The 121,896-nt window shown below is 38.4% G+C and overlaps 1 protein-coding gene across 4 annotated transcripts; it reads right to left on the bottom strand.

Annotated features, from left to right (window-relative positions):
- Window positions 1-5,803: 5,803 nt before the first annotated feature.
- On the bottom strand, window positions 5,804-78,092 carry SYBU (syntabulin). 4 transcript variants are annotated; one of them, XM_012786300.3, is made up of 8 exons: window positions 77,967-78,092; window positions 74,252-74,332; window positions 72,370-72,574; window positions 50,495-50,692; window positions 17,482-17,584; window positions 11,386-11,589; window positions 9,472-9,621; window positions 5,804-7,633 (listed from the first exon to the last, which is right to left on the bottom strand). In XM_012786300.3, the coding sequence occupies exons 2-8, from the start codon at window positions 74,273-74,275 to the stop codon at window positions 6,526-6,528; spliced, it is 1,992 nt and encodes a 663-aa protein (XP_012641754.2). In that variant the 5' UTR covers window positions 74,276-74,332; window positions 77,967-78,092; the 3' UTR covers window positions 5,804-6,525. The 4 variants fall into 4 exon arrangements, with proteins under 4 accessions (XP_012641754.2, XP_012641756.2, XP_020144583.2 ...); XM_012786302.3 differs by having other exon boundaries at window positions 72,370-72,568; window positions 77,967-78,091; XM_020288994.2 differs by lacking the exon at window positions 77,967-78,092 and adding an exon at window positions 74,942-75,177.
- Between the last annotated feature and the right edge of the window lie 43,804 nt (window positions 78,093-121,896).

Raw genomic sequence — 121,896 nt, 5'->3', positions numbered from 1 at the left:
AGGCCCCGCGGCAGAGAGCCGCCCGGCCCCCACGTGCTGGAATGCGGCCGGGCCCACGACGCTTATATTACAGCCATGCTGCTTGAGTGTTGAATCCCACTGTTTTTGATTAGATGTTAAAGTTTGTTGTTGATTGGACGTTAAAGCTTGTAGTTGATTGGACGTTTTTTGAGCCCTACTAAGTGTATAAAAGCAGGGGGAGAAGAAGGGGCAGAAGGGGCAGAAGATCGGAAGACGTGAAGAGAGCTATAACACTAGGTGTGCTGAGCCTGCTGTGGAAGAATAAAGACTGTTCCCCGACTCTTCGTGTGCCGCTGGGTTCTTTCCCCGGTCAAGAGCTGTAACACTAGCTGTACACTTGCCGCAACACTATTTTACAGAGAAAAGTAACACCATCATTAGATATATTGGCCTCTGAAATAAACTCGGCATTTTATTGCAGTGCTAAGTAAGACATGCATAAGGATACAGATATATTTAACTTGACATACTTAAGTTTAAAGCACAGGAAAATACAAGTGCTTTTATTACTTTGTGAGGCTCTGCAGTGCATCTGAACCTCATAAGTGCGTAATCTGTCTTGATTAGAAAGAGCCCTTATGGGGTTAGGTAGTACATGGGTGATCATTTTTAACTTTTCTATGTACTGCTTTCGGTGCGAGATGTGAAAATTATTAAGACTTCTCATTTTTCATTTTCTCTATACAGCCAACAAGCTAGAAATAATGTGCTGGTTCAGGGGAATTAAAGGTCAGTTGAAAATGCCAGCACCTATTGTTTACTGTAGAAAGTGAGAGTGGTTAACGGTTTCAAACACTGTGAGCATTTTGATATTGCAAGGAAGAGGAGGGAAGTTTCTTACTGCACCATTGAATTAGAAAAGCTATGATGCCTACCTTAAATATTCACAGAAGGAGTCCAGACTGTTGGTTTTACATTGTTGTTTTATATCACCATAGTTCCAGATGCTTACATGGCTTCTTTACTCTGAGTGAGAGATAATGAGTCCTCTTCACAGTTAAACCAACAGAGCAAACAAAATTTTGTGAGAAAGGTTAGAAAAACAATTCCATTAAGTATTCATTTGTTTAGGGCAATAGAGAACCTAATCTTCAGCATTAACCAGAGTACTATTCCAATTAATTGATAGTTTTCATACGTGAGATCTTACATGAACTGGCAATTTTCAAAGAATCTCATAGTGAAATTATTTACAAGCTGTTCTCAGAGTTGATACCAGGACCACCATGGGGAGGTGGTTGGGGCAATGGCAGGGCTCGGTGTCAGTGTCTCTGTTTCAAAAAATTCACTTGTATGTGTTATATATAATTTATATATATATATATATATATATAAATGTTTAAAATACTTTTTAAAGAGGTACACCTTTTAACAAATGGAATGCTACTAAAATATTCTAATCTTTTAATAAAACTATTCTGAGTAGTACTTAAACCTTTTTTGAATTTAAAAATGTAAATTTTTAAAATTATTTGGAATTATTGTTATAACCATTAGTTACAAAGATCATTATGAGAAAATCAGTGGTCACAGCAGTGCATGTCTTCTAGTGGTTTAAGAAATCTGATATAAACCTGTTTTTATTCTATTTGGACTTTTGTTTTTATTCAGGACAATTGGGAATTTGTGATATTCTTTCAAGATTTGAGTGCAATAAACAGTTTTAATTTCCTAGATAACTGCTTCATTTTGCACAATTTACCTGGTCAGATTGGGAATAATAAAACTTTATAAAAGTGCTCACCGACCCCAAATGAAAGTGGGAAACTACCCCGAACCTTTTAACATGAAAAACCCTCAAGAGAAAAACATGTCAGACTCAACGACTACTTAGGGCCAATAATAAATGCAAATCACAGACTTCCTTTTTCTTCTGCCACAAATGTCAGAAACGCTAGGCATCTGAGTGCATTGCATTTTTTCCCCCTTTTCTGAACAGCTCAACTTGGAAAGGTCAACATATCCCTTTGGGAAAAATCTTTTCTTATAAATTGGAATGTTTGCACACATAACTGTAGGAAATGTTTAACATTTGCTTTGATGGAACAGCAATTTGTTCAATAGAGTGGAATTGTTCTTTTTTTTTTTTTTCCTTTCCTGCCTGTTTGTATATCACAGGCCCCCGAATTACTGAAAGCAACTTTGAGGCAATTCTTTCTATGGGATCAGATCATCCTGTCCACAAAACCAGCCAACGCCTTGGGCTTCCGAAAGGCAAGCATGTTCCATCTTTTATTTACTCCAAGGGACTCATTTGTAAGAGACTTTGTTTTGAATAAAAGCAGTAATTTTCCACAGACTGTATGCTGAAACCCTGAAGAAGGAGGAGGAGGGGGAGGGGGAAAAGGAGGAGAAGAAAAAATAACTGCTCCAGGATCTCCTGGTTTTTTTGTTGTTGCTGTTAACTTTTGTACAAATTTGTTCCAGTGGTAGATAGGATATGCAGTGTCCAGTGTCCTAAACGAATTACTTTGTTTTAATCTTTTGGTGTATGTAAAGGATACACGACATTAAGACAATGAAGCAGTTTGCAATTGGTGATCAGCTGCCTCCAATTTGATAATCAACATAAATATGTGTGGTTCATAGAAAATTCATTCTAACCAGAGCACATCATTTCTGTTCATTTTGAATTGATGAAGAACAGTGCTCAGTTGTATGGTTATATTTGTTTCTGTAGCAACAAGCAGATACCCAAAACAGGCTTATAATTTTCTTAAAGTAAAAATGCTTTTAGCAATGGCTAAAAATAAACACAAGGAGGGACTTTAAGGAAGATACCAGTATCCAGGTATTGGTCTGGGCTGCACTACAGGAAGAGACTTGAGTCATCATGGCCTATTATTTTGGGACATATCCCATTACTCACCTCCAGAAATAGTTTCCTCCCCATTTTAGCCAAATCCCTCTACTGCTGACTAGAGCTGCAAGAAGTGTGCTAAGTACAAATGTGTGTGCCCAAGGCATGTGTGTAGTCCAGTAGAAATGTCCTATTAGAGACAAACCACTTCTCTCTATACTTGTATCCTTGTAGCCTGGATCCTCTCCCTTCTCAGCTTCTGAAGGGCTGCCCTTCTTCAATTAACCCTTTCTTTCCTATGTCATCAATGTTTTTCTTTTCATTGGGTCAATCACAAAAGCAAATGGGTTCTATCTCCTCTCAATATTTGAAAAATAAAACAAACCCTTGACCTCCTATCTCTGTGTAACTACCAACCACTTCCCTACTTTCCTTTATAGTAAAACTTAAAACAAATTAAACAAATTAGCTGCACATGTTTACTTCTACTTTCTCTCTTCCATTCACTTTTCAACCTGATTCAGTCTGGCTTCCATCTTCATTTCTCCAGAGAAAATGATCTTGACAATGTCATTAAGACCTTATTGTCAAAGCCAATGGATATGTAACCATTTTTGTGTTAATTTTTTTGTAGAATTTCAATACAGTTCACTGTTCTACTCTTCTTGAATAACGCTCCTCTCTTGTTTTTCATAATGCTCCATTCACCTAGTTTTCCTCCTACATTTTAGGCTGCCTCTTCTCCAGCTGTTTTGCTGGTTCTTCATCCTCCACCTCTCCAAATGGGGCAGTACCACAGGACTTAGTTCCTGGCTTTTCTTTACACTCTTCCTTGATGATCTCCCCTGTTCCCATGGTTTTAAATACTATGCGAATGCCGGGGAACCCCAACTTTATAACTCCAGCCCTGACAGCTCCCTTGATTTCACATTCATATATGTAGTTACTCTTGACATCTCCACATGGATATTGTAATAGACATCTCTATTTTATTTTCCCAAACTTGTTTCTCTGGAACTCTTTCCCTTCTCAGCAAAATGGCAGCACCACTGATTCAGTTGCTCAAGTCAAACACCTGAGTTGCCCTTAATTTTTCTCTTTTCCTTACGTCCTGCCCCACATTTAACCCATAATAAATCACGTTGGTTCTATCTTCAAGCTATATCTTTAATTATTTAACTTAACCTCTGTATCCAGTTCCACCTCCAACTGGTCATAATCTCTCTTTTGGACGATTACGAGAGAGCCCTAAATGGTGTCCCCATCTTCATTCCTTCCCACCTATATAGTGCACTCTGCATCTAGCAGCCATAGAGTCAGAAAAAGACAGAAAAACAGATTATATGTGTTTAAAGTCATAAAGTTCATCAATATTTTCTCATTACATTGGGGATCATTTCAAACCCCTACCATGGTTTTCACCTGCAGTCTCCAGCCCCAAGGCTGTGGACCAGTACTGGTCCACTGCACAGCAGGAGATGAGCGGAGAGTGAGTGAGCGAAGCTTCATCTGTATTTACAGCCGATCCCTATCACTCACATCACTGCCTGAGCTCCGCCTCCTGTCAGATCAGTGGCAGCATTAGATTCTGCATTATGGTGAGTTGCATGATTATTTCATTATATATTACAATGTAATGATAGAAATAAAGTACACAATATAATGCACTTGAATCATCCTGACACCATCCCTCCCCACACCTCCATCAGTCTGTGGAAAAATTGTCTTCTATGAAACTGGTCCCTGGTGTCAAAAAGGTTGGGGACTGTTGGTTTACACAGCCCTATACGAACCAGCTTCTTGTCTACTTCTGCTGTCTTCCCCCTGCCCCTCACTCTGCTCTAGCCACACTGACGTCATTCATGCTCCTATCACATGCTGAGCTCTCTTCTGCCTCAGGGCCTTGGCGGTTGTTCTTTTTGTAACATTTTACCCTGTATCTTCCCACGATTGACTCTTTTTCATCCATTGGCACCAATGTTATTTCTTCAGAGATGTGTTTCCTTACCTTTACCCCATCACTCTTAGTCAAAACACCTTGTTTATTTTCCTGAAAGCACTTACCACTATCTGAAACTATCTTGTTTATGCGTTGGCATGTTCTGCATCTTTCTCAGACAAAGAAAGTAAGCTCCTTGGGGGCAGAAACCTTGTATATTTTCTTCACTGATCTATCCAGTAAAGTGCCTCGCTAGTACCTGAGTACCTAATAAGCTATTTATTCAATTGCTGTTTTTAAACTTCCGAGTATGTGTCAGTTTAAGTTCCTGATACATATCTGTGAGCAAAATAGAAAACTGATCCCTGCCCTCATAGAGCTATTTCAGCAGGGAAGATGGGTAATAACCAAGACCTCGAAAGTAAAAAAGTGCTATGGAAGAAGAGTTTCTGAATGAGAACTTAGGATGCTCTCCAAGTCTCTTCCCTTTATGTGATAGAGGAGAAAAGGCATTTGCTTTGCAGACACTTGAAATCCTAGCTTGGGGAGATGAACTTGGAGATCCTGAGCAATTTTCCTCTTTGAGGTTTAGCTCCCTTATCTGTAAAACAGAATACCCACCTCATAAGGTTGGTGTAAGGAATAAATGAATATAGATCAAATATCATCCCTTCCCAGCACCCACCCTTACCCTATCATTCCAAGGGAAGGAGAGCATATGGCACTACCAATTTCTCCCTCCCCTGTACAACTACCATGCTTAAAAATTAGCCCAACTTCCCTTAAAAAAAAAAAAAACTCTATACATGCTTACTGAATATGTGGACAAACAAGTATATCAGTAATTTAAAAGGAAACAAATAAAAGCCATTTTATTTAGAAATGATGCTTTTTGTATCACGGTGAGAAATCCTCATCTTTCCTTAACAATTATTTTTCCCTCTTTCTCATTTCTTAATTCCATTTTATAGATCCTTATTAATAAATATAGAAGATCTGCTGTTTGTTTAATCTTTCTTACATGAAGAAGTAAACTCACAGACATTATCTTAAAGGAGGATAAAACATTTATTTAGATGGAAATACTAATCTTTATATTCATCATGCTGAAGTGTGTGATTACAAACAATTTCCAATAAAACACTATATATAATAAGCAAAAAATAAGTTAGTACAATGTAAACTTACATACAGTTCCCTTAATTAACAGGTTTAAAAACAAACAAGCCATTTAAGACTTTGGAGCTACATTTAGTAAAAAATTGCAAACACTCAAACCTTATCAACCCCAAGTAAGACACTAAAGAGCTATTCAAGACTTCTTCAAACCAATTACACAAATACATTTTTATTTTTGGTTACAGTCCCCTGCTATGCACAAGACCATTGGAATGCTGGAACAATTACACATTTTAAAACGGCACAAAGCAAAGCAAGGAGATAACATGCCAGCCTTAGAGAAGCTGTCTTCAAAGTGCAAACTTTGCATTTTCTCTTCCTGAACCACTAGGATAAGAACGGGTACCTCGGACGACACGGCAGGGTCATGAGCATGCTTTCTATACCATACTGGTGGGACATTTACTGGAACCGGGTCTCCATGCCTTTGAAGATACCTCCAGTTTTAAACAGTGAACAGGCTTCAATGAAATATAGTGCAAATCAAATACCGAGGAGCAAAACGACAGAAGAGAGACCGCCACAGACCGACCTCCTACCTGGCACAACCCACACGGGACAAATTGGCACACGGTCACAACAACTTCTAAGTTTTGATGTGGAAGGCGGTGCGGCGGAGGGAGTGCAGGGCAACCACACAGCAGCCCCGGAGCAAGGCTCCGATATTATAGACAGGATCTGTTCCCCCCCTCTGAGTACTGAATGCCCACAGAACTGTGGGGACCACGGGGGCAGCCACAGCCAGGAGATCCACCAGGAAACTGCGGCTCCAGTACTGCTTCACGACGCCCCCATGAGAGAGCGGGACGACCCCATCCAACCTTTCTTCTGCGTGGGCTGCAAAATCCAGCTCTCGCATGAGGCTGTTTGCAGGGGCTCCCGCCTCCACCTCCACCGTGGCGTATGCGGTCTCCACGGGAGACAAAAGGATGGCTGAGTTTGGATTTCTCGGCGTCAAATCAACCACCAAGGCAGAGAGGGACTCTGGGAAGCTCTCAGTGGAGTCAGGCCCAGACTCATCGGGGGATGCGGAGCTCGAGGGATAGAGGTCCCGGAGCTGCAGCATGTTCTGAATGAGCTCGGAGACGGCTGGGCTGTAGGGCACCACGTCGGTCTGCACGGCTCGCTCCACCGCCAGGCCGCCGGCCTCCAGAGCCGCCGCGGGGAGCGGCTCAGGGACTTCAGCCCTGGGGGCGGAATGAACAAGCTCCAGGCCACCAGATTCCGTGGCGGTGGCCGTCACCATCTCATCAAACAGATCTGCACAGTCGGCCGTGCTATCTGCCGCCAGCAGCTCTCTCTCGGCCCCTTCCTCGGTGACCTGCTCTTCCAGAGACAAGCCATCTGCTATCTTGCCAAGCGGGGGGTTCAGGGCTAAGCTTTTCTCAGGGGAATCGCATGGAAAGTCCAGGCACAGTTCATCCCTCAGAGAGCCATTGTGCGCCATCTCCATGCTCTGAAGTAGAGACTCCAACTTCTTGTTTTGGATGTTTATGTCCACAAAGTATTTCTGAATGCCTTTATCTTTATCAGCCAAGCTGCTCCTCATGGTTTCAATGACCTGTTTGAGCTGTTTAATCTCTTTCCTGGCTTCCTTGAGTGCCAACTGGGCCTCCACCCGGTGGCATTCTTCCTCAATCCAGTCTTCTCGCATACGGGCCAGCTGGGACTTAAGCTCCACGATTTCAGTTTCCCTGTGCCAAGACAAGCATGGTTAAAAACAAATGTCAACTTTGAACCAGGCAGCAAGCAATCCTGACACACAGCCAAGAAAGAGGCTATACTTTTCCTCTTGAAGGATAGATGCTAAATCAGTTTTGAAAATTTTTTCTTTGGCAGGTATTAGCCATGAGCTTTCCCCCTAAAATTGTAAAATGTCTAAAGTAGTAATAGTAATCAGATTCTGAATCGTAATAGCTACCATCATTTCCTTTTCTGAATACTCAGTATGAGTCAGGCATTGCACTAAGTACATTATAAGTTTATCTTCTACTCAATACATAATATTTGAAATTTTATTATTAAAACACTTTAGAGTCTCTTTTGTCTTTTAGAGATATTTTATTTTTATTTTAGATATATTTTAGAGTTGCTTTTATCTCCATAGCCTACCTGTTCATAATGTTTACAAACAGTTTGTGGGGAAAAAAAGGCCAGTTTACTTTTAATTATCTATTAAACACAGAATGTGGACTGAAAAGTTTTACCTTTGCAAAACTGTTCTGATTTTATTCCAATGAGAATTAAACATTATTGTTATATTATGTAATGCATATATATGTATATATAATTGCATTATATTATATAATGCTACTTATTGCAAGGACTTTGTGAAAAGTTGCTTATTCTATTTCCTTTCAGGTAGGATGATTGTCGAATTCATCCTACACTAAGGAGAATCTATCCTGTTTTTTAGATCCTTCACAAGAAAGTATTTCAAGATCTTTGTTAAGAAATTTGTTCTTACATACAGTTTCCTCACAGTCAATATAAATGTATGTCCTTATATTACCAGTGGATATGAAGACCAGGCTGTCAGGATCCTCATATATATAAATATAAAGAGATGTTAGTATTGCTTCTTTAAGTTTGGGCTTGGATATTTTCTCAAGTTTTGTTGCTTTACCATTCACCATTCCTCCCTGCCTTGAATGCTCAAATCGTCCCATGGATTCTTCAAAGCATAAACTAAACATTCCAGACAACAGAGTCTGACTCATCTTAGAGGTGACTTTGGGTCTCATGTCTACTTCAGGTAGACGAGAAACCAAATCAACTTAGAAGATGGAAAATGTCCCTCCTTACAGCCTGCACCCCAGTTTGCCCACGGTTTTATCAACCAAAGTCACTGGGTCTTCTCCATATCAGCAGAGGAGGAGGTTTGGGCTCATTAGGCAGCCATGTACTGAATCAGACCTCAGGCTCCCATTGAACCCAAATGCCACCCCTCCCTGAGCACACAGCTACCCTGATTAGAGCTCTCCTAGGCTGTCCCTAAATGTTCCAGGGGAAAACCATCAAGAAGAAAAACTGGCTTGCCCCCAAGGTGCCAAAGGTCCTTCTCTCTGAGATAAGATCTCTTACACATGGGCTTTTTTTGTTTGTTTGTTTTTTTCAACCTTAACACTTGGCCAAGAATAATGAACCCCTCCCTTCAGCACAGAAATAGCCTGCAGGAATCACAATGCAAGCAGATATCCACTCTTGCACAGATAAACAGGGCTTAATTGGCCTATTGTGTGTGACCCCTTCTGCTGGAAATATAGGACTGTTCCTGTAAGTGTTTCTGCCATTTAAAAATAGTCATGCACACACCCAATTCTTCACATCAAAGCTGTGTATACCCAGAAAGCCGCTTAATCACATAGAATTATGAAATGGCTCTCTTTTCAAAGACTGATTTTAAAAACTTGACAACAGTTGAAATAAAATCATTTTTTCCTTTACTAGTTTTCTATAGTTTGGGTTCACATTTCATTTTACGGAAAAAGAAACTGTCCTAAACCACACTGAGCAAGGAATGCAGGTTTACCTCTCATGAAGTCGGCGCTCAGACTCCTTCAGCTTGGTCTTGAGGTGTCTCACTGTGACCTCTTTCTGCTGCAGTGGAGTCAAGTACTGCTCCGGATTTGGGGGTCTGACACCATGATTTTCACCACAAGACATGTACCTTCCTGAACGCCTGAAACAATCCAAGTAATGAAATGTTACTTTTGACCCTGTTTCCTTTTCCATATACACAATGTTATGGATTCAATGTTTGTGTCCTCTCAAAATTACGTGAAGATCCTAATTCCCAAGAAGGTGGGGCCTTTGGGAGGTGATTAGGTTGTGAGAGTGGAGCCCTCAAAAATGGATTTGTTTCCTTATAAATAAGAGGAATCCTAGAAAGCTTTCCAGCTCTCTCCTTCCAGCTCACAAGGAGACATTAAGAAGCTCGCAGTCTGCATCCCAGAAGAAAGCCTTTCCCAGAACCAGACCATGCGGGCACTCTGATCTTAGACTTAAGTCTATGGTGCTCTAAAGATTTGGACCAAAGTATATAGTACTTTGTTGTAGCCACCTAAAGTAAGACACACAGCTAACAGCTTGAGAAGGAATGGCAGCTGTGTGCTGGGGTCTTAAACCCCAACAATTGGTGAACTCCCTTCTGAAGGTAAACTGTAATATACCTGCTAATCTTAGGAGTACTCATTATTTGGAAGACTGAGGGGTGTATATGTGTTTGTGGAGGAGGTTGGGAAGGTAGAGAAGGAAAATTTTCTATGACTTAGGAATGTTCTCATACAAAATAATGCACATTTGTCTATAGGCCAGAGCTGTCAGTTCAGAGTAACATGTAGGACAAAGAGTGGGAAAGGTGGGAGGGAAGGAAGGGAGCGAGACGACTTAACTTCCCACACAATATGCTACTACTGTCTAAAGATCCTGATTGTTATTAGATGAAATCAAATTGTTCTGATACCCATCCCTGATGTGAGTGTGCTGATTTGGTGGAAATGGAAAGTTTCCATTGTTCCCTTCTTCTGCAGGGAACAAGTTCCTTCCTCTACTCCACTCTCACCAATGTATTTTGCAAGAGAGGCGCTCAGTGTTCTACAAAGCAGCCCTCACTGTAATCTTGGCCCCACTCAGGCCTGGCCAGGAGCTGGGCATCCCTGCTATAAGAGAGCTGCAGGGACACCCAGAAGGAAGAAGCCCCAAAGAGGAGGACTGCCAGCTCCTTCCTGATTCTAGACATAATCCCAGGAATTGTCGCAGCTGGCTCCCAAATTGTCCAGTGTCTAGTTCCCACCCTCTAAGGACTCCTGTTGTGGCCCTTCTGGATGTGCAATTCCTTCTTTCTGATCTGCACCCACCCCATACTATTAACTCCTTGCTTGCCCTTCCAATCTCACTTCCTTTCACTTCCTTAGGGAGGCCTCACCCATCCCTCCAGACTAGCTGGGCCCCTCCCCACCCTTCACAAACTCTTAAAGCAACAAGTGCTTGCAGGTAATTTTGTTTTTGTCATTAGATGGCTAATGTCTTCCTTCTCCTCTGAGCAGTAAGCATGGTGGCCTTCTCTGTTGTTCACTGCTCTCCTCCCAGTGCTAAACATCGTACCTGGGACTCAATAAACCTTTGGCGTTGGCATGGTTGATTGAACACAGATAGGATATTCCTTGTTCTGAGGGGAATTAGTAGGTTCCTCCTACTGCCATCTGTGCTGTTTTCTCTCCCTGCCCAGGAACTGCCTGGACTCTTGTACCTTGTTAGAAATTATGGCTTGCACCCTTCCTGTACCAGCCCTTGAAGGATTAGCTGAGTGTGGGAAAGGAAAGACAAGTGTCTTGTTGCAGAATAAGGCAAGGGATCAAGAATTGTATACATTTTTTTTTCCTTTTATAAGAAAAGCTTACCAAGCTTTCTAAGACACATGGAATAGGAGGTGAACAGGACTCACCTCATGATTGGGCTGCAGTCACTTCCTTTGTAGGAGCCTGAATTGCTACTACTTGGGGAAGAAGGTGCATAACTGGGATGGTTGTTTACGGTGCTCAGCTGATTCCTGCACAGCATGGAGAGAAGGTCCTTTCCCCGTGGGGAGGGTGGGCTGCTGCCAGACTTGTAGGATGAAGCTCCATTACTCCGCCCATGAGGACCTCGACTGGGAGCAAAGCATGCAAAATGTTAAAATGCTTGGGGCTTAGAGATGCCCAAGTGCCAATGTCTTACTTCTCAAAGCTAGTTACTACTAAGGAAATTCAACTGATGGAGCAGAAAGGGGCAATATATTAGTGCAAACTGTCTATTATTATTATTACAATTATTAGTGCACTGTCCTCACAAGCAGCTTTTTTCCCACCTGCCCAGTATTTTCTCTCCCTGTATCATGAGCAGAAGAAACCTCTTCCTCTGTTGTTCTTTCAAATAGTTTCTGACCACAGAGCTTGTTTTGGATTAAACCCAGTTGCGTGCTAAGAACATACACAATGTGAAATGTTGACTTGGCTTAGGTTTATTTTGGAGGCTGTTTTGAAGATGGGGTTTTTGTTCCAGTACACCTGTTTCAGCTTAGAAACATTTGAGTTTGGTTCACATTGGGTTAAGAAAATTAAGGAGGTTCATTTGGAGGATGGGTTGTGGGAGGAGGAGAGGAGGAGGAGGAGGAGGAGAAAACAGAACAGACAAACAGAGCCCGCCCGTGTAAATGGATCAAGTCTACAGTTTTGACCACTTAACTTTTCTTTCCTTTTGATCCTCAATGACTTAACACAGCTTTTATCATTTAACTACTATTAAATAGTTGTAACAGCCCCTTCTTGGTTCTCCTGCCCTTGCCTTGCCCTCAGCAGCAGGAGGCTGACCTGTGGCTGCCATTACCTTTCTAAAATTAGAGTATCACTGCCCTCCTCAAAGCCCTTCAGTGGTTCCCACTGCCTCCCAAATGAAGTCCAGACTCCTTGCACGGCTCACAAGGTTCAATCCTACCATCCCATCCAACCCCATCCTCCACTCCTCCTCCCCCTGTAGTCCAGCATTCCAAATGACTTACAGTTTCTTGAGGGATCCATGCTTTCTACCAGGTTTTTGAACTTATAATATCCTTTGGCTAGAATGTTCTCCTGCTCCCTTTGCTAGCTGCTGGATAATTCCAGGATACCTCCTACTTCAAGACTGATGGGCACCCACTCTAAAAAGCCTTCTCTGAACTTTTCCCTAGGCCAGTGCAGGTGCCACTCTTTGGTGCTCCCTAAAACTCTGTGCAAACTTTCAGCATGGAACTTATCTCATGGCATTTCAACTGTATACTTGCTTGTCTTTCCTGCTAGACGGGGGCATCCTTGAGGGCAGGAATACAGCCTGTTCTTTACATTCCCACTACTTTATGGCACATGGTAGTTGCTCCCTAAATGACTGATGAATAAACAAATGAAGTTTGAGTTCCTGGCACTGCCATTTACTAGGAACTTAGGCAAGGAAGTCACTTAACACATAGGGAAGGAGATACACACACACACACACACACACACACACACACACACACACACACACACACTTTTCCTTCCTTTCTCACAGAGGTGATCTGAAAAATCAAATCGAAGAATGCATGTGAGTGCATTCCATAAGCTGTTAAGTGCAACAGCGTAGGTTACTATTACAGGATAAACTTATTCTAACTTCACTCTTAATCTAGTTCCAGAGATCTGACACCCATAGTATAAGTAAGCATCTTGAGAATGTTGAAATTACTAAAATAGGATAACAGTTCTGTGTCAGGATTATTACTTGGTGGAATTGCAAAAAATAAAAGAGAACAAGATACTTTTCATATAGCAGTACTTCTTTTTAACAATCTCCTCTTTGCAATTTTAATTACAGCTGTATCCACCTGACACATCTCAATGAGATGTGTGTAAATGGGAGTGCGAGAGTACATGTGGGTATCCTTGGCTTCAAAACTATAATTACTTATTTAGGCCGGGCGCGGTGGCTCACGCCTGTAATCCTAGCTCTTGGGAGGCCGAGGCGGGCGGATTGCTCAAGGTCAGGAGTTCAAAACCAGCCTGAGCAAGAGTGAGACCCCGTCTCTACTATAAAAAATAGAAAAGAAATTAATTGGCCAACTGATATGTATATAAAAAAATTAGCCGGGCATGGTGGCGCATGCCTGTAGTCCCAGCTACTCGGGAGGCTGAGGCAGAAGGATCACTCGAGCCCAGGAGTTTGAGGTTGCTGTGAGCTAGGCTGACGCCACGGCACTCACTCTAGCCTGGACAACAAAGCGAGATTCTGTCTCAAAAAAAAAAAAAAAAAACTATAATTACTTATTTAAAATAAAATATAATTTCAACTGGCTGTCAACCTGGCAAATCACACATAAGTAAAACATCACCAAATTCTAGAGTTAAAAGTTCTTTGCATTTGAAATCATTCAAATGAACTTTTTTTCCTTTTCCTGAGAAGGGGACACTTTATATGGAACAGATGGGCTGATGGCTTTGTGACAAATCAACTTCCGCAGCGCAGGGTAGGAAGAACTTCACGAGGAGCTAAAAGGAACATGTACCCTGGCTTGGAGTTTGTTTTCCATGCTTCACTTCTAAGTCTGGCACCAACCAGACCAACATTCTTAATGTGACTCTGAGAAATACGGAGGATTAACTATTACAAGTTAGGAGAGAACGTAAAGAGCTGTCCCTAGTGTTTGCTTGGGGAGTTCTAGTCCAAATTAACCTTCACTGAGGACCTTCTGTGCCCCTAGCGCTGGCTGTTCTAAGCTGTTTCATGAATATTATTTAGAAAATAAATTATTAGACTCTTTGTAATAGCTTACTGTTAAAAAACAAACACACTTAAAATATCAGTTCTGTTCCTTTCATTTAGTTTAGTTCAAACGCTAATGTATGTAAGATACAAATTGTTCATGGATGATGATAAAAAACATTTTCAAAGAGGAAGCTGGGATTCCATGTTTGTCAATGCCACACTCCTCAGCCCACTCTAAATCCCTTGGTCTGGTGGAAAAGAAGAACGCAGTCCACAAAAAGGAGAGGAAATTCTGCCGATCCTGCACCCTTTTGCAGATCCAAATATAGTAACTGGAAAGTAAGAGGAAAGAAGTGAAGAAGGAAACCCCATGGGTGACCCACGTGAGTATCTATTCCCTAGCCAGGGCACTTTACTATTCCTGTCACCACCACCATCATCACCATGAAAACAGTCTCACCAACTCTACCCACCCCAAAATCATATACTGAAGCCCTAACTCCCAGGACCTCAGAATGTGACTGCATTTGGAAATAGGGCTTTTAAAGGAGAAAATTAAGTGAAAATGAAGCAGTTAGGGTAGACCCTAGTCCAGTTTAATTGGTGTCTTTATAACAAGAGAGGATTTGGACACAGACTGTGAACAGAGGAAAAACAATATGAAGATAGCCATCTACCAGCTGAGGAGAGAGCCCTCAGAAGACATCAACCTTGCAGATACCTTGACCTTGGACTTCCCAGCCTCCTTATTATGAGTAAATAAATTTCTGTTGTTTAGGCCCTCCAGTCTGTGGTACTCGGTTATGAAGCCCTAGCAGACGAATATAACCACCACTAAAACAATCAATGCCATTACAGTCAGCAGCACCACTACTTTGTCTATGAGCATTACTTTTACCACCACTGACAAAAATAAGCATTTATGGACCTTTTACTAAATTCTGGGCACTATATTGAGCACTCACACATATAAGCTCATTTAAGTCAGTGAGGCAGATGCTATTATTATCCCATTTTCCAGAAGAGGAAACTGAGGCTTGGGGTCATAAATATAACAAACTGACCTCAAGCCCAGTTTGACTCTAAATCCCAAGCTTTTTTTTTTTTTTTCATCCTCCCTATCCCTTCTATCTGCTTCTGAACAGATTACGGTTTTAGTTTATTAAAGAGAATTCCTTAGAAATATCAGCAGAGGTGGCCTTCTATTAGATGAGATAATTTGTAAGTCTTTAGAGTTTTGTTTATAAAATCACCTGTCAAAACAGTCTCACCAACTCTACCTGTTCCTCATATCTCCCACCCAGGAGCTAATTCTCCTGGCAAAAAGTCATTTACCACAGGAGGGACCAGCCAATTAAAGGATCTCAAGTTACTACATAGTTTGGCATAAATTAAAACAAAAGTGAGGATAATAGATAGCACATAACCAATTTCAATTTTTCCATCTATTGATTTTTGTTAAACCTTTGAAATCTATTATTGCTTGGCTACGATACATTCTAGAATAAGCATATAACCTATTTGCACATAATTATTTTTAGCTATTTTACATCAATTTTGATGACTTAAAGATACCATAAAGTCCAGACTATAATTTTTCCCTAAGTCCCTCTGTATTACTGACATGACCTTGAAATTTAACCACAAACACAAATTCCTTTGAAATACTTAATAAAATTGGCTTCTTCTAGAGGTCTTCCTCTCTCCTTTTTTTTTTTTTGCTTCTCTATGTTCTTTGATACCTTGTACCATGGGCATGTGCTAATTTCTTGAATGAGATAAATGGTTTATTCTCAGAGCAAACCACATCTGATTTATACCGAAAATATATTAATATATCCATGCCCTGTAATCTCAGAGGCACTTTATTGGCAAAATAGGTGGGGTCTGAGGATAGAACAATTGTGTTTTTTTTTTTACTGTGGACTTTGCTCTTTCATTACAGGTTTGTCTGGCTTCAGCTTTATTTTTAACAAAAAAAGGACCCCGGGGGTCTCAGGTCTCTTTATAAACATTGGCTAAATTTTCTGCTTACCCAAGAGAAATAGGAAATATTTGCTTGCCAAGTCCTGGAGATGCAAGCCTGTAGAATCTAAATGGTTTTTCTCCAGAAAGGGACCTTAAAAAATCATTTAGTAACCCCCTTTTTACAATTTGGACACTGTGCCCCAGGACAATCACGTGACTTGATAAAGACGGGAAACGAGACATCCCTAGGTGTTGTGGCTCATTCCACTGCTCCTTGAGTCCTGCTCAGAGGCACCTCATCACTGCAGCCTCTTGGGACTAGCCAATCTAAGATATACCACACACCCCATTACTCTCTATATCCTTTCCCTGTGTGTTTGTTAAAATAATTGTATTATTTATCTATGTATTGTCTTTCTTGCCCTACTAGAATGAATATAATTTTCATGGAGTTTTGTTTCCTAATAGCAGCTGCTCAATAAATACTTGCTGAATGAATAAATAAGGCCAGTGGTGGCAGGCAGAGAATCCTGGGGCTTATAACCCTTCCCATTAAATGTGAACGGTGGCTCCCATTTTCCCATAGTCCTCCTCTCCCTCAACTCAAATAGCATCAATGGTGAACATTTGTTGATGCTTACTATGTGCCAAGCACTGACCCAGACTTTATGAGGTGGACCCCTGTATTGTACAGAGGAGAAAACTGAGGCATAGAGAAGTTAAAAAACTTGCTCAGAGCCATATAGTCTACAGATGGTGGTGCTGGCATTGGAGCCAAGGCAGCTGGGCGTCAGAGCCCACGTATGTAGCAAGCAGCGTGCTCTGAGGCCTCTCCCGGTGTTGGCCACCCACGCCCATGAACTTTACACTTTCTTCTCTCCTTCCCCAGGTATGTGTTGGTCAGGGGGTAACTGCTTCCTTCACAAAGATAAATAATGGAAGCCCAGCCAGAGGAAAGAAAGGGAAAGTCAGAGGCTTCACAGCCAAGAGACAATAGATTCATGAAGGGGAGGCAGGTGGGAAGGGCTTAGTACCCCAGAGAGGACACAGGTGAGTGAGGGAGAGAGAGAAGGGAGAGGAGGAGGAGCAGACACAGCCAAAGGCTGGACGAGAGACAGCCACGGGAGGACAAACACAGGCGAGCCCATGACCACAGTAGGTAAGGAAGGGGAAAGTACCAACTTTAAATCAACAAAAAAGCCTCACTGATTAATAATAAAATATGAATGCACAGTAATCCGGGTGGTTCTATGGATGCACAAGGTACAGGTAAGTCACCTGTGTAAAGAGTCTTAATGACAGAGTAGGAGACAGTGCCTACTTGCGTGGAAAAGAAGACCGCTTGTTTCCCGCAGTAGACATATGGACCTCAGGAGCGGAAATGCTGCCCGTGCTGCTCGAGGAGCTAAAATCAGCTTCACTACCTGAAAAACAACAGGGGAGAGAGAAGCGTGAAGGAAAGGAAACCTGAGAACATGCTGGCCGGTGCTCTGCCTTGCAGGTCCCTGGCTCTGTGTGTTTGCACACGCTAGCTCAGCAAGTGCCAAGATTCCAGAGCTTCCAGGCTCTCCGCGTTTCCCTCAAGGCAGACAGGAGAAGGCACGGCACAAGGATATCATTTCATAAGTACAGCTTAGAAGCACAGAAAGGCTGGTTTCATAAAGAGGCCGGTCTCCCAGCAGACGACCAACAGTGACCCAGGTGGGGGAAGAAACGCACGGCTCTCCTGTGTGGCCAGCCCAAACTTCAAGCAAATGGAATAGCACACTCAGCAGTCCAAATGTAGTTTCTCCAAGAGAGTTTATTTTGGGCTTTTGTAGTCAGGTAGTCAGACTTGACTTTGGCACGTTACGTCCAGAGACAGTCAGTGAGTTAGAGGCAGTCTATCTGATTACTGACTTCTTCTGACTACCATCTTCAGTTTTTCTATGAAGAACAAAGCCTTAACCAAAAAGCAGGAATTTAACATTTCCAAACTTAATGACAGTGATGGAATCTGTAAATTATACTGAAATTTGGAATTTTAGCTTTGGGGTGGGGCTGGGCCTGAGGTTGTTCGTTAGTTCACAAAGATCACATTACGAGTACGGACTAGAGTTGAGTGTTTAATTATAATAGAAACATGCTGTGTGGTAGAATAATTCATATTAATTCATTCTAACAAAAATACATAATTCTAAAATAGTAACAGTGGAAATATTCCCATAGATTGCCTGGGGAAGTAAGGGGAGGTGGAAGAGGCAAGATAGAACAATAGCAAGGAGAAAAAGTGGAATTTTTTTTAAAAGATGAGATTTCAATGAACTTTTAGAAAATAAATCAAGGTATACAACTTCATTTGACCCTGTTACTCAAACTCCTACAAAACACAATTTGTGACTCTTCTGGTCTATAAACCAGAGCCAGCTCACATTTCTGAGCTGAGGAAAATATGAATAATCTAAATCCTTGAGTTTCTAACAAGCAATGCACAATAAGTATCATGATAACTATTTATTGAATGCCTACTAGGTCTCAGGCCCTGAATGAGATGCTTTCTATTCTCTATGTCATTTAATCTTGACAACTTTGTAAAACAGACATTAATCTCACTATTCTGCTATTGAGGAAACTGAAACTGTTTTGCCCAAAGCTTATAGGTGATGAATCCTGTCCAGGACCAAATCCTCATGCTACTTCTTCCATGCTATGTTTTGTCCTCAGGAAGGCAGTGGAAAGAAGCTGGGGAACAGAACAACAGGAGAGATTCCTGAATAAACTAACTATACATTACCATCTCTCTGACAAACCAGGATGAACCACAGGTACAAGGTGCAGCCAGACTTTGGCCCACTGGTGAATAGATTCCTCTTTCTCATGGGTTTTATTAGTTTTGCCACAGGGGAAGGTAGGCAATGGCAAGGCAGAATGAGAAAAATCCCTTCTCTGGATTCCAGGACCTCTTAGGAAGTCCAGCCTCTTCTCAGAAAGAGATCAAGAATGACCTGTTAGCCAGATGACAGCAGTGGCTCCCAGTTCCCAGTAGAATTCTGGGTAGGTTAGGGTAGCAATTTATCAGAACTGAGACCAGCTATTCCTTTTGCATTTTAGAGACTTTGTTTAATGATGTAATGAGCTCCTAAAAGCTCCCTAAACCTAATTAGTTGCCTCTGAGTAATGCACCGGCTAAACAGTAGTATTTTACAATCTGAAGGATTCATGACTGTAGTGCAATCCAGCAACGTGCTGTTCCTGACAGCCCAATTCAACCAGCCTTGTCTGCTAGTAAATTATCTGGTTGATTATTAAATGTAAAGGTGGGCAATTTTCATAAATAGATTCTGTGGTTACAGCCACTAGGTTTAAGATATTATTTTCTAATGTGAAATTATTACTCTGAAACACTCAGTTTTTATTCCTTAAGACACACACACAAACCAATCAATTATAATTTAACTGTCTGCATAAAACCAGAAATTCTAGAAAAGGAACAGATACTGAAAATCCATTATTACCTCATGATGCTTTTGATCTGGGGTAATAATGTTCTCCAAACTAAAAGGGCAACTTTGTTCTATATTTTATTGCTACTGGAACTCAATAAATTGACTCAACATATTTGCAGGGCCTAAGGTCACTTTGTTCCAGTACTTTTCTATCTTATCTTCTGCACATCCAGGGGACCCCGCAGCTATACTCAGGACTATTTGAATAATATGGTAGTGAAAAATGCATGTGCTACTTCACAACTATTTCAGTTTATGATTTTAAAAGCTACAAACTATTTTCAATTTAGTTAATGCAGTATAAAATAAAGTCTTTTAAAAGGATACACAGGAAAGCTAATTTTAATACATTATCTGACATGTTCTTCTCATTTAGTAAGCAAATAACTATGAAAAGACTGGAGACTTGAACCCCCACCGCCATTTATCAATTTGTTGGCAACAAAGATAGAAAGAAGGAGAGGCACTCTATTCATTTCCTTTCAACAGTGTATGCAACTAAGGTATTGTAGGTGCTGTAGTTCAATGTTCTATTGGGTTACTAAAATGACACCAGAGAGTACTTAACCTAAAAAATAGAACCTGAGTCAGATGGGCTGAATTCAAAACCTACCTCTACTGATTACTATTAAATAAATGGAGAACTTTAGGCAAGTTGCTTCATCTCTCAGTGCCTCAGTTTCCCAGTCAAATGAAGATGATAATCATAGCAAATGCCTCATAAGATAAGCAATGAGTACGTGTGTGTGTATATATACACATACATACATATGTGTGTGTCCACATATATATGGAGAAAGACAGAAAGAAAGATGAAAGAAAGGAAGGAAGGAAGAAAGGGAGGGAGGGAGGGAAGAAAAGAAAGAAAGGAAAGGAAGGAGGGAAGGAAGGAGAAAGAAAGAAAAAGAAAGAAAGAGAGAGGGGGAGGGAGGGAGGGAAGGAAGGAGGGAGGAAAGAAAGAAAGAGAGAGAGAAAGAAAGAAAGAATGAGCGAGCAAACAAACACTTAGAAAATTACTTGACTCATCATAAGCTCTCAATAAATGTTAGCTGTTATTATTATCCTACAGGGGTTAAAAAGACAGTTTTCATTACACTCTACATTTCCTTCATGGACAATTTAGAGAACAGCAGTGATAAAGAAGGAAAAATATAGTCTACAATTCTGTCACCAAAAAGGAAATACAGTTAATCTTTTGATATATAACTATTCAGCATTCATACTTAATACATTATTACAAAACCTACTTAGTTTTTATCTTAATAAAGGAGTATCTTAAACATACCACATTTTATTAAATCAATGAATATGTAGGCTATTTCCAACTTTTCTATTATTAGAAACAAAGCATGCTAAGCATCTTTTACATAGTAACTCATATATTAAATATTTCTCATGATAATATAAATCCTATAAGGTAGAGACAATTATCATTCTCTTTTATGAATGATGCAGACAGAAGGTGAATGACATGTACAACTAATAGGAAGCAAGACTGGAACCTAGGCCATTTGACCTTGGGGTCCATGCTCTTAAACTTGAGCTTAAAGTTCAATGGATATCCTTGGGCATATCCTCATCTGCTGATCTCCTAAAAGTAGGATAAATTCCTAAAAGCAAAATTTTTAAGTCAAAAAATATGTTCCATTTAAAGACATATTCCATAGAGACTTGGGGATGGCACTAACCTATGGTAGTTTTTGTGGTCAAGAAAGTGCTTGCCCTTATCTGCCTGTGTGTAGATACCCAATTAGTAAATCTCTGATGTCACTGGGAATATTCTGGCAAAGAATGGGAAACTATTTGGCCATTGAAAAGCTATGCTTGAAAAGCTGAAGGGAATTAAAAATACACATATCCAAGTCATCCTCATCAACACTGTCTTTGTTCCTCATCAATATTGTTGTCTTTGATCGGCTGCCCTGGTTGGAGGAGTGGGATTCTAAGACTGAATATAGAGGATGAATTTGATGATTTTTAAGATACCCTGTGATGCCAAACCTTTTGTGACTATGCATCCTGCAGAAGGTATTTTTCTAACTATCAAGAAGCTATGCCCAGTGGCCTCTAGAAGTTCTGGTGTATTTTTGTTTGATAGTATTGCTGAACTCTTTTTGAGAGGTGTTACTTTTATTTATAACATTAGGGTAATAAGCAGTCTGTGCATGCATGCTAAGGCTGGGGAGTTAAAGAAGGATGGAAATAAAAAGAATTTGTGCCAAAACTGATAACTACGCTTATTTTTAAAACAGTACCTGCAATCTGGTCTCTTAGGACGTTGTTAGTTTTGCCTGCTTTCGGGATACTGTGGAGTCCTCATACATCAGAACATCACAGACCTCTGAGAACAGAACAATCCTGCCATCCACTAAGCTGTATTAAGCCATTCTAAACCACTGATTTAAGTAATTCCAAACCCTCCTTTATCCTTTATCACTGTAAAGCTATCAAATTAATTCAGGTTAGCCACCTATATCCCTACCTCAAATAGAGGCAGCAAATTAAAAAAAGGAAAAATAAAAATGGTTCCCCACCCATTCATCTCCCATTCGCCCCCCACAGATATACAGATCTTTTATTTAAAGGTCTCTAGGGAGGAGAAAGGAGCCATTTTCACATGGCTGAAGCCAAGCTCTGTTATTAAGGAGCAGCTGGAGCAGTGGACACATGCAATTATGGAAGACACTATTAAAAGAAGCTACTCTGAAGTAGATTCAGTAGAATTGACTCTTAGCTGCAAAGGTTTGGGGGGATCTAGCCAAGGAATCCAAGAAATGCTTCATAGCCAAAATAGGGTTTTGGTTTTTTTTTTTTTTACTTTTTACAAATTACTTCCCTGAAGTCCCAATAGGTGCTTCTCTCAGAAAGGGAATATTTGATCAAAAGATCAATAAATTGATAGAAGGCACATATACAGGTTTTATTGCATTTCAGGACAGAAGTCTTCTTGAAAAATTCTAAATATAATTTCCATTTATACTATAATTTCAGAAAAGAGTTATGTTCATTCTGATTGCTATTCAATTGAAGGAGCTGCCATACACTTAAAAGCATATCTACAAACATCTAAAAGCAAATGAGAAGTTTGAATTGAACTGTATTCAGAAAAAGAAAATAAAAATATATTTTGAAGTAAATAATTTATATTGGTTAATATAACTACATAAAAATAAAACTATGGAAAAATAGCAAAGTCGAGTATGCACTGAAAATATTTAGGACATCTGATAAAAGGCTAATCTCTTTAATTTACTAAAAACTCCTACAAATTAGAAAAAAATGCTAATACAAAAATGAGCTGAGGACATAAACAAGCAAATGACAAATAAATAAAGAAAACAAATGGCTAACAATACATTAAAAGACACAAAATCTCATTTATTGAAACTGTAAATGAAAGCAAGGAGATTTTTTTTCATCTATCAGATTGGCAAAAAAAGAAAAAGTTTAATAATATGGGTTCTGTTATGGATTTGTGAAAACCAATACTTGAATAGAGTGTGAACTGATGCTATACACGCATAAAAAGGAAAACTATACTGCTAGGAATTTATCCTGTACCTGCATCCAAAGAGACAACCTAATTGTCAGGTGATACAGCAGCTTAAGGAGAGAATACTCTGCAATCATGAAAAGGAATGACATGAATCTGGGTATGTTGAAGTGAAAAGATCTCAAAGACTTATTAGAAGAGAAAAGCAAGATGCAGAACAGTGGACTTGGCAAATCTGCTTTTATGCAAATATATCTTTAAATAATATGTAACCTGCTATATGCACAGAACCTTTTTCTTGAGGGATAAAAAATATTTGTTAGTAGTGATTTCTCTTTGCAATGCGAAAGTGGGAATGTAAAGAGACTCATTTTTATTTTATTATCTCTCTGACCCATTTAGCTTTTCTAACTATGGGCATATTACTATTATTAAAAATATATATATAGGGGTACAGTGACTTATGGCCAATTCATTTTTTTCTTTTAAAAAATTTGAGTATTTTTAAAGGATGATCTTTTTATAATAAAAGTAACCATGCCACGTAATGTAGTATCAAGAGGGCTGTGGAATCAAGACACCTGGGTTTGAATATTGCCCAGGCTAGAATGCAGCGGTGACATCATAGCTCACTGCAGCCCCCAAGGCCTGGGCTCAAGCGATCCTCCTACTTCATCATCCCAAGTAGCTGGGGCCACAGGTACACACCACCACACCCAGCTAATTTTTAATTGTCTGTAGAGTTGGGGTCTGGCTACGTTGCTCAGGCTGGTCTTAAACTCCTGGGCTCAAGCAATCCTCCCACCTCGACCTTCCAAAATGGTACAGGAGTGAGCTACTTAGCCCAGCTTGCATTTTTAATAATTATTGTAGCTGATTGTGCAGCAGGTGGTCCAGGAACCATGTTGTGAGGAAGAGAGCTCCAAAGATAAAGAGCACCTCGAACTTCTCTCCAAGTCCTATCAAATTCCAAGGGCTTATTTCAGTGTGGACAGTGACTGAACAGAAGCTAAGGAAGACATAGGCCACCAAAAAGAGGAGGAATTAATTCATAGGCAGAGCACACAGGAGAGAAAAATTAACTTACAGAGTGGTCTGTACTCTAACAGCTCTCCAGAACACTATCCAGGCATAAATACATTTTCAGAGAATTGGAGGAGAAGACGGGGATGCACATAAGGCACAGATTGCTTGAAACTGGGCCGGTTCCAGCCAAACTCGTGTAAACAAATGTCAGTTTGCAAAGCTAGTAGGAGACTTAGTAGTTGATCTATGGTTAGAAGTCCTCATAAACCTGTTTTAAAAGAGGAGGGGCCATCCAGAGTGCAGATGGGGATGCCAAATACCATTCAGCAGAGAAGAATCTCTCACAATCCAGCATATACTGGATTTGGGTTATTCCTTCATCCCTAACCAGCCATCTTTGGTGTGGTCCATTTGTCCATGACAAACGGGCTGAGCAGTGTCAAAGGAACCACACACAGACATCCATCATCTGCCACACTGAACCGGCCTCGGGGAAAGCCCTTTGGCAGGTGGTGGGTTCCAGGAGGAGCCGTCTCCTCCACTGCCTTTCACCAAACAGATCTGGGAAGGGCTGCATCCACGGTGGTCATGAACTTCATCCTAACTATCTTGGAGGCCCCATAATAACAGCAGATCCTCCCTGAAATATTTTCTAGACTTATACACATTCCTTACCTTTAATTTCTTATCAAATTTACTGAACTGGATTTCTTCCCCTTTAAAAAAGCTCGCTGGAGCGCCTGCTGCTTCTATTGAAGGAGAAGTGCGTATCTAGTGTTAACCAAAATGGGATGCCTGCTCTCCTGTCTGGCAGGAAAACCTAAATCAGGGAAAAGCAGCACTGCTGGTGGCGATGGGGATGGAGCAGGGGTGTCACTGTGGGGGAAGTTCACAAGGGAGGAAGGAGGTGTTGATGGAGTGGGAGAGAAGCCTGGAGACTGAGACTCCAGGAATGCTGGAGAGTCAGGGCAGGGCGAGGATTTATGACTGTGACTTTAGGGCCAGAGTATAAGGGAGAAGGAAAGGTAGAGACTTTTTTGAGTTACCTCATTCTCCAATCTTCTTCACCTCAGTGAGGTGGTGCTGTCTTCTTGCAATTCTAGACCACGAATGGAACAAAACACCCACTTGCTGGGAAAGAGATGACATAATTTACACCTCACTGCCAAGTCATCCAACAAGGCTTTAAAATAATGTTTGTTTTTTTTTTTAAGACCTCACTTTTGCATTAATATTTAAATTTGGCTCTTCTTAACACATTTTCTGCCATGCTAGAAAAACAAAAATTTTCCCTCCCCTTGGGACCACAGTGTTTTATTATGAAAATAGAATAAAATCTTCAGAAACAAAACAATCCTTTCTAATTTAATGAAAAATTTGTTATTGACTTCTATTCATTTAATCCACATTTTTAGAATTAAATTGTCAATACTAATTGTAACAATAAGAACATCAACAAGTAAGATTTTCACAAACCAACTGCAGGGTTTCGCCCAGGGAGCCACCCATCATGTGACATGTATGCTACAGCATGGCAGCGTGAGTTGCCTGCACACCACGTGGCTTCCATGGTAAAGAGATGTGTGAGTTACATATGCTTCACAAGTCCTGGACTCAAACCTAGCATGAATTAAATACAACTCACAGCAGTTAATGTGTTAATTGATTTTGATACCTAACAGCCTTGACTGCCTCTCCCCATCTTCATCCAAACCATGAGACAACCTCCAAGTCTGCTGTGACTCACAGGTTCCTGCCCAGCCTTGGAAGTAGCACTGGGAGTGTCACAGCCCACAAGCCACATGAAGTCGTGTGTCCTCTCACAGCTGGCTCACTCCCTTGAGCTTCTCAGCAGTTCCTCCACCTACACTCCATTTAAACAGAGCAGAGTTCCGTCACTGGACTTGGCTGTGCTCCACATCCAATGTCCTGATGTCCTTTCACCTGGTCCACCAAGGAAGGACCTTTTTCCTCTTTCTCACTTGCAATTTCGAACTCCATGAAGTTGTTTCTCTTTGCTTTTTATGAGGTGATATGGTTTAGTAGCCTCAGTTACTAGCTGTGTGGCCTTGGGAAAAGAACTTAACTTCTCTGTGCCTCACTTTCTCCTATGAAAGGGGAATAATAATATCTATTTCATACAGTTGTGGTAAGGATTATGTAATATATGTAAAACATATAAATATAATGCTAGCACTCTCCATACTTTCAGATGTCATTATTTTTATTTTTCTTCTTCTTATGATCACCCTTTTAGAATCACACCTGGGTCCCAATACATATGAAGCCAAAATCAGGGAGAAGAACTTGGAGCAGGGACTAGGGATGAGATGAAGCTGTCGTGTGGGGTACGAGAGAGGATTCAAAACATACAGAAGATGGTTCTGACAGAGGGTGGGAAAGATTCTTCCTCCTCCCTTCTGATTATAAATCAGTGAGGAAATCCTCAGACCTTGGCTGTATTGACTGAACTCTCCAATTTCACAAGAAGGCCGACAGCACACTGAAAACCAGGGAGCCAATTATCAGACCCTTCTTGTAGGGTCTGTGGATCACAAATAACACACAGTGGGAGCGCCAGTACTTCCACATGAGGTCGTATTTGTATGATCCACAGCTCTAAGCACACCTAGCAAATGTCAGGTTGAGACCCTGATCCTGCCTTCAGAAAGAGGCAAATGTCTTAGAAGGGACATCAGTCAGGTGTCAAAAGAGGTCAACAAAGGGGATGATTATTTCCTGCTGGAAGGATCAAGACCTCCTGGAGGATGCATAGGGAAACTGGCTAGCTTTTGAAACCATCCACAACTATTTAGGACTGTAGCATGCTGAGCTGTGGAGACAGGCATCGGGGGCGAAGGGAACAGCATGTAGAGACAGTACCACTGGAAGAATTAGAAGCAATGGCAGGGAATGGTGCAATAAAGGCACCTTGGAGGTGGGTGAGTTTAAAAACCCTTTTATAACTGATAAAGTTAAGAGTTGCTCATACTGAACACATAGGTCTTTTTTATTTCCTCAAATTCCTACCTTGCTATGTAAATGTATTACCTTTCTCAGAAAGGTAGATATCAAAGAAAAAGGAAGCACATGTTTTTCCTACCCCAGTGATACTACAGCCACAGTTCTGTCTGAAGTGATTCCACTGAAAACCCCTAACGGTCTACTGATACCCTCTGTTGGTGGTGTCCATTGATAAGCTGGACCATCTGACATGAGAAATGGGAAAAAGTGGCAGGCAGAGAGTGCTGTATGAAAACTAAGCATGGGAACTATTTTTCTGTAGGAGAATGACATTTCATTATGTTTTTTTTTTTTCCTTGGTGAGCCAGAAAGCTATTTTCTCAATTTCCTTTTTTTTTTAAATTGAGTCTCAGATGCATAGAACTGGATTAATAAAATCCTTGGTTCTTGATGTACTCTCATCATTGGTCCATGCGAGACTCTATATATTTATTTATTGACTGCTCTATTTAGTATGACATATCTTTTGTTTATTTATGTTTAATATTATAAGTAATGAAGAAACCACTTCCCATGACAAAAATGAGAATACTGACACTAACTTATATCTACCTCTGTGGCCCTTCCCCTCCAATTCTCTGTTCACCATTTCCTTGCTTTTACGACATCTGTGTGGTAAAAAATGCAGAATTTTTGGTTTTCTGTATTAGTTACCTTTTTAAAATAAATAGGTTATCATGATGTACATAAGCTTTGGGGACAATTTTCACTCCACATTATATTGCTCCATATGGTGTAGTGCATTCATTTGGTGGCTATGTAATATTCTAGTGTGTAATTTATACCATAATTTATCTTAATTCTAATAATGAGAAAATGAGTTGAATTTATTCCAGTTACTCATTTATCTAGATTTTACATTCTGATGAACAGTTATTTGCGTTTCAAGAGGCACAAGTATCCCTAAGGAAAAAAAAATCAAGAGAAAAAAAGTATAGTCATATATTTCACATACAAAAACAAATGCCCCGTGGGTCATCTGTCCTTACAGATTTGTTTGTATACTCCTTTCCTTCTCATTATGAGGAATCAAGAGTTGAAAGTAAAACTAGAGTCTCTGCTTTACTTTATCTCAATTTTAGGGTCCGACATTCCTAAGGCGACCCTTTCTTTGTCTTATGGTACTTCTGCCCCTGAGTAGCACTAGAAGATCAGGTAGGTCACTCCATGATGCTGTCCCTTAACCCTGGAAAGCAGACCCAGGGTCACTGGATTTACTACACACCCTCACTGAAGGAGAAAACACTTGGCCCAGGGTAGGAAGGGAGACAGGTGGAGGCTCCCTTTAGAGTGTGTGCTGGCGTTTAATGCAGCCCACAACTTGTCCCTAGTTCCAAGGCCAAATGCCATGTTTGAGTCACAAGTGAGAGAAATATCTTCTAAACCAAGCTCCACTGTTTTGGAGAAGGGGAAGCCACTGTGTAAAAGTCTCTATATTAGAAAGCAACTGCCCTGCATCAGAAATGTTAAAGCCAAAGTAAAGATTTCTGTCTTTTGAGTTTCATCTAAGCATCTACATGTTATAGCTTATAATTTGTCACTTTGAAATGTCCTTGTGAAGCCAAATAATTTGGTCTGTGGAGCAGGTCAGGCAGTTCTGGGATAGATTTTAAACCATCCTCAGTGAATAAGAAACATGTTCCTATCTGATGCTGATGCTGCTGGTTTGGGAACACACTTTGAGAACCACTCTCTTAGAGGAATGAGAGATGAATGGTGAGTTCAGGAGCACAGATGACATTTTCTAAGGTTAACTAACTTACAGGTAGCGGCAAGACCCAGTAATGTGGGTTTTAATCAGCCTTCCAGGTATATGCATGCTAAAGCTTGAGAACCACTGCCCTGAGATACCCCTGTGCCTGAGATCCCACATAGCAGCTACCTGAATGGCTGCACCTGAGAAAGTAAGAGAAGCCTGCTTGACTGCAATTTAAAATATAGATACACATGGTAGTACATATTTTGGGAACAATTTTTCCATATTTCACATCAAAAATAAGTGACCTGCTTAACTGTCATAATACTGAGTGGTGCTACCATGCTTCATGTAATCGACAATACATATTTAACAACTGTAGTTAATACTGGTTTCTAGCATCAGCTGGTCTAGGGTTCAAATATCTGTTCTTTCATTCAATGACAGTGTGACCTCAGGCCATAATTTAACCTATGCCTCAGTTTTCTTACTCTAAAAATGGATAAAAACAGTGCCTATTGCATAGAATTGTTGTGAGAATTAAATGTCATAATGCAGACTACTATAAATGTATAATAAATACTCATTATTTGCCTATTTATCCATGTGTTTTGCATGTATGTTGTTAAATGCTAAGTTTCTCTAAGAATTTTTGCATATGGGCACTGGAGACTTTTTTTTAAGTAGTGTGACTTAAGAAGGAAAAGTGTTTATTAAATGACTAAACTTTAACACAAGTGATGTTTATTATAGAGGCTTTTTTCGGTAATGGCTAGAAATGGCTTGCTATGTTCACGTGCTGTTAAGAGTGCTTTACATGGGTTCTCATTAATCCTCATACATGGAGCCTATGAAAGGTACAATTATTGTTTCATTTCACAGATGATGAAAGGACACAACAGGTAACTTGCTCAAGGTCACATAGTAAATGGTAAAGTTGTGATCTGAAACACCCCAATAATAAATGAATCAAAATATGCCTTAAATACCAAGAAAGCACACCTGCATGGAACTTGAAGAGTTGGGGAAATTTTTTTATTTTCCCCTAGAAGTGTTTGTTTGCTTGCCCTTGTGAAGGGCATGCTGAAACCTTGGAGAATACATTTATAAACAATCTGCAGCAGGGGGTCTTAGCAGCATCATCACCACTCTGCTCTGTGTCCCCTCCCTGAGAGCAATTAGTGAGCACAGACCACACCAGCAAGGAGACTGCTTCCACACAGTAACTGGGGGGGGGGGGGGCTGAGCCATTCACCTACTTTCAACAAAGATAACAGGATTGAATCTTCATTCTTGAGCAAGAAGTTAATATATTATAAATATATTTAAAAGAAGTATTGCCATTTTAAACATCAAATTGATAGGGTTTTTTTTCACAGTGTCGTCTGAGGACCACCTGGAGATCCTGCATTACTGGACTATTTGTTAATAATACAGTTACCTGACTCAGACTCCAGATCTACTGAAATTTCTTCAAGTCAGTCCTATAATCCACATTTTTACAAATTGCCCAGGTGATCTTTTATGCAAAGTTGTGAAACCACTAAAATAAAATAAATGGTTCCTGTTTTCAAATCTGTTTAGTAACTCTGATCTATTCTTTTCCATCCTGAATGCTCCACCTGAGGCAGTCATCGTTCTCACCAGGAATTACTGAGCCAGCCTCACACTGTGCTCAGCTGCTCGCCGTGGCCCCGAGCACTGTGCCTTCCACACTGCTCTGGAGCATAAATCTCATTAGATGATTCCTTTGTTGAAACCCTTCAATGACATCCTGTGCCCATAAGATAAAGTCCAAACTCCTTAGCATGATTTACAAGCCCTTCATAATCTCTCCATCCTGCCCCCTGCCATGCCCCCCGCCAGTGGAACCACTCACTATTTCCTGAAGGTGGCACATAGACACTAGACTCACAGTTTTCACTCATGCTGTTCCTTCTACCGGGATTATTTCCTGTCTTCTGGCCTGGAACTACCTGTTCTTCAGTTGTCAGTTTGGCCTTGACCTTTAACCTTGACTTTCTACAGGAAGAGGTTAGGTGGCCCTCTTTTATACTCTCAGCCCACCCAGAATTTAACAAGCATTTATCACATTGTAATGAAACTGCCTGTTTGTTTTAACACATTTTCCAATATGCTTATCAGTTCCTTAAGGTTCATCATTGTATTCCAGTGTCTAGTGCAGGATTTAGGTGCTATTGCCCTAAAAGATCTCACAGCATTAAAGGTTCCTCCACCCTTGGCATTCAGCAATGGCTCCTGGAAGGGTCTGGACCAAGCTACTTTCCTCTTTCTCCTACTTTGCCCTTTAGGTTGTATTGACAGATTAGTGTTATTTACAATTAGGGCCAAAATACTCCCTCCATTCTTACTTTCATCCCATATGCCCAAATTTCTTAAAACTCACAATTTCAGCCCCAGATACTAGCACCCCAAAACCATGCAGACAGGGAAGACCTCTGTCCTGTTCATCACTATATCCCCACAGCCAAGCACAGTGGCTGGCATATAGTAGACTCAGAAGAATATTTAATGAATGAGGGAAGAAAGGTACTGAAAGAACTTACAGATATGATTGTAGAAATAATATTGCTAATTTTTCAGAAATCACAAAGGAAGAGAGGTAGCAGGTTGAAAATGGGCAAAGAGTATGTACATCATTAATGCAGAGTAAAGATAATTCTGAAAAGTACAAACTGCTAAGTTTGGGTTGATCTCCAGTAAAATTATGGAAAAGATTCCTTAAAATAAGGCAAGAAAGAGCCAGAAAGAGTTCACCGAGAACCAGATATGAAAAACAATTCTCAGTTCCTTTTTCTGATAGTTACGATTGTCACATAATTCACTTATGTGGAGTTCAGTGGACGTTTAGTGTAAACATTTAGGATACTCTTACGAATAAGGTTGACATGTGTGCACTGGGTGATAGCACAGTTCAGTGCCCCAGGGATGTTGACAAATGGACTGCCTGTCAACCTCCAGGGAAATCTCTAGTAATGTGTCACCTGGCTCTGTCCTCGCCCTTATCCTATTTAACATGCTTTATTAATGACACGAATGAAAACCTGGACTGCAGGGTGTTGATGGCAGACTCCTGATTACACAAACCGTGAAGGGATAACTAACACAAACGAATGACAGAGTCAGATAATAATGCTACTAGCCACTGTGTACTCAGAGCCTACTCTGTCAAGAACTATCCATCTGCTATTTCCTTTAATCCTTCCTCCCAAAGACAGACGGGGTAATGACAAGGAAACTGAAGGTCTGAGTGGTGAGGAGGCTTGCCCCGAGTCACAGAGCTAGGAGACAGCGGAGCCGGCTAGTCTGATTCCATCCACCCTGCTTGATATCTTGTGATCAGAATTCACAAAGATCTAAGAACCAGAAACCAAGATGATGGCATTCAATTTAGACCATTTCAGATACGTGTTGAGTTTTTCACCTCCTAAGGCACTGGATGGAGTGGGGGGAGACAGAAATGGTTTCAATGTTTAAGACCCTTCCAGGAGTTGAACTAGACAGACAAACAAGGAGGACACAAGGCAGACAGAACACAATGAAGGGCACCCAGGGAACACAGAGGAGGACAGAATCCTCTTAGCTGGGAGGGGGAAGAGGGCAGGGGAATATGTCACAGAAGAGATGCCACTTGAGATGGGCCTAGAACACCAGGGAGGCTATGAACACATGCTGAGGGTTTGGAAGGGAGCTGACCTTAGGCGAAAGACACAGATGAACTAATACACGGAAGAAGAAAAACACAAGGCATGTTTAGTATACACTGAATCCCTTGTTTGGCTAGAGTATAGTGATCAGATGAAAAAGTGTTGCCAAAGAAGGTGAGTTGTAGCTAAAGAGTTGAAAAATATGAAAGCTATTCTATGGGCAGGAGGGAACCATGATATTTGGAAGGCAAGAGGGAGCCGTGACGAGATTTGAATGGAGTGGGGTAACATGAACAGAATGATGTTTTATGAAGACACTGTGACAGCAATGACAGCATTTTCTGGAGGAGAGACTGGAGGGCAATTCAAGTGACTATCACAATTTAAAGATGGGTTACATGGTAAGGAGGAAAGAGCCCTGAAGGAGGAGTCTCTTTCCGTATAGCTATTAGGTTCAAAAATTAACTGCATAGGTTCAAAATCATTTAAAGCTCCAGGGCAACAAAAAGATTTAAAACAAGTCAAGTATAAAGTAAGTTAAATATTAAGAAACACCTTTATCTTATGCTTCACACTTAACTGCAGTGCTACCCATGTAAAAGAACAATCAAATGGAGATATGAATGTTTTCTGCACAACCAAAGAGCAGAAAAACAAACAAAATAAGAATTATCTCAACCAAATGAAAAAAAAAAAGTCTTTCATATTACCTGAGGAATTTGTAGAATATTGAATAACCTGATTAGAATGGATTGAGATCTGAGCTTTAAGATCCATGCTAGATTTACCCCTGTGTAATCTTTAATTCAATTTTTTTTTAACAAGCGCAAATGTTAATAAAATAAAACAAACAAGTTGTATAAATTCTGGCAATGTCTGGTATCTGTACAGAGCGTGAGAACAAAAGCAAATGGCCTAGTGGAGTTTGTTTTAATTCTGCCACGTGTTCAAGGAACCAAAGCGAGAAAGGGAAAGACAGGATAATGAAGTCACTTGGAAATGTTTACAGGAGAAGTCCTGGCAGCACCACAGAGAAGTTTCTGGATCAGGGGATGGGCTCAGAGGAAAGGAGGTGGAATGGCTCCTGCATTCCTGTCCTCAGAGCCCAGCACCTGCCCTGGGAGGAGGTATGCACCTGGGATGCCTCACTCCCACTTCCAGCTTCCTTGTAGAGCTGGGGTGCAAGTGAGGGGCAGTAGGGTGTTCACCTCCAGCAGCAAGCCCCAGCATTTTACTCACACCATTGTCAACTGAAAATTGTTCCAACTCTCAAGCTTCTGAACAAAATGTTTTTGAACACCACCCCCTCTCCATCCTTCCAAAAAAGTTTTCTACTAGTCCTGGCGTACTTTATAGCACTTGAAAAGAATGCAACGTACTCACGATTAGACTGTGCTCTGCACACAAATTATGCTTTGCATTTCTGTGGACTCATTTAATGGAACCGTCCCCAGGATCTCACCCTCAGTGACATCTGGCACAAAGTATGTGTTCCCAGGCCAACCCTTCACTTGCCCAGCTACTTTGTCCCACCCCCTACACAAGTTAACTTTTAAATTCAAGTGTACTCAATGTTCTCTACTTTCTACACCCTTTTCCCCCACACTCCCACAATGTTCTGTGAAAAAACAAAATAGAATGGAAAAGCTAAACAGAGCATTACAAAAAAATCAAGCCCACTCTCCTGAGGACCACTGGAGAGTTTTTGCATGGAAGTAAAGAGAAGAGAAGAAGCTGGCTTTAGAAAGGGCAGTTTAAAAATGCCCCCAAATAATTAAATCCTATGTAGCTAGTTTCTGTATCCTGCATTTATTTACAAGCACCCTAATAAGACAAAACTAATAAGGCTCAAAAGGAACAAACTCGATAAAGCTGAGTTTCAGTACCACCTTGGCATACAGAATCACAAAAATGTCTTCCAGGCTCTGTCATGTCCGTTCGGTCACAAACATCTACTGAGGACCTACTGAGTTCTAGGAACTGTGCTAATGATGGAGAACACAAGGACAAAAAAGATATGGCTGCAGGACTTTAAAAATTTATCCTTGTGTTTCAGTATATTTTAAGGGATGCCTATCTAAGATGGTAAAATTACTTTTAAAGTGCAAGGAAATGATAAAACACACATTTCAGTACAGTGTATCCAAGAGAAGGCAGAGAACGAGATCTGGGAGGAGCACGCAGACAGCTTCAGTGGTAATTCTGAAAGTGAAAAGTGCGATCACAAGTGTTGGCTTTCTTATGCTACCTAGCTCACATATCTGTCATATACATTCTTCTTATGTATCAAATTATATGTAATATTTAAAAAGAAATAAGGGAAGCAGCGAAAAAGCATTTAGAACAAAAGATAATGAAATGATTATGAGAAAGAGAGAGAAAGAGAAGGAAGGAAGAAAGGAAAAGAAAAAAAATATGGTCCTAGTTCTAGAAAGGTTCCTATCCTAGCAAAGGAAAGAACCATCTAAAAAATAATTATTAAATATAGCATGGTGACCATAACCATAAAACATTTTTTAAGAAACCATCTCTAAGGGCATACATATACTTCAGTTAGTTACAGTTGCATGTAACATTCAAATCCCCAACTGTCCTTGCACTCAAAAATCCAGTTTTACCCTTTGTAAGAGTAAATATTGCATCACATCCCTGGAATCCTTTGCAGACCCTAACAGTCTAAGCTACATGATCCTCAGGGCTATCATGGGACTGTAATTTCTCCGGAAACATACCACAATACATAGGGACCCCCTAGCTTACAGTTGTATCCCACTGCCTGTCACTGCCTAGCATATCAAAAAACATTTGTTGAAAAAAACAAATGAGTAAGATTACTGGGTTCAGTTCTGTTAAATAGTGGCTGAGACTGATGAGAAAAGGAAAGGTAGAAATGCTAAATTGGAGAATCCTATCCAAAATTCAAGAATGACCCAGTTTTGCATGGGCAAAACCTCTTTACTGTCCCTGGTTCTCTGGGCTTGGTAGTATAGGAGGCACAATCTGCAGGTCCTAAACTATCACTCCATATACACTAGGGCTTCTTAGCTTGGATCTTTCACTTCTTCCACTAACTGTGAGGGAAAAAAGCATTAGATTTCAGGCAGTAAGCCAGTATCAGGTTCAGGCATAGCCTCCACCTCTCAAGAACAGTCAAGCCGGCAGTAGTCTCAGAGAAATCAGATCTTCTTGGCAGAGGTTTGCAGAGCCTGCCTATCTCAGCCTCAGAGGTGAGTACAAGAAGCCAAAGACTCAGGAAGATCCAGTTTCCCTGAATAATGTTGCTACTACACAAGACAAGGGAGTATCCCCTCCTCTGAAACGGGCCCACAAACTCCCCTGATGAAAAAGGCTGTAATAAATAGAACTGTCGACTGAGATCTCAAAAAGCTCCCTAGATATGACCCACAAATCATGACAGCAGCACCAAGTACCTAACAAACACTTGACAAATTGGGCACCATCATGGCACGCACATGCATGACTGATAACAATGGAAAAGAAAGTAGGGCATTATTTTGGTCACAGCCTAGAAGAATATAAGTAAAAGGTCACTATGCTGGTGGGCATGTTGCTCAGGATTTAATTTTTGCCCTGAAACTTTACAATAGAAGGCTTATTTTAGCTAGGTCATTTGAGTGAAACTACATCTGAAATTCTGTTTAGCAAAATATATTCAGCATGTTTGGACATACATAGATTCCAAGCTCCCAATCTCTCGAAGTTTTTAAACTACATCCTACAAATGTCCCCAGTTTCCCATAAAGTGAGTTGGTTTAGTCCTTGTTGCATATGCCACCTTCTTTCCAGGGAAAACAGATGGAAAGAAGAGAATATGCCAAAAAGAAGTAGAAATTAAAGTGACATTAAAATAAAAATAAAGCTGCAAAACATAATCTGGGTCAACTCTTCATGCATTTTAAAATAAGCACTAGTAGGCCCTGCACATATGGCATTGGTTTTATATAATTATTTTTGGCTCAGATGTCATACAGGATTAGTGCAAAAGGAAAATTCCCAGCATGGGGCCTATTTTTATACAGATTAATCAATCATTTCCCATCTCCTCCTCTCCAATCATTCCCCAAACTTTCAACTTAATGAGAATTGTTCTTTTTTTCAATATGTTATTTACTGTACTCTGAATGGAAATCCTTTTGGGAAAGGAAGTGACCTTAATATTTGAACCGAGATTTTAATTGTCACATTTTAAATTCAAGTTCTAAGTATTAACTAGACTTATGCTAGTATTTATTATCATACATATCCATTGTGTTAGTAGCAACAAAATTAATTGGCAAACATTTTATTACGTATCTGTATAGCCATTTAGCAAAACATAAAACCACACATTTGAAAAGAAGAAAAACCTACTGCATATTTCATTCCTTGTTAGCTATATTCTTATGTACATTAAATCCCATAATTCCAACCAAAATTTCAAGCACATGGTAGGTTCTTAGTAAGTATTTGACAAGAAATTTGATAGGCTGAATGGAATCAAACCAAAGAATTGCTCAAGCTGTTAGCTAATGTCTCTCCTGACTACTGGGCATTATAAAAAATGATGATGATAATACTTACAGTAATCATAATAGCAGCAAGTATTTCTTGTATGCCATGTGCTATTGATTTTGTCATTGCATTTTCAAAACAGCCTTATGTGATAGGTACTCTTTTTATATCTGCCATACAGATGAAAGAACAGTTTTACAGAGGAGATTCAGATATTTTGAGGTTGACAAATCCCACACTATGATGATTTTCAGAGATGGGCAGGGAAATTCATCACAGACACATTGAGGAAGAGATATGGAGCCTTGTACTATTAAGTACAATTAAAAAATTTAAGGGGAAAGTGTCATCCACATGGTTTTCAGGTCTCTAAAATTATGATCTCTACAGAATTTATCATGCACCTATTTTTATCTGCTGCTCCATCTACTGATAGAACTTGTATTTATAAAATATTAAGGCAATGACCTAAAGCTTGAACCTAGTGACAAAGTTAAGGACAGAGTAGTCCTCAGTATGTTCCCATTCACAAAGGGTGGTACCTTTTCACCATTTGGGGCAATTAAAATTTAGCCATGACTAACCGTTGGAAAAGATGACATCAAAACAGTTTTCCCTTTGCCTGAACAGTTGTCTCAGAAAATAAATTTACAATCTAGTATAACACTCTGTGCTTACTCTTTCATATGATTAAAAATGAATCTCTCTTATACCAACAGAGTGTCTGTTCTGATTTCTGGTTACAGTTGCTGGATGCCAGCTTTTTAAGTCTAAAAATCTTACTTTTATATAATTTTAAAGTTATTGAATTAGAGTTGGAGTTATCACATGCATAGTCTTTCTTTTGTTTCTACTAATTAATTTTAACACCATAGGCATTAATCATTTGCCTAGCAGAGGAAAACACTTTCAGATGACTCATATGTTTTACAACATTGCAAACTCAACCCTTACACTCTTGGAATGTACAGTAAAGAGGAAGTATTAGGTCAAATCAGTTCATAAAAAAATATTCCAGTGGGTGGCTCATGCCTGTAATCCTAGCACTTTGAGAGCTGAAGCATGAGGATCATTTAAGGCCAGGAGTTCGAGACCAGCCTATGAAATAGCTAGACCCTGTCTCCATAAAACAATTAAAAAAACTAGCCAAGTGGGATGGTACATGCCTGTAGTTCTGGCTACTTGGAAGGCTGAAGCAAGAGGATTGCTTGAGCCTAGGTGTTTGAGGTTGCAGTGAGCTATGATGATGCCACTGCACTCTAGCCCAGGCAATAGAGCAATACCTTCTCTCTAAAAAAAAAAAAAAAGAAAGAAAAAGAAAGAAAGAAAAAAAACACAAAATCAAAATTACGTATTTCAATCCCATAGACATGAAGAGATGCAGAATTTCTACTGGATGCCATCTGAGAAAATTAAATTAAAATTGGTCAGAGATATGTGCTTTGAATAATTTTCATGGTGAGCAGGCATGGGTATTCTCTTTCCTAATCACATGCGCCGTCTCTCTCTTGATAATAAATACACTGCATCTCAGCCTACACAGAGGCCCATTGCAAACTATATGCAGTGCCAATTAGCATTAATTGTGACTGTGCTAGCCTATTTCCACAGCACAACACTGGTAAGGCCAGGCTTTGCATCAACAAATGCAACGTGCAATACTCAGAGTTAGCAGAGCATTCTAAAATGTAACTGTTCATTTGCAATCTTACTCATTTTGGCATTGGAATTGCACAAACAGACTCACAGATGACAAGGAGTATAGAAAACAATACATGTGTGTATTTTTTTGAAGTTTGGTTTTAGACCTTGCAGCTAGAATATCTGAGAAGTGGAGATGAAAACTTGTTTTTTAGCTACATTTTTGGCCTTTCACAACTTACAACACACATGTGCACACACACACACACACACACACACACACACAGCATAGACTATGTGATCCAATATAATCATTTACTTACTGTGACTAAAACTACTTACTTAGAAGGTAAGCTTCATAGACTTTCATGGCAAACACTGCCTCTGCAAACAGCTTCCCACCACAGGCTGGGGTATGTCTTTTGCAGAAATACAGTGTGTGCAGCTCATCTCTCAGTAGAGTACAGTCTCAGGGTGGGGTATCCATGGAGACCGAGCCTCCTGCATGTGCAGGGCAAGGAAGTTACTCTGCTGGGCACCATAGCAACAGGAGGCAGAGGGAAGGCCAGCCTATCAGGGAAGAGCTCAGGGCCTTCTCCCTGGTGACTGCAGCATTTCAAATGAAACCATCGCCCTCATGAATGGACACAAAGCATTTGAAGAAATACCAAATTGTCAAATAGAAGTAAATGCCTACACAACAGTCGAGGCTAATCCTTTGACAATATTGGGGCAAAACATACAGAATCTCTCCACATTGATTATATGATCCCAATGGGCAAGCAAGAATTTACATTAAAGCCCCACATGGCCCTAAATTTAATGGCAAATATGTGACATTTTGAGGAAAATGCTTGGTGTACTCCATGGATTCCAGCTATTTAAATATGCAAGACACTTCACTGCACTGCCTGGGAGAGAAGAACAGGGAAGATTGGTTGTTTTGAGGGGAGAAAATGGACTGTAGGGCTCTCTGGGAAAGCTGTAGGCATATTCCTTCCAAACAGGAGCCTGCTCAGAGAAAATACGTTTATTAAGCTTCCACCAAAGCTTAATATCAGAATAATTATTATTTCTCTTATATCAGAATAATTATTACTAAGGAGGCATCCATAATAAAATAGGAGTAACATGGATGAGATGGTGAATAGACATTAAAATGCCTTAAAGTTATGCTATTTCTAAACTTTCTTCATTTCCCATTTTATAACAATAATGAAAGTGATCATTTATTAAGCACATACTATATGCTAGGCAAATATTGTCAGTATGAACATAGATTCTGCCAAATGCTGACACTGATTTTTGCAAAGATAAAGGATGTGCATAATTACCTCTCAGTGTCGACTCTGCCATATAACTAACATCTTTTGATTCTCACAGCATTATGAAAAAGCTAAGTATTAATTATTTCCCCATATCACAGTTAAAGAAAAAGAGAGAACATTTCCTTACATCACCAAATAAACTCCTCCTCCACTAACTCCCCTTCCCCCCACTGCTCTGCAGGTGACCTGGTCCATTCTATCTCAATGTCTAAATACAAGATGGGGGACCTCTCCTCCTGCAATTACCTCTCAGAAAAGAAGAAATCTCCTTATACTAGAGTCTTTTCAGAGCCTGTTATTATAGGGCTTTCTTATAATTACCTTCTATCAACCCAAAGTGCCATTTGAGAAAGACACATCCATCTGAATTGGCCTCAGTAAGTGCTCATTTTGGCTGTCTTCAGAGGTCAACTGATGGGATTGTTTAAAATGAAGGAGACAAATTCAAAAATAGATTTTATAATTATTCCTATGCTATGACTCCTCCAGCCTTGTATTGATCACTTTCTTTCAATTGTAAAACGGTCAGTGGCTAAGTTGTAGCAACATCAAAAACCTATATTCCTTGCTATCTGAACTCAGGAACTGAATAGCTTTGGATAGTGAAGGACATTCATATACAACCACAGGATGACAGAAAAACCAGCTCTCCCCATGCTATACAGCAGATGTTGTGATAGCCTGCTAGTTTTTCATTAATGTCCACTTCCATTCTCCCCCTTTTCCATAATAACAAGTGTCTACTTGACTAAGATACCCTAAGATATAACTGAAAATGACATATGCCACTTCTTCATCCTGACCTTAAAATGACTGACTGGGCTGGGCACGGTGGCTCACGCCTATAATCCTAGCACTCTGGGAGGCCGAGGCTGGTGGATTGCTCAAGGTCAGGAGTTCAAAATCAGCCTGAGCTGACTCGAAGTCAGCCTGAGCAAGATCAAGACCTCGTCTCTACTAAAAATAGAAATAAATTAATTGGCCAACTAAAAATATATATGGAAAAAATTAGTTGGGCATGGTGGCACATGTCTGTAGTTCCAGCTACTCGGGAGGCTGAGACAGAAGGATTGCTTGAGCCCATGAATTTGAGGTTGCTGTGAGCTAGGCTGACACCACGACACTCTAGCCCGGGCAAAAGAGTGAGAATGTTTCAAAAAAAAAAAAAAAGACTGACTGAGTGCTCTCTCCCCAGCCCTTTCCTCCTTCCTTCTGCCTGGCAGATGACAGCCAACTTGGTTCCACAAGGGGAAGCTGAGTGTTTCAGTGGAATAGCTGCCTGTCAGCTTAGATCACCAAAATACCCAGGTGCTACTCTGCAACAGACAAATAAACATGTGTCTGATTCTAACCTCTGTATTTGGGTATCTCTTTGTTACATTAACTTAACCCATATCCTCACAGTACTTGTAGGCTTGAAAAAATGTCCAATAAGAGCACCAGACATGAATTCAAAACTGCTTTATCTCCCACAAAGGGCGTGGAAGTGAAGATGATCTGCTCTGGAAAAATCAGATGAGTTAAAAAGTAGCTCCAGAGATGAGAAAGACCAAACAACATTTTAAAATGAAATGTGAATAAAAAAGTAATGTTTCAAAATTAATAATAGAATATGCATATGCTTAACTAAAATAATAAATTAAAAATCCACTGAACATTGACTATCCTTATCTCTAAAGATTTAATGGAGTTAACAAAATTTTTTTTAATGTCATTAGGAAAATAAGAGGCCCTCATATTCTGTCATATATACTGTATCCCTATATTTTTCTGTTTCCACTGCCTCTATCCTAGGCTAATCCATCTAAATTTAGTGTCCAGTTTCACTTCTTAATAATCCAAGCTCCACCAAGCAGCCAGAGAGATCCCAAACACAGAAATCTAATCACTTCTCTTCTTAAAGTCCTCCAATGGTTTCACATGACTTTAACAATACAGACTTCATCTGCTAGCACTCTTTCCCCTCCCTTACCCTTTGCTCTGCCCACTGCTTGCGCTCCCCCTCAACCCTCCCCAAGCTGTGAAGAAATATGCTACATTCTCGGCTCAAATGTCATCTCCCCAGACACTCCTCTGCCCATCCTTGTCCCTAGAGAGGGACATTACCTTGTTTTACTTGTCACTATCTGAATTTATGTTGCTTGTTTACTTATGCATCAGCCATCTCCCCACCTAATGGTAGGCATCCTGTTTGTTTTTTCACTCCTCTATCCTTAAATGCCTAGAACAACTGTGTCAGCATAGAGGAAACGCTTAATATTTGCTGAACGAATGAATGAAAGCTAGTAAATGTACGACCAGAATTCAAATCTACATTTAGCAGAAACCTCTTCTTGATTACAAAGTGAAGTAAAGGTTCCTTTTTATTTTAGATTCTTACACAGTGATCACCTTCTTGCAATGCTACAAACATTCTAGTGTATGCATCTTGGAATGTAAGCCCATCATAGCAGTGTTATTACCCCACTTACTCATGGCCAGCCTTCGTGTAGCTTACTGATGCTCCTTAGCTGCTATCAGACACAGGCTTAGGTGGTAGAAAATTTAACTTACTGAATTACCCAAGTGAACATACTAAGTTGTATAACACATAACTTTTTGTAAATAGCCCCGCAGTCCACCAGAACAGCACACAACAAACTGTACCAGCAACGACGACAGTGAGGTCCGGATATTTATCCCCCTGGCTCCTTCCCTGCCAGTGGCTGCTGCATTCCTCTGCCAAAGTCCACAGTTCTTTCACAGGTAGCCTTAGAGCCCTTTCCCTCTGGGTTCTGCGTAACTCCATCCTCTTCTTGCTCGTTCGGAATTCGGGAGTGGCTCCGAGCTGTCTCCAGCACCCAGTATTTCACCAGACCTTGTTGGATCCCCTCAACCATGTACATACCTTGGCAGATAGTCTCTTCAATAATCTCTCCTCAATTAGAAAAAAATAAAAAGCCCAAGCTAACGTATATATCTGCATGACTTAACAGCTCTTGGTTAGAAGTCCTGTGCATAAAAAAAGTTCCCGGGTTTATTTCTGTTATGCTGACAATTGATAAATATGTTCAATGGTGGATGTCTGGTCTGCTGGAGCTTCCGCTACTTCTGAGAGATCTATAATGCTTCCTTCTCAACACATTAGAGTACTTAGTAAGCATTTGGCAGGCCCCCAAATCAGTGGCTAAGAACACTGTGTATGCAATAAATCCTAATAGACACAGGATTTGGATGGCAGTTACCTTTGGGGAGAAGAGGATTAGAGTTCACTAATTCTTAGTGAAAAACCATTAAAGGACCATTTGGCACCATTTCATTGATTGGGGGCATCATCAGAAACGCTGATGGGAGAAAGACGTGACAAAAAGTACATAACCCTGCCATCAAGATAAACACTAACTCCACTCGTCACATTTAAGCTTTATTTGACTGGTTTTGTCTCTGTTGGGGAGAAGTTATAAACTATGAACTAGTCTACCACAACATATTATCTGCTGTACTCTGGGTGAACATTCTTTCCCTCAGGGTGAAAGAAAGCTTCAGAGATCAATTTCAGAACAAATGCAAAAGCTCTTGTTTAAGTTGACAAAGTCTAAGTTTAAGAAAGTATTCCTGATATGCAGGACAGCACATAAAACATTCTGACATATAAAGAATTCATGATTAAGTGGAAAACATTGAATATTTTAACATTCCTTTGATGTTCACATCCTTCTGATTTATTTTACTGATCTGCATCCAAATAGCCTTGTGTGTTCAACTTTTTGTACTTCACTGAAGTTACACTGAGGCTCACTGATTCCATTATTAGCAACTGCCAGCATCAACTACATATGGGCTGTATCAGCTAATTTATTAGAATTAATGAGAATGTCTAGGGCTCTACAAGCATTAAAGAAAAATAATTCATGTTTTATATCAATGCATCTTTCTTCATTGTCACACTACCTACTGCAATTAAAATTATTCCCTTTGGCCGGGTGTGGTGGCTCAGGCCTGTAATCCTAGCACTCTGGGAGGCCAAGGCGGGTGGATTGTTTGAGGTCAGGAGTTTGAGATCAGCCTGAGCAAGAGCAAGACCTTGTCTCTCCTAAAAAATAGAAAAAAATTAATCGGCCAACTAAAAATATATAGAAAAAATTAGCCGGGCATGGTGGGACATGACTGTAGTCCCAGCTACTCAGGAGGCTGAGGCAGAAGGATCGCTTGAGCCCAGGAGTTTGAGGTTTGCTGTGAGCTAGGCTGATGCCACGGCACTTTAGCCCGGGCAACAGAGTGAGACTCTGTCTCAAAAAAAGTAAAAAAAAAAAAAATTACTCCTTTGAAGGTGGACCTTACAACTATCACAGTGGTTAAGAGTTAGGAGCAGGGCTACCCTGTTTAAAATCCACTTCTAAGCTGTGTGAGCTTGGAAGAGTTGCTTCACTTCTCTATGCCTCAGTGTTCCTACCTGTGAAATAGAAGATAATGCTATTATCCCTTTCTTATACTGATGTTAGGATTAAATGAGTTAGGTACTTAGAATTTTGCTTGAGACAGTCAGTGCTCAGTAACTATTAACTGAAAAAAAAAATCAAATTTCAGAGTGTTATTCAAGCCCACAGTTACATCTTCCAAATATTTTCATAAGGCTTTCAGTATCTGAAGGAGATTTCAGCCTATATTTGAGGCTGAGCTTTGCTGCTGGAAGCCCTTTGCCTATAACTGGTAAGCTATTAGAAAAATAATGCCTTGCCAAAGAACATAGAAAGTTTCCATATAACCGAAATCTTCCCTTTTAGCCCTAAAATTATAATTTCTTACATTCTATGGAAATCTTTCTAAAATGTTTAAGACATTTATCTGCCTTTCTACACATCGTTTTCTGCTAACTCCACCATTACAATGACTCAGGTTGTTTTCCCATCAATTACTGCACTAAGTGCTACAAAGTATTTAGAGATGGTAATGGCCTAATACAGTTAAAAGGCCACCAGGCTTTTTAGGGGGCTCTGCCTGCTCTTGTGTATCTTCCCATCTCTCTGCTCGCTGTCAGCTGTGAATTCATACTCCGGTCAGTGTGTCCCTCTTATAGCAAGCACTGCTCTCGTTTTATGTGAACTGGGATAACACGACCTCCTAGAATTTTGTTGGATGTAAACATAAGTCATATGTGAGAGTTTTAGGAGTTTTCCTGTAAAGTGTATGGAATTTGTGACATCTACTTTAAGAGCTACAAATGACAATCAATAACATTTAGCGAGGAATTACTTTCAGCCAATTCCCACACTGAGTGCTTCATATTCAATAATTCAATCTACAGCTGACCTTTGAACAACATGGGCTGGAACTACGCAGGTGCCCTTTACAGATTTTTTTAACCAAATGAGAATATGGAGGGCAAACGTTTCATATAGGCGGGTTTGCAGGACTGACTGAAGGAGTTGAGGACTCCTTGTGGAGGTTTTGGTATACACGGAGGTCCTGGAGTCAATACAGTCTAGGGATGACTGTACTTAATCTTTTCAACAATACATTTCACAGAAGCATTTTACAGAAGTTTCAAGAAAAAAACCAAGTACCTAAAGATCACACAGTTCTAAAATGGCGATATAAAGACTTCAACTTAGTATGCTGGACTCCAGAATCCAGTGGTTAGAAAGCCTCCCTCTCTCCACACACACACTTTCCCTAAGACAAGACAAATGGGTAACCCGGTAGAAGCTCTTAAATCTCCTCTAGGTAGCTCAAGTTATTACAAGAATGGCCTACTCCAGGTCAGTTTAGCTGTTATTTCACTTGACAGAACTGACTTTGAAGTGAATGTGATGCTTACGATAAGAACACGGACCTCTGTCGGAATCACCGTGTGTGAAAGAGCCTCTATTAAGGGAACCAGTGCTGATTAATCACTAACCTAGCTGGTGCTTTCTGAGTCTCCTAGCAAAAGCCTCTGAATGTGAGAAATAATGTTGTTGTTGTTGTTGTTTTAAAGTAACCAATCCTCTGCTATTGTAGTGGGGTTATTATAGTTCAGCTTGGCCAGGTCTCCAATTTCAATGTGGGGGTGGTGTTTGATGTCAAGGGAATACTAACTTAGTTTGAATGCTAATGAAATACGGTGACATCATTCAAATGCAGATTTTAGCATTTCAGTTGCTATTTCAGCATTTCAGTAGGATTTCTTTTAAATTATACTGACTCTAACCATTAGCTCTTTGCCCAGGTCCTTACCGCCTCCAGCGGTTTTCTCCTTTCACATTTTCTAATTATTTGTATAAACTGTGTAATTGTTTCCCCACCTCTCCAACTAGCCTTGTGGCAAAAGGATTTAGTACTTCTATTTGTAAAGCAATGATGCTGGGTCTTTTTCTTCCTGGGGTTAAGATACTCCCCAAGTAGGAAACTGAGTATTCAAGGAGGCCCAGGAATGTCGTTTAATGTACTCCTGCAGTAACCCAATTACGCCTTTCATTTCTCAGCAAAAAACAATCTCATCAGGAAACTGACTGCAACTAAATATAAGGGAGCACCTCAGAGAAGGAACATTACCACCCCAGATTCCTCAAAAAGTTCCCAGTCGAAATGCCTTCATTACTTTCCTCCAATCTGTACTACAGTCCAGAATTATTGTACAGTGTTCTGCCTTTAATGATAAGCTCCCTAAAAGCAGGGAAACCACCACAGTCGTTTCTGCCCCACTCTCCTCCCACACTCTCCTCCCACACTAAACGTAATCCCTTGCACAAAGGATACGCTCTATTTCTCATTTAAGTATTCACTGGACACCTTTAATACTTTATGACACACAATATTAGGCTCCAGAGATTCAGCCTTGCATGGCTTGCTGAGTTGCAGATAAAAGGGAAACACAAAAACACAGAACCACCATCCACCTGGATTGTAGGAATGTTTTCTTTTGCACTTTGCTGGCCATTTTTAATTAAATATGCAGAAGAATTAAGTGATAGAAGCCAAAATGACAGAAGGTGCACTACCCCCAAGAAGTTTCCAGAAGGAGTTCCTGCTTGGATGCAGAAAGGGCTTTCCTGCTGCGCGTGCCACAGGGCCCTGCTGGCAAGATGCAGGTTTGCTCGGCTCACCTTTCCAAGCCCTTCCCGGCATTCTGTGACATATTTCTCTTCTCCTTCTGCATCCTGTACTCAGAGAACATTGCTAGCTCTTTATTTTAAGGACCAAAGAGACATTTCAACAACTCCTTTCTGAGGTGAACGGCAGTGTTCCAGAATCTAGAACAACGGACCTAAAATTAAATGGGCTTAGGTTACTTAAAGAGCCCCTAATTACTTGCTATTTTAATAAGCTGGTATTGGTTTTAATGAGTCAATTTATTTTAAAAAAGTAGAGCGCGCACATCGAGAACTGAAGATCAGTTTTGGCTGAGGGGAGATGGTCGCTTGGAGCTACGGAGGAGGAAGAACATTATAACCTGAAAGAAGCATCTTCTTGTGTTTTAACAGATTATGTCTCCACATTTTATAAATTTTGGAGTCATCCAGGGGCCTCGCTTCCAGGATTTCCTCTCTTCATATTTACGAGACTGACAGGTTTATTCTGCTAAAAGTTCAGAGAACTATAGGTCACAGAGCAGATTTTTCTCAAATACAAAGAGCTTACTGTACAGAATTGGGTCTCATTCAAAAGCAGCACCAACTTTTTCAGTGATGATCTTGGAAATTTCAGGCAACTTAAAAAATAAACTTTAAGTATCCCTTTACCTTAGTTAAATACAAATAATAATAATAATAAAAAGATCACTGGGTGAAGACTATTTAGGTGATTTAAGCCTAAGAGCAAATAAATCAGAAGCAGCTAACAAAAGTGGTTGTTGTAGGGTCTGCCTTGGGGCAAGGGTTATTAAACTAGGATTCCTAAATCCTAATAAAGGAGACCCATGAAACTTCTGAATAGTATGTGATATTTTATGCGCATGGGCATTCTTGTGGAGTATGGGTCCATAGCCTTAACGATGCTCAAAAGATCCATGAATCTGGTTTTGTTTTCCTTCCTTCCTTCCGTCCTTCTTCCTTTTCTCCCCTGCAATTTCTTCATGCAGGCCTAACGCCATAATGATTCTCAGCAAGAAGAGTAGCTGATTTTTAGCAAATGAGTACCTTCTATAGGATTAGGGACTGGGTCAGTGTGAATTCTGTACGTATATATAGAGTTTTAAGTATCATTTTAACATATGATTACTCTTACTATGATTATTAGGATAAGCAAGGGCAATGTTAGTGTTAACTCACTTAAACTTGGTTTGTTCTGGCTGTACCACACTTGTCTCTTGTCTTACTGTTTCCTTGTATTGCCAACCCCATAAAGTGGTTCTAGAATGAGGTGGTGGGGGTGAGGGGAGATAAAAATAAAATAATTTCAGGTTGCATCCTTTCATGATGAAACTGACTTTTTCTTTGCAACCGATGAAGCTAATCCTATAGCCTACCTTTTTATTGAGGCCAACAAATGTTGACTGCACCCCTGATACACACCAGAGCCTGGGTGCTGGGAATATAAAAGGAGGATGACAGGGCTCCTGCTCTTCAAATCACGCCTCACATGTTAGAGAAACAGAGTCTACCGGTTATTTACACCCAGGTCAAAAGAAAATTGAGAACATTTCTCCAAAGAAGATGCACAAATGCTCAATAAGTACATGAAAAGATGCTCACCTTCATTAACAATTAGGGAAATATGAACCCAAATGTACGAGATACCACTTCACATCATTAGAATGGCTATAATCAAACACAGATAATAGCAGGCGTTAACAAGGATGTGGGGAAATTGGAACCCGTATACATTGCTGGTAGGAATGTAAAATGGAGCAGTCATTTTGAAAAGCAGTCTGGCAGTTCCTCAAAAAGTTCAACATAGAAGTTATCATATGACCCAGCAATTTCATTCCTAGGTATATACTCAACGAAAAATGTTCACACAAAACTTGTATGTCAACACTCATAATGCCATTATCCATAATAGCCAGAAAGTGGAAATGACCCAAATGTTCATTAACTGATGACTGAATAAATAAATCATTGTATATTACCATACTAAAATAAGATGTTAATAGTAGGGGAAGCTGGAGGGAATGGCAGTGAGGAGGTTTATGGGAACTCTCTACACTATTGGCTTAATTTTTCTATAAACCTAAAATTGCTTAAAACAAAATAGTCTATTTTAAAATATGATATAGCCATACAATGCAATACTACTCAGCCATAAAAAGGAATGAACTGCCGATATATGCTATATTGGTGAACCCTGAAAACAATATTCTAACTTAAATAAGCCATACACAAAAGGCCACACATTATATAATTCCATTTGTTTGAGATGTCCAGATTAGGAAAATCTATACAGACAAAGGGAAAATTAATGTCTGCCAGGGACTGGGGGAAAGAAAGAAATGAGAGTGACTGCTAATGAGTATGAGGTATCCTTTTGGAGATGATAAAATTTTAAAATAGTGATGATTGCACAAGTTTGAATAGACTAAAAACTACTGAATTGTACACTTTAACGGGGTTAATTTTATGGTGTATAAATTATATCTGAATTTTTAGAAAAAGATAATAGACCTAAGGAAGGGAAGAAGGCAGTCCTGGTCCTTGTGTATACAAGGTAATGGTTTTATTTCTTGGTTTTATTTCTTGTACAATCCCCATCCTTCTCTTTTTAGGGTGTCTTTACTTCCCCATTGTGTATCATTCCTTTTCTTTTACATATTATTCCCAAGTGGGAGACTGCTAACAAATTCATCCTGACTAATGTTCATCAGATGCCATTGATAGAGGATTTCTTTTTCATATAGTTTAAGATTTGCTCTGCGACAAAATAACATTCTCTTTGGTTTATCAAAGCAAGACCTTAAGAATAATCCATTATATGTTGTGCATACAGATGATTCAGGAAGAACAAAAGCAGACAGAGATGCCAGCATTCGATGGAAGAGGACACAAGACTATGCCTTGGCCCCATCAAAATAAAACTATCTGTAGTTCCTTGTACAATAATATTACCGCCAAACAAAAACTAGAAGACAAATGTAAGGAATGAGGACTCATGCAAGCCATCAATCTGCCTTTCCAGGCCCATAAATATGTATAGTATGCCTATGGATGTTAAAAGAATGCAATGTAGAGGATGTCTCCCCATGCCAATGCTCATGGCCTTTTACTTTAAGGTTATCACTTTAGTTTTTCTATAAACTATATTTGTGTATATATTTTATATATAGATATTTCTGAGACACAAAGTATTAACATAATGCAGATTGTAAGAATTGACTTTTTCTGATGCTTATGGCATTTCGTTCATTGTAATAATTATCTCCATTTTGCCTCATAGTTTCTAGTATTTTGTAATTATAGGACATCAGTATTAGTGATCCCTTACTCAATATACAGGTGTTTTGTTTCAAATGTGAAATCGCTCCAGTCATCTTGCTCTGATAAAAACATGAGGAGTAAGTATACTGACCTGGCTTCACAAGGCCTGATTTTGATTCCTTCTTATGTCGAGCTGACTGAATGCTTCCCTCGCCAACCATTCCAATTGTGCACTTCTTTCTGGTAAAATCTTCATCACTTCCAGGGCAAAAGCCAATGGGGCTGTTTCCAGCATCTGAAGGCGTCTTCACAGGAGATACTGACTGGCTACTAGGACAGCCTGTGTCATCTAGAAAAATAGGAATTGATAAGTGTTTAATGAGGAAGAGGAAATCAATGATGGCAAAGAAAAGCCATGCAGTGCACCACATGCACACATGCATGAACACACGTGTGCCCACATGTGTACTCTGCTTCTGAAGCCCCAGATTAACAGCTGGGGATGACTCTCCTTCAATGACTCTCCTATTTTTCCATATTTTGGCCATTCATGTTCCCAAAGAAAATGTAGACTATTTTAAGACAGTATTTTAAGGCAAAACTGAATAAGTTTTTTGATCACAACTATTTTGGTAATACTTATCTTGTGAACACATAAAGAGAAATTGGCAACAGAAATGAACAGAAACTTCTCCAAAGAAGACAGAATAAGGGCCTGCAAACATATAAAAATATGCTCAACATCTCTAATCATTAGAGAAATGCAAATCAAAACCACAATGAGATATCACCTAACCCCAGTGAGAATGGCCTGTATCAAGAAATCCCATAACAACAAATGCTGGTGAGGATGTGGAGAGACAGGAACACTCTTACACTACTGGTGGGACTGCAAATTAGTGTAACCTTTGTGGAAAAGAATTTGGAGTACCTCAAAGAGCTAAAAATAGAAATACCATTTGATCCAGCAATAGCACTACTGTCATCTACCCAAAAGAACATAAGACATTCTATTGTAAAGACATTTGCACCAGAATGTTTATGGCAGCACAATTCACTATTGCAAGGACATGGAAACAACCCAAGTGCCTGTCAATTCATGAGTGGATAATTAAAATTTGGTATATGTTCACAATGGAATATTACTCAATCCTAAGAAACGACAGCGAGCTAGCACCGCTTATACTATCCTGGATTAAGCTTAAGCCCATTATCCAAAGTGAGGTGACGCAAGATCAGGAAAATGGGCTCCACATGTACTCGCCATCAAATTGGCATTGATTGATTAAAATTATGGTATTCAAATGGTGGTGGTGTTCACCAGGGATTCGGTGGAAGGGAGGGTAGACCCACATCTTAGGGATGTGGTGAGCATTGTGAAGGAGAAAGGCATACCTCTAACCATTCCTAGCAAGAGGCAAAGATATAAAATGTAACCCAAAAGTCAAACAACAACAACAACAAAACATTTATTGGGTGTTGAGCAGGTGGGAGGGGAGAGAAGGGGATGGGTGTGTACTTACACAATGAGTGCGACACGTCCACCTGGGGGATGGACACGCTTGAAGCTTTGACTTGAGGGGGGAGGGAGGCAAGGGCAATATATGTAACCTTAACAACATTTGTACGCCCATAATATGATGGGGAAAAAAAGATATGTCTGTTTTAACACTTTATATGATATAATTTTGGGTCATATCTGTTCATAAACTTTCAGATGGAATTAGTAAAAAGAAGTTCACCCAAACAACTCAGGATCATTCGTGTGAACTCTTTAGAGTTGGTTATGTTAGAAAAATAAAGTTACTTGAATATTATTGACCACACCCAGTTTTGGATCAATTGGCCCATCAATTGGTTAATAGACTTTCATAGATAACCCATCTGGCTTTGGGAATTCAGAGAAGCAAAAAGAAGTGATTCTGTTTTATCACATGTAGCAACCAGAAATACATCAATCATATATATTGTGGTCTAGAGTAAACTAGTAATATTAAAATGATATTCAGATTAGAAGCATTCCCTAAACTTTCCAGGTACAGATTATTACCAGGGTCATTATTGTAAGATAATATGCATGATATGAAGTGACCTGTAGATGCTTACCAAGCAAACAGGGAAGTTATACTGCTGACTCCTATAAATGCTTTCCACATTTATTAAAGTATTTATAATGGTTGGTTGATTCATTTATACTTTCATGAGGAGAACTGCATTGTAATTTAAAGCCAAATCAATATTACTTAAAAGTATGCCTACTCAAACTGATCAGTTAGTGGTAAATTTTCATTACCAAATAATTCTTTATTATATGAAAATATTTTGATGCCAGAGTTACTTTAACTAATTAGACAAAAGAATGAATAAAGACATCTAGCCTTTAAGACTATTTCATTTTTAAGAATATTAAGGGAACTAAAATAATCTGCCATCTATCAAAGCTTATTTTAAAACTCCACAACTTGAATAAAGATAGAAACAGAATAAGGCCTGAATAAAATATACTGAAAAGAACTGCTTCATTTTTGGCCTTTATATCATTTTTTATTATGAAATATCCCAGTACCTGGAACAAAGTGTACTTGGCACTAATAAAAGGACTTATTTCTCTTGATAATCCTTTTTTGACTTTTGGATGTATGAAGTGTACATAGTACCTCCAAGGTCTGTTTTTGGAAGTAAATGTTTTTTAGTATACTGTTCATGCCTGTCATCTTTAGGCTCTTTCAAACATGCTCTTAAGTATATTCTTTCTGAACTCCGGAAGAAACCCTGGCCCTGAATTACCCAAGTGATGAGAACCCATCTTTGCTGCTACTGTCAGCTATGTCATTGCTCACTGTCCTTGCCTTTTCTTTACATTTTCGTGCTGCATGCTTCAATCCAAAGAAATCTGAGCTCCTTTTTAAAGGTGCAAAGCTGCTAATTACTCAGACAAATTGCAGCAATTTTACAAGGCTCAACAATTTTGTACATTGCCTCAGGAGAGCCCTTCTTTCTTGATTTCTATCTCAAAGCAGATAAAATGGATGAGGTCTAATCATTCAAAATTACCTGTTGCCTTTAAAATTATTTCCTTTTGAGTCACGTCCATAGGTTACTTCTTTTGAAAGTGAGATGTCTCAAATAAGTAAAAATCCATGCTGCAGAATGTCCACCTTAAAAAAGTCATTTTTCTTGAAAGCGCTCAGACTTAATTTTATCAAAGGATAAAATTAAACAATTTCCAGTATTGGAAAATGTTGTCAAAATGACACTTTTGGTTCTATTGCCATTTTTCTGGAGTTAAATAAGAATGAGTATGTACACATCACGTTTTCAGTACTAGCAATTTTAAGGATTAAGTGCTGGGATCTGGTTAAAAATTGGGAACTGAAATTAATTGGAGTGATGGCAGTGTGGAAAAGGCAGTAGCAGTCTTCTACCTGGAGTGTGGTGCCTCACCTGTCATCTATATTTACAGCTGGGATCTCAGGAAGCAGGAATTGAGAAGGTTACTACCTAAATAAATCTTGAGCTTTGGGGATGTCTTACAGTATTTAAATCACTACATAAACATTTCTTAACTGTCTACTATTGTGCTTCACACTGAGGGGGGGACAATAGGAATGTAAGACATGGTCTTTCATTGGTTAGATAAATATGTATCAAGTCCTGGCACTGCAACAGCCCCAGGCTCTGTACCCAGCTTCCATCCTGATGGGGCTTATAAATAAGCTAAAAAGAGTTGGATATATATCATTTAGAATGCATAGTTCTCATAAACTGGCAAGTCTATTAAAGTAAATCTATACCCAAGAAAATCGGTGCATTATCAGAGAAGCCTGGGATGTTTGCCTGTTTTGTCTAATGGGACCAACATTAACAAAGGAATCTAGTTTCAGAAAGGGTAGGGCAATTAATTTCCCCACTACAAAGGGCACACTTTAGGTTATTCGAAGTAAGACCCCAGCAAAGGCACAGAGCTTCAAGTGCCAGAGAGTAATCTGGTCGTCCACGGCACCTGAGGTATTTTCCTTTGTGCAGGACTGAAGAAGTGGTTATCTTTTTAGTAAATCCTATCTAGGGCTTCTTCTCTTCTCTATCTCCCCCTAAAGAGGGGGAGGGGCCTCTTCATGGCCACAGTTGGAAGCTGACCACTAGTTCAAATGAAGATAATACTCCTTTTCAAAATTCTATGTAAAATATTCTTAGTTCACATTTACTCTGAGATTCTTTTTATTTCTTCTCTTCTCCCCTTCCCCTACTCTGAGATTCTAAGAATAGTAAAGGCAAGCTGATGTTTTTTGACTTCATATTTAATCTTATTATGTGCTAAACTACATGTGGAACAAGCGCTTATAGAAGAAATTTATTTATTAAATCTGCTTCAGTTAAACTATTTGAGGTTGCTTTCTGCTTCTTGCTGCTACTCTGACTGCTAAATTTTCTCTGTAGAATTTATAGATTTATAAATACAATATTTACAGTTCTAGGCTTTATTGAGTTATTTTAATTTAAATAAATTATCAATGACAAAGATTTCTAATATGTCACCATGAAGAAACTGTTTCTGGGCAGGAAATGGCAGAATTCTGGAATGATTTGCCCAAAAAGTGTAGGATATTTCAAATTTTCCAGAATACCTGACAAAAAAAGAACATTTCAGTTTTGGTTTTGCCATAGGGAAGCTTTGCTCCAAGGTTTTAGGAAGAAGATGTGCAAGATTGTTAGTCTACTGGAGAGAAAGGAATCTGAAACACACACACATAAACACACACACCTCTTACAAAGTATAACTTCATTTTTTAAAAAACAGGAACACATTACATGTTTTAAACAGTGTGATCCATTTGAGAATATGGGATAATTTCCTTCTGGGGTTCACTATTTTAAAGTCCATTTAAGACAGGACCAAGATGACTCTTGGTAGAAGATGATGTAAAAGTTATCTTCATCGAGGCCACATCTAACTGATCATCTTCAACAGTGAAGGAGATTAATTTACATTTCCTCCTCAATTTATATTAAGAAATAGGTTCTTTTGTTGTTGTTCTAGTTCATTTGCTTATAATCTGTCAACACACAGAATTAAGGATAATAGAAAGAATACTCACAGATTGTGGAAACTGCAGAAGCTGTGGTCTATCTAAAGTATCATAAAAAACTATTCCATATACCTATGGAATAGTTTCCAAATTGTTGTTAAGGAAAAAAGAAAAAGATGCTAAGGACTACAAAGACTGATAGGGTCAGGTACAGTGACTCATGCCTATAATACCAGCACTCTGAGAGGCTAAAGCAGAAGGATCCCTTGAGGCATGAAGTTCAAGAGCAGCCTGGGCAACATAGAGAAACCTCATCTCTAAAAAAAAACAAATTAAAAAAAATATATATATATTTTAGCTGGAAGTGGTGGTGAGTGCCTATAGCCTATAATACTAGCTACTGGGGAAATAGGGAGGCTGAGGCAGGAGGACTGCTTGAACCCAGGAGTTTGAGTCTGCTGTGAGCTATGATCTCATCACCGCCCTATAATCTCTATGACAGAGTGAGGTCCTTTCTCAAAAAAAAAAGAAAGAGAAAAAAGACAGATGGGCAAAATATTAACAGATAGCTACTATAATTTGTAGGCTGAATGTTCTTAAAAATTTTATTTTATTTTTTCTTTCTCTTTACAAGCTCTTTGAGACATGAAATATACTTTATAATTATGTAATTACTCTATTTATAATTCTGGAAAATATGTGTCTAAGTAGGTTTTAAAATAATTTAAATATTTTAAGTGTACTAAAGGAACTTGCTAAATTAAAGAAAATCTGTCGAGGTTGTCAAAAATTTAATTTAATTTTTAAATTATGAAACTAATAATTCTCATTGTGAGAAATCTGAAGTACAGAAGAGTTATAAAGAAGAAAATAAATACTAATATTTGTCCTACAATTGTGTTACCAGAAAAAATATTTAATACTTTAGCATATTTCATTAGTTTTTTTATGAATATAGTTTACTTGCCAGATTATTTTGTTTTATCAAAATTTCAAAACATAGACAGTTACATTACTCTGTCATTGAAAATTTCTCCCCAGAACTTGTTAATTAGAAAGACTAATTCAACACAAAGGGGCCCCAATGATCGACACTGAAATAATTTGAGCATCAAAAAGAATAATAAATGCAAATGACTTAAACCACTGGATGTATAAAAAAATCCATGAGTTCACAGTCATACAAAAAAAAAAATAAAAATAAAAAAAGAGAGAGAAAGGGCCCTTGTACCCCCCCAAATTCCCAGCTCACTGGAAATCACTGAAAGTGATCCAGAGACCAATTCTTTATATTGAAAATTGGCAATTAAAAGGAAAGAAAGAATTAGTAAATATCCTTATAGTAAAAAGTATTCCTATACAAATAGCATTTGTATAGCATGAGGTAACTGAAATACCTCATTGATATTGGCAAGTTCATTGTTACAGAATCATTCTGGTTAATGAAAGCAGATGGAATAACAGAAACAGAAAATTACTATTTTGCAACCTCTAATGAAATGATTGATTTAGGCAACAAACATAATGGATGAAACCATTACACAAAAGGCTAGAAGAGAGTTTACAGTGGAGGAACCAGGCCTTACCCAAATATGCCCACTAAGTATTCTTAGTCACCAACAGTGGGACAACAGACCTTATGTACCTTCTGATGTGATGTGAGATGAAGCACACAGCACTACTTATTAAGTATTCTAGCCAGAAAAAAATTTGCCCCATATCTAATCAAGGCTTTAAAGCTAATGTCTACCTTATAAAATATATAGAGAATAGAGTAATGAGTTAAATTAGGGATTGGTGAACTGTAGCCTGCAGGCCAAATTTGAACCGCTGCCTGTTTTTCTAAATGAAATGTTATTAGAACACAGCCATGCCCAACCCTTTACAAATTGTCTATGGTGGCTTTCGAACTACAATATCAGAGTTGAATAACTGCAATAGAAGCCATCTGGCCAGCAAAGTCGAAAATATTTACTATCTATCTGGCCCTTTACAGAAAAAGTTTGTTTACCTCTGGGTTAAATAATACCACGAGGAAGCAGACAGACATTTTTGAGACAATTGGGGATATTTCAATGTTCTCTATCATACCACACAATTATGTTAGTAGTGTTAATAATTAAAATGGCACTGTAATTATATAAGAAAATGTGAATTTTTTTTTTTTAGTAATGTATGCGGAAGTATATAGGTAGACATGAAATGACATGATGTCGGGAGATTTAAAGTGCTTCAGCAAAAAAAAAAAAACAACAACAAAAAGAAGAAGAAAATAAATAGACATAGCAAATACAGCAATGTCTTGCTATCATTTAATCTGCATAAGGTGCATAATGAGCACATGGGAGTTCACTGTGCCATTCTCTTTGTTGTTGAGTATGTTTTAAAAAATTTCAAAATATTTAATTTCTTGAAAACATTATTTTAAATGAGTACCTATTTAAAATAGATAATATGAACATACTATTTTTTTTTTTTTGAGACAGAATCTCACTCTATCACCTAGAGCTAGAGTGCAGTGGCATCATTATAGCTCAATGCAACCTCAAACTCCTAGGTTCAAGCAATCCTCCTGCCTGAGTCTCCTAAGTAGCTGAGACTACAGGTGCATGCCACCATGCCTGACTCATTTTTCCATTTTTTGTAGAAACAGGGTCCCTTTATTACTCAGGCTGGTCTCAAACTCCTGGACTCAAGCAATCCAACCTTGGCCTCCCAAAATACTAGGATTATAAGCATGAGCTACCATGCCCAGCCAGAACATGGCATTTGTAAAGATCAATGCCTTCTTGTAAGGGATTTTAGATTGTTTCAATTTTTCTATTATTAAAATTGCTTTATTAACACATTTTATAGATATATCTTTGGTCAAATCTTCAACTGATAATAGAATGTATGTTAATGGGATTTCTAAACCTTGCAAGAAGGCTGAGACAACTTATATTTGTATTATTGTTTGAGAGTGTCCTACTTATTAAATTTCTACCAGTTTTTAGTATTATATCATCTGCATTTTTCAAGTTAATAATTAAAAATGAATCTTGTATGTCTTAATTCACATGTATTTAATTATTAGTGAAGTTTAATGTCTTCATATATTCACTGGCCTTTTTTACTTTTTCTATGAATTGTTCATGTCCTTTGATAATTTCTCTGTTTAGGTGTTTAGCCTTACTGATTTGTAAAAAAATCCTTATATGTGAAAGGCATTAACACTTTGTCATATTTCAGTCAGTTTGTTGTTTGATTTTGACTTTATAATATTTCTGACATTCAAACTTTGTTCTGTTAAATCTCTCCATATGTTCCTTTGTGATTTCTTCCAATGCTTTCATGCTTAGAATGTCCTTTTTATAGAAAGATCAACTAAATATTTACATATACTTTCTCCCAGATATTTATAGTTTCACCTTTCATTTAAATTAAATCCATCTGGAATTCATTTGAAAATGTTGTGTTAAGGTTAGATGCTAACTTTGTTATTATTATTAGAATTTTAAGGAAATCTATACTTTCCACATTACTATGCAATTCTTTTATGATGAAAATTTGACAGCAATGAATACTTTATGTGTAATTTATATATTTTAAATTACTAGGATTGCCAAAAGCATGCATGTGTGTATTATAAATGTGTGTGTATTTTCTCATATTTAACAAAAATGCCTAATAACTAGTGCCATCAAACACATTTGTAAGTCCCTACTTAAAATCTTCTTGTACCAACTACATGTAAGAAGAAGAAGAAGACACCAAGTTCTAAATATTACAATTAAAATATTTCTTCAAAGTCCAAAAAGCACCTCTAAAACTTCTGGGTTCCCTTTTGAATTTAGATCTCAGAGAGTACACTGGTTTTCAAAAACAATTCCAGAAGACATACTTAAAAATAATATCAGGCGGAAGAAGTGCGGTTTTGTGCCGTAATGTCTTGAAACATTCAGTTATGGTTTGATGTTTAATGTTCAGCTGCATAATTTGGGGGGAAAATCATTGCTATTAAGGAAACCTTTTAAATTATATAGAGATCTAGGTGATTCTCATGAACAGCAAAAGCATTTCCTGACTACTTATTCATGCACTCAACAAATATTTACTGTGTATCTATTTATGTACCAGACTATTATAGCTTTTATTATCTTTATTACTCCAGGTACTGGCATTTCTGAAGATAGTTAAATGGTGACAGATAAAATGTCACAGCTTAAACTAATGATTAATCTGAGCCATGTGAACTCTTACCACACATCATTCAGTACATTCATATGGATGGAAAGGATATAGGTAACTAACATTTATTAAGTAACTGTCATGTGGCAAGCACACTAATTTTTATCACATAATTTTAATAATATGTTATAGTTGAGAAAACTGAGGCTCAGAGACATTAAGAATTTCATGATTACACAGCTAAGTAATTGACTCAGGATTCAAACTCACTTTTGTCTGACAACGTGCCTGTTTTACTCACCACCATAAGCTAGCTGTTTTCTAAAATTTTCTACTTACGTTTGTTCCAAGAGGAAACATCAGCAATTCTGGGAATGCCCAAATTAAAAACAGACAAAGGAAGCTGTTTGAAAAGAAGCCATCCCATAATAAGCAGACCACAAACATTTGAGGCAAGAAACTCTTTCTAGTTGTTTCCAGTATTCCTGCCTCAACATATGTAGCCATAAAAAAGCATGCCATTCAGATATTAATTTTGAATTCTAGATTTTCAATAACAAAATCTGAACTTCTATTCCTTCAGCTAATTTCAGCATCTTTCTGTAGTGAGAACTCGAGAATCTACAAGGCTGCCTCAGTACCAGTGGCCAGTGTTGAAGTGTAAGAATCTCATCCATTTATCCATCCATCCATTTATTTCTTCCACAATAATTACTGATTTCCTACTGTGTCAGGTATTCTAAATATTAAGAATATAATGATGAGCAAGACTCTAAGATCCTTGTCTACAAGTTCACATTCTAGTGATGAAAAGAAACAAACAAGATAAAAGATGGAGTACTACTCAGCTCTAAGAAACAACGGTGATATAGCACATTTTATATTTTCCTGGTTAGAGCTGGAACCCATACTACTAAGTGAAGTATCCCAAGAATGGAAAAACAAGCACCACATGTACTCACCAGCAAACTGGTATTAACTGAGCAGCACCTAAGTGTACACATAGGTACTACAGTAATAGGGTATAGGGCAGGTGGGAGGGGGGAGGGGGTGGGTATATACATACATAATGAGTGAGATGTGCACCATCTGGGGGATGGTCATGCTGGAGACTCAGACTTGTGGGGGGAAGGGGTAAAAGGGCATTTATTGAAACCTTAAAATCTATATACCCCCATAATATGCTGAAATAAAAAAAAAGAAGGCAATTACAGTAAAAAAAAAAAAAGACATCTTGGATTGTGATGTACTGTTAATGAAATAAACTGGGTGATATTATGCAGACTAGGTGGGAGGTAGGAAGGTACTTTCTTAGCTATGTTGTCATTGAAAGCTCCTGAACTGAGACCAAAAAATGAGAATACACTTATCATAGAAATGGCAAGGTAAAGAATTCCAGGCAGACAGAACAAGTGCAAAAAGCTCTGAGCCTGGAATATGGTGCATTGAGGAAACTGAAAGGAGGCCAGGAAAGCTGATGGGGAGAGAATGGTTGGTGATTAGGTTGAAGTAGTCCCAAGTAGTGTGGATTCTTGCCAGGAGTCATAACCATTAAGTTATCTTATGTGCTATGGAAGCCATAGTATGCATGAAGCATGACATGACAAAAATTTGGTTTGTGCTTATAAAGGAGAACAGATTGAATTAGTGATAATATAGCTAACTTTTATCAAGTGCCTACTAATTTACCAAGCACTGTTCTAGGCACTTAGCACAAGTCTTAATTAATCTAATATCCCTTTGAGACAGGCTCTATTGACATTCTAATTTGCAGGGGGCATACAAAACTAGCAGTAGTGTTTAAACCACCTGCCCAAGTTTGTAAAGGGTAGAGCTGTAGTATGAATTCAGATAACCTAACTCCAGAGCCTCCTTTTAACTACCATGTTGCATGGCCCCTTCAGGAATGAGGCAAATAAACCTATTTGGAGACCACCAACATAGTAGAAATGAGAGGTAATAGTGGTTTGACTCAGGTGGTAGCAGTGAAAATTGAGAAAGGTAGATGGATTTGAGATATATTTTGAAAAATCATTGAAATAATTTATGTGCAATAACGAAAAATAGGAAGGGATCCAGGAAGTCTTCTAGGTTTTTTTCTTAAACAAGTGAGTATACTGTAGGCATTTCTGAGTTAGAGAAAAATGGGTTTATGAGCATGTAGGAAGTGAAATCAAGAATTCTGATTTGATATGTTAAACTTGAGGCATAAATTCAACATGACATTGGAGATATGAAGTAGACACTCGGATAAGCAAGCCCAAAGCCCAGGGGAGAGGAGTGGAGCAACACCAGGTAGGGGATTTAAAGATACCTGGAGGCCTGGATGCAAGCCCTTGGGGAGGGTGGGAAGAGAAAGGGACCAACTAAGGTGACTGAGCTGTGACTTGGGAGGCATGAGGAATGCTCCAGGCATAGGATCACAGAAGCCAAGAAGGAAAATCTGTCCGAGGAGAAGGGCTTGTTCAACTGTGTTGACTCCTGCCGAGAAGTGAAGGAAAATGAGGGCAGACAAGGGGAAACAGTTAGACTTGCCAATATGGTCCCTCATGTGCTTGCAACAGCAAATTATGGAGACAGGATCTGGCAGCTTTTCTGTGAAGAGGAGCAGAGAAATGGTATGGCAGTTGCAAAGAGATAAATGGTCGGGAACAGCTTCTTTTTCTCGTAAAGATGTGGAGCGTATGTGTGCGCTGATGGAAATGAGTTTGTCAGAGGAACTCAAAGGAGCACCTCTCACTGAGACAAGTAACCTACATCTATAAAAAGGAAGTGGAGAGCGGAGTAGTTATTTAGTGAGTCCTTTCCTTGTTTCTTGGAGACAAAGTAATCATTTCACATATAAACATTCCCGGGATTTCTGAGCTATTTTGGAGCCTCAAGTGCGCCCATAAAAGTCACTCTAGTGAAGCCGTTGGCAGTGAAGGAAGACGTGAAGCCAGGTGAGGTAAGCGCTGTTTCTTCCGAGGACCTGGTGCTCTCTCCAAAACAAGGGCCTAGCACTTGGTCTCCTACCAAGTGTTGAGTTGGCTGATTTGTGTTAGCAGCCCCCAGAGGAGGAATTTGGAGGAGAAAATACCTTGCTCCAAATATTTACTGCAGTGTGAGTAATGAATCTACCTAGACATTTTGGAGAGGGAGGAGTTGATGCTGCAATTGGGAAACAGGGGCTACACCTGTCACCGCCTGCAGACAGGTGAGCCCTGGCACGTGGGTGGTGAATTTGTCAAGAAAGCTTTTATTTTTCCTGTCCTTTCTTTTGTGGGGTTATGATCTTTCTAAAATAAGCATCTTACAAATCTTTCTGACCTTCCCTCTCCTTAGCATTGTGGGTTTATTTGCAGTTTCTAGGTCATGCCTTTTTGAAGGCTCAGTTATTTTATTTTTTTAAGTTTTCCTGGTAGGAGAAGATGGAGGAGGGAGGGGAAGAACTAGGAGGATAGGAAGGGAAGAAGAGACAGACAGAAGGCAAGAAGCCATTTCTTAATCTGTTGAAAACCTTATAATAAGGAAACTCCAAACCACTCTAATGATACCTGAATTATAGTTAGCTTTCTTATAGCAATGTGTGTATTTCTCCCCTCTCTTCTGTATTTTACCACCTACAGAATATAGTGATGGTCAAGAAAGAGTAAGAAATAAAAGTGGAAGAAATTTAAGGAAAAAGCAATTCTCATTATACACTTTATGCAATTGTAACATCTGAGGTTTTTCTATTTTGAAAAAAAGAACTGTTTTAAATAATGTATTGTATCATGGTTTTTACCACTCTTTGAACAAAGGAACATGGAAAGAAAATAGAGCAAAAGAAAAATATGCTTATAAATAGGCTAATTCCTATGACAGTCATAAAACAAAATTCTGAATTTTGAAAGTCAGCCTCGCAGACAAAATGTCTATCCACAGAGTGGCTGAGTAAATGATGGTCCTCTGTAGAATGGAATAGCATGCTGTCATCACAATGACGAAGGGGGATTTGTGCTGAGAAGCAATGACAGGTGCAGGTCCTGCCTGGATTATATATCCCTTGAGGACAGGAGCCATGCCAGTATTGTTCGCTGTTCTCACTCAGCTACCAGAATAGTGCCTTGCACATAATAGGTGTTCAGGAAATACTTAATGAACAGAGAGGATCACAGATCAATATAATATGATCTCACTGTGGCAACAAGCAAAACAAATCCTATACGTATGATTATATCCACTCTGACAGATGTGTTCACACATTTTATAATGAACAAGTTTTTGCAACATTTGAATTAAAAAATAAAAATGTAATAATTAGCATTAAAGAAAATATAATTCCCTTAAACATCCCAGAATAAACAGAAGGGTGGTTTAGGATCCACTGGGTCTCAAGAATTTTGAGGGTCAGACCAGTCTCCAGTAGAGATCCTATTGACATGGGCCCATGGGCCCTCATAAACAAAGAGAGAAGAAAGCCAGAACCAGCTAATGAAGTGGAAGAGCCCAGAGAAAATCCACAGTGAGCAGGGAAATGTTGACGGATGTGGGTTTCTAGTAGGATGGAGGTAAATGCTGTTAATGATCTCAATGATGGCACAGGTGTGCATTTGGAAACTTGGTTCAGGTTCCCTGAAAAGAGACTAGTCAACATGAAGTAACAGGCCTCCTTCTGGAGCCAGAGGCGCCCAATAGCAGGCAGGGAGGCTTTGGCGCATGAAGACTGTATCCAACAGTGGAAGAAGTACAGGGTTAGGAGTCACTCTTTGCTCTAAAAGAGAAGTGGTTGGATTGTGTCTTCAGGGCAGGAGACAGGTAAGTCAAGCAGCAGGGGAAGTCTGGTGCAGTCACCAGGCCCAGGAGTCAGAAAAGTCACCTTCCAAGGCAAGCATGCCCAGCAAACTTGTATACCTGAAGGGTACCAAGGAGATGGGGACTTTCTCAGAATAAGAACCACCTGGAGGGTGGGGTGGCAGCCAGTGTCAAGTCAAAGTCTTGGCAAACATGACTATGTGGCCTGTGATAATACCTTCTTGATGTAATATGTTTTTTTTCTGATGTCTCACATGACTGAGAAATGACAATTAAGGAAGACTGTCCTCCTCACTGTTCACTAAATATGGCCTGTGCTTTTAGAACTGTATGGTTTTACATTGATATGTCTGCCATGTCTTTCTCTGTTTCTCAAACTCCTATACAGCCTTCAAAACCTTGCTTATGTGCCAACTACTGAATGGAGCATTTTCTGTTTTTCTTAGCAAGAGATCTCTCTTCTAGGTACTCACAACACTGGGGTCACAGTTCTATGATGGAGCTTATTCTTTTTGACATTAAAAGATGCTGAACTCCTCAGGACAGGAATGTTTTCTTCATTTAACAAAACTGTTGAGTATTAAGTATGTTTCTATTAATAGTTGTTTTACCAAGATAGTTCCCTGCTCTCAACATATTTTGTTCAGTGAATGAATTCTTCACTTGTTCTAATGATTTTGTCTTCTACCAAATTCCAACAAATGCTCACTAAGCAACTGCTATGACTCAGGTGTAGTGTAGGAGACTCTATTGTTCCTGCCTTCACAGGGCTTTTAGTCTACTGAGGAGTCAGGTGCCTAAATAAGAAAATTTAAAACCAGGTCATGTGGTATGACAGAGGAAGCATGAAGAAGGGGCCCATAATCTGGACTTTGAAATGTATATTTCAATTTCCCACTCTATAAATATACTTATTTATATTCATATACAGACTTACTTTGTTTCTTTTATGTGTCTCTTTTGTTCTACCCCACCTTGTCACAAATGGTTAGCACTTCTCCACTATTTTTAACTTCTTTCTCAATCTTCTTATTTTGTTTTTTCTTTATTGTTGACTTCCCCTTAGTCGAAAACCTTTATCAAATACCTATTGTTTGATAAACACTGTAAATGCAACATGTGTTTTCATTTTATTTTCCTTTGCCCATTGCAGTTTAGCTTTTTTAAAAAAATTGTCTATACCTTTTCTATTTGTTACCTTTCACATCCCAGCCTGATGCCATTTGGAGCCCATCTACCAATTGTTTTTGCCCAAGATCACTGATAACCTAATGAGTAGCCTGATCCTTGAACCCTATTTAGTACACATTTTACTTAATCTTGCTGTGACATCTGAACCTCTTGGCTACTTTCTTCTTGAAATTCTCTCTTCCTTTGGGATTGGAGATATTATCACACCTGGCGCTCCCCCTTCCTCTCTGAATACTCATTCTCAGGTGTCTTGGCTTCCTTTCTCTGCCTGCTCCTGTTATACCCCAGAGCTCTCTCCTTGGTCCTCTTTCTCCTCCATGTACACTCCTCCCATGATATTATCAACTCCCTTGACTTCAGCTACCACCATCTTGGAATTGTCTTGGGGGCTCCAGACTTTTATCTCAATGCAACAAAACCTAAACTGAACTAATTAACTTGAGTTACTCTCCCCAATCTTGCTATTCCACTTGTGTACATCCAGTGGAAATCTAGACATGATCCCTTCCTTCACCTACTATGTCCAATTGGTGACTGGAATCATGTGTTCCAGTCCCAAACCTCACACGTGTAATTTCATCCAACTTCACGTAGACTGTCGCCATGGCCTTCAAACCAGGCAGACTCCTCACTGTCATTCCTTCTGTCCCCTACCCACTGTCCAACACATAAACGGAAAGATCTTTCTAACGTGTAAATCTGGCCATAACTCTTCCTTGCTTAAAACCCTTCATTGGCTCTGAAAGATCTTTAGAAACTGGAAAATGGCCATGAGCCATATTCAGCTATGTGGGCATGTTATTTGGTCCAGAGTTAGGAAAAAAGTTGAATTTTTAAAATTCTGAGTACCTTTAAGGAGTGGCACAAACCGCCCAGTTCTAGAGTTCCCGCTATTGTCTTCCCTCCAGGTGGCTTCAACCTTTACATTACTGGCCTAGTCCCTGCATGAACCCTTTATCTCATGGATCAAGTTCTGAGCACAGCATAGAAAGCCTTTCATGATCTGGCCCCACCTGCCTTTCTATCTCATTTCATGCTTTTAACTCAGGTCCACTGTTCCCAAGGCTCATGTTTATCCACTACATCACACTAATTAACATTACTGCTTTGCATCCTTGGGCTTATGAAATGTGATAGACCAATGCAGATAAAAAAAAAATGGAGCAACAAACTCAAATTACAAGGCAGGGCTGTGTATGGAGTGGGTGTGAGTAAAGGAGACAGGGACACAAAACAAGTGAGTGAAGATAGTAGTGTGGGAATCACATCCAGATGGGATTACTTGTTATCCCATTTACTTCGTTGTCAGGGTTGAGGCAATAAAACAATTGATTTTTCCAATCCCTGTGTTTTATTCACCTTTGTAGCCTGAGTACAATTCCTGATCCTTAACAGGCATTTACTAGATGCTTATTGGATGAATATATTTTGGTGAAACCTTCCAAAAAGCTCGATGTCCTGCTACTCCTGGACCTCAGTTTCTTTTTCTGCCTCTTTTAGTGTATCCACTCAGTGTTCACGGTACATTCTTAGTGTAGTCAGTATACCCACTTTCAATATACCCCAAATCATCCAATACCAAAGAAAGAAAAATGTGAAATAATAAAAAGTATGGATAGAGTTAGTAAATTCAGAGAGAGGACTATACAGGAAAATAAAGAAAGGAAATGCTTTCTCCTTCCCCTTACTTTTCTACCATTTGAATACAAGTTAAACCCATTATGTAGAGATAAATAACATTACTGCTAAGACTAATGGCATTGCACTTGTAAATATAGAGTCAGAAGCTATAATTTCCAGGTGATCCCATATCCACCTTGCCCTGCAGCTATTGGTTTAAACAGCCTGGCTGGCCACCACTTCTACCATCCTTGATCCTTGCTCATCTTGTGATGCCACTTTGGGCATCATTTGGGGATGCCCCTTACACTGCACATAGAAAAATAACTCCCCCCTCCCCACACACACACAGACCACAAGGCAGTGAGGTTTAGCCTTTGGTATGCAAATGAATCACCTGGAAAGTCTGCAGAATGCAGATTCTTTAGCTCTCCCATCCCAAGATGATAGGTTTGGGGTGTGGCTAACTTATCCACAGTTTAAACAAGTTTTACTGAGGATTCTAAAGTAGGCAAACACCATACTCCGAAATTGGGAAACACTGTCATAAAGATGAGTGTTTTAGAACATAAAAGATTTTTAGTTTAAGTACCTTACTTTGCATTCATCGAATCTTATTGCATTCAATAAGATTCAATTCCATCATGATTACCTTTCACAGTCCTCACTGCTAAGAATTTTTTAAATCAAATGGCAAAATTTTTACTCTTGTTCTAACTGCAGTTATCACATTTTCAAATAAACACTGCCTATATACTCTTTGTTATAACCTATTTCATTAGTTACATATTTCTGCAGCTGAGGCAGCTAAGCATTTGAAATATTTATTTACAACAGTGCCTAGGTCCCATACTCATTAAAGTGATACTAAATTCTTAGGGTCTTTGTTTTTTAATTCACAGCAGGCTGCCAGTCATTCAATTATAGTATAATTTGGTACTGCAGCTCGCTTCACTTTAAGCAGTTCATCTCAATTCTAATCATTATGTTCAAAGGTTTGCTGTATCCAGATGCCAAGTTTCCTCAACTGGACAAAAGCATAGCAGAAATATTTCTGTTTGGCAAGGCTGGCAAATATTTGGAGGCATTGTCATGCCTCGGCAGGGCACTCTAGTCAGGTTATAATTTGCCTTAATTGTTCTTCCCACAAACAGCAACAATGATTACCTCTAGATCATTGGCATTCAAAAGAAAGATTTCTTCCCAGACACTGTAAATACCAAGATATTTTCAGCAAAATCCTTACTTGGGATTACGCTGCAAAGAATCTCAGATTCTGACCATTTTTTTAAATTGATCTGGTCTTGTTTTTTTTAGTGTGTTAATTCACAAAGTTACCCACGTATTTGCCCATGTATTTCTAATGTGTGCACATTAGAAACATGGAAATAACTCAGAGAAATTACTGATCTATAAAACAACCAGTGTTCTATATGCATAATTTGTTCCACCTGCCATGTTTACAAGGCACCCCAAGGAGAACTAGCTTAAAACCCAGCAATCCATCTGCCTCCCAGTTCTAAGGGGGTAATTATTGCCTCAACTAAGCAAAGAGGAATGCACAGCATGCTACTAACCATGTCAGGTGACTGACGCTTGTGCCTGACATATTTACCCAGGCCATCAGCTTGTCTAACAGTGGTTAGAGTCATGATACTATGATGAACATGATTCACTACTAACAGCAAATAGGGGGGAAAATGGACAGAGGCCTAGATTCGATGGGCCATACCTACAATACAAACCAAAAAATGTGGTTATCACTTCTCATGGGCATGTTAAAAATAAGAAATATGGGGGGAAAATAGGGTGACTTTATCCTCAAAACACCGGTTTAAACAAACAAAACACTAACATAAGAAAAAAAAGAGGAGACATGAAAGAATATGTCTGGTTTCTAACTTACTATTAACTGTATTTCCCTATGTACTCTTTAAATAAAGCATTACTTTTTACTAAGAATGTACAATGTTCTACTTGCTGTACACACAAAATAGAACTTATCCTCCAATATAAACCCATCTCCAACTAAGGTGACAGCAACCAAGACTTATTAGAAACTAGTAATAGACTGTTTTAACGCTAGAATAATGTTCAAGTGCAAAAACATTCATGTGCTGAAATGCACAAAACACAGAGAGATATTCACAGAAATTCTAATAAAAAGCTATTAAAAGAAAGACTCTTTGGGGACACACCCCAAATGAATTGCAAAAGGTCACACACAACTCCTTCCCTCTGAAATGAGGTAGACACAACATACAAATTAGCATATAGAATATCAAGTCATTAAATGTTCCTTGCCAAGGTTCCCACAGGAGGACAGAAGGGAGGCAGAACAGGGAGGGAAAAGGGAAAGTGGGTAAAATGGACAGGTCACTTTGGAAATACTTCCAGTCTGCACAGATCAGTAAATTATAAGAAAAACATGGGGGTGGGAGCAGAGGAAACATCAGTGTCGAGTTGTTATTTATTTTGCCCAAGTATAACACTGTCTACTATCATGGATTTCTGTTTTAATACAAATTATAGAAAAGCCAGACTCTCAAAATAAAAGATCATCCTTTATATCAAGTAAATTTATGTAAGTTCACATTATCCTTCTTTTAAAAAAATAGATATTTTCGAACATATGATGCTCTTCACATTTAATGTCATTGATACAGATTTGGTGAAAGAGTTTCCAGTTTGCAGTTCTGAAAATGTAGTTTTCCAATTAAATTTCATTAAGCTTGAGGTAACATTTTCCTCTATAATTTCATTACCAGATTGTAAGAATTCCCCTAACTAGGCATGTCCCCTTCCACATTAGTGAATGTGATGACTTCTAATGAAGATAAGTTAATGCAGAATGATTACTGTAAAGTTATAAAGCTGTGGTGACAACAGACGCCTCTAAATTATTTTAATTTCTTCTCAGCAAAGGATGGCCATTTTCAATGTTTGTAGGTACCTTGTTCTCTGACTTAACTGCCAAGATTAAGCAACAAACACATATTCCAGCCTTAGTGTTACAGTGGCTGGATTAAAACCAGCTTTTCCCACCTCCCCCACACCCATCCCTCCGCTGGTGGGACATGTTTGACATTCTCTACCTCACTCACTGCCTGCAGCAGTAATGCTCCCTATAGTACTAAACCCATTTATTTTCCACGAACCAACTGACCTCCTAAAGCATCATTAACATGCCCCCAAAGGCCTTGCTGCTGTCAATTTTAGTCAAAACAGCACTCCAAAGCCTTTGTGGGGTTTATCAGAGTTCTGTAGGAAAGGAATGCAAGGAAGGGAAAGGCATCAGACCCAAACCTTGGGGAATGGCCAAGACAAGAAGATGAAAGGGAGATGAGGGGGAGGCCCTGGAACAGAGGAAATCCTATCTGGAGACAGGGCTAAAAAGATTGAAAGGCTGTTTAGAGACACCCATAATTATCTGCTTCTGCCACTCAATTTTCAGCTAGTTAGTGGCAAAAGGATCAATATCTACTTTCGATTTTCATGTACAGCATTATGGTCTTAGTGGGAGACGGGTCTCTTGGGAAGGAGGGATGATTCATGACCAAAATTAATAATTGTATTGGTTTACCTTCAGATTTTCTAAAACATATTTGAGGTTTTTCTTTTAATCAACTTCTTTTTTTCTGATAACATTACTCACACCAAAGTCAGTGATGGAAAAAATGATTACGTAGAGAAAATATCAGGAATATGTGAGGAATTGAGTCATGTAAACAAAGCAGTGTCAGTTGGAAATGATGTCCCCAAAGGTCATCCACACTCCCCAGAGTGAACCCTGAACTCCAAAACGGAGTTAAAGTGAACACCTTTACATTCTGTAACATGACTCTAGGTTCTAGAAATCTTAACTGCTCTGGCTTCTCAGTTATCCTTTTGTTTTCTTCTTGGGAAAGTATTAAAGCAAATCATCAGTGGGTTTCCATTTTAAACTAGACTCACAACATTCAAATGGCAAGAAATAACTTTTAAAACATAATATTTTGATAGAATTTTTTTTTTTACAGAACCAAGCGGCAAATTTGAGGTTTTCTAGAGATGAAATAAAGAAGTATGCAGCATGGTATTTCTAACATGCAAATTATGTATAGGGTACAATTATTTTATGAAAATATGTAATAAATCCAAAGGTGCATTTATAAAATCCTTGAAAAATGTAGCTGCTGACACTAAATGAAATGGAATGTTGCATCCTGCTAAATTAGATCATAGCATCTTAACTCATGTGTCCCTTCTCATACATGTGCTCATCTTCAAATTACATGTTCCCTAAATGAACTCTAACAAAAATATCCACTATTAAACATTCATCACTAATCATAAGACTCATTTAAACTTTACCCAAATTCCTAATACTTCTCAAAGAATACAAGTCCTTCTAAGTCATGTGCCTCAGTAGAATTAACAGGCTCTGTCAAGTAATAATGGTGGCACCTTTAAGGAGTGGTGAAGGAATGTGTGCCAAACAAGTTCACAACTTTAAGGAAACTTCCTTAATCATGTGCCAACACTGACATCCATAGTTAATCATATTAAGAACCATTATTTATTAAGCACCTCTCTATAAGACAGGCACTAAGATAGGCTTAGAGTACATTTAGGGACATGGGCTCATTCAACTCCACAGCAACTCTACAAGTAGGTATTATCCCATTTTATGGAAGTAACAACTGAAGCTTGAGGTGGTTAAGCAACTTGCCCAAGGTCACACAGTATGTGAGTGGTGAAAGGGCCAGGGATTCTAGCCCTTCCTGTGATCAGGCCTGGCAGGTCACAAAGCCTGTGTTCTTCCCTACTAAACTACAAGGCCAGGACAGCCTTGGGACAGAACTCTCCTTGACTTTGGCCTCATTTGTTAGGAGTTGCTTCATCTTTGGGGAATCTCACAATCAGAAGTACACAGGCTTATAGAGGTTGCTAGTATAAAATTCAATCTAATATTTTTTTCTAGATTTGACAAACACATATTTAAACAGTCATAAAAATAAAAAGTTAGACTTTACATTCTAAATTGTAAAACAGAATAACATATGAAAGCAGGTATGAAATTCCATTGGGTTGAGCCATATGAAACTGCTGTATTTGTAGACCAAAAAGGTACAACTTTATACAAGTCGTTTTAATAGCAGAAGTCTGGTTCCAGGCTAGAGGGGCCCCAGTCCAGTTCCCTTCCCAATGCACCCGCAGTGCACACACTCATGTCTCTGGTGGCTTCCCGGGGCTACCGTACCTGAGCAGAAGCTGTTGCTGCTAATGGTCCTCGCTGAGCGCCCAGAGCTGCTGGGGTTGAACTCTCTGCTCTCTTCCTCAGAGAAGGGAGACTCAGAGGCTGGGGACACTTTGTGCTGTTGCTGGGGCAGATGGGGCCGAAGAATCAACCGGGGAATTCGGCTTCGGGAAATCTCCTTCTCATGATGCTGCACTCTCTGCTGCTTCTCAAAATTGGACATCAAACAGAAAACAAAAAGAAACTTGTTTTCCCCTCTCAACTCCTGTCTGCTACTTCAAGGATAAGTTTATAAGAAATCACATGTGTGAATATTCAGTCTTCACAGAATAGTCCTTCTAATCTCAGTTGCTGAAATGAGTTTCAAAACTCTTCCAGTGAGCTCACCATTCTAATCTACTGACTAGCACACATGCATGTGCACGCACATGCTCTTCCACCCACTAGCTGGAAGGCCACCCCACTCCCCCATGCGATTCCCAACTCACCTTCCCACTCTGGCTTTTCCTACCACATTCAAGCTTTCAGCTCTCAAAGGTTCTTTATTACTCACAACACCCTCCAGCTTATCACTTGATTTCCTTTAGTCTTTCCATTTCGCTTTTCCTGAATTAGCTGTGACAACTTGACTTCAGTTTTCTTGTCTCCTCACAAAGTAGACCCCTATACTTGTAACAATTCTTTCCTGATAGGTCCCACATACTTATCTTTAGAATCCCTCCTCTTCCGAACAGGATCTTAATTATTCATTAATATCCTGGTACACAAGGCTTGTTGCCAACAGAAAAGCAAACACAAATCCAATACCAGGGAAGATGGCTCCACCTTTTATATCGGGTTTAGCTTTTGTTTTCCTTACAGAACACCCATGAGAAGAGATTTTTCTGTTCCTCCTTAAAAACTCAGCATCAGATACCTTTTTAAAAATGCATACAAAGTAATATTTTGACAATGTTTTTCAAAGCATACAGTGCTTTCTCAACCATTATCTCATTTGGTCTTTAAACATGAGCTTATTAACAACAGAGAGGACATTAATTCATGTTCCTATTTACAGATGAGGAAACTAAGGCTAAAAGAGGCAAAGATGCTTAGGCAAGACTGCATGTCATCTAGAAATAGAACGAGCTGGAAATCGAGTGCTTTTCAGCATCATCACTATCCTGCCTTAAAATGGATTCCTAGGAGGAGCTTTTTGCAAAAATCCCAGTGCTGTCTCTAACCTCTGCAATTGAAAAAGGGCTTGGGCTTAGGTGACAGACACCATTTCACAACATGACCTCCTGCTCATTTCCACTGACTTACCAGGAAGGGTCACGGCCAAAGTAAACACCTCTGGGCAGCTCACACACAGCAGGAATTGAAGAGAAAACCCCAGCCCTAGGGAACTTCTGAGTTCCCTCAGGCATCCGCCCTACCCAGGGTCCGCAAACCGCACCCAGCCTCTGCATCTGTCCTGCACATCTGTCCCCCGGCAGGTAGCACACGTCAGCCACTCCGCTGGACACACTGCAGACCCTGAGCCAATGCGGGGTCACCGACACGCTGGAGTCCTTATTTCTCAGTCACAAATACATCAATTTCCTTTTATTCACATCACGCAGGGAATCCACTGCAGTCTACACCCCAAACCCCCAGTTTTAGGAGATGGGATTAACCCTCCAAAGTCGATCTTTTTAATCCTTATGTCAATTTCCAAAATCTCTTCCCCTGGTACCACTTTCTCATCTCCTGGATCTCATCACCTAAGCACACTGGCCCTCTGCCTCCCCCTTCTTCACCGGACTCTAAACGTCACCCTTCCAGCCCTCACCTGGCCCGCTCCTTGCCCCGCACTGCCCGCCTTCCCTCTCCCGCCGGCGCCCGCACGGCATGCCCTGCTTACCTTGGTCTCCCGGAGGGGCCCCATCACGCCGCTGCCCGCCGGCTCCTCGCGCCGCCGCTGCCGCCGTCCAGGAGGAGGCACCTGCGGGCAGGGGGCGAGGAGACTGCGCTGAGCCGGCGCGGGCTGCTGGCTGCGGGGACGGCTGCTGCGGGTCCGACGCGCCGCCGCCGCCGCCGCCGTCCGCGCCCGGCCGCCCCGCCCCGGCCGGACACGTGGTGCCACGGCGGCCGCGTCCCCGCCCGCGGCGCTCCCGGGGCGCCTCCCCGCGACCTCCCTCACCTGCCGGCCTCCCCCGCCCGATTTCGCGCCTGGCAGTCCGCCGCCCTCTCCGAGCCCGGCCCGCAGGAGGCAGGCGCGGGTTGGTGGCCTCTCCAGCCAAGAGGCGCCCCCACCTTTTTTTTTTTTTTTTTTTTTTTAACACTTGGTCTGGTGTTTGCGGGGGTGCGCGCTGGATGGAGAGAGTTAGAAAAGCTGCGACATCAGAAGGAGTCAAAATGGAGAAAGAAGGAAAGTTTTCCCCTCGCGCCCCCCCCCCTTGGCCTCTGAGTGTTAAGTCAGCGTGCAGCTCCCCATAGTCACCTGGCCCGAGAGTGGCGAGCGGTCACCCTTCTGCGGGACCCCAGCCACGCCAATGCTGCCCGACTGACAGCGTCTTGGTTCTGGGATCTCAAAGGCTGCAACTGACTCTACCTGGGAGGTTTGCAGCGGAAGGGCCTTCAGCTGGCAGCGCAGCGCCACGCCGCAGGGAAGAGCTGGGAGGCGCGCTCCCGTCGGGGAGCCAGGCTCTGCAGGGCGACAGCAGCCTTTCCCCAGCTCTGCCCCCAGCCTCCGACCGCCCGGATGAGCCCGGGCACGCTGCGAGGGAAGGGCGGCGCGCTTGAACTCAGAAAACCCAGTTCCCGCCAGCACTGCAATCCCTTCAAGCTGAGTGCCTTTATGCCTAAAGTTCTTGTCCCTTCTGAACTTCAAGTTTATCCTTGTTAAATTGAGGGATGATAATAATAATACCTACCTCAAGGATAGCTGTTTGGATTAGATGAGGAAAACAAAACAGCTGTACCAGCTGATTGAACAGAACTTTCCAAAAGGCAGTTAAATCAGGTCCAGGAGATTCTTTCAATATTTGCTGATGCATTTTACTCGACAGTCAGAAAAAGCTTTTGTGATGCGAATTTGTTTTACAAAGCTCGAAAACATGTCCAACTGAGGACGTAAAATAGGGATCATCAGCTGGGCCAGGGGCCTTGATTTATTACACCTGCTAATCTTACCTGGTGATGGACTTGAGCATGTATAATGGCTTACATATCCTCTATTCAGAACTGAGGAATATCCTAAATAGCAATGTGGCTGGTGAACTGTCTGATCCTTATGCCCCACTCTCCCACATGGAAAGACTGCGATCCTTGAAAATTGTATTTGAACCTCCACCATCCCAATTTGCCTGCATTTCTCTTGAGTCCTCAATTCTCAAGTTTAGGAATGTATATTGTGAGTCTAGAGAGAGCTTAAAGTCAGAGGATTAGTGGAATTAATTTGCTTTCTTCCTGTAACCCCCAATGAGATGTTACTCCATATAAATCTTTTCCATCTACTTAGCTCTCTTAAGCAGGGAGGTTGGTAATCTTAGGATTCTTTATTTGGGAAAAAGAGATGGTTAATTCATACTTTCTACACCCACAGCTGTCTCAAATGTGGACCTCAGGAAAGTGATAGCTCAGGGGGATTTTTACAATCTATTATGTCTACAATTATGAGCCTGGGGTCATATACTGTGAAATGGAAACAAATTATTAAAGTCAAAATATGCTTCTGAGTTCCCTACTGAGAACTGAGAATGGGACCTACCTGCAGAAAACCCTCCACTGAGTTATCCAAGTTAGAACCTCAGAGTCATTCTTGCCTTCCTCTCCCTCACCTGACCACACCCATGGCATAAACCACCAAGTGATCTCCATGCTCCCTTAGTAATAAATGCCTTTATTCTGATTACTTCTGTCCATTGTTCATCCCCATCATCTTCATTTAGAGTGTAAACCACAGTCACCCTAGATTACTGCAATAGTGGTCTGACTAAAGTTGCTTTACTTCTAATCTTGCATCATATTCCTTTCTTACTAGTTTTTAAAAATTTTTCCATAAGGCCTTTCTGAAAGCCTAAATCAAGTCATGCTTCTCCATTAAAACTCATTAATGACTTCCCAGTTGTCTTCCAGGTAATATTCAAACTCCTTCATGCACAAAGCTTTCCTGATCTGGCTGCCTTGTTTACCTCTCCAGACTTATTTCTTGCCACTCCTCTTCCATAGATGCTCCCACCCCTCCCTAACCACCCCCTTCGCCCCTACCACCCTCCCCCACATACACATGGATACTTCTCAAACTGTAGCACTTGCAGCTCTCTGGAGGTTTCCTGTTCTCTTTTTCCTCTAAACTATTGCACATGCTGGTCCCTTTGCCTACAGCATGTCTTACTCCCCATTCACCCATCCTCCTCAACTCCTAAAGATACATTAAGTTTCATTTTAGAAAACTTCCTCCAGTAAACATCCCCTGATACTTCCAGGATACTTGTATTTACCCCCAGGAGAGCTGTTATGATTGTGTCTGAATTCCCCATTTACTTGTTTGTCTTCACCAAGGATTGTAGGCAGAGCCTAGTACAATTCCTGTCACATAGTAGGCACCAATACAAATGAATGAATGCATGAATTCTATAACCTCATAAGAGGCTCATCAGTAAAGGATAAAGAAAATAGATAAAACTTGTTTTGCAAATGCCTCAGATAGAGCTGCCTCTAATATGTCTTTGTATTTGATGATGGGGCGTGTGCCTAAAAAATCCAATGTATGTTCAGTGACAGCTTTTACTGCAGAAGTGCAGGCACTGTGAGGCTTGTGCAGTAGCCTTGTTGTCACCATAGCAACCTTGCCAAGGGAAAGGCTGATGATTTAGTGTTCAGATGCCTCTGTACTTTTGTAATCCAAGCCTGTTTCTCTGCTGTTCTAAAAGGCAAGTTTTACAAATGATATCTATGCTGCCTTTAATTTAATTTAATTGTTTCTCATGTTATTAGGAGAAATGTCTCATAACATTTGGACTATACCATCAAAGAGGTATAACCTAATACAGCACAAAATATCCATCTTTCATCTGCTTAAAATATTCTCATGCATTATTTTCATTTTTCTACTTAAATACTTGATTTATTGCCTTGTTTTGTACTTTTGTGGCTTTTCCCTTAAAAATGAATGTATTGCTGGCTTTTATCAACAGCTTTAGTATTGAATGCTTAAAGATTATAAATAATATACTTGTCCAGGTCTGGCAAGAAACAGAGGAGATGGGGGGAAAGGAATGTCTTTATATAATTATGCCCCAAATCTGGGATAGATTATTTGATTATTTATGTTAAATTTGTAGTTAAATGATTTATACCTCCCCTATGCACAAAACTTTATATTTTCAGAGCTCTTTCACATATATAATCTTATTCAAACCTTACAAAAATCCTGTGAGGTTAATGTGGCCAATCCCTGAAACCAGATAAGTGATAAAGGACAGGTTTTTATTGATAGAAACCTCCCCCTACCACCCCCAGACTGCAAACTTCACAGAAAAGACAATATAAATACACTTCCAAAGAGAAAAACGTCTGCACCAAACAACCAAGATACATCACAGTCCCCACATCCACTCTTCCTGACATCTCACCTGTGTTTGTTTTCTTGGACTCAATCAGGGCTGACAAAGCACCATCTCCTAATCCTATCAGCTGTGCGAGCAAGCGCTGCCGTCTCTCTCAGTGACCCGATGTTGGGTGATCTGCACAGCAACAAGGAGCAGCTGACGTGCTTTACAACACGTCATGTAGAAAAGAGACTGCATTCTGGGGCATCCTGGGATTTTTTTTTTTTTTTTGTGGTGGGGTGGAGACCCATATTTTTCTTATCAGAGAGAAAGCTGCCTGTTTTCCCATAAAAGCCTGTGCAAGTGATCAACCCTCCTCTTATTGTATGTGCGTTATTGTTACTATATGGTTAAAGTATTTTAATGTTGTGAAACTGTAATGACTAGGATTATGCAAGATCACTCCCTGAGGAGGAGGCCCAGAGGGTACTTGGGGTAGCAAGGGCGGTGGGTAACCTGAGGCAGGGCCAGCTCAAACATTCCCTGGGTTCAGAGTGTGTTAATTATCTCTGCTCTGCAAATGAGTTTCTGTCAGAGGCATCTCTCGGTGAAGTACAGAAATTAAGGCCAAGCCCCGGTGCAGAGGCAGAGGTTGGAAGCTGGGAGCTTTGAAGGATGGTAAGGATATAGTCCTCTGCTTGTCTGGTGGTGGAACAGACATAAGATAGTCTCCCTGAAAAATGCTGTCTGCTGTTAGTGGCCTTTTGTCCATCTGTGAGGATAGGATAAGATACTAGTCAAAAACATAGGTACAGTGATTATATTAACAAAATGGGGACACATGGTTGAACAAGTAGGTGTATATTTATTGGGACAGTGCATTAGAATCATTGAAATTAAAATGCTCTGGAAAGTATAAACATAAAGGTTGCCATCCAGGTAGGAGAAACTTGACATTTACCTAATGACATGCTTCACAAGAGTCGACAATCTGTTGCTCTCAAGGATTGACAGAAAGGGCAAAGGAAGTTATCTACAAGATAGGCACAGGAAGGCCTAAACTCAGAACTTGAATTCTGGACTCAATGGAGAAGCACTGTACTTCCCCAACAGACCGGGTGTGAGAAAGGCAGTAGAAAGTTGCCTGAACCCCCACAGGGGAGCTCCCTAGAGAGAAGGTGAGGAGTGCAGGCCAAGATGCTTCTCAGACATGGCAGGAGCAGAGTAGGCACCGTGGATCAGAGGCTCTGTGGGATTCCTTTAGCATTCAGGGTGGTCTAGGCTAAGAAAAGAAATTAATGATCTGGGTTCCCAGAAAGCAGATCTATGGCTAGATTTGAGTTACTTTCAAAAGAATCTGTTCACCATAATATCATTTATTTCCATGATTTTATACTTCTTTTCCCTTCCAATTCCTAGTAAAAATCGTTTTTAAAACATGATTCTGCCTTTATTTCTGCTAAAAGATGAGTGAGAGAGTGGGAGGAGGAGGTTTTGAGGTTATCAACTCAGAACAAGAGTATTATTGCAAAAGCTGAGCGCCCCTAGAGGCCAACTGCTGTGACAGCAGCTACAGGAGCAAAGGGGACCAGTAGGGCTGTTGGTGAGCGAGTTCCCTCTGCAGTTAGAGAACTGAAGACAGTTTTGATTGCTGCTTTATTTCCATCTTTTAGGTTATTCCTATGAATCATTTTCCTTTACAACTGAAATACTGTGACTTCGTAAGTTTAGCTCCTGCTGTGTACTCCTAGCTCCTCTACAATCCACTGCAGAAAAATTTGTAGGAAAATAAATCTATGATCTGGGAATCTGGCCTATGTTGAAAGTTTCCTCTATCTATGTTTCTTCTTTAGTTACTTCTGCTGAGTGAAGGGAAAAAATTCTAAAAAATATATATAACTTTAGTATTTTCTTTTTAAAGATACTGAAACCACATGATCAAAATTTTAGAAAATTTTGAAGAAAAAAGTTATTCTTCAGCCATTGCCCTAACATAAATTATCCAAATTACTTCTGTTAGCATTTTTGTGTATTTGTTTTCAGGCTTATCTACTGCGCATAAAAACAGCACTGTTAAAATGAGAATAAAATTCTAAGTGACATATGGCATTTTGGCTCCCTTGATGCCCTCACATCTGGCTATTTCCAGATGACAGTGGTAGGCTCAAATGCTCATTGTTTTCCCACAAAGTTACCTCTGTCTATCCTCTGATTACTGGGAATTAATCTGAGATACAGGGCTCTCAGGCCTCCTTATCACTGTTGACAAACAGCTGAGGCTACTGCTGGAAGCTCGGAAGCTCCAGGGTGGCTTCCCAGATCCCTGGCACTGGTGGCAACCGGACCAATCTGAAGCTTCGGGAAGAGTTTCTGGTGGATAATTAGCAAAGCTAAGGCTAGAGGAATGATTTCAACTCAGAGGCTGGTAGAAAAACACCTGTGTCCCTTTGTATTCAGAAGGCCAGCTACTAACTTGCCAAAATGCAATGCTAATTCAGGGAAGAGTGGGAAAGTGCAATGAGTGTCCTAAGTCTGCAAAGATACTCTGTTGAGAAAATATAGTTTAATAAAGTACATGAATTCTTGAGACTCATAGGCCTGGACTGAGTCCTTTTTGCCTTTGACAGTGCTACGTTAGGTAAGCAGTTTAACCCCTCTAGGACTTAGCATGTAGTAAGAACCAGTTGTACCAGTAAATGTCTTTGGATAGATTCATTTCTCTGAGCCTCATTTTCACACATATAAATGGACTTAATAACAGTATTTAGTTCATGATACTGTTATAAGAATTGGACAAGAATACTCACAAAGCCTAGCATTAATGTCTGGCACATGGAGATTAATAGATATCCTTTCTTTCTCAGGATCAAACAATTCCAACCACCATTGCTGCCTCCTGCTTGCTTGTTTCAAATTCTCCTCATCCTAAAGATTTTTATTTTAGTTTTTACTAAAAGGAAACAAATTTCCCCTAGATGGCTTGTGCCATATAAAGAAGGAAATTGAATTTCTCATTAGAAAAGATGTTGATAGTACTTTTCCTCCCAAAGGTAGATCAAAAATTGTGAGAATAGAAAGGCATGATGGATGGCCAGACACCTATCATTTATTCATCCTATTCATTCATCCATCAACTTAATTTTGTTTCTATTCTGAGCCAAGCACTGGCTCTGCCACGGGTTCCAGAGTGTTCAAAGATGAACAGTTTCCTGTCCTCAAGTGTCTCGAAATCTAATAAAGATGTGGACATGACCATCAGCTGTTACATTATTCAGTGTTTTAGCAACATGACAGATAGATATCCAGAAAGCGCCTGAATTAGACTGGGGTCTGAGTCTTCCAGGCATGAGTTTTGAGATGAATTTTGAAGGATGAATATGTCCCATTATAATCTTGGCTTCTTAAGAATTCCTTTTTCTTTTTCTTTTCTTTTTTTTTTTTAATTATTTTTTTTATTTTGGCATATTATGGGGGAATTCCTTTTTCTTAATCTCTCCCCCTGACTCTTCCTACTCCTCTCCCCTCTTCCCTCTTGCCCCTCCTCTTCATCTTCAACTATCTCTCTCCCCATTTCTCTCCTCTCCCTCTCTTTTTCTTTATACTTTGAGAGTGTTCTGCCACCCTACGTGCCCCAATGGATTGACACAGAGAGAAGGAGCTTTGCGTTTCCCTTTGAGTCTTTACTGTCTGGCTGTAACCTTCTGGAAGAAAGGGTTGTCTCAAATCTTGATCACCTAACACAGCATCAACCACAGCACACAGTCCCTGGTGACTCAATCAGTATTGTTAATTAGCAACAGTACTTAAAATTTTTGAGAACCCCGTGTTATACTGCCACCTATTGGCTTGTTAGTGAATTTTTCTTTTAGGTCAAGTCTCTTGGTTTGCAACATAAGAAAGCTTAATAGTGCCTTTATTCAAATTTTCAGCACTATTTCAGAAAACTTAAAGCTACACAAAACTTAATGCCAAGGAACAGAGTCATTATGCAGTGGGTGTGGGATAATGAGCAGATGCTTCGAAAGACAGTGGTTCCAAACTTCTGCTCACCTGCTGAGCCACTTTAGACAAGTTAGGTACATCTTATTGTATTTTTGTATTCTTATTTTGTAAAATACATATGTAGCTCTACTTCATAAGTGTGTTTCAAGGATTAAATTCTATAACAGTTGTAATAATCCCAGTATAGTGCCTTGTACAAACGGGATTCAACAGATTTCTTGTTCTTTCCTCCTCCTTTTTTCTGTCGTTCCTCAATTTTAGCTCAATGATCAGGTAAATCCTCCTAAAACAATAATGGTGAATGATATTCAGATATTCCCTATATGATCTTTTTCCAGGTATCTATTCTATTTTTTAAAAATTAATAGACTATATTTTTGAGCAGTTTTGAGTTTACAAAAAAAATTAATCAGAAAGTAAAGAGAGTTCTCATATATCCTCTTGCTGAGGTCTATTTTTTAAAATCTTTAGACACAATCCACTCCCCATCTACCTGAATAATTAGGTATAAGTATACTCTACTTTTGAAGAAGGTGCACATAAGTGCCCATCCAGTGGATCCACACTCCTTATTTTTCCTGCCTTTCCATATGCCCCCTACTTGTTTGGTTTGCCTCCAAGGTCTTGTGTGTCTCCATGGTGGATTCAATGCTCAGACACCTGGAACTTTCCAGATAGTATTAACAGCACTGCCTCACGTCTTACCTGAAGCTGCGCACAGAAGGAAGGCCCCACAACCCTGCGATGAATGACACTGATTGTTCTTGCTTTTCAACCATAGTGGGACCTCAGTGCTGCCTGGCAATCATTTTACTTACGCTCTCTAGTCAGTGTTCTCTGCTATACTCCACAGGGTCTATTTTAAACCTTCTCCATACTTCAAACGTACCAGTCTGCCACCTCTACACTCATGCTGTGCAGATGCCCTTATCTCCTAATTGACAGACAAAATAGAAGATATCATGAAAACTCTCTCAATCTCCTGCCTCCAAACCTATAAACCTTCCCCATCCTTCCCATTTCTGGTCTTGTAAAATGGATGTTATGCTTTTTCGTACGCAAGGGTAATTCCTTTACCTGAACTTTGGATTGCATCCTTTTCAACCTCTGTGGCATCCTATCAGTCTTTCTTATTCTCTAGGTTTTTATTTTTTATATGTAAATGGCGTAATCATAGTACCTACCTCATAAGATTATTGAGAGCATCAGAGGAGTTAATACACACAAAGAACGTGAGCATACACCAAGTACTCAATGGATGTTAACTGCTATTATTAGCCGCTATTCTGTTTTCTATAACTTTAATCTATTTTTCTACGGGACATTTCACATCATCATTTAAACATGCTAAAATCTTTCCTGATGAAATAAATGACTCTCAAACTCTCGTGCCTTTCTAGTATAATATTACCTGATTGTTTCTCCCCATTCATTATCAAACTTCTGAAAAAAAGAGTAAATTGTCTATATCATATGTCTCACACCCTTCCTACTCTTTGACTCAATCCACTTCACTCATGTCCCCACCATTCTACCAAATAGCTCTTGCCCAAGGTCACAAATTATCTCCATTTGGTTTACTCTGATGCTAGTGTTTATCCTAATCTTGACTTCTCATCAACCTTTGGCATAAATACTCTCACATTTTTTAAAACCATATTTTTCTGTAGCACTACCCTCCTAGTTTCTTCCTACTTCTCATTATCCTTTCAGTCTGTTCCTTAAATGTTGGTACTGCTTTCTTTCAAGACCTAACCCTTTTATGTTTCCTCCTATCTTCCTTCCCTGATAATATCTTTCTTTCCAAATGCTTCAATTATAGGAAGATCTTCTATAAATGCACATCTCTATTCCATGATGATTTCATAACCCATCTGGGTATTTTGACTTTTATATTCACAAACTCACTATATTCCAAATTGAATTCATCGTACTTTCTTTAGAAGCTGATTTTACTTGTGTTCCTTAAGTTAATAAATGGTATCCTCATGCAGACCCTGGAACCTGGGTGACATTCTCAACTCTTCTGTGTCCCCTTCACCATTACAATGAATTGGAACCTAAGTCCTATGTGTTCTACTCCCTAATTATCTTTAAAATGTGTTCATTTCTCTACCACATCTTCCTGCCTGAATTTCTAACCTGGCCTCCAGATTTGCCCCCTTTAGTCCATTTTTAAAAATAGCCAGAATGATCTCCTTAAAGTGCAGATCTGGTCATCTCCACCCAACCAGGCCTCCCTTGGCACCAAATGAAACTTTTCAATTCTCACCATTGTCCTCAAGATAAATTTCATACACTAATACATGGCCTACAAGATCCTTCATGATATAATCCCTGAATTCCACCTTTGACCCTTACAAATGTTCTCTCTGCCTAGAACACTCCTTCCAATCTCCAAACTCCACCTCCCAGAACTGCCCAGTTCCTTTTGACCTTCAGATATATTCACTGGATAATTTGATTTGTTAGGGTCACAGAATTTACTCCTGTCTTGAATGTGAAATAGGAGAGAATGATTTCTGTCTTTGAAAATGCTTTCTGCTGGACCTATATGGATGTATAGTAGGATGGAAAGATAAAGCCACATTAAAGATATGAGCATAGAAGTTATCATGTTTGCTTTGGGCTTGTACCATGACTTGAATAGCAATATAAAAGAATTTTTAAGTGACCAAGTGAAATAATGACTTCCCAATTGGTATAACTTGAAAAGCTTCTGCCAAAGAAAATACATACATTTTACCTTATGTATTATAAAATATTAATCTTAGCTTCATTATTTTAACAGATTCATTTCCCTTGAGTGAGAATTCAAAGAATACTCTTTGAAAAAGTATTCCCATGATTCTTTGTTATACTTTTTACTCCTTTTTCCCTACCACTTATTTGACTTTTAGTGTTAAAATAGAAAACAATTATAGACTAGGATTTATTTTATAAAAGGCACTTGCATTTGTGTTTTTACATATTCATATGGTTGCTTGCTGTATTTTTATTGTTACAATAAACTTAATGCAACATTTTCAAATGTATATATGATTTAGGTAGATCTATTTGGAAACTTGGAAAAATAATAGTTACTTGGGCAAGAGAATATTAGAAAACCTCACACTATAAATCCCCTTTAAATATACTTTTGAGAGCAGCCAATTTCCTAATGCTTGAGATATTAAGTATAGAAATATGAGTTTGTTAAAACCAACGTGCTTGTATTTCCCATAGCAAACACATGGAATTTTTTCATATAAATTACTAATTTTTTTCTACCTACACTAATGTCAGTAGTCTTCTTCATAGATTTCTAAATTCATAAATACCTCTAGAGGAATGGACTGTGGAATGGTGAGAATGAGGAATAAATATAGAGTTAAGAATCTTCTGTTCTTCACTTTTGGCTTTTAATTATGCAACAATGTATATATGAAAATATTATCTTAACATATGAAGATTATTCATTGCAAAATGCAATGGAGATGAAGCAAACAATAATCAGTCAGTTTTCCTAATGCTCACCTAAGAATTGCCTTACAGAGTTGTACTTTTTACTGACTGTAAATCTTGTCCCTTGAATTTCAGACTTTTTATAAATAAGTGATTTTATTTATGTAACAAATATTAATTGAGCCCTTGCCATGTTCCAAGCACTCCAGTAAGTGCTGGGAGAGATTTAAGTAGTTTGCCTTGGTAGCATAGATAGGTGTGATATTTTATTTTGGACTAAGCAGTTTTTGGATTGCTATAATGGCTATGGAGAATAAAGGTAGAATAATAAACTTTATTCAAACACTAAGGCATACTGCATCATTTTGGGAAATTTTTAAATAATAAAGTAAAATATGATTACTTTAACACATAAGATAAATGTGTGACTTTAATATTAACATAACATGCTCTATTTCTAGCTCTAATCTATATTTTATGATAAACTAAACATAAAAACACATAAAACATGACAAAAGAATCCTATTTATTAATACAGAACAAACGCATTTTTTCTTTATAATTAAGAAATGTGGTCAACTTAAAATTAAGCATCTCTTTTCCCCCTTGGCTAAATAAATCCCTTGAATTCCTTTTCCACAAAGCACTGCTATTTTTATAAACATTAAAAACGAAGGGGATATACAACAATTCCTTAATGGTAGAAAATGTACTCATTTCTTCACTTCATTTTGCCATAGTAGCTCTATTATTACACTTTACTATAGATCAGTCATTTCTCCATATTTTAAAAATACAGTGAAATAATTTACAGGGGCGGTTTGTACAGAAAATTCTAATTTTTTTTGAAACCAGGAAGAATATAGTTCTCTTTCAAAACTGCAGTTTTCTGGTGGTCTTTTGCCTAGAGGGAATTTGTTTGTTCTAGAGAGCTTTTAGTAGGAAAAGGCTGACAGCAGGTCTGTAGTTATATGCTCCTGGCATTGGGCCTTTGGTAGAAATGTGCATTAGATATTCAAGTCATTTCTCAAGCGTTCTATTCCTGAAACCTGACTTCATCCTTTTCTTTCCACTGTTGCCATTGAAACTGGAAGTGACTGCAGAATATAAATCATATGATAAATATTTGGGAATTTGCCTTTGTAGTTTTTCAGCACCACTGCCAAACTTCTTGCCTAGAGAGCTGCATGACGCTTTTCAATCTGAAACCTTTGAGCAATCCCCTCCCATAGCCAACTGGGAAGCATCCGCAGGATTTAATTGTAGCAGCCCTTCAAAGGGATTAACAGACATTTCAAATTCTTTGACTCCATATTTTTCTAAGGCTGCTTATTTGTTTGTCATTTATTTACACCCAATAATTTTAAACACTGGGATGAATCTTCTTATGAAGAGCCCTAAACATGATGCACATAGCTTTGAATAGCATTGGTATAAATGAAGACTCCCTAAATGTCTTTATCACAGTGCTATCCCTTGGTTAGTCTGATCCACTGAAAGATGCTCCCTGTGTGTTTCTTTCTTCATTCACCAGTAAACCACCAAGTGTACCACAAAAGGTCCCTTTTTTGATCCCCTTGAGGGTACTGTGGCACTTCTCAAGAAGCGATGTGGCCAAAAGCCACTCACACTATTATTCTGGAAGACAATGCCTTTTGGAGAGTAGATCTAATATCCTAATGATGAGTAGACTGTGTAGGACAAATTTTAGGCTAGTTAGCAGCCTTAGGTGGCTCTGGATTCTTATTTTTAGGCCTTTTATGACTTTCTCACTGAGCATGCTTTTAAGCTGAGGCACTAACACAGGAAGCATATGAAGAAGGGCTTTTTGCCTGCCCTGTGTGTAAGCTGCAATGAATGCATTCTGTCTGCTTTCCTCGGTGTTGATAAAGCCTCTTCTGCAAACTCTACTAAGGTTTTTAATTCACAAAGATAAGCAGGGGGTATTTAAGTTAAGCTAAAAGGAGAAATAAACGTGGCCAAAAATGTCAACAAAGTGCTTTGAATGTGTTCATAGTGGCTAGCTCTCTAAAGGATGACTGAAGCAAGATATTGAAATTAGGGAGGACATTTTTTGCTTGAGTGGGTCAAGAATTTCTCTTTGCATTTGGATATTAGAGCCAATGCTCTCACCCATCAAACCAATATGTTTCTTATTTACATCTACTCCAAGCTCTGAGATTATATTAAGAATTATATTCTTGGCTGGGCATGGTGGCTCACACTTGTAATCCTAACACTCTGGGAAGCCAAGGCAGGTGGATCCCTCAAGGTCAGGAGTTCGAAACCAGCCTGAGCAAGAGGGAGACCCCATCTCTCCTAAAAAGAGAAAGAAATTAATTGGTCAACTAAAAATATAGAAAAAAATTAGCTGGGCGTGGTGGCGCATGCCTGTAGTCTCAGCTACCCAGGAGGCTGAGGCAGAAGGATTGCTTGAGCCCAGGAGATTGAGGTTGCTGTGAGCTAGGCTGACGCCATGGCACTCTAGCTCAGGCAACACAGTGAGATTCTGTTTAAAAAAAAAAAAAAAAAAAGAATTATATTCTTAAAACTTTCTGCATTCACCAGCTTGGATAGCACTTGAGTTTTAAGATACTTTGGGTTTCCCAAAGATAGAAAAGGACTGGGCTTGCTGAACAGTGACCCTTAGATCATGTGTGATGACTCCTCCAGTCATGTGGCTGAGCTTACATTTACTCTCAGAAAGGTAGTCTAGCCCCAAGTCCACTCCATGATGGGCTTCCAGTGTGGTAATGTGAGAAAATTGCAAAGGGAGTTTCTAATTTAGCCATTGTGTAGGCAATAACAATAAACTTGACAATCTGCTGCCTCTTGTTTGCCTCAGCACCTACCAATGGATTACAATTTGGTAATCTATTTATGATTACCAAATTGAAGCTCTCCAGTGTTGCAGGGCTAGAGATTTTCCAAAGCTGATGCCTCTTTGTTGCATTAACATTGTTCCTTTTCACTGAGGAGCCCGTGATGCCATTGACAAAAGCAGCATTATATTTCATGTTGGCCCACTTTGAATTTTTTCTTTTGTACGTGGAGAAAATTTTACTCTCCACAGCCCCATCATCGCATTCAAAGGAGCTCTTCAATTCTGCCTGTCATTTAAGACTCTCCCCACACCAAGGACCGTTCAATTGTTCTTTTCTGCTCCTGTTTTTCCACTTAAGCTTTTTTTTTTTTTTTATCTTTTCCCAAATAGAATAGTTCTTTTTCAGTTTCCTATAAATAGGTGCCATCTAGTGAACTGTCAGGATGAGAAGAGAAAAATATATATTTACTATCATTAGTTTTAGAAATAGAGGTTGGTATTTTTATAAAATTGTTGCTCTCAAGTCAGTTTTTTAAAAAAGTATATTGATAAGATCCTAAATAAATCTGTCATGTGAAAATATAAATATTGCATGGAAAAGGCCAAAATTTTGCTTTTTTATCAACCTCAAGGTTTATGAATCAAGCAGCAATTAGCCAAATAGCTCTGATAAAATGATCCTAAAGTATACCTACTTCTGAGGCATCTTCTGACAGTATCCATTTGGCTTTGTTCATTTTAATAAGAAATACATAAAAATATATCTTTCCACATTAATTTAAAATTTAAAATAAAACCAGAACCATATTTTTTTTATTGGAAATCAAAGAGTAAAAGTCCTTTTTCTTGTTAGCCTAGGAAGGAAATTGTTCCAGTTATTTATAAGTTATTTAAATTTTTTTACATTAAAGTTTTAATAAAAGGCTTCCATCAGTACTATGTTGAGAAGTTCCAAGTTATTTTAAAACTTATTTCATTATTTATGTATATTAGAGAGATAAGTATATCATAAACTTTTTAAACTATGTACTTAACTATGTTAGTATTGTGTCATCTCAGATAATCCAATTGGGGTTCATGGTTGTTGTCTGATATCTTAATATCCACACTGGCCATTTTTTAATGCTAAGGTTCATTTTCTATGGCTCATATGAGAATATATTTCCAAGTATACTGTGACTAGCCTGTCTGTTTACAAGATTATTATTTATTCACACATAGGAAAATCTTAAATTTAAGGCTAAAGAAAACAACAAAGTGATTAACAAGAGAATACAGGAACTAAAAATAAGTTAAAAGCAATAATCTAAATAAAAACACATTTCCAAACACATCTATTAATTAATAATATTTTCTAATCACTTGACAAGGATTAACAAATATTTTTGACATTAATGTCTACATTATTTCTCACTAAGCAAATGTTTATTGAGTATTTATGCTGACTCTGGTACTACTTTTACTTATGACAAATAAAAAGGAGGTCTATAGTCCACAGTGAGTGGAGTTGGAAAAGACATGAATTGCTGAGTATTATCAAGAAGATTCTGGAAACACACAGAGAGTGTGGATCTGTCCCCCCATAAATCTGAAGTGACTTACTCTGGACAAACTATACAATTCTCAATATTATGTGCAAGAATTATAAGATGCAACAGGAGAAGCTTGAGACTAAAATGATTAAAAGAAAAACTAAAAGAGTGGAATTGGAATGTTCCTAATACAAAGAAAAAATAAATACTTCAGGTGATGGATACCCCAATTACCCAGATTTATTACACATTGTATGCCTGTATCAAAACATCACATGTACCCTATAAATATATATAACTATTATGCACCAATAATAATTAAAAATCAAAATTAAAAATAAAGAATTTGATAGGGACCAGAGAAACTTCTAGATTAATCCAATTATAATTGTCCAATTTACCTAGAAAAGAATTGATCCAGGTAAAAGTAATCTTGGGAGAATAAAAATGAAAATAGAAACGTTCTTTTAAAATAGGGAAACTAAAATGATCAAAAGGGAGTGAGGATGTTGCCCGAGGAGACCAACCCTATAAGGATTTGAATCTGGAGAGGGAAAGGCTGAGTGGATTTTAAACTGAAGTGTGCATACTACACAGTGTGTAGAAACTGTGATCTCAGACCTGCCCACTCAGCAAATGCTGGACTGAAGTCTGAGGACATGCCTTCTGACTCTTGGGAGGTTAAGAAAAAGTCAGTGGTCTCCAAAGTGCAGAGACGCTCCCTGTCAGGGTAGGGAGCAGCTACCAAACTATTGGGTTTGAGAAGGAAATCCTAGAGTGGTAATTCTTTCAATAAGTAAAAAAAAAAAAAAAAAAAAAAAAAAAAAATTATGATACTTAACGTATGGAATGATACCAGGACCCTCATTTAGCTCCTAAATCAAATGTCTGGTGCCATTTAGGTAAATGCAATAAGAATGAGAGATCCATGATACAGGCATAGACAGGGGTGTCCTTTCATTTACAGGGTATTGTAACACAGTGCAGTTTGCAAGTGCCTGGATAATGCAGAATAATTTTAACTCAACAAAATGGAGAAATGGCTTTAAAAAGTGCTCTGCAAAGAAAATGCAGATTGAAGTTAATGCTGATAGTACAAAGAGAAGCAAACCAGAAAATGGTAGCACTGCCTTTTCTCCCGGTATGAACTCTTCATTAGCTGCATTATCAAGTGAAAATAATGGAGAATAAATTACATATACTAAGGGTATATGATCAACAATTATGTTATAATAGAGATGTGTTATTAAAAAAGTTTGTAGAGCAGTGGTATAAGGTCACACAACATGAAATATCAATCTGTATGCTTACCAAGTTTATTACCTCCATGAAGTTACATCTATTGAAAAACTGCGATCTTTGATATCTCTGCTGTGTTCTCTTCTCTTGAGCACTTTTTATGTCTTTCTGATGCTTACTGTGACATTTAAATCTTCTGCTTGTCCAAGCTGAGGTCTTTTATCTCCAAATCTCACCTGGACATGTCCACTTGGAAATACTGTTGTCCCAAACTTAAACTATATTTCAAATATAAGTCATTATTTCTTATTTTTCCCCAATTAGTTCTTCATCCCAAATTTATCAATGTCACCATCATTTCTTTAGGCAGTGACACAGGATAGCATAGACATGAAGCTCATTGGCTCTAGGCAGCCTGAATCAAAATTTCTGCTCAGTTGTGACTTGGGTCAGAATACATTTCCTCTACGAATGTCATGTTCTCATTTATAAAATGTGGCAACTATTAGTACTTATACATCAATAAGTGTATCATGAAACTTGGGAAAACCCAGTAAAAGTTCATAGAACACGGTCTGACACAGCGCAAATGCTCAAAATCAGTGGCTCTTATTACTTTTTTATCTGTGCTTAAAACCCTGAGTCATTTTTTTAACATCTCACCTGCATATTTTTTACCTATAGTTTCCAGTAAGTCACCTGGTCTTGTCTGCTCTTCTTCTCAAAACTGTTCCTTTTCTAGTCCCATGACCACTTCCCGAGAGAGATATTCATCTTTCCAACTTAGGCTAAAGCTAACAGTGTCTGACATGGTCTTCTCTCCTCAGCCTTTCCCTGACTCTAATCAATTTCCGCATTGGGCTATATAAATCTAATTTTAGTAAAGGGTTTATCTTGTAGGCCGTCTCCTCAGAAATGTTCCTGGGTTCTCTGATGTCTACCAGAACATAATATAAACTATGCCTCTGGCTTCCACAGTCTTCAAAAGTGCTTCCCCTTTTCTGAACTGGAGTGAGTGTTCCACAGAATTTAGCATTCACTCTCCATTTGTTTTCTAATTATGAATTTGTCTTTTTTTTTTTTTCTCCAACCAAATCATGACCCTGAAGGTAAAAGAAGTACATGTTTCACTTTCTTTTTACTCTCCTAAGGCACCTGGCCCCAAACACAATAAACAGATTGTAAATATATACTTGTTGATCAATTGATCAAAACATTTACAATATAGGAAAAATCATGGATGATATTTACAATGAGTCATTAAGAGAAACTCGGATCCTAAGATACACTCTTGATTTGTGAGGCAGAAATCAAAGAGACAGCTATTCCCTTCTTCAACATGATGCTTAGTTTAATGCCACTGCCAGGGAGATTCCATAAATATTGACTGAATTAACCAAGCACTAGAAATACAAAGATAAATAAAACATAGTCTCTCTTGGCCATATCTTACATGTATAGGAGGGTCAGGTCCATAAAAATACATGTATATAACAGGGAATAAAGGCTACAGTAGGACTGATCCGGACAATAAAGGACAGAGTGGGATGGGAGAGTTCCTGAGTCAGACCTGACGAGCATTTCCTAGGTATCATCTTCAGGGTTTAACTCTTACGACTTGCATAAATAGTCTAATTTTGGTTAGCCAATGCATGCATGTATAATAATAAGAATGAGTCAATTAGGCTTTCGAAACGGGTCACTGAATACATATTTCTGAAAAAAAAATTAATTATGTTATAGTTAACAATGAACAAACCAATATTTGATAGAGGTGTCTTTTTTTTTAACAATTAAAAACAATTACCATATTTCTGGTAATACTTTCTTATTCATTTTAGTATTTTCTTCTCCCTAGCACATTTTTTTTTTACTTTAAGTTCTCTTTTATACCCTTATTTTGTAGTCTTCTATCCAAATCCAACCTATATTTTCCAATGAGTTTATTCCTTTTATCCTCAAAAAAGAAATACTAGTGGTATTTATTTGCTTTGCTTAGTGTTGCTAAAGCTATTCCATACTGAACAGGTTGCAGGTTGTTCTATACTTCTACCACTAATAAGAGATTATATTTAAAAGTATTGTGTAGTAGTAAGAACCACAGGGTTTAACTTGCTGTATATGTTCAATTAGTATTACTATTAACAGGATTAATACAAATATAGTAAGATCACTTGATATATTAAGCTAAATCAATGGGTAATTATTAATTTAACCAAGATAATTTCTGGCTTCAATAAATCACATACAATATATGTGAGGAAACAAAGAATAAAAATTTGAACATTTAAGTAAATGAATAAGATTTTTATGATAGCTTTAATCGAGACGAAAAAGCCACAGAAGAGGTTATGTGCTGATTAATGGTATATGATGTTACTTCTCAGTTCTTTAATATGCCTGGAGAAAAAAAATATACTCCACTGTCAAAATGGACTGGAAATGTTGCATACCACATTGCTCTTTAAAAGTTCTCAAGTCAGATTAATCTATTAAGGACTCTGTGAAATCCTCCACCAAAGAGACTGATTTGACTGCATTTAACTCAGTATTCTTCTAACTCATTTAACCATGAAACTTTTTTTTTTCTCAGAAAATGTAGCATCTGGTAGTCCCAGTGTTAGAAGAAACACACTTTGAGAAAGGTGGGTACTGAGTAAGTGCTAAAGAGATCAGAAGAGCCACTCACAGTTGGGGAAAACCATTAGGAAGAAGAAATATTTTGAGTTAGATCAAGAAGATTTGAGGTGGAGATGGCCAAGTGAGGCATCTTAAACAAAGGGAACACTGTGACCCCAAAAATACAGAGAAAAGGGCACTGGGTGTTAGGAGGAATGATTTAGAAGAACCTTTAGAAGCAGAGGGTTCCTGTAGGGCAGAAATGGGGAAATGGGGCTTTAACACTGTGAAATCAATCTTACACAGTAAAGTGATTAGCAAACTACATATTCTTATGTGTTTCCCTCACATTACCATCATTTCTTAAATGCTTATTTTTTTTTTATTTTTTTTTTTTATTTTTTTTTTATTATTTTATTTTTTTTATTTTGGCATATTATGGGGGTACAGATTTTAAGGTTTCGATAAATGCCCATTTCCCCCCTCCCCCCAAAAGTCTGAGTCTCCATCATGACCCTCCCCCAGATGGTGCACATCTCACTCATTATGTATGTATATACCCACCCCCCTCCCCCCTCCCCCCTCCCACCTGCCCAATACCCTATTACTGTAGTACCTATGTGTCCACTTAGGTGCTACTCAGTTAATACCAGTTTTCTGGAGAATATATCTGGTGCTTGTTTTTCCATTCTTGGGATACTTCACTTAGTAGTATGGGTTCCAGCTCTAACCAGGAAAATATAAGATGTGCTATATCACCATTGTTTCTTAGAGCTGAATAGGGTCTCAGGTACCCCTCCTTCCAGCCCTTGTCCGCTGTATGCTCGTCTTCTTGCTTCTTTCCTCTAGTTTCTGCTAGAATCTGTCTTTTCTGCAGAGACCCTCTGTCTGGCAGTGTTATTCGTCCGCCATCTTGCTCCGCCCCCTTAAATGCTTATTTGATTGTGAAAGCGATTACTTAATTAAAACTTGAATGGTCTAGGCAGACTGTCCAATAGAAATATAATAAGCTGCAAATATGCTCTTAACTTCAAAAAAATAAAAGAAAAAAATTAATTTCACAATATATTTTATTTAATATAACACATCCAAAATATTGTCATTTCAACATGTAATGAATATAAAAATTCAAATTAGTTTATTTTGGGTGGCAGGTGGCTAAGCCTTCAATATCGAGTTTGTATTTTACATTTATAACACGTCTCAATTCAAACTAGCCACCTTTCAAGTGCTCAATAACCAAGTGGCTAGTACTACTATATTGGACAGCACAGATCTATACATTAGCATAATTTAACTGAATAAAGCAGATTCGACTTGAATATAGATTTTAAATGGCATTGACTATGATCTAAAGTTTTAAATTGTTTAAATTTTTTTTTTGGTAAGACAAACTTGCTTTTTGTAATTTATTTTTCTTTTTTTTTGGCCGTATTTAAAATAGGCAAATTATAGGTTAAAGGTGAAAAGCTTCATTTTCTCCTTCAAATCAGCTAATTAATGTAAATAAATTACTGCCAAGCTCTATTTTGGCCTATTAATTAGTTAAGAAAAAGTCAGTGGATTTATGACAGTTAAACGAAAAAGCTCTACTGCACATGCCAGCTGATTTGTAACCATGTACATGTTCTAAGAAACTATTTTTCAGATTTTTAAAATTTTAAATGATTCCTCCTGCTGGTACAGTTTCTTCACACTTCATCACATTTCTAAATAAGTGATCATGTAACAAGTGAAGATTTCATATCCTGAAGGCATTATACCAATACTTACCAAATGCTTCTACTTAAAATACAAACCAGTTTTATTCACACTTTCCATTTTTGAATCCACTAAGGCCATTTTGGGAGAGGAGAAACTAGAGGCCTGCTGTTCAGTTTTTGTTTTCTACAATTTCTCTTTACTGAGAGCTTGCACATTTCTTGTTAAATTTCCAGAGCACATTTAATACCCATTAGAATCTAAGTAAATATGGCACATTCTGTAAATGGAAGCTCTGGAAAACTGCTGTTTAAAATGAAAGATGAACGCCAGAGCAACTGCTGTGCTTCTGAGCAGAGAGCTCTATTTGACCAATGTGGACATAGATTAGTAATATAAAATATTCAACAATATGACATATTCTTTGAAAGTTCATGGCTTTATTCTAGGGCTTCTGAGCCTCAGCACTATTAACATATTGAGCTGAATAATTCTTATTGTGGGGGGCTGTCCTTTGCATTGTAGGATGTTCAGTAGCATCTTCAGCCTCTACCCACTAGATACTAGAAGCAGCCCTCACTCTCTCCTAACCAGATGGTGACAAATCAAAAATGTATCCAGACATTGTCAAATGTTCCCTGGGAGACAATCGGGAGATTGTCCCGGATTGAGAACCACTGCTCTGTTCAAAGTCTGAAAATTGTATATTTAAAAATATAGCATGAGCTCTAACCTCAGAATACAAACTCATTATTATAAATTACATTTACTTTTCTAAAGAGCTTGTAGCCTTTGGAAAATAGATTAGATTCACCTGATAGTCTCTATCTCAATGATCTTGTTCTAGCTTGTGCTCTAATTTAAATACCCCACCTCACCTCATTTTTTATCTAGAATTGGTGTGCCATAATGAGAATGTCGACTTTCATATAAAATTAATTATCACATACAACAGAAAGTGAAAAAAAATGTAGCAGTTGAACCCCCTCAGATATACTCAAGTGTGTGTACTGAAATTTCTTTTACAATGTACTCCCTAAACAAATAAGAAGGATGGCAAAACATGTCTGCCATCAATTTGGTGTCTTTCAGTAGCACCACAAAGAATATGCAGTAATTCATGTTTTGAATTACTCTTAACTCTCTCTTTTAAAGCAGGTTAGAAACGAAGCATCTTAGCATAGCCTATTCCTTGTCAAATGTAAAATTTGGAAACTTTAATAATAATAAAATATATTCCATATTTTCAAGCTTATCAGTTTGTTTTGAAATGACACAACAGGCAGGCATGTGATATGAGGACAAGGAACATGCTAATTTATTATTATTTTTTTTTTCCAAGTCAGAGTCTAGCTCTGTTGCCTCAGCTAGAGTGCGTCAACCTAGCTCACAGCAACCTCACACTCCTTGGCTCAAGCGATCCTACTGCCTCAACCTCCCAAGTAGCTGAGACTACACGCATGTGCCACCATGCCCGGATTTTTTTCTAATTTTTTTCTATATATTTTTAGTTGGCCAATTAATTTCTTTCTATTTTTAGTAGAGACAGGGTCTCCCTCTTGCTCAGGCTGGTCTCAAACTCCTGACCTTGAGGGATCCCCCCGCCTCGGCCTCCCAGAGTGCTAGGATTACAGGCGTGAGCCACTGCACCCTGCCAGAACATGGTAATTTAATAGAGGCTAGGTTGGCCCACCTGGCACAATGTCTACAAACTATTTGTTCTCTAGCACCCTCTGGTGGCCTACTTGAAAAAAGAACCATTATTCTAATCATTGATAATATCTACTCTCTATTGATACACTCTATACTAGGCTAAATGAAAATTATTTTATTTAATTCTTACCAATTGCTTGAGGTGGGTGTTATGGCCCACATGGTCATGCTGGAAACTCAGACTTGTGGGGGAAGGGGGGGAAAGGGCATTTATTGAAACCTTAAAATCCGTACCCCCATAATATGCAATATGCCAAAATAAAAACAAAAAACAAAACCAAAGGTCAAAGTGTTGAAATAACTTGTCAAAAATGAGGCATCTAGTAGAAATGACATTTAAACTCATACCCTTTTTATTCCAAGGCTTAAGTTCATTCTGAGTGTTTTACTGCTTCCTGGGCAACTATTAGTTGAGAGCTGGCCTGACACCATGAGGCAAATAATTCAAGGAGGCTAATGGACTTTTTGGCAAAACAATGGAGTCTTGTCACATTCTCCTTCAAATTAAACAAACTCAAGTATTCAAGTTGAGAATAAGGGAGAGAGAAAAGAGGGAGGAGGGATGGGGGAGAGGGAAGGGTGGATATGGGGAGGCCCCAGGGTGGCTGGGGGATAGAGAGAGAGAGATTTTCAATAGTGTAGGCATTTTCCAGCTTAGGCCTGGGATTTAAAGTGAAATGAGATGTCTGTTGTCTCCTTGGTTGTCACATCTTACTGAACCATGTGTGTTTCTAGTGTTTAAAGATCCAAATATTTTTTATATCAAGGTTCTAATTGTAAGCCAGCAACCTCATCTGATATTTTTGAAAACTGACCTGTTCTGATGCTAGAAAGAAACTGGCTAAATAGTAAATTTAATGGGCAATTTAAAGAACTCTCAAAGACATTTTGACTATTATTATTTGCTTTCTCTAAAACCTAAAGCCAGCACACATCATGTGATTCTACCATCTTTGTACGTGTTTATGTGTGCTAGGAGGGTGGAGGTAAGGGGACATTTTGAGGAGGCTGTCCAAAAATGAAACCAAAAAAAATATTCTTCATGGTATCATTTAAAATAGCAAAATAGTGTCCTGCTCCTTCAGACTATTGCTGGCAAAAATGAATATATTTTAAAAGAGTCTCAAGATGAATGTAGTTCAGACTGATCCAGGGCAACACAGAATAGTAAATTTTTTTTTTTCCAAACTTGATAGTCCTTCAAAAAGTCACAGTGAAAAAGATTGAGTTGGTAATTCAAGCTCTATAATTTATAACTTGAAATTCCTCTTAATTCTTATTATATGTATCTTATAAAAATAGTAAATATGTGCATTTAATTCTATCACATCAAATTTTACTTACAAATGGATCAAAATTCATCCACATGTCAAATTTTTAAGTGCCTATGAAAGGGGAGACATTGAAAACAGCAAATATGTTACCAGACAGTGGAAATTCAGACTTATTTCCCTGACTTATTTAATTATTCTATAAAGCAACTGATCTATGAGCTTGAAGATATTTATTGGCTCTGGCATAAATACTTATAAAATCTGACTGAATATATTACATTATGCAGTATTATAACATAAAACATATCAATGTGTTGAATTTCCACTGGAAAACATCTTATTGTCATTTCTGACTTAATACTACATCAGGTTTGGTTCAAATGCCATATGTTTTAATATCTAGAGTGCAAGTAAAAAAAATGTGGACTCACTTATACCTATTAAAAGCTTCTTTGAGTTCATTCTTTTTCCTCTTCCTGCTTCCTTTCCCCAACTTGTCCAAGGAAAATGTAGGCAGCCAGAGGCTGTTATTCATAAAAGGGAAGAATGCATTCATTGATTTTATAGTTCCCATATGGCAGACAGGTATTTGTTAGCTTATATAAGTGTCTATCCCTTGATTACAATTGTCTTTGTGCAAGTAATATTGACTGAACCTGGATCTTAACTCCATATGTAAAACAGAAAATACATACATGTGTAAAACAGAAAATACATTCATCAAAGCACTTTAATCTTTCTATAACTGATGAATGCTCATCATAGTCACATTTATTTTTAGGATAAATGTAGAGGTTTTAGCAGGCTTAGGTCAAACAAAGAAAGGTTAGTTACAGTAACAGAATTAGGAAAAAAACTCTAATAAATAAACTCATTTCCATGATGTAGAAATTACCTTCGATTGTATTATTCTGTTATTAGCTATTACCAACATATATATATATATATACATATATCATTGAAAGGATCAAAACTGAATACTAAACAGATTAAATTCTACTTTAAAGAAAATTTAAAAATCAAAACGTTCATATTTATAAAAAGAAAAATTTGACTTTAATAATATTACCTAATATATTTGAGTTTTACAAATCATTTTCATGTATACAAGGCTCATTTGATTTTTAAATGCCTCTTGACAATTACTGTGATGTTTTTCCTATAATACTATTTTTATGAGGCTATCACATAATTACTTATTGTTTTGTAAGTACTACTGAATGAAGATATCAATCGTGGTTCACTTCTATAATTTATTTTTTTTTATCTCTGTTTAAATCCAATGTCTTTAAATAAAATTTTGAATTAAAGAGCATTTGCCTTATCTCTGTTGGGATATCAATTTTTACCAAACAATCCTGATTCTTTCTTTTCTTCCCTTCCTTCCTTCCTTCCTTCCTTCCTTCCTTCCTTCCTTCCTTCCTTCCTTCCTTCCTTCCTTCCTTCCTTCCTTCCTTCCTTCCTTCCTTCCATATGTAACATAATTCTGGGAATATATAATTTAATTTCCTTTTTTTTTTTTTTTTTTTTTTTTTTAAGACAGAGTCTCACTCTAACCCCCTGGGTAGAGTGCAGTGGCGTCATCATAGCTCACTACAACCTCCAACTACTGGACTCAAGGGATCCTCCTGCCTCAGTCTCCTGAGTAGCTGGGATTACAGGTTTATGCCATGACCCCCAGCTAATTTTTCTATTTTTAGTAGAGACAGGTCTTACTCTTGTTCAGGCTGATCTTGAACTCCTAAGCTCAAGCCATCCTTCCCGCCTCGGCTTCCCAGAATGCTAGGATTTACAGGCATGAGCCACAGTGCCCAGCTGGGAATATATTTAATTGTTTTCGCCAAATAAGTGAGAGGGAGGGAGGGGAAGATATATAGTGTGTGTGTATATATATGTATATAAAACATATACATATGTAATATACATGTGTATATGTATATATACATATATATAGAGAGAGATTGCTTTACTTTATGTGAGTATCAAAGGGAGCCTTAATACAGAAAATTTCCCCTCTTTGTGCTCTAAGGGATAAAAACAGGTATTTTTTTTTAAAGACTGAGTCAAAATCTCTCAAATTATGAATCTTCTAGATGAAATTACTTGCTCTTTCCAATTTATGGCATAGTAATCAGGTATGAAAATCCTGACTTCAAATGTGTAATGTTGTTTTTTTCTCCCACATAATAATTCTTTTTGATAGCATGAATTCAAATTTATATGCAGAAATTTATTCTTTTATGGCAAAGTCATATAAAATTTAGGAAAAATTTCATTTTGGCATTTTCAGTTTTTTTCCTTATTATGGGTGTGGCATAGTGTTTTCTTAAAGGGAGAGGAAGGCTATTTGAGTGCATATTTCATAAGCTTCTTATTCATTATTCATACCATTAGAGACAGAAGGAATGTATACACACGGGGCATTGTCTCAGATGTGTCCTCAGAGAAGTACACTCAGCCTAAACCTCAAAGAGTCTTTTTCAGTGGGGGCTGGAAGGAGGCGCAATGATATAGCAGATGGCCTTCCTCAGATAGACTCTCATAGTAATGCTCTAGTGAATTATGAGTTCCACTGGAATTTAATTTTCAGCCACATGAATTAGGACATTTTATCCTAAAATAATTTGAGTGGTTACAGCATTTGAAAAATTTCAAACTAGTTTTATTTTATGTGTTTCAGACATATTATTTTCTGAAATATGAAAATAAATCAATCTCCAATTCAATTTTGGGAGGGTTCATATTACTTGTTTATTTACTTATTTAAATTGGATTTATGCTTCTTGCAAGAATGTACAGCTGATTTATGCCTATGACTTAATTAATATGCACTAAAGATGCCGTGGGTACTTTATAAATATTTAATTATAAAAATGAGGATAGCCTCATGTTTCCTCCCCTACTTGAATTAAAAATGAGCAATTAGTATAAACATTTTTGAAGAACTCATTTATGAAGTCAAAATGAACTAAAAAATTGGGTGCTACAATTCATAATTGCAAGGCTGTGGAAACAGCCCAAGTGCCCATCAATCCAAGAATGGATTAATAAAATGTGGTATATGTATACCATGGAGTACTATTCAGCTCTAAGAAACAATGGTGATATAGCACATCTTATATTTTCCTGGTTAGAGCTGGAACCCATACTATTAAGTGAAGTATCCCAAGAATGGAAAAACAAGCACCAGATATATTCTCCAGCAAACTGGTATTAACTGAGTAGCACCTAAGTGGACACATAGGTACTACAGTAATAGGGTATTGGGCAGGTGGGAGGGGGGAGGGGGGCGGGTATATACATACATAATGAGTGAGATGTGCACCATCTGGGGGATGGTCATGATGGAGACTCAGACTTTTGGGGGGAGGGGGGGAAATGGGCATTTATTGAAACCTTAAAATCTGTACCCCCATAATATGCCGAAATAAAAAAAAAATTGGGTGCTAAAATGAACTGTGTAATTTAAAAATAGGACTGGAAACCCCTTTTTCCTTAATATCAGATTGTTTTTCCCTGAGCCATCTATATAATTTCAGTAATGAGTATAATATTAAAAAGAAAATAAATAGATAAAAATGAATTTTAGAAGTAATCTCTTCCTCCACCCCACTTCTGTATGTACCCAAGATAGATTCATAGTTGTTGCCTCAGGAAAATAAACATTTATTGGCATTATTAAATTAAATTCTCATGTAGTTGGTTATTATTAGAAAGAATGTAGCAAATGTAAGTATTAGTAATGTTAAGGCTGCTGTGCATTTAATAAACTGTAGTTGAGCAACTTGGAATCTGGGGTCTCAGTAGTAATAGCAGTTGTTTAGCTCCTATTTCCCATACAGAACTAGTTATTTTTACACAAATATCAATTAATGAGAATTCAACTGGAATAGAAAAAGCATTATCAATTTCAGTATTGAGATTCATAGCTTGATGTCCAGAAGTTGTATGATTAAAAATGACTTAAATATTTTCTTAATAAATTGAGCTGTAGACATGGCACCCAAGAGGGAATGGGATTTTCATTGTAATTAAGAACATGTCACTTTGGCATTTATTGGATTGCTTTGGCAGTAGTCAGTTGTTATCAACATTTACACAGGCTAAGGTCTCAGAATATATGTTATGGAAAAATCTCTCTCTCTTTCTCTCTCTCTCTCTCTCTCTCTCTCTCTCTCTCTCTCTCTCTCTCTCTCTTTCTCAGAAGATGTTGGAAAAAAAGAGCTAGGAATGTGTGTTTGGTTGGGTAGAAGCAAGTTTATGCACATGAGTTAAGATTTATGAGAGGCCTTTAAAGAACTTGTATAAACAAGTGACAATGGTCAGTCACAAAACTAAAAGAATTTAAGATACTTTAAAAATAATATATACAAGTGAATCCCTGGAACCTTTTCAATTAAAAAATATGAGAACACTCAAATAATTTGAAGTGTTTTCTTCAGTATATTTGCCAATTATCAAAAGCAGGACATATTTTAGTTATTTTCTTGTTGTTTATTTAACATTCAGACAAATTAATAAATCTTGCATTTTCTGCATGAATTTGTAAAGACTTTGAATTTTTTAAATTATTTTGAAATGAATTACAAAGAAATACACAGGCAAAGTTTTGAATTAATCCATTTTAAAAAAAAACAGATGAATCAACATAATACATGGGACATAATCGTTTTTCCATACCCATTGTCTTAAGGTTAACCTGGTATTTTCTAATATTAAAATGAATAAACTGAAGAAGGAAGGTGAAAACTAACTTAGATTACATACTCACTGTATGCCAGGCACTATGCTAGATTTCTAACATGCATTATCCCTTTAATCCTTTGAGAAACACTGTGAATGTTTCCTACTGGCTTGGCCAAATAAAACTACATTTTTTTCTACATGAGGAAGCTGGCTTGGGTATTTTCCAAACTGCAAACTGAGATGGGTCTCAAAGCAGGGGAATTGTGATAAATATTGCTGAATAACTCAAACACTCCTTTTGTATATTTGAATATGAAAAAGTAAAATTAAACACCCTTTTAAACTTTACTTTTCCAGAGCTGACTCCAAATACATTAGCATTTAGATAAAACATCTCACTTTGCATTCTCAAAGCTAAATACATTTGCAGTCTTATGAATTTTATTCATCAAACCCTGTAACTCAAGATTGTTAGATTAACCTTGAGACCCCCATGTTCCATTTTGTCTGAAAAGTAGATAAATCACTTACTATCTGATATTGCTGTATGAGGTGGGGAGGCAGAGCAGTTTCAAAGGACTTTTCAAATCATATAGGAAGACAATTCTTTCTAAAGTAGTGATTCTCAATTTTGGTTAAATCTTAGAATTAGCAGGGGAACTTTTGAAATTATTGATGCATACGGCCCACTGTGTGATTCTAATGTGCAGCTAAGGTTTGAAAACTTTGTTCTTAGTTTGTCTGCACAGTAAGAGCTCTGCTCTTCTGCAATTGCTTTGCTATTGCACCCATGTGACCTCAAATAAAATGGGGCTTGGAGCACCAGGTAAATGTGAGGAATTAAGGATAGCACAGGTAAAACAACTCTTTATATTATTAGGAATGAGATGACTCTGACAGTAACAATAATGATCATCATTTCTGAATAGATTTATGAACTTCTGCAAAAACATTATAAGCCTTACATAAGGTGGGAGATTGACACCCACTTAATGCCAACTGGGATTGGAGCCAATAAGAAAAACTGCTATATTTAAATTCATTTTCACCTGCAAGAGTCTCCAACAAATTGTAAACTAGGCTATTACATACATCTTAGCTAATTTTGAAAATGTACACATTTGATAGTTTGGCAATAAGTAATACAGCACATCTAGTTAAGAACAGGTATTACACTTTAATCCTAATATGTGGCAGCTCTTAACCAGGAGAACATGTACAAACTCTCATACACTACAGAAGCATTCAATTTGTACAACCTCAAAACATCTAAAATATCACATTTAATTTAATTAAAATGATTCTAGATCAAGACCATTAATTCTCAGTTACATTCTAGGGCAAAATTTGTGGTATAAAAATTATATAATCTGGAATAAACTCTAGATAGAAACTAATTGACACTCAATCACTAACTCACCTTCTCTCAAGCTGGCAAGTGTAGTAACGACCACATGCCACAGCAGCTCTCCTTGTCAATCAGATCACAGATACTCATAGTGAAGAACCCACAAGAAGTAGTTTTGTATAGTTTGATAAAAGGAAACCTGCTTTTTACACTAATGATAAATTAGAGATCATTTTTATAATACATGATTTATAATTTCTTTTCAGGAATCATAAATCAGGCAGTATAAATTCTTTGCTGTTTAAATGCTCACTTGGAAACTTTAATTTTCTCCAGATCCCTTCTAACTACAAAACTAGGCTTCTTCAGAAAATTAGCAATATTTTACAAAGTGTGATTTAGTTAACTATATCTTCCTTAATATTTTTATGACAAATCTTTAACAAGAATTTAACCCCTTTGCAAAACAAATAATTCCTCCCTCATCACCACAAGCAAACTTACCTACTGGGAAGAAGTAATCAAAAATCACTGGCTTGGCCAGATAGAACTACATAAGGCATCAGTTCTGGAGCCAAGGGTTGGAGACTTGTTTAAATGAACTCAAGAGTCAAACGGCTGTGGCTACCCTCTAATGGGAAACCAGAAAAATCTGCACTGGTGTGTAGTGCTTCCCGGTGCCTCCCTTTGTTCTAAGCAGAATGCTAATGCTAAAATCGCAGTTTGCATTGCTGCTTGCTCAGGGAACACTGATGCAGTCTGACAGAGCTTCCAGCTTACATACCCTGATGGGGGAAAAAAAGTCCCAGAAAATGGTATTTCCCTGTGTGCTAGTAAAACAAGCCACGTGGTGACCATGTAAATATGAACAATTGGAAATTTGTGGTCACATTAATGTTACTTGATCTCATTTGTAAAATATATCAGAGACATTGAGAAAGAAAAATTCTCACTTCTGGTAAATGTCCATTAAGGAAGTCAAAGGTGTGTCTTTAAATTCTTTCATCTCTTACTTCTCTCTGGTGTGCAACATTTTTATTGGCATATATAAAAGTAGCTACTGTAAAAAAAAGAAATTTCTAGGGCAGTGAAATATGGATCAAAGCATAATAATAAAGGGATAAAAAATGCTATGAAAAAGTTAAGGCCATGACAAAGAGAACCTAACAGTATAACTTATTCATGTGTTAACATGATATATTTTAAAGTATAAGAGAAGTTTAATTGCAAATCACATTTAATGCTATTTTTCATTGTACTGAGGGACTATAACGCAGGTGAATACCATCTAATCCCAAATTTAAAAAATTTTTTTAAATGTTTTGTGTGCTATCTCATATTCCTCCCAGTGTCTTTATAACTGATGAAGTTTATTTTCTTCTCTTTATATGTGATCACTGGATAACAGAATACATAGTTCAATGACTGGGAGAAAAATCTCTTCTAGCAAGTGATCAAGCCATCACACAATTAATTTATGAGCCTCTATAGATATTTACTGATATTAACATATACAGGATGAGTAAGCAAGCACATCAATAATATATCAGTGATTCATCTAATGCATAGCTTCACCATTATTCCAGCAAGAAAGATGGGTTGTCTTTTGCCTTTTCTAATGAAGAAAATGAGTATTTAAATACTGCCAGTACATCGAATGTTTACAACACTGTTGGGCTTAGTTAAATTTTTATTTTTAAGTTTCTTAGTTGGATGTTGGAATGTAAATTTATAAATAGTAATAATTTTATGTGCTTAATACAACTAAGTACATAAATCTATCAAAACTATTCTCCTACTATTCTTTTATGGAAATCAATCAGCATTATTACTTTTGGGTTGAGTTCAAGATGATTGATGTATTTTCTGGATAAACTTCAGTGATGTTTAGTGGTGGCAGCTAAACAATAGATGCTGGATTTGAAAGTTTGGTTTCAAAAATACAACATAAAGACAAAAATGTCAGACTGGAAAATAGTATGAGAAAAATGACTTAATGGACTTATTAATGATATTTCTGTAAATAAGTTTAATATAATTGTAAAAGCATATGTGATCTACATGTCTAGGGTGTTTGATATTAGTATTGGTTGGAAACTGAAAAATAAGTCTCTTTGCCTGGAACATTTTTCCTCAAGCCTTTGACTGAAGCCCATGACTTAGCTACTTTACTATAAGTTGAAGTAGGAGAAAACACACTCGTTGTCTGAGAACTATTACTCTTCTGTAGCCTCCTGAAACATTTCCAACTAGGAGCAGAGAGAGTAGAGAGGACTATCTATTCTTTTTCCACTCTATTATTTTCTTTCTCCACCTTCTATATAAACCCAAAGAATATCTCTGGCTCTTGGTTTTTATGCTTTTCTCCACGAATAAAGCTTCCTTTTGCCAGCCATGAAGAGGGAGAAAAGTGGCTTCTTTATTGTTAACCAGAAAAGGAAGCTTACCTAGATATGAAATCTTTCATAAACAGATCAAGAGAAAGATTTCTAAAGAGTTAGAATTTACATGATAGCATGGAAGTTACAAAAGCACTTAAATACTCAAGGATAGGTTGGAGTTTTGGTACAGTAATGGTTAAAAACTCAGAATTAGACAGTCTTGAGTTTTCACTGTGAATTCCTAATTACTGACTGGGTTACTTAAGTCACTTAACTTTTCTCATTTGTAATGAGGAAATTGCAATAGTTGTAGTGATCAATAAATTATGTGGCATAAACAAAAGACTGTGAAAATACCTAGCATTTAATACACATTAAAACATGTTAGAACTATTTTTGCTCCTTATAATTTAATTCATGGAGGAAAACAGATAAGTTTATATCAATTTCCATAACTTGATAACTAGAGATGGTATGCCCATTACAGATAGCTATAAATCAATACTATCTGAGTTTTGCACCTATTAATTCATTCATGTTCTAATTCATTTATCAAATAGTTTTGAGTACTCACTATGTGTTAGGAACTGTGTTATTTACTAGAGAGAAAGCAATGAAACTGTCAAACAGGTCCAGTCTTTTAATGATTTTAAATTCTAGTAATATATACTGCTTTGTGTTATTATTATTTTATTTTTCATGTACATACAATAATTATAAAATTTTGGGTTTCTTAAGGGCAAGGGCCAAATATCAAAATTCTTTGCAGTCCTCACAATTATATGTATTAAGTATTTATTAACAATTTGTTAGGGATAATATTCTATGTACTTATAAAAGGTACTGCAAATAATGTTTCATTATTTGAACATGTATATTTTTTTCCTGTGGTTTGAGATTGCATGAAGAATGCCCAAAGTAGTTACTGTAATAGAGTCAAAGAGAGTAAGTGATATTATGTGTCTAAGAAAATCCAAAATGAAGAGTTTTTGGAAAACAAATAGAAATTGATAACTATTAAGTATTATTTCTGTTATTACAATTGAATGAATAAAGAAATTATAGAAACAAAATGATGAAAATTCCTAAGTGGTTCTTTATTTTTTTTTTTTTTTTTTTTTTTTTGAGACAGAGTCTCGCTTTGTTGCCCAGGCTAGAGTGAGTGCCGTGGCGTCAGCCTAGCTCACAGCAACCTCAAACTCCTGGGCTCAAGCAATCCTGCTGCCTCAGCCTCCCGAGTAGCTGGGACTATGCGCCACCATGCTCGGCTAATTTTATATATATATTAGTTGGCCAATTAATTTCTTTCTATTTATAGTAGAGACGGGGTCTCGCTCTTGCTCAGGCTGGTTTTGAACTCCTGACCTCGAGCAATCCGCCCGCCTCAGCCTCCCAGAGTGCTAGGATTACAGGCGTGAGCCACCGCGCCCGGCTTAAGTGGTTCTTTAAATAGATTAATAACAAATATTTGTTAATTCATCCCACAAGTTGCACATTATTTAAATATACAAACTAGTAATGTGTGCAAATTCTCTTGCTATGCTGATTATGAAGTTGAATAATACATGAATTTTTAAGACGACATTTGTATTCTTACAAGTCATTAACTTGAAGAGATACCAATCTTTTTATTATTTTCCTTTCTGTACCTAATCCTGTAGTGGGGCCACTCAGGAAGAGCCATTTTCAGCACCATGGACAAAGCACCCCACACAGGCTTACTCTTGGGAGCTAAAGGAAACATTCCCCTTAGGTTAAAATTTAAAAAATAACTTTACAGTAGCCATCCTCCATTTTAATGTGTTAAGAACTAAATGAATACTAGAGAATATTCAGCTGAATAATATAAAGTTTACACTTTCAAACCCTTTCTATCTTAAGGAAAAACATAATGGCCCTTTCAAAGACATGTATCACTGTGATAAATGCATTTAAGTGTCATTAGGTTTAATGGCTCCTACTCAGACTATTATTCCATACCTTTTAAAGTTAATTTAATGTGTATTAATGGTATGAAATTGATGAAATTATAAATTGAGTTTCCCTGGGCACAGGTTAAATCAAGGAAGAAGGGAGAGGACTAGTTAATATCACCTTCCACCCCATTCTTCATTTATACTACAAAAGATGTCAGCTCTGCCCTTGGGAAAAAAATGCTCACTATTAGTAAGTTGAACCTAAATTGATTTTTATGGTTTTAACTCAGGAAACTGTATTTGGTTGGGTCACCAAAGGTTCACAGTCTTCTTCAGGGAATAAGAAAATGTGCACGGTTCTGAGATTAAATTCACGTCTTATTCCATATTTTCAGAGAAATAGATAACTTCTTACTTTCATCTCTTTTTGTATTCAAGCTGCAGATTCAACTTAGAGGGTCATTCAAAACATTATTATTTTGTAATTTCTCCCTGACATCACCACCATTTTCACCCAAAATAATAGTGTTTGATTAACTTAAAATATGAGTTAAATATTATGATAATAAATACTTTTACTATTAAGATAAATAATTTAAAAATCAAAGTTCTGGTCCCAAGAAAATTTCAGTTCACAGTATCAGGGAAACTGGAATCTAATTTTGAAGTTTGACTTGTAAAAATGTTATGAAATAGAAAAATATGCACTTCATGTTTGAAAGAAGAAGAGAAAGAAAAGTATAAACTCACTACTCATAGCATTTATTTAATATTGATGAATGACTAAAGGAATACAGAACTTTAAAGTTACTCTTTTGCTTCTTTATCAAGTAAAAATAATCTCCAAACTTTAGGACAGAATAAAACTTTGTAAAAGAGAATAAAGCTCGGACCAAGTAACACTACTAGCTTCTCTTAAGGCATTTGACAGACAAATTATGGTCTTGGCTTTATCATCTCATCTTTTACAAATAGAATGATGTTACCACTGTTAATGTCTTCAAGGAATCCTAGACATGAGGAAAGAGTCCAAGATAATAGAAATCTAGAAATGAATCATGTAGTTATTTTCAAAAACTAGAGAGAAGGAAGTCTTTAAAACACTGATTAGTGGCACTAAAATAAAATATTAGGCAATATTTGGGCACAAATTTAAAAAATGTTGGTTTCTGAGCAATTAGAAAATAAAAAAAATGATAGAGGTCAGCCTGGGCTGCAAAGAGCAATTTGGGTCAAACCTAGTTTCATTTTCTTTTATTCCAACAGGTTAGGTCTAGTAAATCTGAAAAATGGAAATAGTTAGGACAGAAGTCATGCACCTCAGACACTTACTTAAACAGGCAATTAATACAAATGAGCTAAGTGTGTGGTCAGAATACTATCAAACAAAATGATAACATGAAGTATGAGTAGAAGAGCATGTGCCCAAGAAAGCACCACTTAGCTCCAACTGATGTCATTTTCCCAGGAAGTCAGAATTCTGAACTTTTTGTGAATCTTATTAATTTTTAAAACTTTTAATTTCTACTTTTTATTAATGAATACTCCCCTGATTTTTCCAATGAAACAAAATACATTTGGAGACTGATCTGGCCCATGGACACATGGCAAAGCACATGGACTTGGGTGAGGTATCTGGCAAATTTTCACAGATATCATTGTTGAGAATTTCTGGTTGGGTGACAGTAGAGATACTAGTTATGTGAGTTAAAATCTTGAAATGGGCTTCCCTAACACCAGAAGTACTCATTCTAACCACAATTTGACAAGACCACATAGAAAAATAATCTGGAGCTAAATTTTTAATTTAATATTAATATTTTCTCCAGTTGTTCTGTGTAGCTAGGTTTTCCTCCATCATCATGCCTGGGAGCACCTCTAAAACCTTATGATTGTGCAATGTTTCTTGACGTGCGCAGTTTACTACTGGTGCTAAACAGACCATTTTAGGTGGTTTATGGAAAAATATTTTTAAAAGTTATACATATTTGCACATTGGGAGAAATATAATTAACACATAAAACATGGTATTTCATAGTTATTTTCCTTAAAGGCTAAGTAAAAAAAAAGGTGTGTTAATTTAAATAATAATAAGTAAATAGTAGTACAGTTCACATTCATAGATGGTAAAAATTGTGATATATATTAGAAAAACTGAAGTTCTGGAAATACCAATACTGACTGTCTTCTCCCATGCAAACGAACACTTCTTTGGGCATAAGTGTATACACAAGAACATTTCTTTTCTTTGTCAGCACCTGCTGGGACATCAGTCTATAGGACTACAGAAGCTTTACTTTCTTGTCTCTTTGGGGATGCATTTAGGTATTCTGGGGTTTCTGCCCTTGGTGGCAAACCCTACAGAAACACCCTGATGTTGGAGAGGGTAGCTCTAAAAATCCACAAAGATTTTTTCAGATACTTCAATTAAGTAATTTATCTTCCTGACTTCTCTCAAAGAGAGGTCTTTATGAACATCAGTTTTTGTTTTGTTTTGTTTTTTTTTCTATAGAAAGCCTGTTCCCTTCTATCACTCCTGCTGGGTGACATTTCTGGGTTCAATCACCTGAAACACAGAAAACATCCTGCCTAGAAGAAGAGGAAAGACCAACTGTAGATCTAAGATCTCAGTATTTTCATGCAGGATAAAAGGAAGGAAAGAAGGAAGACACCAGGCTATTATTTTAGCATGAGTACTATTTATAGGAAATACTTTCTCTTTGTTTTCCAAAATTTTAAATAAACTGAAATTAATATCTATTGCTAATACGCTAATAAGTATCTTCAGGCTATACTGATTTTCTTTCTTTCTTTCTTTCTTTCTTTCTTTCTTTCTTTCTTTCCTTCTTTCCTTCTTTCCTTCTTTCCTTCTTTCCTTCTTTCCTTCTTTCCTTCTTTCCTTCTTTCCTTCTTTCCTTCTTTCTTTCTTTCTTTCTTTCTTTCTTTCTTTCTTTCTTTCTTTCTTTCTTTCTTTCTTTCTTTCTTTCTTTCCAAAGTCTTGCTCTGTCACCTGGGGTAAAGTACAATGGCGTTATCACAGCTCACTGCAACCTCCAACTCCTGGGCTCAAGCTATCCTCTCACCTCAGCCTCCCAGAGTGCTAGGATTACAGGCTTGAGCCACCACACCCGGCCTATACTGATATTCTTACATGAGTATTAATACCTTAAAAGTGTGTATGGTCTTTCAAAATATCAATAAGGAAGTATGTAGGTATTAGTTAGCATCACATACATTTTACATATGTATTAAATATTTAACATAGCATTTATAGCAAAATGAAGTATTTGGTATACAGTCAAATTTAGAAAAATAGCCAAGTTGGAATTTGATGTAATTACAAAATGACTTTAAAGAAATTTTTTTTATTATTTTGAAGTAATGATAGACTCACAGGAAGTTGCAAAGATAGTACAGAGAGGTCCTATGTACCTTTCAGCCAGTTTCCCCCAATGGTTATATCTTATATAACTACAGTATCATATCAAAACTAGGAAACTGACATTGGTGCAATGCATGTGTATAGTTCTATGGCATTTCATCACAAATCTAGATGTAAACACCACCACAATCAATATACACAGCTATGCCACCATCATGAAGGTCTCCCCTATGCTACCCCTTTAGAGGCACAGTCCTTTCACCCTTTCTCCAGGCCCTGCCAATCAGTAGTGTGTAAAATTACTTTTTATATAATTTTATCAGAATATGAAAAAACACATGACTGAGTATAAAGAGACAGGTGGTTCTAAGTGAGCCACTGGTTAATTATTCATGACCCTGGACAACTCATTTACTCTTTGCCAGCCTCAGTAGTTCCTCTGTCAAAAATGAAGTTTTGGACCTATTTTTTTTGGGGTGCCAGCATTTAAGAACACATGTAATTATTTAGTGTCAATTATATCACCTCAAAACGATTAAATGCAAATCAAGTTAATAAAATATCATTTAGATATGTGAAGATCACGAATTAAACAGTGTGTTTTATTCTGCATTAAAATAGTGTCATTGTCAAATTAAGTAACCAAAAGTCACACTATGATAACATAGTGTTGCTCTAAAATCTAAAGCATGTAAAAAAAATGATTTCACCTGGACTCATCTCTCAAAAGGACAGGTGCTACTGTTCCCCCACTGTCCAAGTGGAGAAAATTTGGCACCCAGAACACCTGAGTCCTTTTCTCCCCAAGGGTACCTTTTGGGGAAGAAGAAATACACATTCCTAAAATGTGCCTGGCCAAGTATCGGAGCTGACAATGCTGCAGCAGAAACTAAGTTGAAGGTTCTGATATGTGGGGTTCAATTTGGCCCTTTTCTGAAAAGGGAGATTCAGACACTGGAGTTGCCCTTTGTCGGCGCTGTCCAAGGCCTGGGGTCAGGGCCAGAGGACCCATGAGGAACCTGGCAGTGGAGTCTGCTGTTGACTGCACTGCTTGCCTGGCACCATCAAAGGTAAAAACAACAGTTTTCTCCAAGTGATTTCTTTCATTTAAAGCTTTAACAATCACTTTCCACACCAAATTAAGCTTCCAGATCTCTTCCGCTCTACAAACCACTCCTGTTTTAGATTCAAACCTGTTGATATCGACCGCCATTAGGATGTTTTGAACTCATCAATCAAAACCCTTCAACAAAACATGGATGACAAACATAGATCACAAAGAATAATCTTTATGAAAATTTCCCGAGGAAGCAGAAACTTAAAAAAGCGTTCTCTGGGGACTTTGGACTATTCACGTCTTTGGAGAGATTTACTGAGGCTTTTTGGAGAACACCTATTCTTTACTCAACCTTCCTTATCAAAAGGCACCATTTCCAAGCCCCACTCCTAAGGACAATCAGTAAAGGGAAATCCAAAACCGATGGCCAAAATACTGGCTTGGCCAACCTTGCCTGCTGCACAGAGGCCATATCAATAACCAATATCAATAACCAATCGAACAGGGTCGTTGTCCCCTTGGCTTCCTTCTGCTGAGGCTCCTTGATGCTCCGCTTCCAAGACCTCCTTCTCTGCGTCCCAGAGCCCCGTTAGCTCTCGCGCTGGAAGGGGCAGTTCGGGGGTCTGGAGCACCCCGTCTTGGCCCTCATTGGACCTGGGACTAGCAGTCGCCCTCTCGTGCCCGCAGGCGCTGACAGCAGAGCCCGCACAGACGCCCCGTCTTACCCTTTCTCTGCCCGACGGACCCCATCGCATCTTCCCGGAGGCCAGGAGCCTGTGCGGGCGGGACCCCCGCGTCGCCAGCCGCGTCGGACACCGCGTGCCACCGCGGCCCTTGCGCTCCGGTCCCCGCTGCCCGTCGGCCTCTGCAGCGGCGGGGCTGAGGACCAAGCGTGGAAAAGGGCGGGTGACCATCGGGCCGGCACCGGTAGGTGGGGCGCCGCGACGTGTGCGCAGGGAGGGCGGCGCGCGGGAGGCGCCAGGGTTCTGCTCCCGGGGGAGGGGGGCGGCTCGCGACCGCAAGGCCTGTTCCTTGTCGCCAGGCCCCAGCAGGCTGCACTGCACGCTCTGTTTCCCGAAGCCGCGCGGGGAGGGGGTGGAGCACTGCCGGGCTCTGGGTTCCTGGCAGCTGAGGGAGCCCCGCAAAGGGCGGGAGGGTTTGCCAGCACAGCCCTGCGGAGAGCCCCTGGGGTGGCTGGGGGCCTAAGGCCAGAGTTTCCCTCGCGGCCTCCACTCGCCCCAGTTAAGGAGTACCCGGTCCTAGCGCTGGAGATAAAAAGTACTGAAAACTGCAGCCTGAACCTAAGAGGCCCTTTAGGACAGTCTCTCCCTGGGAAAATTTCTCTCGCGACCACAGCCTGTTTGTGTGGGGGCAGAGAAGTAAAGCGCGACTCAGTAACCGAGGGGCAAAGACTTACTTCCTGCAGCTACAAGCCCTTTACCAATGACTTTACCAAGCAACTTTACCAATGACTTTAACCTCATCTAAACAAGGTGTCTCGGAGTTTCCTGATCTCCGATCTGGGGATAAATCTGTCCATTCACTTTCTGGTGTTCAAGAGATAACAGCGACTGGGTTAAAAAGAAAAACAAAACAAAACAACTTCAGATTTCTTTAATAGCAAGTGCAATAGCGATATACTTTGCATTGACTTTAGGTAAGGCTGAAGGACACCTCAGACTGGAAAGAAAACTGTGCTCTGATTTGTTAGTTTAAATGCAAACCTAATCATCAGCCCCACTACCTGCTTCTCTGGGAAGGCAGGTTTTGAAGACTGGTAGGAAGATGCTTTCTTCCTGCAGAATTGCCAGAGTCCCAGGTAGCCTCATCAAGAACATCCAACTTTCCTAAAGCTCTTCCCAAGGAAACTGGTTGTATTGTTCTACCATAGCTAAGTGTCAAATAGCCGCCACCACAATCTGGCTAAAGGCTCTTCCAGGTGAGTTTCTAGTTATGCTCTTTGCTTACTAGTAGATTAATCTTCACTTTTAACCCTCAAGGGAGCTTTCTGTATGGAAGACAGTTTCTGGAGAGAGGCATCCGGTCCTCACCTCCCTCCTTCTTTCCTGGATCCTCTTCTCGCCATATTCACTAGCGTTTAGCACACGCAGTCAGATTAAAAGTATATACAACTTAAATTCATGTGTGGGGAAACTTTGCAGTACAAATTAACACAATCCAAACCCATCCGTCGCGTATACCTACTTGGCACATATTAACTGCATTAAACATATTATTTTGTTGTCCTAGCTCATTTCATCTGTCTGATTATCTCTTCTCCTATATCTCTCTGATCATAAGTCTCAAACACTAAGATTTCTTCTCTCTGGTGTTTTCTAAGCTCTGGAACCCCTCTCCCCCATTGAAAATGCATATGCATAATATAATGGGATTCATCTGGACCAAAAAATCTTTTTTACCCCCAAATTTTGACACTACTAGTCCTTCATATGTACTGCTCCCCCCATTCAAGGTCTAATCATTGAGTTTAATCCTCCCTTGGCTTTTAAAGGATGTAAGTCCCCTCCTCTGGCTTTTGGTCAGAATTGCTGTCTGCCCAGCATTTCCTTTAGCATCTTCACTTATGTTCTCTTGGGATTATGTCCTAGGAATTTGATCTTCGCTCTTCCTTCTCTTCATAATCCAGGCTTCCAGGACCTCTACATCAGATATTCCTGAATTGTTGCCATTGAATTCCTACTAGTTCCCTATGAGATCCTTGTGAAGCTAAAAATGAAAGTGCATATAAAGTGTTATGGAAATGTAAGACTACTGGCTTAAAGACAACCAGTCTTATGCCATTGCAATTTGACAGTTTCTTTTAGAATGGGGATATGTACCTATTTGGAAGGCAATGCCACTAGATTTTTATTCTGAAGACTTAATAGCACAGGGAGTGTACATGTGTGGGTGAGGTGGGTGGGTGGTAGGGGCCTGTGGGTGGTAAAGTGGGGAAGAGGGGTAGACATGTGGGAAGGGTCAAGTGGACAAGAAGATGGGAAGAGGAGAGGGGAAAGACCATAGTTTTCATCAGATGGGCACAGTGCTGATTGTGCTGTGGAACAAAAGGAGTGGACTCATCCATAGGAGCTTTGTTCCTCACTCCTCCTTGTCAACAACAATACATGACTGCCACAATTCATCTTCTATGAGAGGGAAAGCCTTCCAAAATTACTATGTCTAGATGAGTATCCAAGCACAAGCCACTGAACTCAAACTTTACTGGATATATTCCAAAAATACATTGGGATTATGAAAATTATTGTAGAATTCATTTAGAAAGAAGGTTTAAATTAGGGGGTTTATAGAATTGTGGCGATTGAGGGACTTTAAAAAGTTATCAAATCCAGCCCTTTAGATGTTGCATCAATCGTGTTTCCTCAGTTCTTGGGTTCTTTGTTTCTCCTTGTTAGCTCCCAACTCCTTCCTCAGATTCATATGTTTCCAAGCCAGGACTCATTCCTAATGGCTACCAAAACAACAACAGCAACAAAACAAACTTTCCCCCTACCTAGTTGTTTTTCCCTGAATTTTATGGATTTTAGATTTGAATTAGACTAGAGAAAATTCCCTTTTAACTTTTCAAGACCTGTAGTTAAAAGGATGTTAAATAAGCAGCTCACAAGTTGGAAGGTTCAAATGGTGTCCAGAAGCCACATAGTCATGTAATAAATCCAGAGTCAAGGGTAAACAAATGCAGCTAAAGTGATTGCAAAGAAATGACAGCCTTTCTTTTCTGGAGCTAAGTATAATTGTCTTGTTGTAAGAATATTTAAAATCTAGTTTTTCATTGCTTTTATAAAAAATATGTAGAACTAGTATCTGTAACTAATTCACTCATTCAGCAATATTTATTCAGTACCATATTCCACACCTATCTTGTCTATCCTTTCACTCCATTTCCTTAAGACTTATTTGCTAAAGTATGATTAGATTGATATGTCACTCCTCATAGATAACAGGATGGGAAGGAACTCACATTTGCTGAGTGTAAACTATATACTATGCACTAATTTACATTTTCTTATTTAATTATTACAACTTTCTTAAGTAATTATTACTATATACTTTACTAATAAAGAAAAGGAATCCCATGACTTGTTTTCAGTCACAAAGCTTAAAAATTGTGCACTAGGGGTATGAAGCTAAATATTTATGATTATTCTGTACTCCTATTCACTGCAGAGGCTTTCTGGAAGTAATGCTTTTACTCGAAGGAATAACTCAAATGGGAGAAATATCAAATATATGCTACTACAGGATGGGGACTACAGATTTGGTCATGTGCTAGGAATAGAATGGGCATTGTTTGTAATTAAATATGTAGTAGCTGTCTTTTTTCTTATAGAAAGGTCTGGGCTAGAGTCTAATCAAAATTCTTGCAAAGATTTGGGAACTATGTTAAACTCCCTTAAATCATATATATGGTGATTAATATTTATTGAAAAAAATATTTTGGAGACAGATTATTCATTATAATTCCTGGGTCTATACCATGATTATGAAAAAAAATTAAAAATTAGCCAATGACTTTTATTCATAACAGACTCATTTAGTGAAATGGGATGCATGGTGAATTTAAGCAAGTCATATATCCTCTCTGAGCTTATAATTCCTCATCTATAAAACAGAAAAAATAAGTACTGTGATGCTTCAGGAGTTTGAGGTGAGTGTCAAAGGAAATGATGGAACCAAAAGTGGTTCGTGAACTGTGACTACATCTACATTATTGTATATGAAAATAAGAATGGAAACCACATAGTGAATGGAGCAGAAAAGGAATATTTGATAATTCCAGTAAGCTTTGCATGCAGTCATGAAATTTTAACATAGAAGTAAGAAGAAGTTTATAGATTAAGTTCTCTCATTTTATAAATGAAGAAACAAATGCCCAGAGAAAATAAATTGTCTACAGTTACGTCACATCCTTAAGAATATTGTTGAAAATCATAAAACAAGAAAGTGGTACTATGGGAATAGGAAGAGTTAGTTAATAAAGACTTACTGGGTGGCAATTATGTGTCAGTCACAGTTTTAGATTCTAGGAATATAGTGCTGAGCAAAATAAATAGCATCCCTTACTTCAAGGAACTGATATTCTAATGGAGACATTTAGATAAAAGGAGTGTGAACAAACAAGGTCTTTTAGGCACTGACAAGTATTTTAAAGAAGCTAAAGTGGAAAATAAGCTTCCAGGTTCAGTTCATTTAAGCATCACTCCTGGAGTGACACTTGAATTGAGACCGCAATAGGTACACGGAGGCAGCTTCAGTGGAAAAGCTGTTGAGAAAGTGAAAATATTCCAGCAATGTTGGAGAGCTGACAGGATTTACTGATGGCTTGAAGGAGAAGGCTATGAGAGAAAGAGAGAAATCAAGGAGGCTGCCTAGGTTTTGGTCTGAACAACTGAGTGGATGAAGATACAGGTTTTTTAGATGGGGCAGGATTGTGGGAGTGGGGATGGCTGGAATGGAGATGGGAGAAATGATTAAGTTCTGTTAGGTTATGGGAAATTTCAAATAATAATCAGGCCTTCAAATGTTGAGTGGAAGTCTGGAGCTCAGAGGAGACATCCAGGCTGCAGATAAACATGGGAGAGTCTTTATCACATAGACAGTTTTAAATCCATGGGATTTTTTTTTAAGTGGATAATTTATTCTGAAATGTAAAGGGTTTTCTTTGGTCTGTTGCTGTGTAAGAAGGGTTGTGGCTCAAACATGATGTCTTAGCTTGTCTTCCAAAACTGAAGCCACCTGAAGCCGCTCAGTCACAGCTGAGCAGACCAGTCACCATAGCAACAAGTGTTGCCCAAGGGAAAAGTGACTCTTTGCTGATTTTGAGGCTTTAATCATATGTCTGCCATCATAAAACGAAGACGTTTATGACCGCACTTTTTTTTCTCTTGTTAAGGCCCACAAGTTGGTGCCTCAGTTCCATTTCAGAAACTGTTATGATGAGAAAGGGCTAGTGGCTCCTCTGCAGGAGTGAGCTTTTATTACTGCATTATATGTCCAAATAACCCCAGTTCCTGAGTTGAACTTAGATAATAATGGCTTCATATTTCTGTTTTTTTTAAATATATATATATAAATTATCACTTGATTAGGATTTTTCTTATCAAAATTATCTTGAGAGCCTGTTTTTAAAATATCTTTTAATTTTTATGGTGTATTAGAAAATATAACTTACATTGCTTTCATAATCTTTATTTACTACTGTGGTAAGAGTATAATCTTCCAAGGGAAGTTGTTTTCAGGTAAAAAAATCTTTGAATTTAGAGAAGAAATTGTGAAGCCAAACATTACTGACTTCAGGCATAGTCTTATTCAAGGTAAAGTCTATGATTTAAAAGGCGCTCTAATACCTTGGCATACACAGGTTTCACCATGACTTTATGTTCTGTCTTTAGAGAATAATCTTTATCAGTCAGCACTGGATTTATGTTGTAGTTCTATTTGATTTTATTAAGTAAAGATAAACAAGCATATTATAGAAAATTTAACAGAAAAGCACCAAGATCTCTCACTCAAAGATAAATAATAAGAATATGTATGTCTTTCCTGTATAACCTTTTAAATAAAATAGCTTACTGAATATACTATCTTAAGTAGTACCTTTTTCTGATCACAACATTTTACACTATAAAAAACTTAGAAAATGCAAAAAACTAAAAAAAAATTACTTATTATTTCATTCTTGAGGTAACCCTTATTATATTAATATATTTTCCTATATTTTTATATGAATGTCAACATTATATTCATATACGTTAAATGAGACTTCCTGGTGTGCAACTTGTTTTTCCACCAAGCAACATCATATGTAATTCTATTATTGATTATTTTACTACACATTCTTTTAAGAGTTTCATAATAATGTGGCCAAAAATTACACGGTTTTCTACCATAATATCATTACTCACAGTGCCACAGTTTTATGCAAAGGAGTAGGTTCATATCAAATTGAAATGAATGTGTTTAACAATTTTATGCAAGGTAAATCAAGATAATAAGGCTATCAAAGTAACTGTTAAGGGAAAAACTAGTAGCAAATTAGCATGTTTTTCAGATATAGGTATAAAAGGAGTAGGGCAGTTTCCCAGCTTGGTGAGGATGCAACTGTGAGTGTAGGGCTGTGATCAGGATATTATGTCATTGGTCAGCTAGAGTTATTAAGGTTGTTCAAAAGGTATTGAACAACATTAAAGCACTAGTATATTTTTCACTGTGTAGTTATATATACATACATAGATAAAGACAATGACAGATATAGATGATATAAATGAGTTAGGTATATAGATACAGATAGATTAATGGCAACCTTGGAAAGGGGACCAGGTATAGCTTTTCTTTAATTTTGTGTAACCATGTTTAACATGGTGGCTCTTCCAGCCATCTGGCTCCAACATGTGCCTGGTGACCTGACTTTTATTTTTGCAAAAGTTGCTGCTGTAGAACATCATTGCAAAATTGCTGAGTTTTATAGAATTAATGTTTACAGTGTACAAATTGGTACTGAACATTGAGGACTGGATGGAAGAATACTCAAGGTATTAATTTTGGAGACCAGCAAACCAGGAATGAGTAAATCAGGTTCCTGCATTTTATTCAACCAGTACAGCTCTTGGGTTATAATGTATTTTATAGTGAGGTTCAGAGACCAATAATCACTTGCCTTAGTAATATTTTGGGACTTGTTAAAAATGTATATTTCTGGAGCCCACTGTCTGCCAAATAAATTAAATCCTGAAATGATTTATTTAACATACTCTCCAGGTGATTTGTATGGACACCAAATTATTAGAATGACTGAAAATTAAGGGAATTAAGAAAAAACTATGAGCTCCTTTGCATTAGGCATTTTATTATTATTATTTTTTTTTCTTATTTGAATCTTTATTGCCTAGTGCAATGCCTAGCCCATGGGAAATAATGGTTATATATTTGTTACATTGACTATTTGTTTTAACTTTTCATTTCTTTTCTTTTTTTTTTTTTAAGAGGCAGAATCTCCCTCTGTCACCCAGGCTGGAGTGTAGTGGTGCGATCGATCATAGCTCTCTGCAGGCTTTCCTGTGCTCAGGCAATCCTCTTAACCTCTGAGCCTCCTGAGTAGCTATGACTACAGGCACATGCTGCTATGCCAGGCTAATTAAAAAAAAATTTTTTTTATTTGGTAGAGACAGCGTCTAGCTATGTTGCTCTGGCTGGTCTTGAATTCCTGGCCTCAAGTGATCCTCCTGCCTTGGCCTGCCAAAGTGCTGGAATTACAGGTGCAAGCCACCACTCTTGGCCCATTTTAATATTTCTAATGTTGTAAAAGGTTCTTGATTTGTATTAAACATTTTTCTCTAAAACATTTTATAACAACTTTCAGAGAATCCTCAGAATCTCTGTGGTTATGACTTGTGTACAGTAGGCCCTTAATGAATATCAACTACATTTGTGATAACACCTAATCAATCTTACCTCAGAGCCGTGGGCTACCTTTAGGTCCCAGGAAGCTGTCTTCTGTCCCTAAAGTTATCACATGTAGAAGTTAGACTGATTGTGTTTAATCTTTGCCAAAAATTCCACGCGCCCATGGATGAATTGTTAAGCCCTACCAACTTTGCCGAGCCCTACTGATTTCAGCTTTGCTTCAATGAGATAAAACCCATGAGGATATTTGAAATCAATGCAGTGCTTTGAAAATGTAAGTTATTATTATTCTTAACCTCTCCATCAAAGTTGTACACATTAAGAGCTTTTCCACTTGCCCCAGTTCTTGAGAGAGCCAATTGCTGCCCTGTGGTAAACATGGGGCAAGAGTACACTTAAGAAATCTGTCAATGTGTGAGATTTTTAGGGGACAGGATGGCAAATAAGTTGATTCATGTCCACCATTTCACCTACA

This window comes from Microcebus murinus, chromosome 7 (genome assembly GCF_040939455.1).
Source record: "Microcebus murinus isolate Inina chromosome 7, M.murinus_Inina_mat1.0, whole genome shotgun sequence".
Classification (NCBI taxonomy): Eukaryota; Metazoa; Chordata; class Mammalia; order Primates; family Cheirogaleidae; genus Microcebus; species Microcebus murinus.
This window is presented reverse-complemented; position numbering and strand designations above follow the sequence as displayed.

Excerpts from the sequence above, each read along its gene's own strand:
- SYBU (XM_012786300.3), bottom strand. The coding sequence starts at position 74,275 with ATGGGGCCCCTCCGGGAGACCAAG. Across the intron at positions 72,575-74,251 it reads GGCCCCTCCGGGAGACCAAG|AAGCAGCAGAGAGTGCAGCA; the intron begins GTAAGCAGGGCA and ends TCCAATTTTGAG. Across the intron at positions 9,622-11,385 it reads GACTGCAGCCCAATCATGAG|GCGTTCAGGAAGGTACATGT; the intron begins GTGAGTCCTGTT and ends GGATTGTTTCAG.